Genomic DNA, 144179 nt, shown 5'->3' on the forward strand with positions numbered 1-144179 from the left:
CTCTTCAAATGAAATGCTAACTGAGTTATTTCTTGTCACAGTATCTATAGTCTCAGAGAACTTTTCATTCTTAAGTAATTCCGTATCCCACTTCCTTGCGTATTGATTCTTCTTGACTAGTCTCTTCAACTTCAGCCTACTCTTCATCACTAGTAAATTTTGATCTGAGTGTATATCAGCTCCTGGCTAAGCCTTAAAAATCCAGTATCTTATTTTGAATCTCTGTCTGGCCATGACGGTAAAGTAACTGAAACATTCCCATATCTCACAGCCTTTTCCCAGTATATTTCCACCTCTTGTGATTCTTGAATAGAGTATTCGCTTTTACTAGCTGAAACTTATTGCACCAACAATTTACTTTCAGCGATGCGAAAATCTCTCTAGTTGTAGCCTCATTCCTAGAATCAATTGCTCTCTCATTCCTAGAATCAACGCATTTCTCACGTAACCCTTTCTTCTATTCCTTCCCCTACAACCGCATTCAAATCTCCCGTGACTGTTAGATTTTCATCTCCCTTTACGCACTGAATTACTCGTTCAATATACTCATATACTTTGTCTCTTCTTCTTTGAATTGCAGCATTGGTTTTTGACGCCTGAATTATCGTTATCGTTGTTAGTTTGCTGTCGATTACAACCACCGAACTGTTCACAGTAGCTCACACTCTGCCTTGCCTTCCTATTCATAAGAAATCCTACCCGTTATTCCATTTTCTGTTTCTGCTGATATTACCTTATACTCATCTGACCAGAAACCATTGTCTTCTCTCCATTTCACTTCACTGGCCGCCACTATATTTAAACTGAGCCTTGCAATTTCCTTTTTCAGATTTTCTTCCGTATCATATTCTAACTTCTAGCATTCCACACCCCAACTCGTAGAACTCGTTGGTTATTCAATCTTTTTCTCATGGTCACCTTCCCCTTGGCAGTTCCCTCCTGGAGATCCGAATGAGAAACAAGTCCGGAATATTCTTCCAATGGAGAGATCTTCATGACACATTTTAATTAAAGGTCACATGCTCTGTGAATGCACATTATGTGCCTATAATGCAGTTGTTTCCATTGCCTTCTGCATCTCCATGCCGTGGATCGTTGCTGATTCTTCCACCTTTAGGGGCAATTTCCCACCCCAGGGGCAAGAGTGTGTCCTGAACGTCTGACGGCTACTCTTTTACAAAGACGTGGGTTGAATAAAGGTTATTTCTCATGCCAGAAGTCTTAGGCCGCCAGTGCTGATTTTTATTCAGAATTTAAGCTGGGGCTGGGTTTGATCCCGGGACCAAGGACGTTTTGATTACTAATCAAAGACGCTACACCTGGACCACGTGTAAATAAGAAGACAAATAGTGATGAAAGTAAAGATCAACTTGATAAAACATAAATGATAGTAATGTTGTACTGAATACTATTAGACTACATATTAATGTGTAATTCAGGTTCATCTGGTGTCGCATTCGAGGCTACAATTAGAGAGATTTTCGCAATGCTGAAAGTAAACTTAGATGAATGTCAGCATCCCATAAACGTTCTTGACGTAAAAGAGTATCAGACAATATAAGACAAACTATTTAAACTTTCTGTAGCAATTTCAAATTCAAATATCAGGAGGTAGCAAAATTGCGGTGTTTACTATTTTAAGGAGTTCGACAAGTGGTTGAATAGTAAAATTTCCTTCTTTTTTATTGCGAAAGCGGGCAATAAGTCATGGGGTCGAGATAAAAAAGAATTTGAAGAATTATTCTACCGATAAGAACGAAGGAAACATATGTACTTCGTCGAATTACTTTATCACAAGCTTCGTAAATAAGTCTCAGAGGAAAACTGGATGCTTCAAAGGTTGCAAAAGACATTTCATCCTCCAGGCCACGAAACCCAATAAAGAATACGAAGGGTTTAAATTATGTGTCTTCAGACAAACTTAATTCAACTTGTGTCACTCTGTTGAAGAATACTACAGTAAAAAAAGCCATGGAAGAATATTTGCGTCACTGAAATTGCGCTTCATAGACGGAGAGGATATTTTAAAGTTCATAAACTGATCAAACCCACTTTCGTTTTGTTTCTAGTAGATAAAAACAAACTTCAATAATGAATGGAAGAACTTTGTAGAGCAAATTCGATAGCTGTCCTGAAAATCAATTAAAACCAGATGAAAATTAAGTACAAACAGTACGTCAATAAGAAAATAGTAAAAATTAACGGTGAAGTCACAGAAACCTTAGATGTGTTGTTATATATAGGACTGTTTAAGAAAATAACTGGCTGGGCAGCAAAAGAAATAAAGTGGAAAGTAAAAATGGCCAGGAAAGCTTTTGGTGTAATAAATACAGTTTGAAAAAACACAATCCAGTGTATCTTAAAAGGAGAGTTTACAAGTGGTGTGCATTACCATTTTTGGTTTGTAGCAGGAAGACATAAACATTTATTGAGAAAACCATTAAAAGCTGGAGGGCTGCTCAGCGAATAATGAAAAGATATTTGATATATGTTGCTAAGAGAGACTACAGAAGAAGTAAATGGGTTGGGAATGGACTTAATAGGAAAAAATTGTTATGTCTGTGATGAAAATGGAATTGCAGGAAGGTATACGGACGAAGAAAGTTATTTGCTACATACAAGGAGGTAACAAAAGACTGAGACGTAGATTAATGGAAAATTTGTATATATCATTATAAAATACCCAGGAGAAGAATGAGTACGTACCGCTCAAGACGGTAACGCATGGTAAAGTTTATAGGTGGCCTTTATCTGACAGAGCTTGCTGGATGCTTGATGGTCTTGACAGAGCGCCAATGAGTTACACCTTTTTTAAAGATATATAAAATTCCTGATTACGATGTAATATTCACCATAGAACCTCCACTTTTTCTTAGAGTGGAGAGTTTAGTCTCAAACGGTGTCAGTAAAGCACAGGAAGAGTGTAGACGTCGGTGACATGGTACTACAGTTGTCGTAGCTATGTCGATTAAGAACCACAACTCACAGAAAGCACTAAAGCAGAAGTCTTCATAGTCACTGAAAGCTAGGTAAAGCCGGAGATAAGTTCAACCAAAGTTTTGAACAATGCTTCAAAGGTTGCAAAAGACATTTCATCCTCCAGGCCACGAAACCCAATAAAGAATACGAAGGGTTTAAATTATGCGTCTTCAGACAAACTTAATTCAACTTGTGTCACTCTGTTGAAGAATACTACAGTAAAAAAAAGCCATGGAGGAATATTTGCGTCACTGAAACTGCGCTTCATAGACGGAGAGGATATTTTAAAGTTCATAAACTGATCAAACCCACTTTCGTTTTGTTTCTAGTAGCCTTCATAGTCACTGAAAGCTAGGTAAAGCCGGAGATAAGTTCAACCAAAGTTTTGAACAAGGGCATAACAGTGTTCAGAAATGGTAGGTTTGATTCAGTTGGTGATGTTGTGTTCGCTGCCGTTAGAAGTAGCTTATCTTGTCGTGAAACGAAGGTAGATAGTCACTGTAAGTTACTATGGGTGGAACTTATACTCGACAGCCGGAATAAATTAATAACTGGTCCCTTTTACCTACCCCCGACTCAGTTGATGTAGTTGCTGAAGGCTTCAAGGAAAATTTGAGACTCACTTCGAACAGGTACGCGAATCATGTAATTATAGTTTGTGGTGATTTCTATCCACCTTCTGTGTGTTGACGAAAATACATGTTTAAAGTCAGTGGTAGGCATGAAAAATCTTCCGAAATTGTTCTCAATGCTTTCTCCGAAATTTTATTTGAACAGTTAGTTCAGGAGCCTACACGAAGTGTAAGTCGTTGTACTAAAAGATTAGACCAATTAACCATAAACAATTCTGACCAGACGAGAGCACCGTAACGGATACAGGGAGTAGTAACCACAAGACCGTTGCAGCGAGACTAAATATCGTAACATGCAAATCCGCCAGCAACGAACGCAAAACATCTATGTTTAAAGAAGCAGATAAAAATTTGCCTGACGTCTTCCTAAGAAACACTCCAAACTAACTATGCAGGCAGAGACCAGATATGGCTTAAATTAAAAATAATAGTATTAACGGCACCGACAGTTTCATACCAAATAAATTAATAAGAGATGTAACAGATTGCCATGGTACAAGGAACAGGTCAGGACACTGTAGCAGAACCACCGAAAGAAAAATGCCAGAGTTGATAGAATGTAAAGTTCCCAAGATTGCTAACGTTTTAAGGAAATTCAGAATTTAGTGCAGACTTCGACGCGAGATGCCTTTTGTCATTTCCATAACGAATCTATGTCTAACAATCTGGCAGAAAATCCAAAGAGATGCTGGTCATATGATAAGTGTACCAGTGACAAAACACAGAGCTCCACTTCGCCATAGAAATGGTATACTGACGACGACAGTGCCACAAAAGCGAAATTGCTAGACACAGTTTTCTTCACCAAAGAAGAGGCAGTAAATACTCCAGACTGGCAGTCAAGAACAATTGCCTGACTATATGAGTAATTTACAACTAGATACCCTCGGTAGTGCGCAGCAACTTCAGTCACTCATGAACGGAAAACCTTCGGTCCATATTGTAAACCAACTCTTCTAGAGTATGCAGACGAAATAGCTGCATTTTTAGCATTCATGTGAAACGGCTTGTTCGACGAAAGATTCGTACCTGATGACTGGAGAGTTTAAAGGTTCATACCAAAACAAAAGAAAGTAAGCAAAAGTAATCCGCTTAATTATTGACCAGTAACGCTGACATTGATTTGCAGAAGGATTTTTGAACTGATGCTGCATTCAAACATTGTGAATTACCTCGAAGAAAACGATCTACTAACACATAGCCAGAACAGATTCAGGAAATACCATTCTCGTGAAACACAACTCGCTCTTTATTCACACGAAGTAATGAGTGCTAAGGCCAAGGGATCTCAAATTGACGCCCTATTTCTAAGTGTCCGGAAGACTTTTTCACATCGTTCCTCATAAGCGATTCTAATCAAATTCCTTGCTTGTGGAGCATCATCTCAGCTACGTGACTGGACTCAGAATCTCTTTCCAGAAAGGTCACAGTTCGTAGAAATTGACGGAAAGTGATCAAGTGAAACAGAAGTAATATCTGGCGTTCCCCAAGGAAGTGTTAAAAGGACTTCCTCTGTTCCTAATCTAGCATAAATGATTTAGGAATCGATCTCAGCAGCCCTTATTTTCAGATGATACTGTCATTTACCATTTACAAAACCCGTCAGAAGATTTACGAATTGTAAAATGATTTACACAAGACATCTGCACGGTGTGAAAAGTGGCAGTTCACCTCGAACAATAAAAAGTATTAGGTCCTTGACATGAGTACTAGAAAAAGTTCCGTTAAATGTTGCTTACACCATAAATCATACATATTTAAGTGCTGTCTATACAACGAAATATCTAGGGATTGCAGTTAAGAATAATTTACAATGGAAACATCAAACAGAAAATGTTGTGGTAATGTTGTGGGGAACGTGAAATACTGCGTTTTAGTGCCAGAACGCTTAGAAATCTACTAAAGAGACTGCCTACACTACGTTTGTCCATCTCTTTGGAACAATGCAGCGATACATAGCGTCCTTACCATGCAGAGATGACGGAAGACATCAGAGAAGTTCAGATGAGGCAACTAGTTTTGTATTATCGGGAAATAGGGAAGAGAGTATCAGGGATATGATAAACGATTTGGGGTGCCATCCACTAAAATAGAGATGTTCTCCGTTGTGACGAGATCTTTTCTCGAAATATCAATTACCAACTTCTTCCTCAGGATACGAAAATATTTTGTCGACTCCCACTTAAGTATGGAGAAAAAAAACCATCGTGCTAAAGCAGAGCTCGCGCAAAAAGATTTATGTTTCCATTTTCCCACGTGCTGTTTGAGAATATAACGGTTTGGAAATAGTTTAATGTCGTTCTGTGAATCCTCTGTCCAGCACTTAAGTGTGAATTGCAAATTATTCATGTATATGGATATATATATGTCGGTGCACTGATGGCAACTGACTCTTTCCAGTTTCGACCGCATTAAAAGATTAAAAACTTCTTTGAAGAATAACAATTGTTAACGAAAGTTCATTTCTAGTTCAGCTAGCAACAGAGTCTATTCTTTAGACAAGAACCTCTTTTAATTGATGAAAGATTAGGAAAAAGGCACATTTTGCGCTAAAAACTTGCTATTACTTCTCGCAGGAACCGTAAGTATTAATGTCGACATTTCGCAATATAGTAGTGGGGCCAACCTGTTTCACCACTTCAACAAAAATAGTGGTTGTAGATGGGCTACCTGCTGCCTCAGTCACAGACACCTCGAATTTATTCCAAAATTTATACATCTGCAGTGTCTCCACTCATGTATCTTCCATCCCATCTGCAGTCAAGGTTACTCTGTGTGCCTGCAGGAGTGGGAAATATTGCAAGTAAAAGAAGCACAACAGGTAATTTCCTGTGACAGACTACAACAAACATGTTGTGTCATAAGGATGAAGACTGCATCGAAAGCTGCGAACCAAGAAAAAGTGTCCAGAACTATCTATCTATCCGATGGTAGCCTTCTTAATCAAGTGCAGACATGTAACCTGAAGACAAGGAAGTTGAAATCAGTCTGAAGGGTCAAAAGTCGGTATATGCCACCGCTGTCTCATTACCCGACCCAGAGAAAATAAAAGTGGAAAATGAGGAAGAAAATACTACAGTGGAACCTAACGAGATCAAGACACGTATGGAGCAAACGAAATTTCTGATACAAGGAAGAAGTATGTGCTTGTGTTTGCAGGAGCAACATTTTAAACATAATGGTGCTTTTGAGCAAAAGACTTGCACAGGTCTCACGATCAGTTGTTTGGCAGACTTCGAAGAAAACGACATTTTTAGAGGTCTCCTCTTTTACTTGTCCAGGAATAGAGTTCCTGAGAGCACTATGTCGTCATAGGAGTTCTTCGCTGGCATTCGCCGGTACGTGATTTCACCATTGCCACGAGGGAGTCCTCAGTCGTAGACTATTTGCTCTGCTCTCCAGCACTCACGTACTCAGCGTGAAATCACTGGCGATCTCATTTCAAATGGCCATTTCCTACTTTAAATCCAATGACCAGAGAGCAAGACTGAAAGGTGGCTGACCAGTGAAACAAACTGAACACAGCTCACTCAGTTGATTGTTTTACACCGTAAGGACAGTGCCCAGGTTCGGGTGGATCACATCACGAGAATCTGCTGATTGCAAAGTTTTCGAGAAATCTCTGTCAGTCCCACGGTGAGGTTGCGAGTAATGCTCTGCAATTCAGGTCAGGCGAACAGTTCTGTGACTGTTTTAATTCTTACTGAAAGCAATTTCACTGTACGCTGCTGGACATTAAAATGCAACTCCATGAAGACGACATGCACCATGACATATGTTAGTTTACCTACAGACTTGCCTCCTATTTTGATTGTGACATGAATGTGATACGTACTTTTTTTTTTATTTGTGGACTGTCGAATCTAGCTCTTAAATTCATAGGCAATTGTTTTCACTGTGAATTAACTTCCTTACTTTCGGTATCACAGGCACTATGAACTAGTTAAACTTTGGTCATGATTGCGCTGGTTTGCCAGCTTTAGTAAGGAATTTATGTATATTGATATACCACGACAAGTTTGTTTCGGCCATTTTCTAGTGATTCAAAAAATTTAGTGTAACTCAGCAATGATCTCTAATGCCGATACTGCTCGGGTACTATGTAGCCTACTAATAAACTTTAACTTACCATGTTGTTGTCGTTGTTGTTGTGGTCTTCAGTCCTGAGACTGGTTTGATGCAGCTCTCCATGCTACTCTATCCTGTGCAAGCTTCTTCATCTCCCAGTACCTACTGCAACCTACATCCTTCTGAATCTGCTTAGTGTATTCATCTCTTGGTCTCCCTCTACGATTTTTACCCTCCACGGTGCCCTCCATTGCTAAATTTGTGATCCCTTGATGCCTCAAAACATGTCCTACCAACCGATCCCTTCTTCTAGTCAAGTTGTGCCACAAACTTCTCTTCTCCCCAATCCTATTCAATACTTCCTCATTAGTTATGTGATCTACCCATCTAATCTTCAGCATTCTTCTGTAGCACCACATTTCGAAAGCTTCTATTCTCTTCTTGTCCAAACTATTTATCGTCCATGTTTCACTTCCATACGTGGCTACAATCCATACGAATACTTTCAGAAATGACTTCCTGACACTTAAATCAATACTGGATGTTAACAAATTTCTCTTCTTCATAAACGCTTTCCTTGCCATTGCCAGCCTACATTTTATATCCTCTCTACTTCGACCATCATCAGTTATTTTGCTCCCCAAATAGCAAAACTCCTTTACTACTTTAAGTGCCTCATTTCCTAATCTAATTCCCTCAGCATCACCCGACTTAATTAGACTACATTCCATTATCCTTGTTTTGCTTTTGTTGATGTTCATCTTATATCCTCCTTTCAAGACACTGTCCATTCCATTCAACTGCTCTTCCAAGTCCTTTGCTGTCTCTGACAGAATTACAATGTCATCGGCGAACCTCAAAGTTTTTATTTCTTCTCCATGGATTTTAATACCTACTCCTAATTTTTCTTCTGTTTCCTTTACTGCTTGCTCAATATACAGATTGAATAACATCGGGGAGAGGCTACAACCCTGTCTTACTCCCTTCCCAACCACTGCTTCCCTTTCATGTCCCTCGACTCTTATAACTGCCATCTGGTTTCTGTACAAATTGTAAATAGCCTTTCGCTCCCTATATTTTACCCCTGCCACCTTTAGAATTTGAAAGAGAGTATTCCAGTCAACATTGTCAAAAGCTTTCTCTAAGTCTACAAATGCTAGAAACGTAGGTTTGCCTTTCCTTAATCTTTCTTCTAAGATAAGTCGTAAAGTCAGTATTGCCTCACGTGTTCCAGTGTTTCTACGGAATCCAAACTGATCTTCCCCGAGGTTGGCTTCTACTAATTTTTCCATTCGTCTGTAAAGAATTCGTGTTAGTATTTTGCAGCTGTGACTTATTAAGCTGATAGTTCGGTAATTTTCACATCTGTCAACACCTGCTTTCTTTGGGATTGGAATTATTATATTCTTCTTGAAGTCTGAGGGTATTTCGCCTGTTTCATACATGTTGCTCACCAGATGGTAGAGTTTTGTCAGGACTGGCTCTCCCACGGCCGTCAGTAGTTCCAATGGAATATTGTCTACTCCGGGGGCCTTGTTTCGACTCAGGTCTTTCAGTGCTCTGTCAAACTCTTCACGCAGTATCATATCTCCCATTTCATCTTCATCTACATCCTCTTCCATTTCCATAATATTGTCCTCAAGTACATCGCCCTTGTATAGACCCTCTATATACTCCTTCCACCTTTCTGCTTTCCCTTCTTTGCTTAGAACTGGGTTTCCATCTGAGCTCTTGATATTCATACAAGTCGTTCTCTTATCTCCAAAGGTCTCTTTAATTTTCCTGTAGGCGGTATCTATCTTAAGATTTTAATTTTTATCACGGTGTTTGACTCGTCCTGTTATAATGTGATCATCAACTACAAAATTCTCACTTCCTGTAGCCTTCTCTTAACTTTTGCATCCATTTTTTTCTTTATGGTATATCCAATTCGATTGGCATTGTGATTGTGTGAGTAAATGAACAATGGGGAAGAATGAGTGCGATTATAACTGCCGGTTTATTGCTTTGATTATTACTTCTTTTCTCAATTTAAATACGTTCGCCTCGGTCTGCTTTATGAAGGGCGTTAATAACGTCACCATTGAACATATAAAGTCTCTATTTCTCTCTTTCTCTTTTCACACACACGCTCATATACACACACACACACACACACACACACACACACACACACAACACATACATACACTCACACACGACAAAATCCCTACCCACCTCTACCCCCCCCCCCCCCCCCATCGCAAAAAAAAGAAAAATAATTGAATGCTAGGGTGGAATGACTCTTCACTGTTGAACACTATGCTAGGCGGGGTTAACGTTCTTCCTCGGTGCCAACCAGAACTCACCAGCCAAAGTTCAGAGATGGTCTGGCGTGTCTAGCAGTAGGTAGCCATAGATGCCGTTGCACGTTCCTCACGCGCCGACCTACGGTCGTGGCCGCACTGTGCACAATCCGTTACCAGCACGGAACACCTGTACGTGAGCACGGAATTGCACTCCGTCCCAGGAGAGCAACAATCATCATCTCTTTCTGAAAGGGAAACCACAGGTATGACATCACCATGCTGCAGTACATGGAGCAGCGGAGAACTATCTTCGTGGGAATGTAAATCGTGGATGTTATGCAACACAATTGAAACAAACGGTGCACACTTCATTAACTGGGATGGTGGCGATGACGAATCGCGTTCAGAAGAGAACGGTATCGGACTGAATAGCATGCGTATAATGACGTTGTAAAGTAAGTCACAAAGATGACCGCCATCTTTAAAAATAGCTTCAGCCTCTTAAGCGATGCAATAATTTTAGAGTGAAGTGTGCGGAAGCCTTGTGTAAGGATATAACAGCGAACCACAAGCGGACATTAACGGCGACGGGCTGGGGCGAGTCAGACAGCGAGAGAAGGAAAAGAATGCGGACCTGACATTGCGAACATACTACTGCCAACCGCAACGCTGGCCATGTGGCAGACGGCCTGTCGTAATCATCGGAGGCGGCAAGTTGTGATGAAATGATTGTCACTTTACTCTCGTACCTCTTAGAACTAGTCGCTAGAAAAAAATTGGAGTTGTTATCTTTCAACATGCGCTACGTACATATACAAACATTCAGGGTGGCGCAAAATAGTTATTAGAAAGTATTTCTTTTCTGTGGTTTGGTTGCTTGTCGTAAATGATTCTCCTTGTGATACTGTTATATTGCAGCTCTGAAAATTCTACAGCCCACTCGCTGATATCCCAGTTCAAGTTTCAGAAAGTAAGCACTACCACGGAAACAGCTTCTGTTGATCGGAAAGACATTTTACACAAATTCTGGACGTATCGTTGTAGTGAGACGCGCATTCAACAGCACATTTGCTCCGAAAATAGAACCATTTGGAATAATCATTTCCCGGTAAGATTACAGTACAGAACTGAAGTCCAATAACGATTACAAAATTTAAGCATCGTCTCAAACAGATTTTCCTGTTTTCTGACAGGCTGAAGAAATGTTTTGAAAAGATCGGTTCCCTGCATGCTTCCAGGAATCGCTTCGCGACGACCACCATCAATTGTAACCCTAAAGAATGTGGATCGAATGCGAAGCTGAGGAGCTCACCACATTAACAAGACATGCAGCACAGCAATATTGTCCAATCACTAACTCCACTAACAGATACAGATTTCTCTGGACGACTGTAAGTCACAAAACGATATGAATTTTTACCATTATACTTCCTCTAAGGAGCACCAGTTGAATCACACCCTTGAATACTAAATTTACCAAGCTTTTCACTAATACAAAGCTTAACTTCCTCCATATTACCTTGTTCTTCAAAAACTTTCTTATTAACACTACTATTCAACGTTAGTCTCTCAACCCTCACATTAATCAGATATTTATATGTCTTCACCTTACACATAATTACATTTTGATATTTATTAGCAGAAAACTTAATTTCATATTTAATATTATAATGTCTAAACGCAGGAAACTGCACAGCAAAACAATCAAATTTCCCATCAACACGATCTGTTTTACCACCATAATTAAATTCCGCATTAATAGTTTCCACAAACAGCGTTCGCCAACGGCACATCTTCCCCAAAGTAATAGATGATGTCATACGCGCTCGCCTACGGCACCATCGTCTCTTCCTGCGAATAACACGACGCTTCATCGGACGATATCTCCCATGCCGGCGTCTCCGGACTACACGGGGACGACGAAGTGTCCATTACCTCCTTCACAAACAAACAATGGCCAATACGGCAATTAGCTATACAATATTTAATCGCGACAACAGTGCCTCATCACCAGTCGCCATTTCATTGGACACAAATATAACGAGTCCAGAATGAGTAATTGTTAGTCCGGGCTTATTTTTAACATTTACTGTTACCGACCTACCTTCAACGGTTCTCTTCAAAATGCCTGCAAAAGGCTTCCATCTACACCACTCAAATTCCTCAAACAAAATTACAGAATGAATAGATGAATTATACCCTCTAAATCCTAATTCAGAACAGTACGGCATATACACCTCCTGTTTACGCCCTAAGAGTTTTTCAATCAATGTCGACTTCGCTATATTTGTGTCCCCAAACAAATATAGTTGGGGTTTCCCCACCTTCGAAGACTGAGACGACGCGTTGTACCAGGCTACGACTTCTTTAGCCCACCCGGAATACAACAAATCACAATGCAGTAACTCATGACGTTCCTTCCGATTTTGCTGAAACGCTTCCCCAATACTTCTCAACAAATTTCCCACGCGACCAATGACTAACCAAAAACGGGTCGGTATAATCGAACTTCTTGGTACGTTTGGCCCCCATACGTAAACGAACATTAAATGACATGGCAGACTCATTACAATTTGTAAAAGGTTCAGCATCATACTTGGTAATTTATATTAATGCTGTCTTCCTACTCTTACATGATTTAACGTCAAATACACCTACAGTAAGACAGAACATCCATTCCAACTTAGTCCTAATATCCCCTCCAGAGGATAATGAAAGAGAAACTTAACCCTTTCTCTCACAAAATTCAGCGGTGACAACCTTTGCAGGATGTGGAGCGGTGGTATTCTTTTGGAAATGAGATCACTGAGGCTACGAAAAAAGAACAGTCGAGACGGATTAGATCTCATTTAGTGATGAGGCACACTTCCTTCTCGATGGGTACGTCAACGAACAGAGCTGGTACTAACTGACCTCTAGAATCCAGACGTTAAAGCAACTGTTCTATCTCAGCAACAAAAGGTCACTGTTTGGTGCGCAATCAGTGCATAACGCGTTATTGGACCAGTTTTTATTGATGGAGTTGTCATAGCAGACAGTTTCACAATTACAGGCACGTACTGGAACATCAATTTTTACCGGCTGCATGACGCGGCCGAATTCTCCGACACTGAGGCGTTCTCTGGAATAACGATTTTATTGCAATATATGGAAATCGAGATAAAGAGCATCAAATATTTGGCGTCGCGTTTTCGTTCTTCTAAATACCTCGTACATGGACAAAATTTCAGTTAACTAGAAAGGACTTATTCTTGTTTCAGAATAAATGACGCGATAGTGTACGACTTACATACCGATTTCAACTGGTAATACAGTACTACACTTATGCTCTTTTCCATAAATCACTGTATAAAGCGAACATGAAAACAGCATTTTCCATATTTGGCTATTAAAGAGTTGTTAAATCTAAAACTAGCGTACTCAGACAGTAAAGCAACAAAATATATCTGTATTCGACAAACATAATTTGTTTCAGAGCAGTAGTACACTGTAAAGGTGTTCCTGAAGGCATTATATATACCAACGAAGAACACATAATAATCCCCTTTAAAAACCTAGTAGTAAATGCATTTATTCGATTACAGACATAGATAGGACACAACACCGTCCTCAACAATGATCTGCAACAGTCTGTGCATGGTTACTACCCATCATGTGTCTGTTTCCCATCCTGTCTGCCGCAGATGCACAACCGCCGACAATATTCCTCAGCATTTCTGCATTGTCTCGAAGGAATTTGAGTAGTGCGAAGATTACTTTCTTCTTTGCATCCGTAATCCCAAGATGAGACGTCTCAGCCATCACCATGTCCGACCTCCACATTTGCAGTGTACATCCTCGTTTCTTTATCTGGTGAGGACTGAATGATCCTGTATAAGTAGACGAGACGGAAAATGCGTTTCCGTTGTAATACATAATGACATAATTTTGTATTGCAGATAGTGCCTCTCCTTCGTGTTTTTTGACGTATTGTGGTGATAAAGCTGATGCCCAGCCCTCTGCACTGTCCACTCCTTTCACCATCCCAGAGTATGTTGGATAATTTCTGCAGAAGTGAGGCACTGAAATATACTGGCTCACATTATCAATGTTTTCAATGTGCCTTAGCATTTTCCCACATAGGCCGAAGTTGACTGTATGAGTGTCCCCAACTGGAAATACGTGTTGTATGGTTACGTTGTTTGATTCTGAAAGCCAAGTACAAAATCGTACGAAGCTCATATTTTTATTTTGCCTTCACACGAATCCGAATCTTAATATCGTTTGGCTCCTGGAGTTTCCTACTGATGAAGTCATATAAAAAGGAACAAACCGAATTTGAATCTTTTTTTGCTGGACCTTCGAGAAACCAATAAAATGTACTGGATTGTTCATTGCGACAGTGAACAAAATGGCTCTGAGCACTATGGGACTTAACTTCTGAGGTCGTCAGTCCCCTAGAACTTAGAACTACTTAAACCTAACTAACCTAAGGACATCACACACATCCATGCCCGAGGCAGGATTCGAACCTGCGACCGTAGCGGTCACGCGGTTCCAGACTGAAGCGCCTAGAACCGCACGGCCACACCGGCCGGCGACAGTGAACATAAAGTACATATAGCCACGGTAGACTCTTATAGAATTGGGGTCTAATGGTCAGTGTATGCAGAGGCAGGTTCTGTGTGTTTTGAAATTCGAGCACAAACGAATCTGTGTTGTCACGTTTGGCCGACCTCGAATACTTGTTCTTGAGTTTACTGTACTCTGCAACCTTTAGTTTGTGTTCCTCATATACGTCTTTACGAAGAACATTTGCATTGACACTCAATATAACTTCACACTCCCGCCAGCAATAACAATTATCAGTTCTTGGTTTTCGAAACGAATACGGACTATTGTCCCTAACGTTCATAAGTTTTATGTTCCATCTGGAGTACCGTATTCGTTTCATGGAGAGAATGATCTCTGAATGGTGTGAATGATTTTGCAACACTAAGTCAGGATTGCCAAAATATTCCTTTCAGACTATTGTTGTTGTGGTCTTCAGTCCTGAGACTGGTTTGATGCAGCTCTCCATGCTACTCTATCCTGTGCAAGGTTCTTCATCTCCCAGTACCTACTGCAACCTACATCCTTCTGAATCTGCTTAGTGTATTCATCTCTTGGTCTCCCCCTACGATTTTTACCCTCCACGCTGCCCTCCAATACTAAATTGGTGATCCCTTGATGCCTCAAAACATGTCCTACCAACCGATCCCTTCTTCTGGTCAAGTTGTGCCACAAACTCCTCTTCTCCCCAATCCTATTCAGTACCTCCTCATTAGTTATGTGATCTACCCATCTAATCTTCAGCATTCTTCTGTAGCACCACATTTCGAAAGCTTCTATTCTCTTCTTGTCCAAACTATTTACCTTCCATGTTTCACTTCCATACATGGCTACACTCCATACAAACACTTTCAGAAATGACATCCTGACACTATAATCTATGCTCGATGTTAACAAATTTCTCTTCTTAAGAAACGCTTTCCTTGCCATTGCCAGTCTACATTTTATATCCTCTCTACATCGACCATCATCAGTTATTTTGCTCCCCAAATAGCAAAACTCCTTTACTACTTTAAGTGTCTCATTTCCTAAACTAATACCCTTAACATCACCCGACTTAATTCGACTACATTCCATTATCCTCGTTTTGCTTCTGTTGATGTTCATCTTATATCCTCCCTTCAAGACACCATCCATTCCGTTCAACTACTCTTCCAAGTCCTTTGCTGTCTCTGACAGAATTACAATGTCATCGGCGAACCTCAAAGTTTTTATTTCTTCTCCATGGATTTTAATACCTACTCCTAACTTTTCTTTTGTTTCCTTTACTGCTTGCTCAATATACAGATTGAATAACATCGGGGAGAGGCTACAACCCTGTCTTACTCCCTTCCCAACCACTGCTTCCCTTTCATGTCCCTCGACTCTTATAACTGCCATCTGGTTTCTGTACAAATTGTAAATAGCCTTTCGCTCCCTATATTTTACCCCTGCCACCTTTAGAATTTGAAAGAGAGTATTCCAGTCAACATTGTCAAAAGCTTTCTCTAAGTCTACAAATGCTAGAAACGTAGGTTTGCCTTTCCTTAATCTTTCTTCTAAGATAAGTCGTAAAGTCAGTATTGCCTCACGTGTTCCAGTGTTTCTACGGAATCCAAACTGATCTTCCCCGAGGTTGGCTTCTACTAATTTTTCCATTCGTCTGTAAAGAATTCGTGTTAGTATTTTGCAGCTGTGACTTATTAAGCTGATAGTTCGGTAATTTTCACATCTGTCAACACCTGCTTTCTTTGGGATTGGAATTATTATATTCTTCTTGAAGTCTGAGGGTATTTCGCCTGTTTCATACATGTTGCTCACCAGATGGTAGAGTTTTGTCAGGACTGGCTCTCCCAAGGCCGTCAGTAGTTCCAATGGAATGTTGTCTACTTCCGGGGTCTTGTTTCGACTCAGGTCTTTCAGTGCTCTGTCAAACTCTTCACGCAGTATCGTATCTCCCATTTCATCTTCATATACATCCTCTTCCATTTCCATAATATTGTCCTCAAGTACATCGCCCTTGTATAGACCCTCTATATACTCCTTCCACCTTTCTGCTTTCCCCTCTTTGCTTAGAACTGGGTTTCCATCTGAGCTCTTGATGTTCATACAAGTGGTGCTCTTATCTCCAAAGGTCTCTTTAATTTTCCTGTAGGCAGTATCTATCTTACCCCTAGTGAGATATGCCTCTACACCCTTACATTTGTCCTCTAGCCATCCCTGCTTAGCCATTTTGCACTTCCTGTCGATCTCATTTTTGAGACGTTTGTATTCCTTTTTGCCTGCTTCATTTACTGCATTTTTATATTTTCTCCTTTCATCAATTAAGTTCAATATTTCTTCTGTTACCCAAGGATTTCTACTAGCCCTCGTCTTTTTACCTACTTGAACCTCTGGTGCCTTCACTACTTCATCCCTCAAAGCTTCCCATTCTTCTTCTACTGTATTTCTTTCCCCCATTCCTGTCAATTGTTCCCTTATGCTCTCCCTGAAACTCTGTAAAACCTCTGGTTCTTTCAGTTTATCCAGGTCCCATCTCCTTAAAATCCCACCTTTTTGCAGTTTCTTCAGTTTTAATCTACAGGTCATAACCAATAGATTGTGGTCAGAGTCCGCATCTGCCCCTGGAAATGTCTTACAATTTAAAACCTGGTTCCTAAATCTCTGTCTTACCATTATATAATCTATCTGATACCTTTTAGTATCTCCAGGGTTCTTCCATGTATACAACCTTCTATCATGATTCTTAAACCAAGTGTTAGCTATGATTAAGTTGTGCTCTGTGCAAAATTCTACCAGGCGGCTTCCTCTTTCATTTCTTAGCCCCAATCCATATTCACCTACTACGTTTCCTTCTCTCCCTTTTCCTACACTCGAATTCCAGTCACCCATGACTATTAAATTTTCGTCTCCCTTCACTATCTGAATAATTTCTTTTATTTCATCATACATTTCTTCAATTTCTTCGTCATCTGCAGAGCTAGTTGGCATATAAACTTGTACTACTGTAGTAGGTGTGGGGTTCGTATCTATCTTGGCCACAATAATGCGTTCACTAAGCTGTTTGTAGTAGCTTACCCGCGTTCCTATTTTCCTATTCATTATTAAACCTACTCCTGCATTACCCCTATTTGACTTTGTGTTTATAACCCTGTAGTCACCTGACCAGAAGTCTTGTCCCTCCTGCCACCGAACTTCACTAATTCCCACTATATCTAACTTTAACCTATCCATTTCCCTTTTCAAATTTTCTAACCTACCTGCCCGATTAAGGGACCTGACATTCCACGCTCCGATCCGTAGAACGCCAGTTTTCTTTCTCCTGATAACGACATCCTCTTGAGTAGTCCCCGCCCGGAGATCCGAATGGGGGACTATTTTACGTCCGGAATATTTTACCCAAGAGGACGCCATCATCATTTAATCATACAGTAAAGCTGCATGCCCTCGGGAAAAATTACGGCCGTAGTTTCCCCTTGCTTTCAGCCATTCGCAGTACCAGCACAGCAAGGCCGTTTTGGTTATTGTTACAAGGCCAGATCAGTCAATCATCCAGACTGTTGCCCTTGCAACTACTGAAAAGGCTGCTGCCACTCTTCAGGAACCACACGTTTGTCTGGCCTCTCAACAGATACCCCTCCATTGTGGTTGTACCTACGGTACGGCTATCTGTATCGCTGAGGCACGCAAGCCTCCCCACCAACGGCAAGGTCCATGGTTCAGACTTCAACTGACAATAATGCAATGGTTGAGAGCGAACCATGTCCCAAATTTCCACTGCAATTTCATGCGGTCTGTCGCAGTGTTTTCCTCTTTTGTCTTCTGCTGTAAGAACAGAAGCATTCAACACTTTTAAAACTGTGTTCAAACGACTGTAGGTAACATGCAAGGTACTTCGGAATAGGGATTTACAGACTACTGTCTTATTATTGTTGCATTTTAGATGGTATAATAGGCGGAGCTGCGATTCCGACCCGACCTAGGTGCACTAGATGTTCTAGATGGTGTTTTCTTTTGCAGTTAAACTTAACATCAATGTATCTGTTGTGATCTTGTCACCTAATGCAGAAAATCGTTCATCGATCTGTTCTTGATCTTTTGGGCATATTTTTAGATTGCATCATATTACTTAACATTTCTTACTACTGCAAATTTTTTAGAGCCGATTTTTTTCCAGCTTTCGGAAAACAACTCTGTCCTGAATTTCTCTTGTTCTTCACTACTTCTTTCTTCCCCTTCTCTTCCTAAATTTTACGTTTCTTCCAATTAAGTGATTCTCATAATCCTGCTCCGTACTAGATATACTATCACAATCACTTCCAATATTTTGTTTACAGTTACTAGTCACTTCCTACGTGATGTTGGCAAACATAAATTCTACGGTGCGGATAAAAAATAAATCTCAGCACAGCGCACGCGCAACACTGGTACGAACGGTGTGGAAGTTGTCTCCTGGCTACAGCGGTTGCTGGAACAACGACTTGGAATACCACGGCCGTCAAATGTTTCTAGAGGACGTTTCGTCTGTCGGAGAGAAATAATAAGTAAGCACAAAGACTGGTTCGTACAGATGCAATTACTGCAGGAAAAGGAAAAAACGACTTAATGGACGTTAAGTTGTTTTTCCGGGGAACGGCTCAATTACTGGTTCATGCAGGATGGAGCAAGTCCACACTGTTCTCCTGGTACCTTCGATTTCTTTCAGAAATCAGATCATAGCACGGGACACGATAGAACTCAAGATGATGAGGATGGCCGCCTTGAAGTCCCAATCTCAACCCATGTGACTATTTCTGAAGGACAATGTCCTGTTATGAGACGATCATCAGAAGGACAGAGTCTTCAAAGATCTACAACACATCAGCATATTGGTACTGCAGTTTCCAGAGAGATTCATGCAGTCTAAAATAACGTTCTTCAGACAGCCATAAAGTAATTCATTTCAAGGCTCTACACACTCATTGCTGCTGAAGAAAAGCATTTTGGAAACCATATGCATTAAATTTTAGATTGTCTACTATAGCATAAATATGATATCAAGAATCTATCCCGCCATGTTATTTTGTAGTACACTAAAGTCTTGTAACATCCATTTTACCCCCACCCTGTACATACATATTTCGATGTAACCACACTCTTCTGTCACTGGCTGTTCATTTCAGTTCTGTGTAATCGTCACACCGTGCTATCTTATCGATGTCTTCCAAATACTTGATCCCAGGCCGTCTTCTTCCTTTCTTTCCCATCACACTGAAGCTCCAAAGAAACTGGTACAGGCATATGTACTCAAATGCAGAGATGTGTAAGCAGGCAGAATATGGCGCTGAGGTCGGCAGCGCCTATATAAAACAAGTGTCTGGCGCAGTTGTTAGATCGGTTACTGCTGCTACAGTGGCAGGTTATCAAGATTTGAGTGAGTTTGAACGTGGTGTTATAGTGTGCACACGAGCGATGGGACACAGCATCTCTGAGGTAGCGATGACTGTACCGTAAATATCAGGAATCAGGTAAAACATCAACTCTCCGACATCGCTGCGGGCGTAAAAAGATCCTGCAAGAACAGGACCAAGGACGACTGAAGAGAATCGTTCAACATGACAGAAGTGCAATCCTTCCGCAAATTTCTGCAGATCTCAGTTCTGGCCCATCAACAAGTGTCAGTGTGCGAAACATTCAACGAAACATCATCGGTTGAGCTTTCAGAGCCGAAATCTCACTCGTGTACTCTTGATGACTGCACAGCACAAATCTTTACACCTCGTCTGGGCCCGTCAGTACCGACACTGGACTGTTGATGACTGGAACCATGTTGCCTGGTCAGACAAGTCTCGTTTCAATTTATATGGAGCGGATGGACGTGTATGGGTATAGAGACAACCTCATGAATCAATGGACCCTGCATGTCAGCAGAAGACTGATCAAGCTGGTAGAGGGTCTGTAACGGTGTGGGGTGTGTGCAGTTGGAGTGCTATGGAACCCATGATAGGTCTAAATACGACTCTTGACAGGTGACACTTATTAAGCATCCTGTCTGATCACCTGCATCCACTCATGCACGTTGTACAGTCAGACGGGCTTGGGCAATTCCAATAGGACCCCATACGACCATAATTGCTACAGAGTGGCTTCAGGAACACTCTTCTGGGTTTAAATACTTCCGCTGGCCACCAGACTCCCCAGAAATGAACATTATTCAGCATATCTTGGATGCCTTGCAATGTGCTGTTCAGAAGGATATCTCCACCCCGTCGTACTCTTCCGGATTTGCGGGCAGCCCAGCAGAATTCATGGTGCTAGCTTCCCTCAGCACTACTTCAGCCATTTGTCGAGTCCATGCCACGTCGTGTTGCGGCACCTCTGCCTGCTCACAGCGGCCCAGTTTCTTTGGCTCTTCAGTGTATATTCAAGAATATTGATGAAGCTGTTGTGTCTGATGACATGTCTAATAAATTTTATTTTACTCTTAATTCTTCATTAACTTTCCTTAAGACTTTAAGGTGGGTTTTTCTTTCCGTTCACCTCGTTTTTGTCAGTTTTTCGCCATATCCACAATTCAGCAGTTTCGTGTTAATATATTTTCTATTATAATATTTTTCTTAGTAGTGAATGACTGTTCTACCAACGCAATACCTCACTGCTATTAACCATCTATTGTCCTCCGTGATTAAGCTACCGAGATAAGATAATTGTTTCACCTGAACAATTTTGAAGTCATCAACTTTTATATTGATTTTAATTCCACCCATATTTTTCCGTACTACCATTACTTTCGTTTTCCGTCAGTTCACTTTTAATTCCCATAGGTCAAGAGTGTGTGACTGGACTTGCAGCATTTTATTCATTTCTTGTATGAACACATTAAATCAATACGGAGTAACAGAGCATTCTTGTCTAACTGATTTTCATGTCCTGGCCTCTTCCTCTACCTTACTGATGTTTGTTTTTGTGATCTGGTTCTTACACAGTTTATTAATCACTCTTCTATCCTTCCGATCAAGTCCTTTCTTTATAGTTATAAAAGCTTTTCCTAAGTCAATGATACTAAGGTAAGTGCGTCTATTCATACCCATCCTTCTCTCCAAGAAAAAGAGGAGTCACGCCAAAAGAGAACGCGCAAGGCGAGAACAATTCTTTCGTTCCTTTGCCTTCTCCACATCCAAATTGGTCTTGTGCAATACAGTTATCAACTTTTCCTGTTATCCTGCTCTTAACTAATTTAATGAATAAGTTGGAGGCATCTGATAATAATGATAGTTGCGTTTTAAATATGGTAATGGTTCTGCATTGTGTGAAGCCTTCTGGTGTGATTCCTCTTCCTCGGCAGTAATTTATTACTCTGAGTAATTGGTCTTTCATGTTGGTACCAAAATTTTTCAGGAATTCTGTAGGGATCTCATAAACACCGCTTGTTTTTCCTTCTTTGAGACTTCAAATTGCATGTTCAAATTCATGAACTTGCATTCCTTGTTCACAATCATTGCTGTCTTAAGTTAGATTCTTTTCTTTCTTGGAGTCATCATCGTACATTTCTATGAATTCTTTCAAACAACCACTTATCTCATCATTGTCTATCAGTAATATTCCCTTTTTATTTGTTACTGCTAGAGATCTCGTTCTAGGTATGTGTAACAAAAATTCTGGATATAACAATAATGTCAAGTAAACCACGGAACCTATGGATATTGTCTATCGGCGCTATGAAGTAGTAGGAAGGAAGAGATTACGATTTAGCGTCCAGTCGATGATGCGTTTGTTAGAGACAGGGCGTAAAATATTCTCTGCAAACAGTGCCGCGGCATTCAACTTATAGGTATTTAAAGAACGGCATCATGGAAACACCAAAAGTCGTCGAACATTTATTCAGTATCGGCCAAGGGCCCCTCTTCAAGTCAGAGATTAACAAATACGTCGAGGTAAACGAAGGTTTCTGACGATAGATGATGTAACCGAGAAAAATCATGTACTTGACGCCAAGAAAACTTCTTTTAACTTGATGTCGCTTCACCGAAAAATCTTGTCTTTGCATAAATATTCTCTACAACAGCCAACAGCTTTTTGTGGTCTCATAGTGCCGTTCTTTAAATAGATTGCAACCTCCCCCTCACTTATCGACATTAATGACAGTGAAAAATTAAACCGCGTGTACCTAATCGAAATTTGGGAAAAGCAATCGTCACCGAAGTTACTCTGTCGGTAAAGAGGGAGGAAAGGGTTACATCCAAATGACAGGAAATCTAAATGAAAGGAAAAATGCAAATGAAATTGGTGGAAATTAATTTTGAAAAAGGGTAAAATTAATAAAGAAAGTAAATGTGCGGTCGTTACGCGAACAATTAACTGGCATTAATTAGATATGGACAACTACTATAATAACTGAAAAAGAAAGGTTAATGCTCGTATAATTAGCACTAAAAGCGTGGCGACTGAACGTTGACACGTGTTGTGCGAAAACTGAACGTTTGTCAGAACTAATAAGTTTCGCTACACTCTGACTTAATTTAGCAAAAGAATTAATAAAACCGGAAAACTGAAAGTTAATTTAGTGACTGAAATTAATAGTGAACTTTGTTTCCGAAGCACTACGAAATTAAATAAAATAAGATTAGTCTTGGGCTACCACAACAATCATCTCAAAAGCTACTTGAATCTATGCAATTTAGAAATACGAGATTTAACTTTGTACTTCAATCAAATGATTTTCAACAATTAACAGTAACAAAATTTAGTGCGTACCAAGCTGAGCTGCAGTCACAGGTAAGCTAAAACATAAGAAAACTCGCACTCAATTTGTGCTTGTGTAATCTAAATGTTGTAGCCAGCTATGAATACTTTAACTGAACTTTGAAATTAAAGCAGTGAAATGGAAAGATATTACTTTAGTGCTGGCGTTTGAATTTCGACGATACTCGAGTTCATTTCGGAAAAGGAAAGGACCATACTTGGTAATGCAATTTGGACAATGAGCAACAAAGGTTCATACTAAGTTGCTGTATTTTTGTGATGCAAATGGAACAGTTTGAAAAGCTGAGGTCTGCCATACAGTTCTAAAACTTTACGTGCTTTCAGTCTTCCTTGTTGGTTGTAGGTTTGAAGTCGTCGATCGAGGAGGTGGCGACAATCACTTATTGTCGGCCGTAGCTGTTGCAGAAGCTGGATGTTGGCGCGCCTTCTTCTCGACACGATCACCAGGCGAAAATGGCTCTTGATGTGTGCCAGATAATGTTTCTCGTCCGCGACACCGTGCCAGAAACTATCATAGCAAGTCGAGAGCAATTACATGCTGCCAAACCCCGAAAGCGCGGCAACTCGCGGGAGCGTCACACAACACACCTGCTCCACCGCCCTATTCGAGCCAGACTCTGCTATCCCCGCGCTCCACGTGGCAGAGCCAACCCCACCAAAGATCCTAAACACATTGGTTCTCCACTCGACCTATCGATGTAGTCGTTAGATAGCATGGTTTTCCCTAGGCAAGACCCTGTGTAAAAATACAAATAGTATTTACAAAACAAACCAATTATACATAGACATAAATGCATATATATATATATATATATATATATATATATATATATATATATGTGTGTGTGTGTGTGTGTGTGTGTATATGTATATATACAATTACAATATATAAAGACACAGAAATGTCATATATTCAGGTAACAAAATAAGGAAAAAATTTATAGTACAATAGATGGAAATAGGAGGATATGCATTTCCAGCGCTACAAGATCACAAACTGAAACTTCAAAGATGCGAAAAGAAATCGACTGTGTCTCTTCTCGACTTAATTTAGGGCGACATAGATGGCACGACAAAGACAATGAAGAGATGTGAGGCTCCGTAAAGATGGCACTCTTGCAACGTGATGACTGACATGGGAGGAAACACTGTAACATGTCTGCGAGTGTGACTATGGATTTTGAAAGATTTTTGGGCCAATAACTTCCGATTTTACGGTGAAATGGTGTCAAGTACTACTGTCAGAGAGGGGTCGTGAACCTGAGTGCACTGATGATTCGTAGGTCAAAGGCACTTGTATAAAGACGTTTCATTTTGTAAATAACAGGATAAACCGTTCAGCGATAGCAAAGCACAAATCCTCACTCACTGGATGGAAGGTAACAACATAACTACAACGGAGACTGCGCAGCGAGATTTCGGCTCCCTAAACCATGGCTACTCCTTGTCAGTACATTAGCACGAAGACCGAGCTCCAATCAAGTAACGACCAAATTTGTAAAGGTTTTAGAAATAAATTTCGAACCTTCCATTCCTATGTATCACAACAGTGATATCAATGCTCCCGAAAGTAATTTCTAAGAACAATAGTACAACGGAGCTCTCTTCATCTGAGAATACTTCTGATTGCGATCAGGTCCCGATTTGATTATATTAACATCTCAGTTGCGAGGTTTTGGTCTTGACGAATAAAGCAGTACAATTTGCAAATTCTGCGGACCATTAAAGACTGTAAATTGTCGTCACAGATTAAGACATTTAATTTCAACAAATGAAAAAAACTTATGAACTTACCTATGTCAGGTCTTAAGAACAATAACAAAGGAATTCGAGGAGAATTTAGCACAAAGCACCAAAAAAATCGAAATCATGGTTCAAGGGCTAAAAGCGGAATTTGTAGAACACAACGTCTGATGCGAGAAAATAACGACAAATTGGCCCATACAGAATAAAAAACAAGATAGCAAAATCACAGAAGAAAAATATGTTTGCCCAACAAAGAACGAATTGTTAATGAAGATGATCGGTGTAGTGCAAAGTCACTGAAGTGGATTGCAGCAATAAATTGGTCAAATCGGCGCATCCTCTAAGAAAAGCGTAATTACCGATTTCGAAACGGACAGTGGGAAAAAAACGAGAATAAATTGCTGTGTGTTTGAAGATAAACTGAAAGAAGTTGTGACCACCAGTACTGCGAATTATAATTATCTAAGTGACAGTAACACTTCAGTCATTTTAGCCGACTGGCAATATACATATATATATCCAGCTGCTATTGTGAAACAATTTAAAGAATAATTTACTGTGAATTGGGATGAACGGAAGAAAATGAGCTTTCGTGTTAGGTGTATGCGTGGGTTAGCAGAGCGATTGATGAATACAGGAGCTATGAAGAATTGGAAGTATTCGTCGCAAAACAAGTGACTGGTGAAATCATCACTCTTGACACGCACTTGTTAGTTATGTTGTGATGGAACGGTGAAAAAGTTTATCAAAAGTATTGGGACAAAAATGCATATCTAAATTGCCCAGTATGCAAAGAAGAACTGATGGAGATTTTTATTCAAAGTTCGACCGTGGAGACTTATTATTGTTGTCGCATCACGGGATTGCAGGAGGTCGACAAAAATATAGAAACACCAAAAACACACCACAACATGCGATATGACAAACCCGTTGGCACTCAAAGGAGCTTCCCATCTTCTCGGAATGGATAAATACGGGTCCTATATGGTTTTCAAGGGAATCTTCGACAATACTTCGTGCTAAGTAGTGGCGAATTCAGGTTGCATCGATCGATGTGGACGGCCATCAAGCACTATTGTCTACAAAGTAGACCATAAAAGCTCAATAATACTGAGATCTGGTGACCATGAGAAGTGGCAGAAGCCCCCTCTCATGTTTCTATCTTACTCTGAGTAATTCGATTTTCCTCTCTAATTGCATGCAGTGATAAGTTGCTATTCCTTCACATGCGGACTTCCCACGCAGCGTCTCTCGTCACCCGGATGGTCCGGCGACAGGCGGGCTCTGCTGATCTTGAAAGGGTTAAGCTGACGGCTGTGAGGGAGTCGAGTGAATGCTTTCCAGACGCCGACATTGGCATAATAGCGGAGAATTTTCCGCCGGTTTTCGAGTTGCTGCTTGGAACATTTCACCACGGCCACTGTCGTGGGGGCGGGAATGTTCTGTGTACGGTCTGTACGGGTGCTCTTGAGAGGGTTGGCTCTTGCCTCTCGGTCGGAGTAGGTTACAAGACTGCTCTCTCGCTGCTCTGGACAGCCTGCCTTCCGTTGGCTGTCTAATATACTTTTATTTGATTGTAACTGTTTAACGAAGTTTGCTGAAGTTTCGACTTCAATGTAACTTTCCGAGTACAGTTGACAATTGAGCGTTCTGTGTACAAGCGGCCTATGTTGTCTGTCTTGGGCAGTTTTGGCTAAATTTGACTGTATCGGAGTTACTGTGTGACTTCGCTTGTTAAAATCAATCACTGTACCGTCAGTGATTGTGTGGTGAGCCTTCTTCGTCTCCCTCAGAGGCGCATTTGTATTGATAGGAAGTCTTTAGTCTGGAACAACCAGACCAGGACAATTTGTTTTGGGCTACTCGCGACATTATCATCACCATGACAGGACGTCGAAGCAACCAGTCATCGCTTCCAGTACGCCAGATCGTGTCCTTGCAGTTAAGAAGACAGCTTGGTAATGTATGTCTGCAGCACCGGCAGACTAGAGAATTTGCACTGTGATAATCAGAGGTCAGCAGAGCGTGCCTGTTCGTCTTTTCTAACTTTGTTCTGTCTTGGGTGTTCATTGTCTGAGTTATTACTATCATAGCAGCAGTTAATGTTGAGTTGGCTGGGTGTTTCTCTTAAGATTGGAGTTGCAAGGAATTGGCTCCACATACCACTTCGTCATAAATGTCACAATCTAGTTTATGGACAAGTTCACCTTCACAGCATTTATTTGAGTATCCACTTTGATCCAATTTGATGTATTGTAAATGTTTCATGTGTTTTGTTTATGATTTTGGACAAAACTTTCATTCTGTTAATCGGTAGAGCAACCCTTTCATTTCTCACTACATTACCAAAATTTTCCTTTATTTGATTAATGTCTATCAAATTAAATTATTGCACGTGCCAAACTCTTTTCTACTCCACTTGCAGGGTCGATTACAGTCAGTTCGTGTTTCTTCTTAATCCATGTGCAACAGCAAAAGTAGGAGTTAGAAAAGGGGGGGTTTAGAGCATCATTTCCATATGAAGATTCGAGAAGAATTTAGTGTTAAATACACTGCTAGCCCTGGCACCTCGCACCATGGTGGTCAAAGGAGATGTGACAATTCATCCTCATGCTCCTGGACTGTGCGAGCTGCGTGAGAATGGCCCAGTCATCTTGGAACACAGCATCACCATTGGGGAACTCACATTGTACAATGGAATGGACCTCATCACCAAAAATGGTCAAATAATCCTTGACACTAATGCGAACTTTGCAGACCAACAATGGGGCCCACAGAAACCACAGCATGTTGCCCACATCATAACTGGACTCTACCATGTTTCACTCTTGGGACGTTGAAAGCCCTAGTTTGATCCTATACCTGGCCTGAAGTCATTAATATGATGATCTTAAATAAATAAATAAATAAATACAAGTTGAAAACAATGTATACATGGACTGTCATATACGTAAAAATAACAACAGTGCACAGTGTGCAATATCGGCTGGCGATTGGGATCGGCTGATGCATGGGATTGACTGGCAATCAGGATCGCCTGGTGCACAGGATCGGCTGGCAATGAATATTGCCTATCATGTGGTACTAGTTGGCAATTAGGATTGCCCGACGTGAATGACTGACTGGTGATCAGGATAACACATCGCGCAGGATCAGCTGGTGATCGGGACTGCCTGGTGCACAGGATTGGCTGGTGATCAGGATTGCCTAGCGTGCGAGATTGGCTGGCAATCAGGATCCGCTGCCAAGCCGTAGCGGTCGCTTTATGATCTACTTTGTGCAAGTGTTGGCTGATGATAGCTGTACATCAAAGGACAAGAAGTAACAACCCTTTCAATAGTATGTAAACATCTATGGGCCTCCGAAATTTGAGAATTTCTTTTCAAATTAAAAGCTGAAATACTGGTTGTAAATTATAACTTTTTACTATGTACCATAGCAGTGAGATGGACAATTTGGATACGCCAATCTGAGGTCGTTTCCAGACTTGATAGATCATTAGTGTCCTACAACAAATTGCTGTTTCTCTAGTTTCTCCTCACCACTCTGGTACATTGTAAACAGTTACATTTTACACCCAGTATCAGCTATAGATGAGCGTTTCGCTTCTGAACTGCTTCAGATCCTTCTAAGAAATGAATGATCAGGACTAAAATAAAAGTAGTGTTAGCTTCTCTGGCTCAAAATGTCCTCGAGACTTTAAGTTGATGACATTTAGTAACTGTCTGATGGCTTGAAATCTTCCTGTTTGCACAATTTTGAGGACTGATTCGGGGGGAAGGGTGGGGGGGGGGGGGCGGGGGGGGGGAAGGAAGGCGAGGGCAAATGTGACAAGGAACGGAAAATTAAGATCCTTGAGATAGAGCGTTCAATAAGCGTAACAACTTAAGTGCTGCTTCCTCTACCGTCGTCATGTTGGCCGGCTAGTGAGACTCGCCGGAACAATTTGTTGGCCAGTAGGATAACCGGGGGCTGGATCAGCATACAATATGGCTAACTAGTCCTGTTATATTGCTAGAGAAGGCCGAAATGCACGCTATAAGCTCACGCAGACTGGCGTGAGGTCTGAAACAGGATACGTAATGAATGCTATAAAGAAAAGTACGTAGCTTCTGGAATACTTAACTTTAATCCATCATTTGTATACATCGTTCTTGACGAGACATGCTTCATACGATAACTATCAATTGCTATGGCGCCTTGCTAGGTCGTAGCCATTGACTTGGCTGAAGGCTATTCTAACTATCTTCTCTGCAAATAAACGAGGCTTCGTCAGTGTTGCATCGCTAGCTAAGTCGTCCGTACAACTGGGGCGAGTGCTAGTAAGTCTCTCGAGACCTGCCGTGTGGTGGCGCTCGGTCTGCGATCACTGACAGTGGCGACACGCGGGTCCGACATGTACTAATGGACCGCGGCCGATTTAAAGCTACCACCTAGCAAGTGTGGTGTCTGGCGGTGACACCACAAGTCCAACCTGCAAAACAGCAACCTGATACTAGTGTCAGATCAGCTTAGACAGAAACCACGTAAAACACAAGAATATTTCACCACTTGAACTATTATTTGTCCCCAGAACTCTGAATATGTCTATATAAATACAATATTAATCCAAGGTAATTACAACAAGTTCCATCCACAAATGCAGTACTTTGACAGAGTTAAGATTTATCGCTCATTAAAAATTTCACTAGCACAAATACTGCAACTTTGGCATTCATCAACAGTCCACAGTGTCCACTACATGAGAGCTATCTTCCTGTGCTGCTAGGGCTAACGGACACCCCATTGGATGGCCACTGTAATTACAAATTACAATTAAAAATGTTTTTAACAACTCTTCGCAATAACTGCCTATCTATCGCAGTAGGACTTCTATTAGTTGGACCCCTTGACGGCTCATCCAAAAAATAGTATCACAAGCAACACTGACAATACTAAAAACCGATCGAGGTGGGGCATTGGTTATTTATTTATTTACATGTCAAGTTCCGTAGGACCAAATTGAGGAGCAAATCTCCAAGCTCATGCGACACGTCAGTACATGAACTTACAACATAAAAGTAATAACAGATAAAAATAAATGTTCATGAACCTGAAAAAAGTCAGTCCATAAGTTTAAGCAAACGCTATCAGCAATACAATGAGAATCAGCTTAATTTTTCAAGGAACTCCTCGACTGAATAGAAGGAGTGACCCATGAGGAAACTCATCAGTTTCGATTTGAAAGCGCGTGGATTACTGCTAAGATTTTTGAATTCGAGTGGCAGCTTATTGAAAATGGATGCAGTAGTATACTGCACACCTCTTTGCTCAAGAGTTAAGGAAGTCCGATCCAAATGGAGGTCTGATTTCTGCTGAGTATTAATCGAGTGAAAGCTGCTTATTATTGGAAATAAACTAATATTGGTAACAAGAAACGATAATAAGGAATATACATATTGAGAGGCCAATGTCAAAATATCCAGACTCGTGAACAGAGGTCGACAAGAGGTTCGTGAACTCACACCACTTATTGCCCGAACCGCCCATTTCTGAGCCAAAAATATTCTTCTAGAATGGGAAGAGTTACCCCAAAACATAATACCATACGACATAAGTGAATGAAAATAAGCAAAGTAGACTAATTTATGTGTCGAAGTATCCCTCATTATTGATACCGTTCGAATAGTGAAAATGCCTGTATTAAGTCTTTGAACAAGATCCTGAATGTGGGATTTCCACGACAGCTTACTATCTATCTGAACACCTAGAAATTTTAACTGTTCAGTTTCACTAATCATATGCCCGTTCTATGAGATTAAAATGTCAGGTTTTGTTGAATTGTGTGTTAGAAACTCTAAAAACTGAGTCTTACTGTGATTTAACGTTAGTTTATTTTCTACAATCCATGAACTGAGGTCATGTACTGCACTACTTGAAACCGAGGCAATGTTGCACACAACATCCTTTACTACCAAGCTAGTGTCATCAGCAAACATAAATATTTTAGAGTTACCCATAATACTCGAGGGCACATCATTTATATAAATAAGGAACAGGAGCGGCCCCAACACTGATCCCTGGGACACCCCCCACTTGACAGTACCCCACTCAGATCCCACATCACAGCCATAATCAACATTGTGAATAATGACCTTTTGCTGTTTGTTGCTAAAGTAAGAGGTGAACCAATTGTGAGCTACTCCCCTAATTCCGTAGTGGTTCAGCTTCTGGAGCAATATTGTGAGATCAACACAGTCAAATGCCTTTGTCAAATCAAAAAATACGCCAAGCGTTCGAAACTTTTTGTTTAGCCCATCCAGTACCTTACAGAGAAAAGAGAATATAGCATTTTTAGTTGTCAAACGACTTCTAAAGCCGAACTGTAGATTTGATACCAAATCGTGTGATGTAGAATGACCAATTAACCTTATATAAACAGCCTATTCGATAACTTTTGCAAACACTGATGGAATAGAAATAGGTCTAAAATTATCCACATTATCCCTTTCTCCCTTTTTATAAAGCGGCTTTACTACTGAGTACTTTAATCGCTCACGAAACTGACCATTCCTAAAGGAAAAATTACAAATATGGCTAAATACAGGGCTAACATATGCAGCACAGTACTTTAATATACTACTAGACACTTCATCATAACCATGAGAGTCCTTAGTCTTCAGTGATTTAATTATTGACTCAATCTCCCTCTTGTCTGTATCACAGAGGAGTATTTCAGACGTCAACCTCGGAAAGGCATTTGCTAAGAAATTTATATAATTTCCTGCAGAAACTAAATTTTTATTTAATTCACCAGCAATGCTCAGAAAATGGTTGTTAAATACTGTACATATATCTGATTTATCAGTAACAGAAATATTATTACTGTGAACTGACTTTATATCATCGACCTTGTGCTGCTGACCAGACACTTCCTTCACAACTGGCCATATGGCTTCAATTTTATCCTGTGAATTAGCTATTTTATTTGCATACCACATACTTTTTGCCTTGCTAATAACATTTTTAAGCACCTTACAATACTGTTTGTAATGGCTACTGTAGCTTGATTGTGACTACTTCTAACTCTCGCTTTGTTCTACATGATATCCTTATCCCACTAGTCAGTCAACCGGGCTGTCTATTACTGCTAGTACCCCATTTAGAATGTTCTAATGGAAAGCAACTCTCAAAGAGCACGAGAAATGTGTTATGGAAAGCATTGTATTTATCATCTATATTATCAGCACTATAAACATCTTGCCACTCTTGTTCCTTGACAAGTTTTGAAAAACTCTTTACTGCTGTTGGATTAACTTTCCCACGTAGTTTGTAATTAAATACGACATTGGTTTGAGTACAAAAACCTTTTAGTGTTAAAATTTGGTCTGAAAGGCCATTCACCGTTTTACTAACAGAATGCCCATCTAGTAATGAAGAATGAATAAAAATATTGTCTATGACTGTGCTACTGTTCCCCTGCACCCTAGTTGGAAAAAACACAGTTTGCGTCAGATCATATGAATTTAGGAGATCTACCAACATCCTTTTCCTTGCACAATCATGTACAAAATTAATACTGAAGTCACCACATATAACTACTTTCTGGTACTTCCTACAAAGTGAATCAAGAACACTCTCTAGCTTAAGCAAAAATGCTCTGAAGTCGGAGTTAGGGGACCTATAAACAACAGCAATTAGAAATTTAGTTTCACTAAATTCAACTAATGCTGTACAACTTACAAATATCTGTTCAGTGCAGTGTCGTGATACGTCTATGGACTCAAATGAAATACTGTTTTTTACGTACAGAGCCACTCCCCCACCCCGCAAGGAACTCCTTGAGAAACAGCCAGCTAATCTGTAGCCTGGTAAAGGAAGCCTCTGAATTATCAAATTATTTACGTGGTGCTCTGATATACCAATAATTTGAGAGTTAACATCTATTAGCAGTTCACTAACTTTATCTCTAATACCTCTTATATTTTGATGAAATATGCTAATTCCTTCTCTACTTGGAAACATTACATCCTCTGGAGGTGAGCCCTTAGTTAGGTGCACCTAATTTAAGCAGGTATACCTATCAGCTGACTTCAGTCTAAAAAAGGTGCAGCTCTAACACCAACTACTATAGGAATTTTTCCATGAGTGATAAAATGGTTCAAATGGCTCTGAGCACTATGGGACTCAACTGCTGAGGTCATTAGTCCCCGAGAACTTAGAACTAGTTAAACCTAACTAACCTAAGGACATCACAAATATCCATGCCCGAGGCAGGATTCGAACCTGCGACCGTAGCGGTCTTGCGGTTCCAGACTGCAGCGCCTTTAACCACACGGCCACTTCGGCCGGCCATGAGTGATACCACTACCACCACCCTAACCACTACACTGTCACCTATAAGCTTAGCCAGCCTCTCCTTCCAATACCTATTGAGGTGCAGGCCATGCCTAGTGAAAGCCCACCTACTGATAGACCCAACTGGCACCATTGAGATGTGATCCATGCCCTCCGCCATCAGTGCCCTCGTCAGCCCCACATTAACGCGCCTAACAGCCGCATTAAGGTGAGGCCGATCATGACGGTGAAACAGTTGCACTGGACTCGCAATCGGGACGACGATAGTGCAATCGCGCGTACGGCTATCCTGATTTAGGTTTCCGTGATTTTCCTAAATCACTTCAGGCAAATGCCTGAATGGTTCCTTTGAAAGGGGGCAGCCGATTTCCTTCCCCATCCTTCCCTAATTCGATGGGACCAATGACCTCCCTGTTTCGTCACCTCCCCCAAACCAACCAACTAACCAACCAATACTAAAAGCAATCACTGTGCAGCAACGAGGACGAACTGCAATTAATCAGGGGCACCCAGAAGCCAGAAATGGCCAAACCGACTAACCAACGGTCGTTCCCGATGAACTTACAGGCAAGCGAAAAGGTCTGAAGTGAATCGCCAACTGACAGCTTGTTACCAAAAGGTCACTTCGACGGACGCCAACACAATGGGCGGCGGCGGCAACACACTTTCGATTGAAAGCTAGTAGTCATCAGCCTCTCGCGGAACGGAGCCTTTGGTCACTTCCCGCACAATTGATTCTCTGGACGAGCGGCTCTAGGTTCTTCACTCTGGAACCGCGCTGCTGATACGGTCGCAGGTTCTAATCCTGGCTCGGGGATGGATGTGTGTGATGTCCTTAGGTTAGTTAGGTTTAAGTAGTTCCAAGTCTAGGGGCCTGATAACCTCAGATGTTAAGTCCCATAGTGCTTAGAGCCATTTGAACCATTTTTTGAACAATTGTTTCTCGTCCCGACCGCTTCAGCTCAGAGCCCCAACTTCCTCCCAGCGCTGTCCAAACGAGACTCGTACGCCTGAAAATTCGGCCCACCGGCCGCGGCACGGCGACAGCCCCACCGGTCGACCAGAGGAGAAATCAAGCAAAGGCAGTCGCCAGGAAGAGAAATCGATACGAGCCGACACGGCTCACCCACGTGTTGTCATGATCTCGCTGGAGTTTTTTACAGTTAGCATTGCAGAGAATGTCGTGCAGCAGGCATGTTTGGACTCTGTTGTCTCATTGACTTTGTGGGGGAGAGTGTTGCACCGTGGAACATTCCCCAGACATTCGCCTCTAGCCGTTCATGGGACAGAAGTTCAATGTAATACGTTATTCCATTGTGAAAATGATAGATATGTGCTGTAGTCTTTTTTTTAATTAAAAGAATTAATGTGGAAAAGTACGGTTTTTCCACATGTGAAAAACTGTTCCAAGATACAAAATGGTCATGTGCAGGGTTTCCCACAGTTCAAGTTCGAATAACCCCCGCTAAAAACAAGATAAAGTGACGGTGGCGCCGTCTTTTAGTAGTGCGGAAATCCGTGCAGTATACAGGTCAGTAATCAGGCCGTACTGATCGAAGTAACGTCGTGCGTTCGCGGTGGAGAGTTATTTTCGCTACGGCGAATCTGCCGTGCGCGTGCAATGTAACTTCGTAAACATTTCAAGATTCAGCCGTGATATCGAATTCCTACTCGTGTAACAATAATGAACTGGGTAAGAATCTTCCGTGCAACTGCCAGTGCATCGAATCGCAAGTCAACTGGCCCTCCGAACTGCCGAGAACTTCGAATGTGTGCGTAGCAGTCTACAGGAACGCTCACATCGTTACGAAACGTTCCAAGACCATACGACATGCCACACATCCAACAAGCCACTTGCAAGTTCTCCATGAAAGATTTGGTAACCACATAATTCCCAAATGTGCTTGTGTTGGATGGCCTCCTCGCTCGCCTGAGAAACGGGGCCAGACTTTTACCTAAGGGGTTATTTGAAAACGAGTGTTCCTCTGACTGTCCGAGTGTTGCCACAGTTAGAGGATCGAATTCACGATGAAATTTCCAGAATTCCTCCAGTAGGTACGATAGATGTGTTCATAAAGCAGGTGAAGTGCCTTGGGCATTATGTAGCTGGGAATGGCCATTCGTCCGATGAAGTATTTCAAAATAAACTTGAATAAATATTATGCCTTATGCAAAATGTTCTACTTTGTTTCACGATTAGTTTTCGTATTATTTAATTTGGAATCCTCAAAACATTGTGAAGCACCCTGTATCTAGTTACAAATATTCTGTTCAAATTTAAATGTGTTGCAATCGAGAAAAGCTTGTCTGTTGTGTACTTAATAATCTAATAATAGACGCAGGCAGGCAACCTTACGTACTGCAACTACTTTTTCTGCGACATCCTTCTGCACTACTGGACGATGCAGAAGAGCAACCAATATCTGTCAACACTCAATGGCACATGGCACACTTCAGTGAGCGGGCGCCAGTTTCACTGTTCACCCGTCTCATCTCAAGAGAAGTACACGCTGCTCATTTTAAACCACTTTTCCAGTGACTGCGAATGCAGTTTCCTCAGCGCAAATTCACTGCTCTTATGTTAGTGACAGCAACACCCTACACTTACTGTTGGCGATATCTGTAAATAACTTTGCTCTCGCCCAGTTCTTGTGTCATTCTACCAATCTCTGTTTCCAGCTGATTCCAAAACTGCAGGGTTCTTTATGAAGCACCGAGTATCAATCATATATTTAGTGTACAGGCGAGTTTAATGGCGTCATTAACCTTCTCTGGCAATACAGAGAGGTTGTGCTCCAAGGTGAGCCACATAGGGTGCCGTGCTAGGTCAGTCCGTGCAGTTGTGCAAAGCTACTATCCATCTGCGCATCGGCCCTGGTTCAAATTTTCATTCATCACTTCAGTGTGCATATATACGTCACGGACTTTCGAGACTTGTTCTCTGGAACCATGTAGTTCCACAGTAAATTCTTGCCAGGCTATATCAGGGAATTGTTTTTTCCTAGTTGAAATAACGAAGAGTGCTAAAGCACATTCATGTGACAATATACACAACTGGCCACTAAAATTGCTACACCAAGAAGAAATGGAGATGATAAACAGGTATTCATCGGACAAATATATTATACTAGAACTGACATGTGATTACATTTTCACGCAATGTGGGTGCATAGATCCTGAGAAATCAGTACCCAGAACACCCACCTCTGGCCGTAATAACGGCCTTTATACGCCTGGCCATTGAGTGAAACAGAGCTTGGATGGCGTGTACAGGTACAGCTGCCCATGCAGCTTCAACACGATACCACAGTTCATCAAGAGTAGTGAATGGCTATTGCGACGAGCCAGTTGCTCGGCCACCATTGACCAGACGTTTTCAATTGGTCAGAGATCTGGAGAATGTGCTGGCCAGGGCAGCAGTCGAACATTCGCTGTATCCAGAAAGGCCCGTACAGGACCTGCAACATGCGGTCGTGCATTATCCTGCTGAAACGTAGGGTTTCGCAGGGATCGAATGAAGGGTAGAGCCACGGGTTGTAACACATCTGAAATGTAACGTCCATTATTCAAAGTGCCGTCAATGCGAACAAGAGGTGACCGAGACGTGTAACCAATGGCACCCCATACCATCACGCCGGGTGATACGCCAGTATGGCGATAACAAATACGCGCTCCCAATGTGTGTTCACCGAGATGTCGCCAAACATGGATGCGACCATCATGATGCTGTAAACAGAACCTGGATTCATCCGAAAAATGACATTTTGACATTTTGGCCATTAGTGCACCCAGGTTCGTCGTTGAGTAAACCATCTCAGGCGCTCCTGTCTGTGATGCAGCGTCAAGGGTAACCGCAGCCATGGTCTCCGAGCTGATAGTCCATGCTGCTGCTGCAAACGTCGTCGAACTGTTCGTGCAGATAGTTGTTGTCTTGCAAATGTCCCCATCAGTTGACTCAGGGATCGAGACGTGGCTGCACTATCTGTTACAACCATGCGGATAAGACGCCTGTCATCTCGACTGCTAGTGATACGAGGCGGTTGGGATCCGGTCACTGGATCTCGACCAACGCGAGCAGCAGTGTCGTGATACGATAAACCGCAGTCGCTATAGGCTACAATCCGACCTTTATCAAAGTCGGAAACGTGATGGTACGCATTTCTCCTCCTTACACGAGGCATTACAACAACGTTTCACCAGGTAACGCCGGCCAACTGCAGAAAAAATCGACTGGAAACTTTCCTCATGTCAGCACGTTGTAGGTGTCGCCACCAGCGCTAACTTTGTGTGAATGCTCTGAAAAGCTAATCATTTGCATATCACAGCATCTTCTTCCTGTCTGTTAAATTTCGCGTTTGTAGTACGTCATCTTCGAGGTGTAGCAATTTTCATGGCCAGTAGTGTAGTATTCCTTAGCATCTAGAAACTTACCAATAACATTTGTTGTGCACCACATTAAAGTGATGTCCGACTTCTGTGGTGGAACCGTGAGCTACTGTAAGCCGACGGCACAGCGCGGGAGTGAGTGGACGGGAACTCAGTAGCAAGCTCAGGTTCCTCTCCTTGCGAACAGCGCTCAGCCGCACAAACAAGAACAGGTGTCCGTAACTGAAGCTCGTTCGTCTACTCATATAGAGCTGTTACCCCAAAACTCCCATCTCACTATTTTTTTAATGTGTCTTGTCCTTGGATTCATCAAGGGAGCGATTCCATCCACCGCTCCGTGGAAGAGTAAAAAACGAGCATATAACTGAGAAGCGAGTATTACCCAACCCGCGGTCTGACATTTCCGCTTAGACTGCACGACACAACAACGTTTTTGTTCTTTCATTACTCAAGCGAAAACATGACATCACACGGAAGGAGGCACAAAACGTACAATGTTTATGTTTATAATATTGCCAAGTAGTTTTCTGCAATATCGAAAGACGACCCAAGCGTTAGGAGAAATTTCACCGACGGATTTGAATCCACGCATTTGCGAGATAGCTCCTCCGATACCGCAAATGAGCAAACAGTAATGTGCTCACTTTCAGCACTGACAGTGAAAGATGGAGAGGGGAGGATGCTTGTTGGTTGACCTGAATCGGAAGAAGTATTCGTCCATACATGCGTAAGAAAATAAAGGCCTAACATACTGGTTACGCCTTAAAGAACAACTTCACGATAGCGAACTCCTTGAAAAAATTTAAGTTGATCCTGCCTGGTGCCTTCCTTTACCGCTCGGTCTTTATGTGACAGCGACTTTAAACGACTATGAAAGTAAAAGAATGCCAAAACGTGCTAGTTACCGTCAGCAGTTCTCTTTCTCAATAACTACTACATCTACATGGATATTCTGCAAATCACATTTAAGTGCCTGGCAGAGGGTTCATCGAACCAGACTCACAATTCTCTATTATTCCAATCTCGTACAGCGCGTGGAAAGAAAGAACACGAGCTCTGATTTCCCTTATTTTATCTTGGTGATCGTTTCTCCCTACGTTGGTCGGTGTCAAAAAAATATTTTCGCATTCGGAGGAGAAAGTTGGTGTTTGAACTTTCGTGAGAATATTCCACCGCAACGAAAATTGCCTTTGTTTTAATGATATCCACCCCAAATCTTGTATCATTTCAGTGACAATCTCTCCCATACTGCGCGATAATACAAAACGTGCTGCCTTAGCTAGTGTTATCAGAAAGCTTTGAAACTGAGACGATTCGTTTAAAACGGACGTAGTGGAGAAACTTCACCTGGTAAACCCTTCATTCACGATCGTGTTCACCCACACAGTGTCCAGACATTTCGGATCTTTGAAAGGGGATTGTTCAAATACGTTCATTACAGACCCTATAACTTAAATATTATGTTGTTGTTGCTCTGGACTTCAGTCCGAAGATTGGTTTGATGCAGCCCTCCATGATAGTCTACTCCGTGCAAGGCTCTTCATCTCCGAGTAGCTCCCGCAACTTACATCCTCCTCAGTTTGCTTAACGTATTCATCCCTTGGTCTCCGTCTACGATTTTTACCCCCTACACTTCTCTCCAGTATTAAATCGGTGATTCCTTGATGTCTCACAATTTGTCCTATCAACGGACCCCTTCCTCTAATCGGATTGTATTACAAATTTCTTTTCTCCCCAGTTATATGCAGTACCTCCTCATTAGTTAAGAGATCTAATGGTCTAGTCTTCAGCATACTACTGTAGCACCAAATTTCTAAAGCTTCTATTCTTTTCTTACCTAAACCATTTGTTGTCCATGTTTCACTTCCATACATGGCTACACTCCGTACAAATACTTTCACACAAGACTTCCTAACAAATCTATATTCGATGTTAACAAATTTCTCTTCTTCAGAACCTATTTTCATGCCTTTCCCAGTCTTTATTTTATACCCTCTCTACTTAAGCCATCATCCGTTATTTTACAGCCCAAATAGCAAAACTCATTTACTAGTTTAAGTGTTTCGTTTCCTAATATAATTCCCTCAGCTTCGCCTGATTTAATTAGACTGTATACCATTATCCTTGTTGTGCTTTTGTAGATGTTCATCTTATATCCTTCTTTCAAGACACTGACCATTCCGTCCAAGTGCTCTTCTAAGTCCTTTGCCCTCTCTGACAGAATTACAATGTTATCAGCAAACGTCAAACTTTTTATTTCTTCTCCCTGAACGTTAATTTCTTCTCCTAATTTTTATTGGTTTCCGTCAGTGCTTGCTCGAAGTATAGATTTAATAACGTCAGTGCCAGGCTATAACCCTCTCTCACTCCTTTCTCAATCATTACTTCCTTTCCATGCCCCTCGACTCCTGTATCTGCTGTCTGATTGTTGTACAAGTTGCAAGTAGCATTTCGCTCCCAGTATTTCACCCCTGCTATCTTCAGAATTTGGAAGAGATTATACCAGCCAACATTGTCAAAAGTTTTCTCTAAGCCTACAAATGCTATAAACGTAGGATTGCTTTTCCGTAACCTGTCTTCTAAGAAAAGTCATGGGATTAGGATTGCGTCGCGTGTTCCTAAATTTCTCCGGAATCAAATCTGATCATCCCCGAGGTCGGCTTCTACCACTTTTCCCGTTTTTCTGTACAGAATATGAGTTAGTATTATGTAACCATCACTTATCAAACTGATAGTTCGGTAATATTCGCACCAACTTTCCTTGGAATTGGAATTATTACATTGTTCTTGAAGTCTGATAGTATTTCGCCTGTCTCATACATCTTACACAGCAGATGGAAGAGCTTTGTCCCAGCTGGCTCTTCCAAGGCTGTTAGTAGAGTATGGTTCAAATGGCTCTGAGCACTATGGGACTTAACATCTATGGTCATCAGTCCCCTAGAACTTAGAACTACTTAAACCTAACTAACCTAAGGACATCACACAACACCCAGTCACCACGAGGCAGAGAAAATCCCTGCCCCGCCGGGAATCGAACCCGGGAACCCGGGCGCGGGAAGCGAGAACGCTACCGCACGACCACGAGCTGCGGACGGCTATTAGTAGCTCTGATGGAATGTCATCTACCCCTGAAGAGTTGTTTCGACTTCGGACTTTCGATGTTCTGTCAAATTCTGTTCGCAGTGTCACGTCTCCCATCTCATCTTCATTTATGTCGTCTTTCATTTCTACAACACTTTCATTTCTGCAAGTTCATCTCCCTTGTATAGACGCTCTATATTCCTTCAGCCTTTCAGCTTTCCCTTCTTTGCGTGGAACTGGTTTTCCATATGATCTCTTGATTTTCATACCACTGTTTCTCTCTTCTCCAAAACCCTCTTTAATTTTCCTGCAGGGAATATCTATAACTCCCCTAATGATTTATGCTTCGAAATCCTTAGATTCGTCCTCTCGCTATTCCAGCTTAGCCATTTGCACTTCCTGCCAATCTCATTTTTTTAGAAGTTTGTATTCGCTTTCTCGACCTTCATTTGCTGCATTCTTTATGTTGTCTCCCTTCATCAATTAATTTCAGTATCTCCTGTGTTACCCAAGGATTTCTACTAGGCCTTATAGTTTTACCTATTTGCTACTCAGCTATCTTCATTGTTCCATTTGTCAAAGCTACCCACTCGTCTTCCACTGTATTCCTTCCCTTGTTTTAGTTAATCGTTCCGTAATTCGCTCTCTGAAACTTTGAACAACTTCTGATTCTTTCAGCTTATTCAGGCCCCATCTAATTCCGTACTTTTTTTGCAATTTCTTTAGCTTTAATCTACTTAACCAATAAGAGTCCAGATCTGCCCATGCAAATGTCTTACAATTGAAAACCTGGTTCCGAAATCTCTGTGTTACTGTTACAGAATAATTCTGAAACCTTCCGGTGTCCGCTGGTCTCCTCCACGTATACAGTCGTCTTTTATGATTCCTAAACCAAGTGTTAGCGATGGTTCAATTATGCTTGACGCATAATTCTACCAGGCGGCTGCCTCTTTCATTCCTTTCCTCCATTTCATATTCACCTACTATTTTTCCTGATTTTCCTCTCCCTGCTATCGAATTCCATTCCCCATTCACAATTAAATTTTCGGCTCCCTTAACTATCTGAATAATATATTTTATCTTCTCATCATCCGCGGAGCTATTTGGCATATAAACTTGTGCTACTGTGGCGGGTTTGGGCTTTGCGTCTGTCTTGACTACGACGATGGTTTCACTATGTTGTTCATAGTAGCTTACCCGCAGGCCTGTTTTCTTATTCGTTATTAAACCTACTTCTGAATTACACCTGTTTGATCTTGTACAGGGTGATCAAAAAGTCAGTATAAATTTGAAAACTTAATAAACCACGGAACAATGTAGATAGAGTGGTAAAAATTGACACACATGCTTGGAATGACATGGGGTTTTATTAGAACCAAAAAAAGAAGTATTGCTAGAAGCGTGAAAGATCTCTTGCGCGCGTCGTTTGGTGATGATCGTGTGCTCAGCCGCCACTTTCGTCATGTTTGGCCTCCCAGGTCCCCAGACCTCAGTCCGTGCGATTATTGGCTTTGGGGTTACCTGAAGTCGCAAGTGTATCGTGATCGACCGACATCTCTAGGGACGCGGAAAGACAACATCCGACGACAATGCCTCACCATAACTCCGGACATGCTTTACAGTGCTGTTCACAACATTATTCCTCGACTAAAGCTATTGTTGAGGAATGATGGTGGACATATTGAGCATTTCTGTAGAGAACATCATCTTTGCTTTGTCGTACTTTGTTATGCTAATTATTGCTATTCTGATCACATGAAGCGCCACCTGTCGGACATTTTGTGAACTTTTGTATTTTTTGGGTTCTAATAAAACCCCATGTCATTCCAAGCATGTGTGTCAATTTGTATCTTTCTATCTACATTATTCCGTGATTTATTCAGTTTTCAAATTTATACTGACTTTTTGATCACCCGGTATTTATATCCCTGAATTAACCTGACCAGAAATCCTTTTCCTGCTGCCACCGAACTTCGCTAACTTCCACTTTATCTCATTTCAACCTGTCCATTTCCCTTTTCAAATTTTCTTATCTACTTAGCCGATCAGGGGATCTAACATTCCACACTCCGATCCGTACGATGTTAGTTTTGTTTCTCCTGATGAAAACATCTTCTGAGTAGTCCCTGCACGTAGATCCGAATGGGGAACTATTTTACCTCCGGAATATTGCACCCAAGAGGATTACCATCATCATTTAAAAATACAGTAGAGCTTCATACCCTCGGGAAAAATTACGGCTGTAGTTTCCCCTTGCTTTTAGCTGCTGGCGGTACCAGCACAGCAAGGCAGTTTTGGTTGATGTTATAAGGCCAGATCAGTCAATTATGCAAACTGTTGCCCGTACGGCTACTGAAAAGGCTGGTGCCCCTCTTCAGAAACCACACGTCTGTCTGGCCTCTCAACAAACAGCCCTCCGACGTGGTTCCAACTGCGGTACTGCGGCTATCTGCACTGCCGAGGCACGCTAGCCACCTCACTAACGGCAAAGTCCGTGGTTCATATACCAGTTTAAAATTAAAGTGTATACCACAGTAACTACCATAAATTTACTTTTATTCTTTAAGTAGAAACACACTATGATTCATTTTTAACTAGGAAATCCATGTTTCTACAGGCGTACAGGGGTACTGCGGTCTTTTAGTCTGTGTTAGCCTGAAATTAACAGCTCGCTGTAAAAGTGAATGAATTACTGTAATTCTACGTCTGCGTCTACACGATTACTCTGCAATTTACACTTAAGTTCCTGGCAAAGGGAAATTGTGGCATGGTTGCACAACACATAGTTGTGAAATGTCCGTCTCCTTAGGTAAGTGTGCAGCAAGCCTGTCTGCCACGCAAAAAACATCGGTTCAAATTCTGGCACTGTCAGGGAATTTTCTTCTCTGGAAGGCCTTGAACATGGTGCGGTCAGCCTCGTAAGACAAACTGAAGACCTAGATGAGTGAGAAATAACAGCTGAAAGGTCTGCGAAATTGACAACAGCCGGGAGAGCGGTGTGCACATTACTTTACTTCAGTTAATATGGTCCCCAACTATCTCAGAATTCCCATCTCTTCCTATCTGTAGTCACAGTTGTTGCTTCTGTTAGCGGTAGTTTCCTCTCCTGCACTGTTTCGTTTCTCTTTTTTTTTCTTTTTTGTGTTCAATTCCTGCAATTGTTTCTTGGCTCCCGTCGTCATGGCTTAGAAAGAAATTATAAAAACCAAAATAATCGATTCCATGTTTATATCAAACTTAATAGAACGTCAGTTGACATTTGTATGCACCACGTTGATCATAAATCTTTCCAAGGCAATATTCAGATAATTCAGACATTATCTAACGCGATACATCAGATCGTCAGTGATACAGATCTCCTGGGACATGTCTGCAAGTTAGGTGATACATCAAATTACTCTTTCGAGAGGACGACTGTTCAAATCCATGTCCGGCCATTAAGATTTAGGTTTTCCCTTATTTACCTAAATCGCTCCAGACTAAATCCGGGATGGTTTCTTAGAAAGGACAAGGCCGATTTCCTTCCCCAACCCTGACGCAATCGAAATCCGAGATAGTGTTCCGTCTCTAATGACCTCCATGTCGACAGGACGTTAAATCCAGTCTTCCTTTCTTTTAATGCATCACATTAAGGTTAGAATGTGAAATCAACAGCCGGCCGAAGTGGCCGTGCGGTTAAAGGCGCTGCAGTCTGGAACCGCAAGACTGCTACCGTCGCAGGTTCGAATCCTGCCTCGGGCATGGATGTTTGTGATGTCCTTAGGTTAGTTAGGTTTAACTAGTTCTAAGTTCTAGGGGACTAATGACCTCAGCAGTTGAGTCCCATAGTGCTCAGAGCCATTTTTTTTTAAATCAACAAAATTAAAACTTACTTGACTTGTAGTTATAGAACATAGACTGGCAACACTTCTTTGACATTTACAGATGTTTGAATTAATACATTCTGCCACTCTAACCAGTGTCCGCTCCCAGTAGCGCGACAAAATGTCAATCCTTCGATTCGGGTTCGATTCCCGGCTGGGTCGGAGATTTTCTTCGCTCAGGGACTGGGTGTTGTCCTAATCATCATCATCATTTCATACCCATCGATGCGCAAGTCGCCGAAGTGGCGTCAAATCGAAAGACTTGCACCCGGCGAACGGTCTACCCGACGGGAGACCCTAGTCACACGACATTTACTCTAACCAGTAAGAGATGAACTCAACTACACTGACGGGAAAAAAATCCAAGAAGGTGATGTGCGACATACACGAAAGGCAGTAGGCATGTTTCTACATCTGAAAGATAATGTCCATTCAGATTTCGCGCCCGTCACATAAGAGTGGAGAATACAAAATGGTTCAAATGGCTCTGAGCACTATGAGACTTAATATCTGAGGTCATCAGGCCCCAAGAACTTAGAACTACTTAAACCTAACTAACCTAAGGACATCACACACATCCATGCCCGAGGCAGGATTCGAACCTGCGACCGTAGCTGTCGCGCGGTTCCAAACTGAAGCGCCTAGAACCGCTTGACCACACCGGCCGGATGGGTTGGTGTAGAAGTTCTTAGTGTTTTTCTGTTAGTTTAATAAACACAAGAGATACGCGTAACAGGTACTTCAGTCATCAATAATATATTCTCCTTTACCGTCTCCTTCATTATTTACTGCTGTCTGCCAACGCTATGGTAACTTTTCGATTCCGTGACAGTAGAGATCACATCGTTTTGAAGCAAAGAACTCATCGAGCCATGTTTGGAGTGCATTTCAGTCGGAAAGGAATTTCAGTGAAGGTTATTCGATAGAGAGCAGAAAAGGTGAAAATCTTACATCGCAGGAACAGGTGGATAAGATGACTGCGGAGTGGCTTCCGAACCCAGCACCTTTCTAGTCCAGCAGAATGCAGGAGGGCGCTGGCTTGGAAGACTTGGAGTATAGCGGAGTGTGCAGGACTACTAGCGGAGGTTCCCTGTGGTACCCTGGTTCCAGACAAGCCGTTAATTTGTCTACAAGAAGAAAGAAGAAGGTGAATGCTGACGAACACCTTTTCATTTGGGCCAAAGGGGGCAACAACAATTGTAAAACTAAGATTACTGGTGATTGTAGGTTGTATTATAGACTATTTAAAATTCCTTACTTCCTTTCCTAATTCCTTATCTTTTCAAAAAAAAATATTTATTCACCTGTTTACACTTGTAGCGCATGGCTACGCGCTAGACGTAGTGTGGCCTTGAAAGGTGGCTACACTGAGTCACAGCGCCAGAGATAGCGCCAAAGAGTATTATTGCGCCGCCTCCACTGGCGTAGTAGTTGTTCAGAGAATGTCGAGGGCATTTCTAGTTCAGAGGTTGCCGTGGGCAGTGCTTGTTGAGAGGATGTCAAGAGCAGTACTAGTTGAGACCATGTCGTGTGCATTTATTGTCTGTTGGGCGAGAGAGTAGATGCTGTACGGTTGGTGTAATGTATATATGGAAGATGTTGCAATGATCACAGTGTATTTTTCGTCAATATATATGGAAGTAACAAATTTTTTTTATTTCAAATCTCCTTAATAATAATACCTCTTGGTCACAGGTTCAGTCAACAAAGCATCTGGCTCATGTTCATATATTAGACTTGTAATTCTGGTTTCTATGAGCAATTATAGTATTTGTGGTTTTTCAATTAGTTCATTGTAAATGGTGTTTAAAATTTTTTGTCGTATTGAGGAAGAACCGTGCCAGATACATGTACGTTGAACCACACTACCACACACAGAACAGTTACACTTGTGCTTTGTTGTTTCGTAGCTTTTATAGTTGCAGGGGACTTAATTAATCAATTGTGTTAACGGAAATTTCCTTTCATTCTTGATTGTTACTTTATACAATCAGATTGCGTACTAATACTAGTCAGGGCCAACCGGTTACGAGACTTCGTAACCGGACACACAGCTACTAAAATTATTTTCATTTAATAATTAAGCCCCCATGCAACCTTCTGGGAGCTGATGTTTTTTGTCTGGTGACAAGGCGCTTGGCTACCTTAAGAGAGCTGAGTTCACCTCAAGCGCGGCCTGGGCGGCGCGGCGCCACTAGCAACACATCATGCAGTCTTCCTCGTCATTGTCATTGTATTGCATCTGCAAGACGTCTCAGTTATTAACAACAAATGTCGGCAGTGACGGGTACACCTCGAGAAAGCAACTTATAGTCCACTGCACTGCCACTCTTCCACCCGATGTGGAGCATTATCTTTTGTGGACTTGAGCAGGTCTTTATACAGGAAGTTGCTGCCTTGTTTGGACTCAGTCATTCCTTTCTTTTCCATATGTTAGCACAAAGACACCATTTCTCGTCACCAGTAACGACACAAGACAGGCATGGTCGGTGTTGTTCCCGAACCAATTGATGACAAGTAAGCAGAGATACACGTTATGGATACGTTGTTCATTTTTTTTTATTTTGGCTTAGAGCATGCGGCACCCATTCACCCGATGTTTGAACCTTTCCCATCCCATGCATATGTCTCACGATGGTGAAATTATCACAGGTCTTCACATTTACCAATTCCCGGGTACACTGACATGGATCATTGTGGATTAAAGGGTTTAAACGATCTTCTGCAAACCCTGAAGGTCTTTCCGAATGCGGAGTCACTAATGTCAAAACGATCCTTCTTGAAACGAGATATTCATTTTCTTGCCGTGCCTTGTCCAATGGCGTTATTGTCATACACGGCTCCAGTGTTTCTGGCTGTCTCCACTGCTGTCAACCTGTTACCCCTCCACTACACTGAAACAGCAGAGCATGTCGGAAATGTTTCGATTTCACCACTTAGCACTCCTTTTTCTAGCGTCCACGGCTTCACTCAGTATCTCCAAATGACAAAATGACAGCAACAGCTGTAAGGTGGCTATAATTTCGCACCTTACAAGAACTCATCCACATACTTTGCTGTGATCTACAAACACAATTAGGTATCATGTGGTAGATTGTACATCGTATATACGAATATACACTCCTGGAAATGGAAAAAAGAACACATTGACACCGGTGTGTCAGACCCACCATACTTGCTCCGGACACTGCGAGAGGGCTGTACAAGCAATGATCACACGCACGGCACAGCGGACACACCAGGAACCGCGGTGTTGGCCGTCGAATGGCGCTAGCTGCGCAGCATTTGTGCACCGCCGCCGTCAGTGTCAGCCAGTTTGCCGTGGCATACGGAGCTCCATCGCAGTCTTTAACACTGGTAGCATGCCGCGACAGCGTGGACGTGAACCGTATGTGCAGTTGACGGACTTTGAGCGAGGGCGTATAGTGGGCATGCGGGAGGCCGGGTGGACGTACCGCCGAATTGCTCAACACGTGGGGCGTGAGGTTTCTACAGTACATCGATGTTGTCGCCAGTGGTCGGCGGAAGGTGCACGTGCCCGTCGACCTGGGACCGGACCGCAGCGACGCACGGATGCACGCCAAGACCGTAGGATCCTACGCAGTGCCGTAGGGGACCGCACCGCCACTTCCCAGCAAATTAGGGACACTGTTGCTCCTGGGGTATCGGCGAGGACCATTCGCAACCGTCCCCATGAAGCTGGGCTACGGTCCCGCACACCGTTAGGCCGTCTTCCGCTCACGCCCCAACATCGTGCAGCCCGCCTCCAGTGGTGTCGCGACAGGCGTGAATGGAGGGACGAATGGAGACGTGTCGTCTTCAGCGATGAGAGTCGCTTCTGCCTTGGTGCCAATGATGGTCGTATGCGTGTTTGGCGCCGTGCAGGTGAGCGCCACAATCAGAACTGCATACGACCGAGGCACACAGGGCCAACACCCGGCATCATGGTGTGGGGAGCGATCTCCTACACTGGCCGTACACCACTGGTGATCGTCGAGGGGACACTGAATAGTGCACGATACATCCAAACCGTCATCGAACCCATCGTTCTACCATTCCTAGACCAGCAAGGGAACTTGCTGTTCCAACAGGACAATGCACGTCCGCATGTATCCCGTGCCACCCAACGTGCTCTAGAAGGTGTAAGTCAACTACCCTGGCCAGCAAGATCTCCGGATCTGTCCCCCATTGAGCATGTTTGGAACTGGATGAAGCGTCGTCTCACGCGGTCTGCACGTCCAGCACGAACGCTGGTCCAACTGAGGCGCCAGGTGGAAATGGCATGGCAAGCCGTTCCACAGGACTACATCCAGCATCTCTACGATCGTCTCCATGGGAGAATAGCAGCCTGCATTGCTGCGAAAGGTGGATATACACTGTACTAGTGCCGACATTGTGCATGCTCTGTTGCCTGTGTCTATGTGCCTGTGGTTCTGTCAGTGTGATCATGTGATGTATCTGACCCCAGGAATGTGTCAATAAAGTTTCCCCTTCCTGGGCCAATGAATTCACGGTGTTCTTATTTCAATTTCCAGGAGTGTATAAAGTAGAGTGACATTGTCACGTACACTTTGTAAATAATTGTTAACGCTTATTGCATGAAAGCTGATGGAGTGTCTTTATTATAAATGGGGTGTAATGAATGATTGCCTATACTAGTAGAGGTTGGAACGCCAGTGGAAATAAAACGGCAGGCGGAATTAAATCCCTGGGTGGAAGGCCCACACAGGTGTGTTGGTCCTGCTTAAACACAAGAAATAACAAGACGGACGTCGTAGCACCTAAGCGCTGGAGCACAAAAGTTCGCGATCGGCCGGTCTTGTAGCAAAACCGGAAGGATTATACTTCTGAACGCTGGAAATCTTGGACGCAAGTGAGAGGAACGAAGAAGCGACACCTTGTAAACCACGCAGACTGGGATATTTCCAGGGATTATTACATAGAAGCGTACCATTGTACGAGTATAGGTTTTTCCTCGCAAACTTTCCGCACTGGACGACAAAAGACTAAAATATGGTTGGTCGGCGTTTGGAAAAATCTGTAGAGAGGGAGAATATTCCGTGGTTTCGGGAATATGATTCGTTTTCGGAATTACGATGGTGGGGAGCCAAGCCTTGCAGGGAAGACAGCGTTGGGGAGACATGGTCTTCCGTTTTGAGCTCCCATGTGTGACGGTCGCTCAGTATCAGTTTCTTGTTGGTACGGACGGACTTGCTATCTTTGCTCTCACGAGATTTTACAGTTAGAACGGTTAGGCACTGTACTGTTGTGAACTTACACGATTCTGGACCCTGCCTCTGGGTTGGAAGTCGTCGTTGAGTACGCAGCATTCAGTGATTGAGAGCACTTCTTCTGCATTTACTTACTTGAGACATCTGAACTCCGTCCTTGTGGCTGGGAGTTCGCGTTTCTTGTCTGTAGAACACAGAGAGGAGAAGAGAGTATTAGAGTAAAGTAGTGAGAGGACTGCCTTCAGCCGTCCTACTCTTTGAAAGAGTTTATTTTATGGCTGGAGTTCTTCCATTGTCGCAGACGTGTACGAGAACCATCACTCCGAAGCACCGGACGCAGTACATATGGTGATATTGCTGATTGCTTTGGGTTATTAGGGGCTATAAGGCGAAACAGCTGTGACCACGTAGGATTTATTTCCACGGACATTGCACTCCATTGTAGATCATCTTTAAAAGTAGTGTGTTCTTGTGTTCGGTATATAGATGATGTCAGTCATTTCGCGTTATTTATATTATATCGCGTAGTCATAATAAAAGGGCAGAGTTGTTCAATGGATCAGTAATTTTAGATAGGAAATATAAACATTTGTAATAATGATTGCTTTTAATATACAATAAATGTATAAGCAGCAACGACGTTTATCATTTAGTATAATTAGTTCCCTTAATCATTCATTTCTGTTTAGATTGGAATTTATGTGTTAAAGAGCATTAATAGATCCTAAGATCTGCTTCAGAGGGTAGTCAGACAGGGTCAAATCTTCATTTTAGCGTTTATTAATTTCCGTTGCGCACGGTCATTTAACACCCCGCCTGCAGTAGCATTTTTGGACAGTGAATTACAAATGAAAAATAATAATCCATAAATAAACGTGTAGCAACCGGAATACTAACATTCAAAACAAAAACTCTACGAAGTTATGCACCAACCTAGTAAAATTCTGTATCACGTGAGGAAAATGTAGAAGAAATGTCGGAACGTTTGCGGTTAACGTCCAGTCGACGAAGAGAACATTAGAGTCAGAGCACAAGGGTGGATAGGGGGATGGGGAGTCAAATCGGCCTTTTCAAGGAAATCATCCAGGTATTCGACTTACTTGAATTTGTGAGGTCGAAAAATAAGGCAGATGGCCAAAAGGCGACTTGAACTCAGCCGTAGGTGTTACCATTGAGCCAATCCGCTCAGCATGGTGGAACTGGCAATCCGTATCTAAACAAATACACTGCCTGTCAAAAAAAGTATAGCCGCAGAAGACATCATCAGGTGTTAACCTAACTGCGAACACGTTCACACCATCGGCGGATATGTAAATAATTAGAGTTGCTATTCTCTGTAACAGGTGAAGCGGTCACTAAGAGCATTAGTGTAGTAAGCGTTAACTCTAGGATGTATAAGGGACGTGAACAATGCCAGATGTTAGGAAGTAACTGGGAGGGACATGGGGATGCCGCGTAAGCGTCTGACACTGAGTTATCAGCACCTGACAGAATTTGAAATGCGCCTCATTGCGGTTCTCGATTTGGCCATTCTGCTCTAATTGTGGATTATCTAGATCTGTGGCTCATCAAGATATGACAGCAGCCAGATGCTGGACTGTGTGGGAAAGTGAGGGCACGCATACTCGCCGTCAAGGTTCCAGTCGGCCACGACTGACCATCACAAGACAGGATCGGACTATTGGGCACCAAGCACATCGTAACACCCGCACACAAACGCCTGCCATCCGAGAACAAATAATGGACTCCCTGCAACATTCTGTGTTATCCCACACCCTGGATCGGAAACTAGCAGCAGCCGCACTAGGGAATTACCGTCTCATGCCTAGGCTGTCGTAAACTCCACAACACAAACGCTGCATTTTGAGTGGTGTCGTGTCAGAGAAGCGTGAACGGTTGCTGAATGGCGTCGTATTGTGTTTGGCGATAATTCGCAATTCTGCACATCGCAGGTGACCACCGTCGGCGAGCGTGGAGGTGACATGGGCGCAGGTCCGTTTCTTCGAATGTTTTGCAGAGGCACCGCGGTGTTACCCTCGTGAAGCGGGGAGCCATAGCGTATAGCTTCAAGTCAAGGCTGATACTGACTGATGGAACTCTGACAGCAGAACGGTACGTCGCAGGCCTCCTGCGTCCTCTTGTATTACCACACATGCGACAGTATCGTGACGCCATTTGTCAGCATGCTAATGCTCGTCCACACATGGCACATGTGTCTGCGTCGTGGTGAGGTACTTTCGTAACCACGGAAATCGCTAGATCCGTCCTCGATATAACATGTGTGGGCCCAGGTCGGACGTAAACTCTCTCCAAGTGTCAATATCCAAGATACCAACGACCAGTTTTAGCAGTTGTGGGCCATCTTGCCTCCGGAGAAGATAGAAACGGCTTCATGACAGCCTCCTGAAACAAGTAAGTGCGTGCCTACAGTCCAGAAAGGATAAAACGTCATACTGATAAGTGGGCTAATACCACTTAGTTCTTTGTAAATTTGATTCTATTTTGTAATCACTGAAATAACATCCAGGCCGTCTAATAATTTTCGTGTCCATTTTACATATGAAGGTCACAAACTATGACTCTATTTGAGATCTTTCGCTTAATAGAATTCTTTGGCGTTCAGCTGTGTTTATTGATACGAAGGCGTGATCAAAAGTAATGCCTCCGAAATTGTTATGTGGAAACGTTACTAACATTCTACGTCTTTTTCTTTAGGTCTACATGATTATTTGTGAACATAAGCGCCCTGGCTACCAACAATTTTCTTCCAATGAGAGACCAGTTTGTTGATACCGCCACTGTAGAATGTTTGAGCTTGTTGTCTGAGCCATAACGCCACCACTGCTTGGACCGTTTCATCACTATCAAAGTGAATTCCTCGAAGGTGTTCTTAAAGTTCTGGAAACAGTTGAAAGTGAATGGGACCAGGTCGGAGCTGTACAGAGGATGGTCAATGGCAGTGAACCCAAGCCGTCGGACTCTTTCATACGTCGCAATGCTCGTGTGTGGGCTGAAATTGTCATGCTGCAGGAGAGGGTGCTCCACGTGTGAACGATCTCTTAGAATTCGAAATCACGAACCGACAGAGTTACGTTACACAACGCCATGTTACACGCTACAATTCGGAGCCCTCTAGCGACAGGGGGCAGCAAATATGTAGATACGAAAAATAAAAATGTAGAATCTTAATGAGGCTTGTTTTATTTAAAAAGTTCTAAGAGTTTTCACATTAAAAATCGGATGCATTATTTTTCAACACGTCCCATATGTCTGACATGTTCCAATAACTGCCTTTATTGTCGTTTATATAAATACTATGTTTTGTATTTTTCAGTTATGTAATTCCATCTTCAGATATCCATAAGCCAACGGCCTTGCATCAGTGCTAACACCGGTTCCCGTCACTTATCCGCTGTTGGGCTGGGCTAGCACTTGGATGGGTGACCATCCGGTCTGCCGAGCGCTGTTGGCAAGCGGGATGCAATCAGCCCTTGTGAGGCAAACTGAGAAGTAGCGGCTCCGGTCTCGTAAACTGACGTACGGCAAGGAGAGCGGTGTGCTGACCACATGCCCCTCCATATCCGCATCTAGTGACGCCTGTGGGCTGAGGATGACACGGCGGCCGGTCCGTACCGTCGGCACCGTTGGTCCTTCATGGCCTGTTCGGACGGAGGAGACATCCATACGAATGCCCGTTCATCCCAGTATGGAATACAAAGAGTAAGTCAAACTGTATACAGAAAGCAGATACGCTGTGCAAGCTTAGCTTGTGTTTAAGTCTAGCTTGTCTTTATGAAATTATCAGACTGGGCTCCTCAATATATCTGCTACGTGTACGCTGATTTGCTGACTGAATTCCATAGTCAATTGATTGGTCAGTGATATGGATGTCTGAAGATGGATTTATGTAACTCAGTAATCGATAATGTATTGTAGATATAAACAACAGTTGTGACAGCTGACTGGAAATCAAAAATACACTCCTGGAAATTGAAATAAGAACACCGTGAATTCATTGGCCCAGGAAGGGGAAACTTTATTGACACATTCCTGGGGTCAGATGCATCACATGATCACACTGACAGAACCACAGGCACATAGACACAGGCAACAGAGCATGCACAATGTCGGCACTAGTACAGTGTATATCCACCTTTCGCAGCAATGCAGGCTGCTATTCTCCCATGGAGACGATCGTAGAGATGCTGGATGTAGTCCTGTGGAACGGCTTGCCATGCCATTTCCACCTGGCGCCTCAGTTGGACCAGCGTTCGTGCTGGACGTGCAGACCGCGTGAGACGACGCTTCATCCAGTCCCAAACATGCTCAATGGGGGACAGATCCGGAGATCTTGCTGGCCAGGGTAGTTGACTTACACCTTCTAGAGCACGTTGGGTGGCACGGGATACATGCGGACGTGCATTGTCCTGTTGGAACAGCAAGTTCCCTTGCCGGTCTAGGAATGGTAGAACGATGGGTTCGATGACGGTTTGGATGTACCGTGCACTATTCAGTGTCCCCTCGACGATCACCAGTGGTGTACGGCCAGTGTAGGACATCGCTCCCCACACCATGATGCCGGGTGTTGGCCCTGTGTGCCTCGGTCGTATGCAGTCCTGATTGTGGTGCTCACCTGCACGGCGCCAAACACGCATACGACCATCATTGGCACCAAGGCAGAAGCGACTCTCATCGCTGAAGACGACACGTCTCCATTCGTCCCTCCATTCACGCCTGTCGCGACACCACTGGAGGCGGGCTGCACGATGTTGGGGCGTGAGCGGAAGACGGCCTAACGGTGTGCGGGACCGTAGCCCAGCTTCATGGAGACGGTTGCGAATGGTCCTCGCCGATACCCCAGGAGCAACAGTGTCCCTAATTTGCTGGGAAGTGGCGGTGCGGTCCCCTACGGCACTGCGTAGGATCCTACGGTCTTGGCGTGCATCCGTGCGTCGCTGCGGTCCGGTCCCAGGTCGACGGGCACGTGCACCTTCCGCCGACCACTGGCGACAATATCGATGTACTGTGGAGACCTCACGCCCCACGTGTTGAGCAATTCGGCGGTACGTCCACCCGGCCTCCCGCATGCCCACTATACGCCCTCGCTCAAAGTCCGTCAACTGCACATACGGTTCACGTCCACGCTGTCGCGGCATGCTACCAGTGTTAAAGACTGCGGTGGAGCTCCGTATGCCACGGCAAACTGGCTGACACTGACGGCGGCGGTGCACAAATGCTGCGCAGCTAGCGCCATTCGACGGCCAACACCGCGGTTCCTGGTGTGTCCGCTGTTCCGTGCGTGTGATCATTGCTTGTACAGCCCTCTCGCAGTGTCCGGAGCAAGTATGGTGGGTCTGACACACCGGTGTCAATGTGTTCTTTTTTCCATTTCCAGGAGTGTATATGATTAAGAAGAGTACTGTGCGCCACAGAAGCAATGACAAATGAGAATAAGTGTCTGGGACATATGCAAATATCTTAGAAACAAACAGAGTGATTTACAGGGGGAAGGGTAAAGCCGTTAGACAGGGTTTTGGACAGTTCATCTGTCATCCGCCGTACAAAGGGTAACTGTCACCTTATGACGTTGGCAGCCTCACCAAAGATATTACTTGGAATTTGAGAAGCAGTAACTTTGCTTTTGGCATTTGTATTAAATTTAGCTCTGAAAAGGAATTTGACACGTGAACCTGTCATCTGTGGACACTGTTGTTTTTATTGAAGAAGGTCTGGATTTCAGTCTTTCATTTAAAGCTAGCCGATTAGAGGCAAAGGGCTGCCTTGTTTTGGTAACGGGTTGTGACACTGTAGAAAGAATAACCAATGATTTACGGAAATCTTAAAATACCTAAATGAAAGCAATGTCTTGGCTGCTTCTTCCAACTGAGCTACCCGTGTGGGCCATATGTATCACTTAAAAATTTCAATATTCCCCTCGATCCCAAGCTTATTAAAATATGTTATTCCACGATGATGAGAAATTAGCGTCCGCTGGAAAATGGGTACAGCTGTGAATTCATTCAGCGCACCGTCAGGACCATGGCAGAGAACACAATCTCCCACGGGTGCTACTTTCATCCGGAGTCTATAAAACATGCAGAGAACCAGTGACAATTTGAAGCTTTGAGTATTACCGCAGGGAGTGCTTGGGTGGTTCTGTTGGGAGAACGCTGACAGCGAAATGCTGGAGTCGAAGCTCGGACCCCAGCCCGGTATACTGCATTGTCACAGTCATCACTCGGGAATTCTGCTTGCAATAAATGAGCAAGTATGCGCGCTGGTACAATTCTGGCTTCGGAAACGACCTAAATTAGTACATATTTTGGACTGCAAAATCGTGTTTTTTATTTTTATTTATTTATTTTACTATTTTTTGTTTTATTTACTGCCTTGTGTTAAAATTTAATAATATTTTTTATCTCTGGCTCATTTATGACAAATATGAAACATACGCCAAGACATTTAGCTTGAAATAAGTGAGCACACGATTGCGAAACTGCGACAACGGTGTAGGATAGAGACAGACGTTACGTGACTTGTTATCGACACAACTCCGACCATTTCCGATGGTGAGTATCAGCCTGCTGTTATCATTGCATAAGTAACCTCGCAGTTTTGTATGTGTTGCGCTGGTGTTAGGGGCAGTCCCGGCCTTATCGTCGTTTGCAAACTGTATTGCGAAGAATGGAGTCTTTGTCGTGCTCTCGTTTCTGCTCGTCTGGAACTGATTATTTACAATGCAGTACACGAATTAAAGTAGCGTCACTGTTACGCCGCTGACTAGACAAAAATTGGTAGCAGAGCTATTCGAGTTTTTCTGATAACAATGTGAATGTAGATAAACAAGTTAAGTAACATGATATAGCATTTAATTTCTGATTATTTACTCCCGTTGACAAGGTTGTTAAAGCTGATAATCGATTATGAGGTAACCCGATCAGTATCTGGCGCTGGACGACATTTCTAGCGTCACTAAGTGGCAGGGACACAAGAAATTATGTCGAACAGTTGTTGACCATCTTTTGTCGAGCCAGAATCCTAGATCAATCACAAAAATTCCTCCGATCGCTTCGCACCTAGATGATAAAATACTGGTGATAAAAATGTCTTCCGCTATCGGGACTGGAACCACCCACTTTTGAGTAAGAGCACCTTAAACACTGCACCCATCTCCCTTTCTGACTTCGGCTAGGTGGAGGGCGATGCTATTGAGTCATGTAAACAAGAAATTTAATGTCAACACATGGCCTGATGCAAATGCTACCAAACTATAGTTTCTCGACTTCGAAGTTTCGAGGCCACTTCTTCTCGTGTTGCCCATGTGACGTGCCTTTCAATAGGTCTACTGCACTTTTCTTTAGTTGTTCTACTGACTTTTTGCTGAACCAGCTGTCAGTATACTCGAAGATCCACCATTTGCAGCTGTCCGACGCAAGTGACTTGTAATTCGGATCGATTATTACTTCACTTCATCAGACTATCAGCCAACAATGTTCAGTGTCTATGCGGAAATATGCTGCACACAAACACGAGTGCGGAGTCTGTTGACATGTTAACTGTTCAACATATTTCCTGGTAGCTGGGAGAAAGACATAACCACGCTACCAGAGCGAAGTGTGTTTTCCACTTCCGCAAAACATTTTGTAAAGCGGAAGTAGTTTTATTAGTTAGTATGTCATCTGAACGAAAACGTCTTAAGAATGTCGAAGAAGAGAACACTGCTGAAGAATTCCTCAGCATTCGCCTTACTGGAAAACTAAGGGATGCTACACGTCCCTTCATGACCGTAAGAGTGAGCTAGTTTCACCTGAGAGATGGATGAGGTAAAGGACGTACCACATTTAATTCCCGTGATACTTTTGGGAGTTAAATCTACAGTCACCCGTATTAGAACCCATAAAAACTGGAATATCAGTTTGATTTTGTGCGTACAAATAGTATTTTTCTGTCAGTGAGTGATGCAGTTTCCCAAGATGGTGTAACGTCCTACTATTTTCTACAGTCATATAGATGGAGAAATGTGCCTATGATTATTGAAAAAAACACATGACAATGATTAACATGAATTGTATACCGTTTCATGAGTCGCTCGAAAATTCTGTCCCTCACTCGACCATGTTGATATCCGCAACTGAGATGCTTCTTAAATGAGGGATGCCTTTTACCACTATGAAATTCCTCGACGATGGGCACGTCGTCTTTAAAATGATAAAACGGTGTATTTTTTTAAATTAAATCTTATCGATAATTTCGTAGCGGTAAAGGATGTCCATCTTACTTACGATATGAAAGCAGAGTTCACCATCTGTAGCACCATCGACAGGACCGATTGCGGACCTTTGGTACAGAGCCGAGTGGAGGGTCTGTATTAGAGGCTCAGACGGTTCTGCGACCGTGCAGGTTAGAGATTCTTCGATTTGCGTCATAGAGTGGTGGTGCTTCAGGTCCCGCTTAACAAGTCATGGGTCCACAGCAACAAGTAATCCTGAGCAAATAGGGAGCATCGAGACAGATACGGGGATTAATGAGTTGTCGCGAGAGTGAACAATGTTAAGATCCAAATCCGCTAAAAATAAACACAAAATATATCTATTTAAGAGAGCAGATAAAGATTCCCTCGACGCCTTCCTGAGAGACAGTCTCCACTCATTCCAAACTAAGTATGTAAGTGCAGTCCAGATGTGGCTTTTGTTTAAAGAAATAGTATCGACGGTAGTTGAGAGATTTATACCAAATAAATTGCTGCTAATATGACCCTGATCCGGTAAAGAATGTTCATCTTGCTTGTGATATGAAAGCAGAGTTCACCATCTGTAGCACCGTGGAGTGGGGAGGATCTTCCGTATTATTTCAGGTACGCAAGTTTTGAATTTTAACTATATTTTAAGTGCTTTATTATATTAATAGTATACAGATATACTCGTGTTCTGCATAAATTTAGTGACTCTTGTGATCTGTAGTTAACAGAATATTGCTGTTATTGTTTAGCTTTATTTTGTAAAAGGGATGTAAACTGCTATAAGCAAGAAATGTTTGAGCTGCCCTAGAAATTGGGGAAGTAAATGAGTCTCTTTCATGGTATTTCAAAGGATATTAAAGGGGTAGGAAGATAGCAGAACAGGAAGGTAAGATAAAAGCCCTTATGGCTGAAATGGATACTGCTACAGAGGAACTGATGAGGAGAAAGGTGAAAAAATCTGGGAAGTCGTTGCAAGGAACAGGGGATACAGAATGAGAACAGTATCTGACAGTTTCATCATTGGCACAAACAACAGATTTGCCTTGCTACCCCAGTTATTTAAGGAAGAGGTACAAGTAGATAGATGTAAGAGTACTTAATACGCTACAGTCTTTCACCAAGAAACCAACTGTTTAAAAAAGTAGAAAGAAGTTCCGTTGTTAGGTAGTAGCCATGAAGAGGTGTGGTCCAAATCTTGCAGGAAGAATTAGGTGAAAGGTACCAGTTCACAAGTTTTTTCAAGCCCATTGCATGCCTTAGCCAAGTGGTAGAGGGCGTAGGATCATTATACATGGGTTTACAAACGCAGATCATGTTGTGATACTGAATGGAGGAAGAAACAGTGTTGATGGGGATCAGGGCTACAACACTGAGTGTGACCTGGTAAAAATAGCATCTGTAACGAACAACATAAATGTTGTGAACTGTCCGCAGGGGGAGGGGATTTAAATCGGCCGTCCGTCCTCAGGAGCTCAGTTCGTCAGCGCACCTGACGATAGCGACATGTCTGATCGCCGAAATATTGTCCCCGTTGGACACTATGAACCGGCAGTATACCAGTGGACTGTTCGAGCAACATAAATGTTGGCTTGGTTCCAGCTTTCATGCAAATGGTTGGTTCCGATTCAACAGCTCTGTCAGGAAGGTCAATATGCAGTTAGATCAACTGCTTTTGGTGGCTACTTTGTCAGGCATGGGTTTGGTTCCTTTTGATACAGTTGGTACGTGGGACTTCAAAAGATATGGCCTGTATCTCAACAGGAAGGGGAGGGGTAAATTGGCGGGAAAGATAGAATAATCTTTAAGGGTGGCACTGAATCTCATGGGAATATTACTTTTTTTGTGATTCTTCAACTTCTCCTAGCGTATTTCTTGCTCGAACAGTCCACGGGTGTACTGCCGGTACACTATTTCTGAAAACATGGATTCTTTGATGTGTTATCTGTCCAAGGGAAGCAAATCATTGTTTGTGGCGGTTGCAATGTAAATTTTCTGAAAGAGCCTGATACAAAGAACGACCATAAATTATTATTACTTGGTTTTTTTTTCAATTTGATATCAGCTATTAATTTTCCTGTTCATGTAGTACAGGAAAGCAGCACACAGACACATAATGTTTTTGTAGACCTAAATAAAGTTAATGAAATAAAACCTTTTCCCGCTAAGATGGTTTCTGATCATGATCTACAGATAGTTACAGTTTATGACATAGCTGCACACAGTAATGCAATACAATCCTACAAAATAGTGCATTCATTTAACAAGTCAACAATTGCAGATTTTAGGGAAAGCTTGCAATAATTAGACTGGGATGAGGTGTACAGGCAACCTGATCCTAATGTAAAATTTAACCTATTTCATGATACCTTTGTGAGTATATTTAAAACAGATTACACAAGAAAACAGTGTAACATAATTGTAAGAAACCATCTAAAAAGCCACTGCTTACTAAAGAAATAAAATTATCTTGTAAACAGAAAAGGGAAATGTACCTTATGGCTAAAATGAGTAATGATCCAGAAACAAACATTATAAAATCTACTACACTGTTTTAAGAAAAGTTATTAAAAAGTCTAGAAGTATGTGTATTATGTCTGAGATTAGCATCTCTGATAATAAAATTAAAACAAGTTGGAATATTGATAAAAGTAAAGCAGGGCAGTTGAGAGCACAGGAAGACCGTATTTCTATAAAATTCAATGAAAAATTTGTAAAAAAATCAGAAGTAGAAAATATTTTAATATCAATTTTTAAGTGTTTTTGAGGAAAGAGGATCCAACTGTTCATTAGAAAATGTAAGGTTGTATATGGAAGAGGCAATACCCATGCAATTTGATAAAATTGAAATTCCATTCACCTCTTCTATTGAAATCAGAAAAATAATAAATAGGCTCTAAAGTAAAGCTCGTGTGGGATTGATGGCATTTCAAACAGAGTACTAAATGCTTGTTCCCACCAGATAAGTAGGATTCTCTGTCGCATTGCCATAGCTCACTGAAACAGGGCATTTTTTTCAGATAGACTGGAATATGCTGTTCTTAAACCATTGTACAAAAATGGGGATAGGTTTGATGCTAACATCTACTGCCCAATCTCACTTCTGATGGCTTTGTCCAAAATTCTTGATTAAGCAATTTATTCAGGAGTAGCTTCACATATTTGTAGAAATGAAGTACTAATAAATTGTCAATTTGGTTTTTAGAAAGACTTTTCAACAGAAAATGCTATATATGCTCCCACTGGTCAAATTGAAACATCCCCTTAGAAAAATTTATGAATTACTGTGCTGATAAACCCCTTACATTATTTGATTTTCAAACAGCTGAGCAGAACTGAATGTACTCAGACATTTCGCTCTTTACCTGTTCTGATCAACACTAAACTGACACACAATATTTTTAGCGCAATGCAATCTGACTTTCAAAAATCCCTACAAAAGAATGGCCCTGACTAACAATAGCCTGTACCTTTCATGAATCACTTACGTCACAAAAATCTTCGTTACTCGAACTACTGCAATACAGCGAGCGCCACCACTGCCAGCCAAATAAAAGATTCTAACTACTGAAGGCACTAACTGCTGATAGGCATAGTCAGCAAATGAAAGATTTTGATAGAGATCAGTGTATTTACCTTAATAATGTTCCAAAGTCATCGTATATATATATATATATATATATATATATATATATATATATATATATATATATCAGTTCATGATATCCAATATTGCAAATTTACTCTTTCTGATGGACAAACGTCTAGATCGTCCTCTCTCAGAATTCTGCGGCAGAGAGAGTGCACGAATGACTTAATTCATATTTAACTCGAAGAATGCAGATGGTTGATATTTACAGTACAGATAGTCTACAAAAATCAGCAGAGTCCTTTAACTGGGGAGTTATGAAGAACGGTGTCCCACTGGGTCCAGTCTTGTGTCCTCTATTGTTATTAACATAATATGTTAATGACCTGTCACTCTACATTCATGAAGATACAAAGCTAGTTCTTTTTACTGGTGATACAAGTGTAGAAATCGTACCCAATAAATAAGAATTAGCTGAGGAAATTGTTAATAATGTCTTTCAGAAAATTATCAAGCGATTCTCTGCAAATGGACTCTCTTCAAATTACTACAAAACACAGTATATACAGTACTGTATGGTAAATGATATGGCCATTGATAAATACAGACTTTGAACAGAAGTCGTTTGCTAAGGTAGAATATTCAGAATTTGTGGATGTGTACACTGACGAAAAACTGAAATGGAATAAACGCATTGATGATCTGCTGAAGCGCTTGAGTTGAGCTAATTATGCTTTTTGGATTACTGCAAATTTTAGTGATAAACGTATCAGTAAATTAGCCTACTATGCTTATTTTCTTTCGCTGCTTTATGGCATCCTATTTTGGGTAACTTATCATCAAGAGAAAAAACGTACGTTGCACAAAAGGGTGTAATCAAAATAATAGTTGAAGCCCACCCAACATCACCTTGCATACATTTATTTAAGAAACTAAGAATGTTCATAGTATCTTCACAATACATATATTCACTTACGAAACTTTTTATTAATAACGCTTCCCAGTTCAAAAATGATAGCACAGTGCATAACTACAGCACTAGAAGAAAGGATGATCTTCACTATTTTGGGTTAAATCTGACTTTGTCACACAAAGGGGTGAATTATGTTCCCACCAAAGTCTGTGGTCATTTACCAAATCGCATTAAAAGTCTGACAGACATCCAACCAGCATTAAAAAGAAAGAAAAGAAAAAAATCATAAATTAAAAGAATATCTGAATGAGAACTTGCCCTACTCAATAGATGAATTTTTAGATATGAAGTCGTAAAAAATAATTGACATAATCGACACAATAACACATGTGTACTCAGCTGTCATTTTAAAACTGACGTTCTTACTTGTATTACATTTCACGATACCAGCATGGAAGTACACTGCGTAGCACCTCTTACCATACTGAAGGAAAAGATTGTTTAGTGATGTAAACATAGATTCAAAGATGACTACAAAAAATTGCGGAAACTGGTAATCTATATGAACAAATGATTTTAGTTATCTTGGCATTTGAAAAATTGCTCACTGTTCAAACACAGCCGCCTGTTTACTCTCCCGAAGCAATGAGTGTTATTCGTAGGTGATCTCAAACTGATTCAAAATTATTGGATTCCCAGAAGGCTTTTGACACCATTCGTCACAAGAGATTTGAAATCAAATTGCGTTCCAATGAAATATCGTGTCAATTGTGGGACTGGACTCGTGATTTCCTCTGAGAAGGGTCACAGTAAACAGTAACAGACGGAAAATAATCGAATAAAACTGAAGTGATATCTGGCGTTCCACGAGGAAGTGCGGTAGGTCCTCTGCTGTTCCTAATCCATCTAAACAATTTAGGAGACAATGTGTACAACCCTCTGACATTGTCTGCTGTTTAATAAACGCATCAGAAGATGGAAACCAACTGCAAAATGCTTTAAAAAATGGTTCAAATGGCTCTGAGCACTAAGGGACTTAACTTCTAAGGTCATCAGTCCCCTAGAACTTATAACTACTTAAACCTAACTAACCTAAGGACATCACACACATCCATGCCCGAGGCAGGATTCGAACCTGCGACCGTAGCGGTCACGCGGTTCCAGACTGTAGCACCTAGAACCGCTCGGCTACCCCGGCCGGCAAAATGCTTTAGACAAGGTATATATATGTAGTATTATAAGTGGCAACTGACTCTGGATAAGAAAAGGTGTGAGGTCATACACATGAGTACTAGAAGGATTACGTTAAATTTTAGTTACACTATAAACCACACAAATTTGAAGGCTGTCGAGATGAAGATGTAGAAGTAGTGTGTCAGACACCTGACCAATTTACCCATATAAAAGCTCTGACTTTTGAGTGCCAGTCAGATGTTGACAGTGTTATCGATTAATTAAATGTCAGGAACGGTTCAGAACAGACCGTACACCGAGAAATCGCTGCAACAGGTTTACTGCACGCAATCTTCTCGAAACGCGCTGCACATTTTCACGAAGCATTTACGAATGAGTTAAGATATTTAAGGAACGTAATGTGTCATTTAAACAATTCTGTAAATTTCAATAGGAACATGGACATGCGAGATTGATTCTAATCAGCTGAAGATGTCGCTAATGAATATGAATTAAGAAATTGCAACTGTCAACGACCCTTATCTTTGAAAGTTCCTTTGGTACAGTGAATGCCAAAGGCTATGTGGTCTTCGTATTATCAGCAATAAGTTCATATTCCCAGGAAAACTGACGTACGTTTCACTTTTCAAAAATTATTTGATTTCCAACCACTAGGTATCAATGTCATACACTAACTAACTTGGACACTGGCACATCAACAAAGGTTTGCTGCAAACCACAGTCCAGAGTATGTCGGACGGTACACTGTGTACCACAATCATGTTGTCCCAAATTTCCTCTTGCTAATCCATTCACGAATGGTCCATGAGAAGAAAAATTATCACTGTATCTTCAGATAAGTGAGAATTTATCTAATTTTACTATTTTGTGATGTATGTCGGTGGAAGCAATATATTTTTTACCTTGTTTAGAAACACAGGCGCTCGGAATTCTGTGCAGCGATCCCATCATACTATGACCTCAGCGCTGACACCAGTGTTGCAGGATGACCAGTCCAGACTCCAAAGTGGCGTACTTGGGGAGCTGCGGGGAGATACTTCCAGTACCTTAGTGGGTGCAAGGTCAACAACGCTTACTTAACACCTGCGCTGTTTATTATTCGATGCTTCCATACAGGAGGTCCATGGCTCTAAGCCACAAGCTGCCGGTAGCAGGCTACGAGTAAGAGCTCTGAGGCAGCAGAACGGCGGCTGGCGGGGACAGTGTTCTTGCTGATGCAAGCAGGGTGTCTGCTATGCAGCAGGCGTGGGTAGACAGCAAGTTAGGCGTTCTCGCACAGTGATGGCAGCGCAGGGTACCTGGCTGGAAATTGCAGACGCTTGAGGTTGAATCCAGACCTCTCACAGACTGGCTTAAGTGTCAGCCGATGGCATCCAATGGGTGGTTCCGCCTCAGGTGATCCATTTCAAAGCCTGGATCTATTAAGGATAGCTGATGGGTTGTAGACTAGCGGCTTCACTTGGTTGCTCACTGAAACTGTAGCTGCTAGGTCGAACATGCGTCATCACTGAGACAGAAGCTGAATCAACTGAATGCATGGCGTTGATGGTATGCTGCTAGCACCTGAGCTGGAATTTTTTAATTTCGCTGGTTTTATACATCTTACTTTCTAAAATATTTTTATCTTGTTGGTCCACATGTTCGTGATGTATATCTGTATTTTCAGGTGCTTAGGAGGTTTAGTTTATTTTTGAGAGTCGATAAGAAGAAAAGGTTAACGCGTTTTCAAGTACTCGGCGAATTTTTACTTTCGAAAAAGATGGATCTAAGAATTTGCATTAAATTTTGTTTGGAAAATGGAATAAAGTGTAGCACTACATTCGGAATATTGACTGTGGCTTTTGGCGAATCTTTATCACTAAAACAAGCCTTACGAGTGATTTAAACCTTTCGTGCAGGGTCGAGAAGACGATGAAGTCGATGACCGTCTCGGACGCCCTAGCGCATCAGTTACTGACGACAATATGGAAGATGTAAAGAAAATGGTTCTAGAAAATAACCGAATGATCATCAGAGAAATTGTTGATGATATCGGCATGTCCTTCGGCTCGTGTCAAGCAATTTTTTTCCGATGAAAAGCAGCAAAGTTTGTTTTGAAATTGTCGAATTTCGACCAAAAGCGACGAAGCTTGGACATCGCTCTGGAATTGCTAAATGATGTCCACAACGATCCAGAACTTCTAAAGCTTATAACAGATGAGGAAACATGGGTATACGGGGGTGACGTCGAAATCGTCCCAACGGAAATTGCGTGACCGAAAAAATTGTACAGGTTCGATTACATGTGAAGGTTCTTCAAACTGTTTTTTTTTTTTTCGATTACAATGGGATAGTGCACGTTGAGTTCCTGCCTTACGGTCGTATGGTCAATACGGAATACTACCTGGAAATTAAGCGCCCTTTACCGGATGTAGTTTGAAGAAAAGACCAGAATTGTGCTAAAATCACACATGCGAATTGCATCACAATGATGCTCCTACTCCCGCCTCAATGCTTGTTCGTGATTTTTTGGCAAAAAATAAAACCTCAGCCACGCTATTCACCAACATGGCGCCCTGCTACTTCTTTCTATTCCCTATGCTGAAGAGACCCGCGAAACGACATCGTTTTGCCACCACTGATGAACTGAAAAAAGAATCGTTGAAGAAGCTGAACACAAGACCGAAAAGTGAGTTCCAGAAGTGCTTCCAAGATTGGAAAAAGCGCTGACACAATTTTGTTATATCATAGGGTGATTATTTTGAAGGGGACAAAGTTGACTTTGATGAGTATATAAAATTTCCTTAAGAAAAACAAAAATTCCCATTAGTTTTTGATGACACCTCATACACACGGTAGTTAAAATTTCGCTACCTCAGAGGGCACCCATGAAAAACGACTGGTCGTAGGGCAATGAAACCCTGTGGAAACATTTGTAAGGGCATTGCGGAAGGGAAATAATGAACAAACCAACGTAAGAAACACGTTTTAATTTTCACATGAGAAGGTAAAAGGTCTTAATTGCGTATCATGTTTACGTCCCAGATCATAAACGTTCCTCAATGTGACTATCATTTGCATTCACGACAGCCTGGAACCGCAGCAGAGATTTCTCTACTGTTGGCGGAAATATCTCAAGAGGGATGTTGGCTACCTCCCTCGCTAAGCTTGATTTCAACTTCCAACGTGTGTTAATGTCCCGTTCATAAACCTTACCCTTCGGCGTACCTACAGCCAGAAATGCGTCTTGTTCAAATCTGGTGAACTTGGCGGTCACGCAGTTTGAAACGGTTGGCCAATGATTCGGTTTTCTCCAAATGTATTACGGAGTAACCGAATGACTTCAAGAACAATGTGAGGTAGAGCTCCTTCGTAGATGAAACTAAACGGGTCCAAAGCGTCTCTGCCACTGCTAAAGCACAGTAGAGCAGGGATCGCATATTGGCGAAGCAGATTACAGTAACGGGTGACAGTCAGGTTGCGTGTCCTTGGTCCTTGGGGTTCGAGTCCATCAACGAAAACTAGACTGTGCTGTGAAGCCACACCACACAGTGACACGTTCACTAGCAGAGGAACTTCATGAACGTCCGTTAGTGATGACGATCCTCTAATATGAGAGTTGTAAGTGTTCATTATCCCAATGAGCTTAAAATGTGCTACATCACTCGACAAAATGTTCGAAGGCCACATGTCATAAACGTCAACCCTAACAAAGTCTATTCGAACATTTGCGACAGGCGGCAAAAGTTGGTGAGTAATGCGAAGTTTGTATGGATAGTATGTCGCAATTGTTCGCAGCACTTTTCGAACGAAGGACCGTGAAATTTTCAACTGTCATGACACAGTGTGTGTACCACTTGAAGATCGGGCTTAGCGTATAGCACTCTGTCACGTCATGAGTAACTTTTTCAATAATTTGTGGCGCAATTGTACATCGGACTTTCCCATGAACAATTCCCAAAACTCCAGATAAGTCGAACTTCCGGATCACGTTCTTCAACCCTGGTGTGGAAAAAGGACCTCTCCTTATTCCTTTAATGCGCCGAAATTCGCGAAGATCAGCGACACTATTCTTGTTGCCGTGTAAAAAAAAAAAAAAAAGAAGAATAAACAGTTTTATGAGTAAAGCCCTACTCACATGTTCCAGACCCAAATCGACTGTGTGCAGTGTAATGCACAGTGATGCTTTTGTTTCAACCCTACATCGCCGTACCAGCACCGGCACCTAACGGCAAGTCATGACACTAACACTACCAACAACGCAAATCCTACAGCGCCCCCATTCAAACATCGTTTCTATAGAATAGGAAACACATACAGTAAATAGTTTTCTGTCTACACTGGCTCAAGCAGCGAAACTCTAATTATAACCACCCTGTAATATATATCTTAAGTAAGTATATTTCCACGGTGAGTGTCATCTTGAATAAAATAGTTTCGGTTTTTAGGCCATGTCATAAAACACTAAAGCAACTAATCTGCCGACGTTTCGACCGAATTTACAACAGTCTAACTTTCTCAAGAGAACCACTGCAAAGTCGGTCGAAACGTCAGCAGCTTAGATACTTTGATGTTTTATAATGTGGCCTCATACTCAAAATTACTTATTAAAAATACATTTATTGTCGCGATTAGAAACATAGGCTCTCGGAATTCCGAGTGGTGGTCTTGTTGTGCTATGACCACTATGCTGACATCAATGTTGCAAAATGGAAACTTTAGACTCCAAAGTGACATCTGTGGAGAGTTATGGGAAGCGATCTCCAGTACCACAACAGGCACAGAGTCAGGAACGCTTACTCAGCAACAACGTTTTTTATTATTCGATCACTCTAACCCAGGAACTGGAGGTAGCTAGCAGGCAGCGAGTGAGCTGCGCCGAGGCAGGAGAGTGGCGGCTGGTGGGGACAGCGTCCTTGCTGATGTAAGCATGTGTCAGCTCCTCAGTAAGCTTGGTTAGATAGCGATGTAACAGTACACTGCATGCAGCCCAAGGTTGGAATATGCAGACGTCCTGAGTAGCCCACAGGACTCTCATAGGCTGGCTGAAGTTGTCAGCCAAAGGCATCCAATGGGTGTTGTCGCTTCAGCGGATCCAGTTCGAAATCTGGCACCATCAAAGCTAGCTGACGGCTAGGAGGCCAGTGATGACGCCTAGTTGATAGCGCTGCTTAATGATGTTGTTGCTGCTAGGAGTCACATTCGACTTATGACTGTCATGGAGACTGCAACAGGTGCTGATGGTGTGCTTGTAACGGCTGAGCTGGGAGTATATATACATGATGAAATGAAACAAATTCTGACATAGGCTGCAACTGGGCATGGATATGAATTCAATGGCGACAAGTGAAAACTTGTGTTGGACCAAGACTCGAACCCAGATTTTCCACTTCGGCTAACAGAGCACACTTTTTGTCCAACCCAAATTCGCTTCTTGTGGCACACTACGTACATAGTGGTGCCTGTCCACCACAATCGTTGCTCGCCACATCACGCTGGATTCCTCCAGAATTTAGTAAAGAGAGAGCATGCGCACTTAAATGATCTTATGACAATCAAGCCATATATATTTATACACGTGCATGGTGTCTGTTTTTCCGCATATGTACGTATATGTATGGCTGCGGAGTCAAGAATGGTGTCTGTTCGTTTGGACATGTCCGGAAGACAGACACTACATATATCCAAAAAAATGATATATCTCGTTTCACCTGGTGACGTCAAACAGGAACTGGGTTCCGTTCACATAGTAGGTTGTGGAAACGCTGTTTAGCGCCACATCATGGAGCAATCACATCCACAGCTGATGGTAGAACACCACATTGCAGAATACCAATATTACTAAAATATTTCTTGATTTAAGACAACCGGTTTCGACAGACTTTGCTTTCATCTTCAGGTCTTAAAATCTTTTTGATGTGAAACTTGTTAATTTTACTTTGGACCTCACGCCAAGTTGTCTGGTAGATAAAAATTAGCGAATTATCGAAAGTTTGTCAAAAGTAAAGTATTTAAAAACATAAAACACGTTGTGCAAATGGCCATGTTCATATATAAATCGCTTACAGATGCTCGTTAAAACACAAAAGCACATTACACAGTAGCACATCTGTATACATAAGCTGGACATATATTTTACTTATGACAAATGTTTTATACGCGATCTAGGTTTTTGAGTGTTTTTAGCAAGTACAACAGATCGATCCTTCGGTATAAGACTATTCCTGCTAAATACATCTTCCCCCTAGTGTCTCTCTCTTTAGTTCGATGAGCACCTCTGTCATATTCTCACGCTGAGGAAACGAAAACAAAACTGAAATGCGAAGCTCTTCTCTAAATCGTGTCCATTTATGGAACTTGGTGGGTATTTCAGACCGTGAAGCTATGGTCAAATCTTAGTTGAAACAGATATTTTATAAACAAGCTCCTTCGTGTGAGAATTACACCATCTTAGAATTCTTTTAATGAACTGGGAAATCTTCTTTTGTCCTCCTCACAGATACATTTCTGTAGTCGTTTTACATTAACTGATTCTGGACAGGTGTACCTAGATGTTTTACATTTGTGACTTTTTCCGCTGACTGATCGATATAGGATGTTTTCGTCTATTTACTAGCATTAAAACTTTCCATGTCGGTCCCCTGCCTATTTACCAGGCGCCAATGAACTCTAAGTCTGCTTAAGCCTGTCTGTAATTCTGACAGCGCTTATGACGCAACCTCCCAGATCATGTATGTGTATAAACATATATTCAGGGTGGTCCATTGATGGTGATCGGGCCAAATATCTCACGAAATAAGCGTCAAACGAAAAAACTACAAAGAAAGAAACTTGTCTAACTTCAAGGGGGGAAGCCAGATGGCGCTATGCTTGGCCCGCTAGATGGCGCTGCCATAGGTCAAACGGATATCAACTGCCTTTTTTTTAAAAATAGGAACCCCCATTTTTATTACATATTCGTGTAGTACGTAAAGGAATATGAATGATTTTGTTCGACCACTTTTTTCGCTTTGTAACAGATGGCGCTGTAATAGTCACAGACATATGGCGCACAATTTCAGACGAACAGTTGGTAACAGGTAGGTTTTTTAAATTAAAATACAGAACGAAGGTACATATAAAAGCGGCTAAGAAACGCCGGGACTGGCGACAGGACAGACATGCACCCGTTTAAATGCTACCCTACCTATAAACTCGTCCAAGTTCTGGTCAGCCTTCCGTCGCCTTACCGGAACTAAACCATCTCCCTACTATCCTCTTCTCCATGATGATCACCCCTTCCCTGACACCCTTAGTAAGGCCAATCACATTGCCTCTTACCTCTCCGATGTCTTTTCCATCCCCGAAGATCCCCAGTTCGATTACTCCCTCTTCCCGGATGTCCGCGATTGAACTGACACCTCTGTCCCTCCCCTCGCACCTGGTTTCCAGTACTTGGACAACATTGCACACATGGAACTCAATGCCCCTATCACTTCACAGGATCTCATTGCTACACTCTGCACAAAACGCAACACCGCTCCTGGTCATGATCGTGTCACCTACCGTCACCTTCGTGAAGCTCCTGTCTCTTTCCTCTCCACCCTGGCCAGGCTCTACAATGTAGTCCTGTCCACTGGTTACTACCCCAACCTGTGGAAAACCTCACATATCCTGATGTTCCTTAAACATGGTAAACCGCCGTCTGCCGTCTCCTCCTACCGTCCCATCAGCCTTACCTTGGTCTTCAGCAAGGTCCTGGAATCTATCCTCACCCGACGCATCCACCAGCATCTCTGCCAGCATCGCCTCCTCCCCATTACCCAGTGTGGCTTTCGGCCATCCTTCTCTTCCGACGACCTTCTCCTTCACCTCACTCATCTCCTTTCCGAACAGCTTAATTCCCGTCGCTCCGCAATCTTCCACTCCCTGGACCTCGAACGTGCTTATGACCGCGTATGGCATTCCGATCTCCTCTTCAACCTCCAAACCTTCGCCCTTCCCATTAACTACGTCTGTCTGATCGGCTCCTTTCTCTCCCACCGTCCTTACTACGTCACCACAGATTCCTACACCTTTTTTCCCTCCGCCGGTGTGCCCCAAGGCTCCGTCCTCTCCCCCCTTCTGTACCTTTTGTATACGGCGGACATGCCGCCGCCGTCACGCCCCGTCCACCTTCTCCAGTTTGCTGATGACACTGCCTTCCTTGCCCTTGCCCCCACCCTGCAGCGCTCCCAACACCTTCTCCAGTCCCATCTTGACCAGTTCACCGCTTGGTGGTTGCTCAAGGTCAATCCCTCCAAAACCCAGGCGATCATTGTAGGCAAAATTACCCCTTCCTTCCGCCTCCTTGATTTCTATCTCACCATCTATGGCCGTCCTATCGCCCTCACCCCCACCCTTAAGTACCTTGGCGTCACCCTCGACCATTGCTTCGCTTGGACCCCCCATCTCCGGACAATCCAAGCCAAGGCACGTTCCCAACTCCGTCTCCTCAAGCTCCTTTCCGGCCGTACGTGGGGTCTGGACCCCTCCACCATACTCCACACCTATAAATCCCTCATCCGCCCTATCTTTTGTTATGCCCATCCGGCCTGGATCTCCGCTCCCCCTACCTTTTATAAATCCCTTCAAATCCTTGAATGCCATGCTCTTCGCCTCGCCTATTGCATCCGTCTCCCCTTCCCCACGCAGATCCTGTACGATCTCATTCTGTTCCCCCCTCTCCTCCTTTTCCTTGAAAGGATACAGATTCTGCACACCTCCCGTAAACTCGATCCTCCTCACCCGCTTGTGTCGCCCATCCTCTCCCACCCCCGCCCGCTGCCGTGCCTGTATTCCCACGTCCCACCCGGTCTCCATCTCTCCACCCTCCTTACCCTCTCCCAAGGTGGTTTCCGCCAGCTCCCCCTCCCTGATGATGTCCTCCTCCCCTCCATCTACCCCTCCTATCAACTCTGATCCTCCCCCCCCCCACTTCCTGTGTCTTTTCCTTTAGGCACCCTCCCTCCCTTCTCTCTACTTTTCCCCAATCCCCCTTCCTCCACCCCTCTTCCCCTGGGCTTCCCCTCCCCCTTCCTCCCTTCCCCCTATCTCCCCTGCCCATGGCATCTCTGCTCTCCCCTCTCCCTCTCCCACCCCCCCCCTCCTCCTCTCTTGGCAGTCCCCGGACTCGTACACGCTCAGTGAACATTCGCGCGCCGGAGATCAACGCCTCGTGTTTCTGTGTGTGCCGTCATTTGTGCTTAAGTGGTTCAGTGTTATTCGTTTTGTGCATCTACGTTCGCGAGTGACAATTTTCGTATATGTATGTGCCCAAGTGTCTGAACAAATTTTCTCTTGGACTCTACGCCCGTGAACGGCTCCATGTATTTTAAAAAGTGTTTGTCTCCGTTTATATGTCCACCATGTTTTTCTCTAATTGTCTTCATTTGTCTCTTTTGTGTTTCTCCATGGCCAAAGAGTGGCGTAGTATGCTGCTGCTGGCCTGCCTGTAAACAGGTTTAAAAATAACAATAAAGGGAAAAAAATACGTACGAACATTTTAATTCGGTTGTTCCAATGTGCTACATGTACCTTTGTGAACTTATCATTTCTGAGAAAGCATGCTGCTACAGCGTGATTACCTGTAAATACCACATTAATGCAATAAATGATCAAAATGATGTCCGTCAACCTCAATGCATTTGGCAATACGTGTAACGACATTCCTCTCAACAGCGAGCAGCTCGCCTTCCGTACTGTTCGCACATGCGTTGACAATGCGCTGACGCATGCTGCCAGGCATTGTCGGTGTATCACGATAGCAAATATCCTTCAACTTTCCCCACAGAAAGAAATCAGGGGACGTCAGATCCGGTGAACGTGCGGGCCATGGTATGGTGCTTCGACGACCAATCCACCTGTCATGAAATATGCTATTCAATACCGCTTCAACCGCACGCGAGTTATGTGCCGGAAACCATCATGTTGGACGTACATCGCCATTCTGTCATGCAGTGAAACATCTTGTAGTAACATCGGTATAACATTACGTAGGAAATCAGCATACATTGTACCATTTAGATTGCCATCGATAAAATGGGGGCCAATTATCCTTCCTCCCATAATGCCGCACCATACATTAACCCGCCAGGGTCGCTGATGTTCCACTTGTCGCAGCCATCGAGGATTTTCCGTTACCCAATAGTGCATATTATGCCAGTTTACGTTACCGCTGTTGGTGAATGACGCTTCGTCGCTAAATAGAACGCGTGCAAAAAATCTGTCATCGGCGCGTAATTTCTCTTGTGCCCAGTGGCAGAACTGTACACGAAGTTCAAAGTCGTCGCCATGCAATTCCTGGTCTATAGAAATATGGTACGGGTGCAATCGATGTTGATGTAGCGTTCTCAACACCGACGTTTTTGAGATTCCCGATGCTCGTGCAATTTGTCTGCTACTGATGTGCGGATTAGCCGCGACAGTAGTTAAAACACCTACTTGGGAATCATCATTTGTTGCAGTTTGTGGTTGACGTTCCACATGTGACCGAACACTTCCTCTTTCCTTATATAACGTAACTATCCGGCGAACGGTCCGGACACTCGGTTGATGTCGTCTAGGATACCGAGCAGCATACATAGCACACGCCCGTTGGGCATTTTGATCACAATAGCCATACATCAACACGATATCGACCTTTTCCACAGTTGGTAAACGGTCCATTTTAACACGGGTAATCTATCACGAAGCAAATACCGTCCGCACTGGCGGAATGTTGCGTGATACCACGTACTTACACGTTTGTGACAATTACAGCGCCATCTATCACAAAGCGAAAAAAGTGGTCCAACTAAAACATTCATATTTCTGTACGTACTAAATAATATGTAATAAAAATGGAGGTGCGTATTTAAGAAAACGCAGTTGATATCCGTTTGACCTATGGCAGCGCCATCTAGCGGGCCAAGCATAGCGCCATCTCGTTTCCCCCTTCAAGCTAGACGAGTTTCGTTCTTTGTAGTTTTTTCGTTCGTTAGTTATTTCGTGAGATATTTGGCCCGGTCACTATCAATGGACCACCCTGTATATGAGCGCATGTAGTGAACAGTAATGATCCTTTCACTCCACCTTCACAAGATGTTTTCATAAGAGGGTGCAAGAAATTAACGTGACATAAAGAACGCTCCACTGAACAATTTGAAGTAGGGAACCTGGGGTCCGAGAAGCCAGCTTAAGGAGGTAATAGGAATAAAATTACATTACTATTTCTTTTTTATTTGCATTTGTTAACTGCAAATACCATCACTGACACAATGAACGTACCATTTGTACTGTATTTTACAAAATGTGCTGAAACTGACTGCCATCAGCCTCATTGTGAGCATGACATCGGTGAACAAGATTCTTACGCACCCTGACAAATACCTTGGTGTATTTCGAATCACATGGCGGGCAGATACAATTCTGGCAACTAATTCCATCTTCGTATCAACTGGAATCTCATACACAAGTGCCTTTAGATATCCCCATAGGAAATAATCGAATGCTTGTCCATTATGCTAACCACTGCGCCACCACGCTCAGTGCATATCTGTAGGATTTTCCGTATATATGTGTGAAGAATTATCACAAAGTTTTAATTATGGCCTCGGAAAAATTAAGCTTCGATCACCAGGGCTTCCATTTCCATTTCAATTCCCGGTATCTTCACAGGGAGGTTGCTCTGCAACCTCGTTCTTCGTCATTAAGACTTGTTTGATCACGCTGGAAGCTTCTACGTCACCTAACCACTGAGTCATGTGATGTACCGTTGCAGAGCTGTTCCCCTGCAAATACAGAAACCTAATTACGGCATGATACTCCGTTCGGTCAATGGACTGCGCCATTTTTTTGCCTCACTGGCAATGTACTACGGTACTGTGATATAGGGATTTAAATGTGCACCCAGGACGACAGAGAATAACCTGTAAACAAATATAAAATTAATTGCGTATCTTTACTATTTCGATTTTGTAATTAATAGTTTATGACCAATCTCCGTATTTTGCTAAGTGACAGTGCGGAATAAGGTTGAAGACTCTCTACTGTACATGGCACCGACCTGACCTCTACTAGGTTTACACAATCGTTGCTTGTGGAAACGAATGTTTTCCTAGATACTCTTATTAGTTGATAGGTTTGCAGAAACGTCGTCATAGGGGAATGCAAAATATTGCAGCTTGGCGTACGTACGCTTTGGTGTAGTTATAATCGCTGTCTGCAGACGTGCTAGTATGTTTGGATTCCCCTCTACAGCAATCGTTTATCATTTAAGACTTGTAATTTCTGAAGGTTTTTGGGACTTACTTATTTATGGAATACTGGAATTTGCTAGAAAATTCCTTGTGAGTATAAATGGGAGTACTACCTACTGAGGCATGCAGTTCAGCTTCATATGTACTTTCGTGTATACTAAATAACGATACTTTCAGTGTGAAGTTAGCCAGTGATCGTTAATGACCTTGCTGACGTAACTCTAACTTGTTACCTAAACCGACAGTGGAGAATATCTGTGGTATATGGTCTGTTTACTATTGTTGAGTCGGCCATAGTGCCGCTTGTAGGGAAAGTTTTGCGCGCAGGCTTTCACCTGTAATGTCTAACGCTACGGATGCTTTGAAACCAGCCACTATCAGTCAATAAAAAAGATACTTCTTAATGCAACTTATGATGGAAATACAACAACCAATTATTTCCTCACAAAATTCGTTTCAACGTTACGTAAAACAGAGGGAAGTTCTGTCGGCAAATCTGCCCCTGCCCTCTGGTCTGAAAACAAAACAGTCTAATAAAATCTGGCGCTTAGTGATCTGTACATCACAAGCACGACACATCGAAGTGTCCTCTCGCCGGAACAAGAAGCCACACGTCGTAAGGAGAATCTCGTCCCATCTGCGTGACTGGAGGGAGGTACACCAAGGCCGCATTTTAGGCTTGTTGCTTGTCACTTACAGCCACTAGTCTTTCCATCGACTAATTCCTGGCACCCAGCAGAAGGAAACCTCCTTCCCCTGCCTTTTAAGGAGGAAGAAGGCGTTCTGGACATCATGGACTACTTCGTCGGCTGGGAACAAGCGTTGCAGAAACTGAAGGGCACCCAGGGAGTTGGAACAGACGAAGAATTTAGCAGGCATGGCTAATCTCATCTGCTGGAGGCCCTCAACGTAGAGCATAGCTTGGAATCGAATACAGTGAACTCCAGAGGCCTGCTCGAGGCCGTCAAGATAGCGGATAGCTTGGCATCGAATACAGTGAACTCCAGAGCCAACCGAATCGTGAGGACACGATCCGGAAAAACAGCAGAGCGAACAATCGAGGAGCTACTGGTAAACCTTTCGGGATGACGTCATGGTCCAAGAAACTCTTCTGTTCCTTTTTCTTGGACCACGACCTCACATCCCGAAAGATTTACCAGCTGCTATGTCATCCGGTCGTGAAAGCCTTCATTCTATTAACAATTGAGTCCCTCCTCACCCCCCCCCACCCCCCCACCCTGTTGAGATCCTTCTGTGAATGCTTCTGCATAGTCGGGATGCTCATTTAAAATGTAGTGTATTAAAAACAGAAGCTGGAGTGCATCCTCTCCTGTATTGCACTAAATCTAAAACTACGCTCTAGAGGCCTCTGCAGTAATCTGGGTGGCAGTCGATTAAAACCCTGGATTTAAGCACGTACTTTATGTGTCCCAAATCGAAGCACTCCGAAACACATTTCACGTAGATCCCAAACTGCCTCGTTTCTCATGGAAAATTGGTAAAGAGGTGTTTCGTAGTCGAAAGAGCAATGGTATGATGTGCTGGGGAAGTTGGAGTAGCGAGGAATGGTTACTCCTGACTCACCAAGACAAGTTGCCGCCAGATGTTAAGTAGCAATTCCCCAACCTCAACACAAAGACTGGGTAGGGTCTTGCAAGCGCCTGTGGCCAGCCTGATCCTCTCATGGTGTGCAGCGTCCATGATATACAGATAAGCAGGCCTCGCTGACTTGTACACTAGGCACCCATAGTCCAGCTGTGATTGCACGAAAGCCCTGTAAAACTGGAGCAGACATGCCCGGTCCGCCCTCCTCCTCCCTCCCACCCCCAACCCCCTCACTAGACCTGTGGCTAAGACGCTTCAAAACGTTCTGTGCCTTCTGGCACCTCTTCTTCAGGTCCTTCAGGTGTGGTAACCAAGACAGTTTGGAGTAAAAAATCAAGCCCAAAAACCGCACAGAGCCTTTACAAAGGAGAATAGTGTTTCACATACGCAATTCAGGTAAAATGTAAATGCAACGAAAACGATTAAAATGAACACACACGCACACTTCTCTGCAGGTAACGTAAAACCAATCTTTGCATCCCAGTCCTTCGGCCTCTTTACTGTAGGTAGTAACTAGCGAGTAGCTGTTGCAATACTGGAGGAGGAAGAGAAAACTGTAAAATCGTCCACAAAAAAGGAGCACTGTATGAGACTCGTTACCGTAGACGTGATATTGTTCATGACAATGGCAAAGGGATAACGCTTAAAACACTGCCCTGAGGAACACCTCGAAACTATTCGATGGCATGTCTCCAACTCGAGACCGAAGAATGCGCTTTGATATAAAGCACAGAATAAAGATGGTGTGATGGCCTCATAAGCCCCATTGGGGGAGTACGATGTCTTCAGGTAGTGTCGTACGCCTTACTGACATCAAGCAGTATACTACATAACGCTGTTTACGAAGGAAGGCCTGCTGCATAGCCGCCTCTAGCAGAGTCAGGTTGTTGACAGTGAATCGAAATCTCCTGAATCAGCCCTGAGAGTGCCTCGTCTCTAACGTCCAGACCAGATGACTGTTAATCATTCACTCCAAGGTCTTTCCTACACAGATCGTTAACACAACGCTCCGGTAACTATGGGACACATTTGTCCTTTCCAGGTTTGAGAAGAGGTACCAGAATTGCTTCCCATCCCGTGGTGGAAAAGTGCCCTGTCTGACATATCGAATTAAAACAATGTAAAAATGGCTCTGAGCACTATGCGACTTAACTTCTGAGGTCATCAGTCGCCTAGAATTTAGAACTAATTAAACCTAACAAACCTGAGAACATAAAAACAATGTAAGAGAACTTCCTTGGACACTGGTTTAAAGTTCTGCAGCATGCTGTACTGGAACTGGGAGCACTAACAAGAGCAGCAGACAGGGAGGAATTCGGCCCCCACATGCAGAATGGGCGGTGGTAGGACTTCGATTTGTTTGACCTGAAGCCCACTCACCTCTTTCCATGGTGGCATGGTAACGACGGAATGTTTGTTCCTGGATGGCAGTGGCGGTAGTCAGAGCAAAATACTCCACTGATTTTTGAAAGAGTAAACCGCCATTCGACTGTTTATTGCCGTATTTATCTTTGTACCATCTAGATTTCGGCTTTTATGCCGTTATCAAGTACAATGGTAAAACGTCTTAGACTACTAAAATGTCATATCGGTGTTTACCGGCTTTAAACTGCTCAGCAGGTTCAAATGGCTCTGAGCACTATGGGACTTAACATCTGAGGTCATCAGTCTCCTAGAACTTAGAACTACTTAAACCTAACTAACCTAAGGACATCACACACATCCATGCCCGAGCAGGATTCGAATCTGCGACCGTAGCGGTCGCGTGGTTCCAGACTGTAGCGCCTAGAACCGGTCGGCTACCCCGGCCGGCTGCTCAGCAGGTATGACATCTTAATGGTCTAATAATTTTTAGCACTGTACTTGATAATGGCATACAAGCCGAAATCTAGATAGTACAGTAGATAAATACGGCAATACACAGTCAAATGGCGATTTACTCTTTCAAAAAATATTGCAAGACTGTGGCTCAACGCCATCGAGAACTTTTTGCTCCACCATTGTCTGTGCAATGTCTCCAGGTGTCATTTAGACGCAACCCTAATTCAACAACGCTGCTATAGGAAACCGACTGCCTATACTGGAAATACTCCTGATGGTTTTTCTTAATTTAGTAGAACAAGTGGAACGGTTGATAGAGTCCATGAACACTTGCCCGCGACGTTTTCCGTCGTTGAGCGACAAACTGTCGCATGGGTGCATGCCTGACCTGGATGAATGAACAGCACACATCACTGCACCAAGGGACAGGTGGCCTCCAAGGATGACGAGAGGACTTTGGGATGGAGAAGTCAGTGGCATGGTGGTTCATTCGTGTGACGTTGTCCACCTACTCCTGGATGCTGTCGTAGCAATCAAACGCAGCCAGCTGGATGAACACGTCCAGTTGGCTCTGCTGATCATCCATCGTGACTTTGTCTTTTCATAGAATGCCCCATCCACTAGGCGAAAGCGAAATAGTTACTGGAATGAAGGTCGTCAATGACTTACCACTGAACAGTGTCCACAAGGGCTGGAGAGCAGGTCGATGGCTGAGAATGACCCAGTAGCAGCACAGAAATGAGTGGAAGTGCCTGTGTTGAGGATGCACAACTCGTGAGACGTCATGAGGCTCTCCAAAATCCGACTCCGAAGGCAAGTACGGGTCGAGCTCCACAACAAAAAAATGGTTCAAATGGCTCTGAGCACTATGGGACTTAACATCTTAGGTCATCAGTCCCCTAGAACTTAGAACTAGTTAAACCTAACTATCCTAAGGACATCACACACATCCATGCCCGAGGCAGGATTCGAACCTGCGACCGTAGCAGTCGCGCGGTTCCGGACTGCGCGCCTAGAACCGCGAGACCACCGCGGCCGGCAGCTCCACAACACATTATGGGTATTGAAGTTTCCCAGTAGGAGAAATGGTCGAGGGTCTACAAGACCTGATAGAGCCACAGGGTCAGTCGCACCGTAAGGAGGTAAATATAGCGAGCAAATAGTGATTCTCTGCCACACATCAACTTCAACTGCAGCTGCATACATGTCAGTAGCTAGGGAGAGAGCATGTTATCGACAAACAAAACGACCCATCCCTTGGCCCTTTCCCCAGTCGGGTCATCCTTGCGATAGAGTGTACAGCCCCGTAGTACAGGCGCATCAGATGCTTTAAAATATGTTTCCTGCAAACACAAGTACAAGGGACTAGCAGTTTCAGTTCCTCCACGTGTATCCTGAGCCAGTTAATTTTCTACTGTAATATGGAAGCATCTATTTTGGGGTCGCCCTTTCACCTTGTCTTTCTGTCAGAGAGGGGACCCTGTAGTGGGTGGAAGCTCAGTGTTGGGGCGAGATGTGTTGACGTCAAGGTCTATTGGCACTGTAGGTGAGTCGTGAGATGTGTCATAGAGAGGGATATTGACATCATCTGACCGCTTGCTTCCCCTGTCCATTGGCGGATTATTCTTTGACTTACACTTCAATTTATTTATCTGGGGAGCTTTCAGAGAAACAACCGCAGCGGTGATAGTGGCAGGACTGAACAGTTGTCCAGACTGAACCTTTGGAGGAGGAGGGGAGCACTGCAACGTTGGCAACCACGGCCTTATCAGAAGTTCTGCAAGGAGGTATGGGCTTCAAAGTAACTGCAGTAGCACAAGTGCATTGATAAACGCAGGTACTAGTGCTAACACTAGCAACCTCCTTTTATGGTGCAGCGCTGGTCTTCTAAACTGGCTGTTTAGAAACAGATGCAAAGGAGGTAACGAACATGGTTCAAATGGCTCTGAGCACTATGCGACTTAACTTCTGAGGTCATCAGTCGCCTAGAACTTAGAACTAATTAAACCTAACTAACCTACCGACATCACACACATCCATTCCCGAGCACGATTCGAACCTGCGACCGTAGCGGTCGCTCGGTTCAAGACTGCAGCGCCTAGAACCGCACGGCCACTCCGGCCGGCTTAACGAACATCGAGGAACTGCATGGCTTTGTAGATATTTTCGACCTCAACATACGAGATTCGCTTCGTTGTTTTAATCTCCTGTATCTATCTTTCGTCAAGGAAGACACTTTCTCTAGACAGGACGATCCACAAAGCAATATACACATTTCAGAGGAGATGAACAACCAACTCTCTCATGGGCAGCCTTACCACATTTGCCACGAATGGCTTCTCCCTTACGACCTAAGGTGTTGTGCTCAGAGCGCAGGCATGTAGAACTTTACATTGGTTGGGGAGATAAAGTTGAGACGGAGTAAACCTTCTATAACATGCTCTGGAAGTTTAGTGCTGCTGAAAGTTAGTATAAATCGGTCAGATTTGATAAGATCGTCATCCACTCTTTTCATGATATTCTGTAAATCAGTTATTCCTTCTTTGGCCCATTCAGATTTCAGTTCTTCTCTGGAAATGTCCACCAGATCCCTGCATGTCACAATACCTTTGCTGTAAGTCAACATGGCATGGAACTCAGTTTCAGTGGTACATTCTCCAAGGCATTTCGCTAGCTGTAGGCTCCGCTCGGAATTAGGGGTTTCGACCAATAGTGTCCCATTGTGCGACCGCTTCACGGATTTTATAGTAATGTCCCTGTGATGCCCTCTAAGCCCTTATGAATTTAAAAAGAGGAATCCTTCTCAAAAGTGCCCTCTCTTCTCTTAACTATCAAAAATACATTCTTTTACTAAACAGTGAACTACTTTTAACAACTCCAGAATCTGGACTGTTCATCACATGAAGCCTCTCGAGCGATAGTGTATTGGCAACTACCAGCGGCGCACTCGTTCTGCTGGGGCGTCCATTTCGGCCCCACGAGCAGCTAGGGAAATAAAAGTCCACCTAGACACAGCCCTGCGTGGCTAGGTAAGTCTTAAACATCTGAGATGCGGCTGGTTACCCAGAGATTGCCTGCTAACGACCGTTCCGTTCCACCTCAACAGTCAAGAATTTCATCAGCGCGCAGCACAACTTGAGCGAGTTTTTTTTTTTTTTTTTTTTTTTTTTTATCATCCTCACGATCCAGGTGGTCAAGTCTAGATCCCCACTCCCTGTGACACACATCATTCCACTGACGCGCTACGTAGATGCCGCTGAAGCATGCACAGAGTTTACAGTTACCGGGCACGAGCAGCGCTTACCAGTCGCCAGCTCAAGAACTCCAGAGTCGACAACCCCGTACCAGGAGGCGAATGCTTTATGCAAACCGCGGAGAACCGGAGTCTTGCCCCGTAAGCTGACCCCTTGGTCGGTCATTGATTTAGCGAACTTACTTTACATGTAGACTATACTGATGTCAATACAGAATTTCTTGACGAGTATGTAGCACTGAGAGTAATGGTGTGGATGAAGTACTTGCTGGTACTAAGTCTCAAGTTGAGATCAATCTGGTCTCACCGACATTTGTACCATCCAGTATCTCACTCCTTGTTCCCCCCACTGGTATAGAGCTTCTCTGCTGAAAATAAACTTCTTGACATAAAGTTATTTAGCTGGTGGGTTTTGATGCAGTCGTCTTGAGAAATAAAAAGGGATATCATTAACTAAGATTTATTCGAGGCAGTCAAACATACTGTCATACTACAAAAGTTATCAGCGGTTAAGCTACTTATATTACTCAAAAATCGCTGCGAATGCGACACGACTTTAAAGTCCTTGTTGCCCGTCTCAGGTATCAAAATGCTTATACAACGAAAAGCCGCAAGTTGATTGTGAGCCCAGGCCAAACACGAACCAACACGACTCTGTAGCTCATTAAATCTCAAATTTGATTTTCACTAATATTCATGTCATCTTCAGCCGTTTGTATTCGATAGTACGCCAATAATTGTTTGACAGAACTTATTGTTAACATGATTAGCAATAGCATTAATAAAAGCAAATTATAAGATTTACACTTGGTCAATATCGATGGCTGTTGCATATTACGTTTAATATTTACACAGATTGGACCGTAGCAATTATTCACCCACTTCATAAAAAAGGCGATAAGAGTGATCTGAATAATTACCGAGGAATCTCTTTCCTACCAACGACGTACAAGATCTTTTCCAGACTGTTGTTAAACAGAGCTGAATCAGTCTTAGATCAACAATTGGGCTAATATCAAGCTGGTTTATGGACATCAAGATCCTGTGCAGAGCAGATCCATAACTTGAAATCGACTTTCAAAAAGCGTATGACTCAACTGATCGAGAAACAATAAAGAACACCCTTCCTGAATTTGGTCTAGATAGGAAAACAATCAATCTGATAAGCGCCACTTTAAATGGGTTCAAATGGCTCTGAGCACTATGCGACTTAACTTCCGAGGTCATCAGTCGCCTACAACTTAGAACTAACTAAACCTAACTAACCTAAGGACAGCACACACATCCATGCCCGAGACAGGGTTCGAACCTGCGACCGCAGCGGTGACGCGGTTCCAGACTGAAGCGCCTAGAACCGCACGGCCCATTTTAAATAACACAGTGTCAAAGGTCAAGTTCAGAAACGAACTATCAGAACCATTTGAAATGGGGTGAGACAAGGTGACCTGCTCTCTCCATTGCTTTTCAACTGTGTCCTGGAAGAGATAGTCACAAAGTGGAAAACAATCGTACCGACGGGTTATGGTATTCAAACTGGGCACAAAGAAAATGGCCTCAGTGGAAACTGTTTGGCTTTTGCTGATGATCTGGCACTCATTGCAAATAGTATTGACGAAGCTAAGGGTCAAGTGTCCAGCCTGCAATAAATTGCTGCTAAGACTGGCCTAAAAATAGCATTTAACAAAACTGAATTCATCACAAACATCAAACACGCTCCTCCTCATATTGAAATACAACAAGAGAAAATCAAGCAGTCAAAGAAATTTAAATATCTTGGAGAAATAATTACACCTGACGGTTCAGAAAATGCAGCTGTAGAAAGTAGGTGTTCTAGAATAGAATGTGCTTTATCTGTGCAAAGACTTATGCAAAAGCAAAAACCTGTCTTTAAACCTTAAACTTTGTCATTATAACACCGTAATTAGACTGTCAGCTTTGCATGCATTAGAATGTTTAAACATGACGAAGAAAGGACCACTACGAAAACTTGAAATAAAAGACCGGTAAAAAGGAAAATCCTTGTCAGTATCAAAGAAAACGGAGAATTCCGCCGAAGACACAACTGTGAATTATACGAACACACAGAAGGCACTGTTACCAGTATGAGGAAGCGGAGAATGATGCTTTTCGGTCATCTGGAAAGAATGAACCCGCAAAGACTTACTCATCGCATACATTCATCAATTTCAAAAACAAAGTCGTATTCAAAATGGGCAAGCCAAGTTAAAAAAGGATTTACAGGAAGTTGAAATTCCATTTGATGGCATTCAGGATCGAGAAGTTTTCAGAAGAAAGTCAAAATTTTGCAAAAACAGACATAATGTCTTATGGGATAACAGCAATCAGTGATTTTATGTTACTTTAAATCCGTCTTGATTGCAAATTTTTTTTATTATTCATATGACCGGTTTCGGTTCATTCAGAAGATGGTTCTGAATGAACCGAAACCGGTCATATGAATAATAAAAAAAATTTGCAATCAAGACGGATTTAAAGTAACATAAAGTCAAAATTACTGAAAACCTTATTTCGCTTACTACGCCAGTTCCACGTCCTGCCCGCAAATGGTCAAAACAGAGAAAAGAAGCACAGTCAGCCAAAATGAAAATCCACTGGCAAAAGAGGAAAACACAATCAGGGAAGAGATAAAAATCTTCGTGGTCCATAGCAGGCCGAAACGAAATGGGAAAAAAAAGTACATAGTATTACAATATTCCTTTCTTGCTCTTTAACAACGAGCACGTTTCACTCTCGTTTTTTACTACGACGACTTTATAATTCAGGACCAAATTTAGTATTATTTGCAATAAAATGGGCAAGACATCCGCTGCGTTGTAATGGGAACCGTCACAGCTTGACTGAATATTCATCCGTAATCCTTCCTAGCTCAAGTCAGTTTCTTAATCAGTAAGTTGTCTCGCTCGGCGCGGCTGTTCAATGTGGCCATGTGACTCAGCTTTTGGTTTACAACATTTAAATATTTTAATGCGATAGAACGTAAGAAACTGAGAAGTTGATTATTTTAATTAGACTAAATACATATTTGCACCGCCAAGACCTGTATCATCTTCAGAAGCAGTTGGATCGTACCCTTCACAGAATCCACCATTCCTAAAGTAGCACACGCACATGTGCAAATGTTCACAATCGACCAACATAAAAAAGGGAGATCCACGCTGAAACGGGCTTTAAAATTTTTAGGAGACTGACCTGAAATAAGTTACACAAGTTAGATAACAAGAGCTCTTCTCTTTGCAGAAGACGCCATCGATTGGTGACCTACTTACTGTTTCGATTAAGCTGTGATGATATTCTCAAAAATCTTTTTAGGTCAGTTCTATTTTGGCGGTCCTACTTCTTCACTATTTTAATTTTAGTCAATTTCAGGCATGAGTAAGTACAGTCCGGAAGGAATAGTTGTACGTATCGGGGAGATTGGATCCCATGAACAAACCAGACTATATGGAGACGTGATACATCCTGGACAAACTCGAGATAACTTATATAACGCAGAGACATAGTACAACGGAAATGTTCAAATAATAGACCAAATACAGTCTCACACATTTTCTGTAATTTGTATAGGGACGTTAGGCGCTATAGACAACGAAATAGGAGGGCGCGAATGAGTGGTGCAGGCATTGAAACTGACGAGACTACAGACACGAATGCCGGCGCACGCAGACACGGACGGCAATGTGCCAAACACCGACAGTGCCAAATGAAAAGAGTCTGATCGACTTTTAGCCAACACGAGTCACGTAAATCTGTAATCATAATAAAAATATATGTACCGGTGATACATTGGGTTTTAATTATTGTACTACATTACATAGCAACAGACTAGATTGTCAGAAATAGATATTGCAGCCGAGCACGAGTGTAGGGATGGAAGGGAGGTTTTACGAAAGCCTTCACAGTGGCCAGTTTGCGTAGCAGGCATTTCTCTTTTAGTTCTGTACAGTCTTTTTCATTTTCTTAAAGAATCTTTCGTCTTTGTTTTTCCTTCTTAAAGAAAGGGTCACCGTAAAATGAGATGGACAGAAACAATTTTTTGCTATATATGGGTCTTTGTGGTGAAAGTAGACACGTTACAATCTGTTTTTTACCCAAAAGTGTCGCGTAGAGTAGCAAGTCTAGATCAAGAGGAGATAGAACACATACTAAACCACACACATATACAAATTGTTAGTAATTTATTAAAACTTGAACATGGTAAATGCTTAACTTTGGAAAGAAGTATTGTCCACACAGATGACATGAAATTTATGTTTTTGCTGACATTTGTAACATTTAGCACTTCATTACAGAATGATAATATCACATCAGAGTACAACAGTCTTTAACTAACAATAAGTTCAGAATCACTGGTCTATTCCCACGAATCCAGATATGTACTACGACGATACAGTCGTCGTAAGTGTTGATTACAATTGATCGTTGATTACACAGCGAAAGGGCTGAGCGGTACTGTGCTCGAATATACTCGTCATTTTCCGGCTGTGGTGGCGTAAGGAAACACTAGGCGGTGTGTCTATGCCGATATTTTCGAATCGTTGCTGCGTTTGGCAGCGACTGTCTTTACTGCTGGTGCCGTAGTGAGGTACCAACTTTTCCGTGAGACATCACATTCGTCCCCTTCAAACCTCAACGCTGTCGTCATGTAGTGTTGTGCCACATGACGACGGCGGTAAGGGGTGGAGGGTAGGCCTAAATGCAGACGTAGATGAGGAGACACGGAGTGTAAAGGCGAGCGATAGTAGCTCCCCGTCCACACCCCGATATCCACCTTGCGAGTGACCGGTAACACCAACCGACGAACTGGCCACAGTGTCCACGCCAGCATCCCGTGACTTAAACGTTGTGATCGGGTTGACTGCAAGTAGAACTCTAGGGACATCGCGCTGGCTGTTCGGGGGCGTCGTATCCTCGGATATCGGCTGTTGCGGCGGCGGCGGTGGCGCGACGTCGATCTCCATTGGCAGCACGCTTGTTGGCGCAGTCTGTGACCGGCAGAGAGGCGGCGAAGACTGGTGTTGCAGACCCCAGGCGCATATTGGGTGTGTGGGCAAAAATTTTGCGGTTGAATCGCCGACGTAAGAGCTCTGCAGCTGATTCTGGTGACGCCGATGAAGCCAGCAAGAACCTTGAACGTTATGAGATGAACGACCTAACACCTGTAATGTTGTTGGTTTAATTTTCTATGTAAGCAGTGGTGATAGACGATAAAAGCGGATTAAAAGCTGTGAGCTGTCTGGGGAAGTTAACCTCGCATTACTGAGCAACTGTTTCACCAGGTATCCAGTCTAGCTTACCAAATTCCCAACCAGACTAACATTAATTATAATCTTTTAATAGTCATACGACAACCGGTGATATATATATATATATATATATATATATATATATATATATATATATATATATATATATAAAAGAGAATTTAAATAAAAAGAAATAAATCAGTTTATATTTGGAAATATATTTTAACATTGATCATTGAAATTTCAGCATATTAAAGTTGATTCATAACTAAGCTGGTGCCTTATTTAGGATTGTGAAAATGTGAGTTTGTAATCTTATGGAACACATCAAATATGGGGCCAAGATTGGGAGACTGCATACAACACTGCATTCATAAAATAACACACAAAGAACGTTGAAACATTTGCAAGAGAAAATTAACCACAACCAACCGATTCAATTTTCACCCAAAGAAGTTACATTCGTAGCACAATCCTGTCCGTCGTGTAATTACCACACACTGGTATACTAAATTCATACTAACTCTCTGTGAAATCTTCCCGAAAAGAATAGCTGAGGGCTATTTGAAGCTTACACCACATGCTTCACGTGGTCAACTTGGTTTACGCAAAGAGTGTAACCCCACAATAATTTTGATAATTAAAATAAATTATATCGAAACGCGATTTACTAAAGAAAAACCTCGAACTGGTTACTATCGTCTTACTATTAACCTGATGGGTCAAACGACTGTATAAGCACGTGGTCCTGGTCTCACAAAGTACACCCCACGAGGGTTGAACATAAAGAAAATTTGCTATATTGAAACATATTGTCAAGACGAGACGTTATAATCTCACGCACATTCGCATTTAAGATTGATGATCTTAGTTAGAGTTACTGATCAACACGTGGTTCCACTTTACTCACAAAGTAGTGACAAAGCAACTACCGGAAGATATTCTGAACTTCACACGCGAATTACACTGCGTTGCAATTTAAGATAACTTTAGATATTTTAGAGCTAAGCCTGAAATAAAGGTGATTAAATTTTCAGTTAGGCTGAACTTAAGAAATCCATTGTCCTACGGACTTAGCAGACACGCGCTTAGCCGGAGATCTTACCACTTCAGACGCTCGCCACGGACAGACTGACTGGTCCCTTCCTGAGGGGTGGCTCACAAATACAAACGGAAATGGCCAGAGGGGCAGCTTCCTATACCAACATGACAACGGACTGACAGGACCATACTAAGGATAGAAACCTCTTTGCTTTTAGAAAGCATAGCTACCTGTTCCGACGTTGGTCCTACTGTTCTCTAGCAGACAGGCTTGTCTGCTACCCTCAAGCATGCAACTAGAAATACATTTGCTCATTCATCCTCTCACACAGAAGGGAAGGGGGATGACAGTATCTTATCATATACAGTATATAAAAGAAAGCGGATGTAGGTTCCGTATGAGACTGTGTGACATGAATTACATATAAACTGTGTTTTAAAGTGTAGTAGTGTGACAGATCGTTCTTGTTTATGTGTGAAAGTAACACGTTCCACTACTCAGTCTCCTCCCAGTTAGTCAGAAACGCCACAGTAAATTTTAGAAGAAGAATTTATGCCGCAAATGACAACAGATTTAAGAAATTAACATGAAAGGAATCCAACAGAGACCTTTCACACCCATGTAATGACATCATGCTCCCAAAGCTGTTTCTTGCCACAAACTTTAATGACGACTTCCTCCTGAAGGTGAAACATTGTCTCACCCGACGGAACTAATTGTTTCCGCGACAGACGCAGAAAATGAAACCACCGTGAAATAATTCTGGCGGGCACATGCCAAGGAGCGACAGGAGTAAAGAAAAATCTTTAACGCTTGCTCCCATGTGTGAGAGGAATGAAGTTTCTCAATGTGAGTTTTGAACGTTCGAACGAACTGTTCAGCTTCACTTAGACTGAGGGTGAGAAGGGGCGGTAGTTACTTGTTATATGCCGTTGTTGGCACAAAACTGTTAAAAATCAGCTGACGTGAATTGCGGTCTGGTGACCGAGATAAGGACCTCACGAAAACATTGCGACAAAAAATAAAAGACAAAGCCGATACAGTACTAGCGGTTGCGGTGAACGTCATGGGGATAACAAAACGAAATTTACTATATGCATCTACAACCAACAACCGCTTCAGAATGGACCCGGGAAATCAATATGGATGCGTTGCGACGGCCCGGGTGGAATACCCACTCACAAGAACATTCCGTCGCAGCGAGCTGATGGTCTGCACACACCTTGCGACGAGAGGTCGTTTGTTGAGTCTGGCCGTCTAGACCCTGCCAAGTACAATGATGGTGAGCGAACTGCTGTGTTCGAATTACGCTCCAGTGACCTTGGTGCAATAATGACCAAACTTCCCCTGGAGGGAATGAGGAATGACAACTCATGCATCATCATCGTGTGCATGCAACAGCAGATTACTTGACCACGTGGACAGCACATGACGGGGTGAAAATTAGCTACGCAGCACTGGGTGGGAAATTTCTGTCTAACGTGCACGGCCACCCATGGTGTGCATATTGCAAAACTATCTGAAGAGCTGAGATCGAAGCAGTTGTTCCAACAATACGCTGAAAGTAAAGAGGATTTGAAGATGTTCAAAATTCTGTGTATCAATTTGATAGCATTATTCCTTAGATGAACCGAACACTTCTTCTGTATCGACCGGTAATCAAGACAATAAGTCAGCGTTCAAATGTTGTGCAATGGACCTATACAACAACTCCTTTTGATAATTAGGCAATAACACGATCCAACATTGCACTCTTTGGGCTGTCCACTGCGGGACAGGCTTGGAAGGACTGAACAAAGCTGTTGAAAGCCGATTATCTGTAAAAAAAAAAAAAAAATAGAACTGTGGACTCTACACATATTCTTGGAACTCTGTTACATCATAGACAACGACGATAGCCTCTTTTTCAAGGTGGCAGTAATTGCACCGCACTTTGTTGAGATGTTTTGAGATAGAAGTAATGGGTCGATCAGATGGGTGAATTCCATAGGAGATCACAGCTCCTGTCCCATAAAAAGATGCACCTATAGCTAAGACAACAGGCTCAGCTGGATCAAAACGTATCACACAACGGCGACTCAACGCTCTGTCCTTTAACTACTGACTTGTGTCAAGACATTCTTGGGGCCACACAAAAGAAACACTTTTCTGACAACCTGGAGCTCCTTAATGTTACAGTGCGCTGGCAGATCTGTAATCGCAGACAAGTGCTAATGAGCAAGATGAATACTCTGTGCATCCGTAACATGTCATAAATTTTCAAGTTCTTCATGTACGAAGGAGCGCTTGTCCCTGTAACACTTTAAGCCAGCGGCAGAACGAACTTCAAAGAATATTTCTAAATTTGCCAAATGTTGAGCAGGTGGTAACTTTAAATATGCCTTCTGTAAATCAGTCTTGGAAAATAACCTGCCTTGTACTAATCTGTCCGTTAATTTCTACAGTGATGGGAGCCGCAATGAATTCACCATATTTCGTGGGTTCAGTGTGGCTTTGAAATCCCACTGACTCGAGAAACAGGTTGTATTACGCCATCGTCTTTCCATCATTGCAGTTCCTGAGCGCCCTGCTCGTGTATAACGTGGGGAACAGGACTCGAACAAAAAAATTGTGACGCTTTTTTAGTGTGAGACACTGTGACACTGATGTAACAGACTGTCTTGTATGCGGAGGCTCAACCAGCCAAACAAATATGTTTGCATAGTTTCTGGAACATAGTACATGAAATGAAACAAGTTTTGTAAAGTCACGAAAATTTACTGTCAAACGGCATAAGTACTGGTATTTCATGTTTGTTACATGAAGACAAAACAGAATTAGGCATCTGTAGCCATGGGCTACCCCTTAGGTGTCTTTACTGATCAGGTAAACAGATGCACCCAGCTCTAATAGAAACTTTATTGTCTTTTGAGGTTTCAAAAATGGTTCAAATGGCTCTGAGCACTATGGGACTTAACATCTTAGGTCATCAGTCCCCTAGAATTTAGAACTACTTAAACCTAACTAACCTAAGGACATCACACACATCCATACCCGAGGCAGGATTCGAACCTGCGACCGTAGCAGACCCGCGGTTCCGGACTGAAGCGCCTAGAACCGCACGGCCACCGCGGTCGGCTTTTGAGGCATCCATAACTGGACTAAAAGTTTGTTCTTCTATCAGTCGACAATAGCTGAAGTCTTCCATGAAAAAAAAAAAGCCTGCCTGAGTAGGTGCCAGCCTTATTTATCTGGACTCAATAATATACAATTGCTGAGATTTGCACTGTAGCCTCGTGTTAGACTTGGGCTATGAATTGCAATATTGTAGACGTACAGTCTGTATATGACTTTCTTGCCGCACTGGTAACACTCTAAATTACGATACAAAAACACTGACAAAATTTCCTCACATTACTCTAGAATAGACTACGTACATATGGGTCTGAAAAGATTTACCTTCACATTTACAGGTAATCTGAGCTCTGTTTTTATTAGCTTTTACATTCGCCTTAGACCGAGCGCCATGTGCACCATGAACAAGAGAAATAGAGGCCACGCGGGATACCCGCCCGATCTAAGGCGTCTTGCCACGGTTCGCGCGGCTCTTCCCGTCGGAGGTTCGAGACATCCCTCGGACATGGGTGTGTGTGTTGTCCTTAGCGTAAGTTAGTTTAAGGAACCGATGCCTAGTAACCTATGACCTTACCACCACCACCAGAAATAGAGGAAGAGTCAAAATCAGCATCAGTTGTGATTTCTTTAATATGACGTTTTGTGACGAATGACACTTCTAGCGACAGTTAATTTTATTAATTTGAAATCTGAAATTTAACTCCGTGAACCCTCATTCCAACAGCGAAAGTGCACGTAGTATCACAGTTACACATGCGCCTACATGCACTAGATGGAGCAATATTCGAGGAGGGCACGAAACTCGACGGAGGTCGCTCATGTAATAGCTGGCTTGCACGTGCGTCTATAAAGTTAACGATGTGAACTACCAACCTCATAATTATAAGCTGAACCACCGCAGCTTCCGTTGCCACGACTCTTACCTAACCATTTACGACTGTCCTATCCAGTTAACTAACACATGAAAATACCTCGGACTAACACTCGATCGGCGGCTACCATGAAGCCTCGTCTACTAACCATTCAACAGAAAACACATAACAGACTAAAATTACTAAACTACTAACCGACCGGCGATGGGGATTGCACCCTTCCACAGTCCAATCCTCCATACCTATAAAACCCTCATCCGACCCATCCCCTGCTAGGCCAATGTGGCATGGACTTGTGCTCCTCCCTCCTTTTATCATGCCCTACAGATCCTCGAACGCCATGCACTCCGCCTAGCCTTTCGGATCGGCTTCCTCCCCCCCCCCCCCCCCCCCAAACCGCATCCTCTACCAACTTATCAAATTCCCAGTCTACTCTCTCTTTCATCTTGAACATCTCCGAATAATCGTAAGCTCGACGCTACCCACTCCCTATTTCCCCACTGCTCACTCATCCCGGTAGTCAGCTGCACCTCTACCACCACATTTTCCCAATGCTACACGTCCATAACCGCCATATTTTAATAGCCTTCCCTTACACGACCACGCGATCTAGGAGGACCCTAACACCCATCCACTCCTCATCATTGCTCCCTTCCCCTCCAATTCTGTCCAGTCACTTCCTTGGCCTTGGTTCAATACTACATCCCTCTCCACTCTTCCTCCATTCCGTCTCCAGATATTCATCTACAAATTCTCTCCTACTCATTCGTTGTCAGCCGAAATATCGTCGCAAGAAGTCGACGTCATCTGGCTGCAGTCCCGAAACACTATGGAATTAACTTCAATTGTGTCCCCTATACTTTGATATTCTACAATAGCGGCAAAACTGTTCTCTGATCCAGATCTGGTAGTTTTAGAATAGCCAATACCCGCATCTGACACATTTTGCGAGTTTGCTTCATATAACCTAACATCACAGTAAATCACTCCACAAGAATACTTGAACCTGCACTGCCTTGTTAGCCCTTTAAGTTCGGCAATCCAACGTTTTAAAGACTGGCTGCTTATTAAGACTGAAGTATTTCAATCTCGCTGCAGCTGCGTAACTCTGTGTGTCAAAATGCTCGTCGAGCTTACGAACGAGGTCTTAGCAAGACGTTTCTTCGGGACGAGAGTCCGGGCACAACTTAAGACATAGTCAATACAATTCGGCTCCGATTGCGGACAGAAGAAAAACACAGCGTGGGATGTATGTAATGTTGCAAGCTGTAAAGTGGGTTTGCCGGCCGCTGTGGCCGAGTGGTCCTAGGCGCTTCAGTCTGGAACCGCGCTCCTGCTACGGTCGCAGGTTTTATTTATTTATTTTTTTTTATTTATTGTTCCGTGGGACCAAATTAAGGAGAAGTCTCCATGGTCATGGAACGAGTCAATGTACGAAATTATAACACGATAGCAGAAACAGATAACATGAAATATAAGTAACATATTCAGGCGACAATTCGTAAGTTTAAATAAAGAAAATCAACAATGTAACACTGGAATTTGCTTAATTTTTCAGCTCTTCCAGGAGCTCCTCGACAAAATAGAAGGAGTGAGCCATGAGGAAACTCTTCAGTTTAGACTTTAAAGTGTTTGGGCTACTGCTAAGATTTTTGAGTTCTTGTGGTAGCTTATTGAAAATGGATGCAGCAGAATATTGCACTCCTTTCTGCACAAGAGTCAAGGAAGTGCATTCCACATGCAGATTTAATTTCTGCCTAGTATTAACTGAGTGATAGCTGCTAACTCTTGGGAATAAGCTAATACTGCTAACAACAAACGACATTAAAGAAAATATATACTGTGAGGGCAATGTCAGAATTCCCAGACTATTGAACAGGGGCCGACAAGAGGTTCTCGAACTTACACCACACATAGCTCGAACAGCCCGTTTTTGAGCCAAAAATACCCTTTTCGAATCAGAAGAATTACCCCAAAAAATAATACCATATGACATAAGTGTATGAAAATATGCGAAGTAGATTTACTTTTCGTGTTGAACTGTCACTTGTTTCAGATACTGTTCTATTGGTAAATAAAGCAGCATTTAGTCTCTGAACAAGATCCTGAACATGGGCTTTCCCCAAAAGCTTACTATCTATCCGAACGCCTAGGAACTTGAACTGTTCCGTCTCGCTTATAATATGCCCATTCTGTCTGATCAAAATATCGGTTCTTGTTGAATTGTGAGTTAGAAATTGTAAAGACTGAGTGTTACAGTGATTTAGCATCAAATTATTTTCCACAAGCCACGAACTTATTTCATGAACTGCATTATTTGATACTGTTTCAGTATTACACACAAGATCCTTCACTACCAAGCTGTTGTCATCAGCAAACAGAAATATTTTTATATCACCTGTAATACTAGAAGGCATATCATTTATATAAGTAAGAAACGGTAGTGGCCCCAGCACCGACCCTTGGGGAACGCCGCACTTAACAGTGCCCCGTTGGAACTGAACACCACTACCACTCTCCATATAGCGGAGAATTACCTTCTGCTTTCTGCTCTTAAAGTAAGAGGCGAACCAATTGCAAGCTACTCCCCTTACTCCATAATGGTCCAACTTCTGCAGTAATATTTTGTGGTCAACACAGTCAAAAGCCTTCGTTAAATCAAAGAAAACACCTAGAGTTTGCAACCTTTTATTTAATCCGTCCAAAACCTCACAGAGAAAAGAGAATATAGCATTTTCGGTTGTTAAACCATTTCTAAAACCAAACTGTACATTTGACAGCAAATTATGTGAATTTAAATGCCCCAGTAACCTTGTATATACAACCCTCTCGATAACTTTAGCAAACACCGATGGCATAGAAATAGGTCTATAATTGTCAACATTATCCCTGTCTCCCTTTATGTAAAGTGGCTTCACTACCGAGTACTTTAATCGGTCAGGAAAACGACCACTCCTAAAGGAAAAGTTACAGATATGGCTAAGTACTGGGCTACTACACATAGAACAATACTTCAGTATTCTGCTAGATACCCCGTCATATCCACGAGAGTTCTTGGTCTTTAGTGATTTAATTATTAACTCAGTCTCCCTCTTGTCAGTATCACGGAGGATCATTTCAGGTAACAGTCTCGGAACACTTTTTTCTACGAGCGCTATATGATTCCCTGTTGGGATTAGGTTTCTATCTAGTTCGCCTGCTATATTCAGAAAGTGATTATTAAATACTGTACATATATGCGACTTATCAGTAACACGGATATTCCCACTACACACTGATTCTATATCCTCGACCTGTCTCTGCAAACCAGCCACTTCCTTTACTATTGATCATATGGTTTTAATTTTATCCGGAGACTTAGCTATTCTATCTGCATACCACATACTTTTTGCCTTCCTAATAACTTTTTTAAGCACCATGTGAGTAAGCCTTATTTCAGCGAATTCCTGAAGCTAACACTCGTCTTACATACTAACAGTAATCAGTAAGAGCTTTGCTGAATAAATGAACTTGATTTTTTCCTGTATTGCACCACCTATGAAGAAGAACAACATGCGCTGTGAACTCCCTAGTTCTAATCTAGAGTCCAAAACAAGTAAACAAGTTACAACAACGAGTCTCGCAGAATGCAGTGCACTGTTACACAGTTTGCTTGCAGTGTTGAGTTGAATTACGTTCACTTCAGTGTTTGATACCAATTGTGTCCGTGTGCAAAATAATACATTTCCCTGGTGTTTCGCAATGGGACCAAATCTCAAATACGAAAAACATTACGGACAGATTTGGGAGTCATATCCTCAATTTAAAGGGTGGTTACGTTTTGTTGAAAATGGTACTACAAGAGCTTAGTGTACTTACTGCAAGTGCGAAATTAATGTAATATTAACAGACATTAAAAAGAATATTAAAACACAGAAACACAGCAAATTATCGGGTCCGTTCGAAAGCTCTCGACAACGGAAGCTTCTGTTTAAAAGAAAGACTAAAACAAATGCCAATAAATTATCTGAAGCAGGAATCTGCATGTTCATTGTTGACCACAGCTCATTTCTTTTGTGTGATCACTTGTCAGAATTATATAGAAAACAATTTTCAGACAGCAAATGTGCGAGGGAACTGCAGTTACATAAAACTAAATGCAGAGAATTGTTGCAAACTTGTTAGCTCCACACTTTTCGGAAATGCTGCGTCAAGATATTAGTGTAAATGGATTCAGTTTAAGTTTGGATGAATCAACAGGTACATTACAAAATTAATTGGCGATTGTATAAGCTATTTCAGCATCTCTATGCAAAAAAAGTGTAGATGTCCTTGGGTATGGTGAAATTAAAATTTGGAACAGCTGAAGCCATTATTAATTCAATAAAAGCTTTGTTGGGGTGTGATAAACTTGACCCAGAAAATATGATTGTGGTCGGGGTAGACAATGCGTCTGTAAACTCATGAATAACAATGGTTCATATGAGAGGCTGAAACGAGATTTAAACTTATCACACCTGATTATGATGCTTTGTGTTCGTCGTTCATTGCGGTTAGCCATCTGTCATGCAACACAAGAGACACTACCAAGAAATATCGACTTTCTCGCTCGAGAAACCTACAACTGATTCAACAGGTTTTCGCCAACAGTGTACAGGGAAATTCATAAAACGTTAAATGAGGGGAAGGAACCTATGAAAACTCGAGCTGTGCGTGAGACCCGATGGCTTTCAAATGTTCAAATGACTCTAAACACTATGGGACTTAACATCTGAGATCATCAGTCCCTTAGACTTTGAACTACTTAAACCTAACTAACCTAAGGACATCATACACATCCATGCCCAAGGCAGGTTTCGAACCTGCGAAAGGAGCACGGATCCGGACGAAAGCGCCTAGAAACGCTCGGCCACAGCAGCCGGCGCGATGGCTTTCAATTGAAACAGTTGTTACAAAAATATTATCACAGTGGGACACTTTCAAACTGTCATATATTATGCAACGTATATTGCGGTCCTGTGAATAAATTATATTTGTGTTATTCAAAACCAATTGCCTGGGAACTGCAAAAGACCTCTAGGGCTTTTGAAAGTGAGACGTTGACCCTACATCACGATTTGACAAATCTCAGCCAATCAGATTGCAAGGATAGTACCGTGCCATTTTTTTCTGCTTAGGCAGCCGGTGGTGAAAGGGTACAGTACCGCCCGACACTGAAAATAGGTACAACATTCTTCGTTATTCTTGTCAGTACAACATATTTTTTCTAATAATAACTCAATTTCAATTAATACAGCGAAGCCAGATACCAGTGTGGGGAAGAATGACAATTTATTTATTTAACTGATCACATGTGCACTCCCACAAAATAAATCCCTACATCCAGTTTGGTGAGATCTGTGAAATGAATGAATGTATGGTCGTCTGCTAACCGCAGATAGTGAATGTGAATATATGATCATCTTTGAGACGATCCTTTGGTCACCTTTGATGGAACCAAAGAGATGAAACTTACCAGAGCTTTGAGCGCCTGAAATGTGGCTGACCAATACGGTAGCATGGTCTTCCCCCACCTCGACAGAGGTGCGAGATGACCTGAAGAACGGCCATGTTTCAGCATTCTGCCACTGGATCTAATGTTGGTAAGACCTGTCTTAGGTCTGTTCCGTAAAGACAAAAGAGTGGAGACATGGTATGCATGTGAAATACTTAAGAGTAGTTTGAAATAATAATTTCTCTATTTCAGGAACTTTTGTGGGGAGAATTAAATGTCAGGCAGGTAATATGAAGGGGATCGTAGTAATCTTCGGAAGTGACCAACGGTCACAATGAAACCACGTGTAGCAATAAGTTGAAATACTTCCGAGTGTTTAAGTTAAGCTGAATTACTAGCGTGTGTACTATAAGTTGAACTACTTAAGAAATGGCGTGTGCAGGACTTGAAATTAGAGACGAGTACTTCCACGTGGTGAGTACTGTGTGAGTCTCAATCTGTGTATGAGACAAAGGATAAAGAGAAGTACTCGTCCAAGGTATCAGTTGAGGACTCGCGTGTGCGATGAATAGCAAGCAAGGTGAGTCAGCCGTCTATCCAGCAACGCCACTTGGCTTGCATTGCACAGGAAGACGTGCATGTATCCTCTAGAGTTCATAGTAGGAAAGAAAAGTTACGAAGTGGGGCAGTGTCATGTGAAACTGGGATAAATACTAATTGAAGTGGGAAAGCTGAAAGTGATGTAATTATAACGTTGTGACTATTCTTTGTATTGTATGTTGCCAGTGTGATGTATTTCATGAAATGTAAGTATGTGTGGTTGGCATGGGAGAGTAACAAGATAGTTCCAGAGGCAGTGGGTTATGCATGTTCCTTTTTATACCACTCGGTCTGGAGGAAATTTTCGTGATGATGGGTGTGAGAGTCGAAGTGTGAGATATAGAAAAAGATCCACCATCCTATCCAGAAAGTGCACTGTAGCGTTAAATAATTACGAGACCATAAGATAGAGAATCACCGATGTAAAGCCATGTCCACTGGGCGAAATTTCTCATGTGTTATTGTTGTAGGTTATTGAATTTGTATGTTTAGGTTACAGAATGTATCGGAATAAAAAGAGATGGTGAAAAGAAAAAGATTGGTGGCCTTTTCCTTCGAATTGTATGTTGTCATGATATCCAGAATTTATAATGTGTGCGCCATTCATATTCAGTGCGATGGCCACGTGTTGATCAAAGCCTTGAAATAAGAAAGAAAATGTGGTATTGCCAGTGCGTAGTGAACAGTCAGAGTTGTGTAAATTACTAATAGTCCGAGTGCGTTTCCGTTTCCGTTGCGTAATGTTCAAACAGGAGAATAACTTGTAGCTTAATTGTGAGTACTAGAGTTCATGTTACTCGATGAATAAGAATGAGTCCACTCGCTTGGCAGACCACTCATCTTGCAGGCCTGACTGGTTGATGCCACTGTATGAACAAGGCATGTGGGTGCGTCTCAAGATATCCTGACAAGTGATACCGATTTGTCTGTAGATCCCAAACCATATAAGGCGTATGGATTTGAGAAAATGGTTTTAGAAATTAAATTTATTCGGGAAACTAAAAATGACCTTTGTAAACGGTGCATAGATTTAACGATACGACTCACAAAAGAACTAAGAAACAGGCTTTCTTATTACATTCATATCCCGAAAAAATTATAGTCTCTGTAAAAGAGTTTCTCTTAAAGAACCGATTACTGAATTAGCGTAAATATTTGGTTACACTATGCCCAACGTAATTGAATGCACCATAAGTCAGTGGCCGATTATTAGTGTCATAAAATGGCGCAACTCTAGTAATATAGAGACTTCTTTGGGTGAAGCACATGCTTATAAAGATTCCCAGGCATGAATCAGTTTCAAGAGTTATGGTGTCTCGCAATTAAAGTGTTAAGTCTCCCCCATTCAAAGGCAGAGGTGTAGAGGGTTTCCATTCAAATGAGTATTGTGAAATCAATATTGCGTAAGAGGATGACATCGACACTCAGAACACGATTCTTACATCAAGAAGTGGGCCAAGGCGCATAGGAAAGTGTTGCCATTTATATGGACCACCTGACTCCGTGCTGAAGTTTACAGGTACAGCGTCAAGTTACACCAGACAGTCTGCTCCTGACAATGGAACAGCCGGGCGTAGTCAGTCGTCTCGAAGAATGGAGGAATTTTTTAATGGCCTATGGGAACTTTCGGTATCACCGAGCTGGCAACACTGGCTTAGAAGCAGTAGTTTAGTCTGCTGCGCATGAAACTGAACAACGCCGTTTAGACACATCTCTCGTGGGGGATCTGACATGGTTCAACACAATGTTACACACGAAAGGGAATAGACAAATATGAATGACACCGTAACATGCGATTCACGTTGAGCCAGAAGGAAGCTTGGGGAGACTACTCACGGAGGAAACGTGTACCGTTCAGCGTCGCCATTATGTAGCAGAGGAAATACCTTACGGGGCATTTCATTGCCACTGTGGCGTATTACAGTAAGCAGGTCGAGCGGATACACAACACACACACAAATTATTAGTATTTTATAAGAACTTGGACGTGGTAAATACTTAATCTTGGAAATAAGTTTTGTCCATACAGATGACATGTAGTTGTTGCTGATGCTTAAAACATTTAGTACTTCGTTACAGAATGGTAGTATCACATTAGAGTACAATATTCTTAAACTGATAATAAATTCCGAATAACTGTTCTTCCTGCACGCACCCAAATCCGTACTACAACGGCACTGTCGTCGTAAGCGATGATTACACATACAAATGGCTGAGTGGTCCTACGCTTGGGTGTAAACAACTTTCTGGCTGCGGCGATGTAAGGGGGCATGTCTACACAGATGTCTACGATTCGTTGCTGCGTTTGGCAGCGACTGTCTTTACTCGCGGTGGCGTCTTGAGATATCAACTTCTGCATGAGACCTCATTCTGCGGACAAAACCTTAAAAAGAATAAGAAGCAAAATGTATCGAATTCAAAAACGTTTTATTCAATACAAAAGCTAAAAATATTGCATGAGTTGTGGTTTGTGTTCTATTTCCAAATAAAAATTGTCATACATAAATGATTTTATTGTAACATTAAATTGGAGACTTGGTTCTTTTCTTAATATAATGGCGTGCAAAACTTAAGAAAGTAACTTGCTCGTGATGTGTCACTGCCAAGTAACATACAAGTAGCTCAGGGTAACTTGCCCGTTCAAAGATATAATTACCGTAGTATAGTAAAGAAAGTAACTGAAAGAAATACACAATGAGACGAACAGAAATTACATCTGTATTGTGAAGATAGTTAGTGCACAGAAGTTACCTCCATTCGTGATGGTCCACTGGGCGTTACAAAAGGCAGTACATGGTTCTTAATACGGTGTGTGACCGCCACGGACGGTAATGCATGCTCTGCAAAGTACATACTCCCATACAAACCGCAAAGTTAGTGAGCAGTTCTTGTGCAGGGTGTTCTACTCCTCCACCTGCAAGGGTGACCATTGCTAGATGGTCGCTGGTGCACGTGGAGCTTCTGAAGTCAGGGGAACGGTAGGGCCAGGGCAATCGGCGAATACCCGCCCGTTCCAAGAGCTCCTGTACAAGTGCTGTTCGGTGCGGTCGTGCGCCATCATCCAAATAATGAAGTCAGACTCAAATGCACTCCTGAAATGACAAACATGAAGAAGGACTAGAGTGTCAAAACAATGTTGACCAATGAGTGTATGTATTCAAAGATTTGGAAGTCAGTAATCCCATGTAACATTATGCCTGCCCACACCTTAAGACCTGGACCACAATAACGACATTTTATTTATTTATTGTGACTTTTGGCCTGAAGACCATAGACCTACAGAAACATCTTGTTCGGCAGATTGGTAGATTGTGAGTTTCCACCTCTCGCTATTGAGGTTTTGTCCAGCATTGTCGATCATAACAGTTTTGGTGGTCCAAGTGTCATGGTGTGGGGAGGCATAATGTTTCATGGGTGTACTGACCTCCAAATCTTTGAACACTACACACTCACCGGTCAACATAATTGTGTTACTGTACTCCTTCCTCACGTGTGTCATTTCAGGAGTGTATTCAGTTGCGGTTTCATTTGTATGGATGACAACGCGCGGCCGCATCGAACAGTGCAGTTGGAGGAATTCTTGGAACGAGGGGATATTCCATAGATGGAATGGCCTGTTCGTTCTTCCGACTTAAATCAAAGTGAGAACGTGTAAATGCATTGAGGAGACGTACGGCAGTAAGACCACATGCGCCAATGGCCACCCAACTGTTACCAGCCGCGCTGGTGTGGGAATGAAACGCCCCATCACTAGAAGTCCTCACCAACCTTGTGGCCTGCATATGAGCGCTTAGCAGGGCAGGAATTGCCCTGTGTGGGATCACGCACCCTATCAAGAACCATGTCACTCCTTCAGTAATGTTCACGGTATCATCTTGTATCGCAATGACTGAGGCATAATTATTGCCTTTGAGTAACAGTGTCATTTCTGTTCGTACCTCTGCCTATTTCTTTCAGTTACCTTCAATACTATACTATAGTATACTACACTGAAGCGCCAAAGAAACTGTAATAGGTATGTGTATTCAAATACAAAAAATATGTAAACAGGCAGAATACGGCGATGCGGTCGGCAACACCTATGTAAGACAACAAGTGTGTGGCGCAGTTGTTAGATCGGTTACTGCTGCTGCACTGGCAAGTTATCAAGATTTAAGTGAGTTTGAACGCGCTGCTATAGTGGGCGCACGAGCGATGGGACACAGCATCTCTGAGGTACCGATGAAGTGGGGATTTTCCCGTACGACCATTTCACGAGTGTAGCGTGAATATCAGGAATCCGGCAAAACATCAAATCTCAGACATCGCCGCGGCCGGAAAAAGATCCTGCAAGAACTGGACCAACGACGACTGAAGAGAATCGACAATGTGACAGAACTGCAACGCTTCCGGAAATTGCAGCAGATTTCAATACTTGGCCACCAAAAAGCGTCAGTGTGAGAACCATTTAATGAAACATCATCGATATGGCCTTTCAGAGCCTGGTCTGACGAGTCACGTTTCAAATTGTATCGAGCAGATGGACGTGTACGGGTATGGAGACAACCTCATGAATCCATGGATCCTGCATGTCAACAGGGACTGCTCAAGCTGGTGGAGGCTCTGTAGTGGTATGGGGCGTGTGCATTTGGAGTGATATGGGAACCCTTACACGTCTAGATACGACTGTGACAGGTGATAGGTACGTAAGCATCCGGTCTGATCACCTGCATCCATGCATGTCCATTGTGCATCCGACGGACTTGGGCAACTCCATCAAGACAATGCGGCACCCCACACTACCAGAATTGCTACAGAGTGGCTCCAGGAAGTCTCTTCTGAGTTTAAACATATCCGCTAGCTACCAAACTCCCCGGATATGAACATTACTGACCTTATCTGGGATGTCTTGCAACGTGCTGTGGTGAAGAGATCTCTACCCCCTCGTACTCTTGCGGATTTACGGACAGCCCTGCAGGATTTATAGTGTCATTCCATCCAGAATACTTCAGACATTAGTCGAGGCCATGCCACGTCGTGTTGCGGCACTTCTGCGTGCACGCGGGGGCCCTAGACAATGTTAGGCAGGTGTACCAATTTCTTTGGCTCTTCGGTGTGTTCTGTAGCAGTTATTTCTATGGTCCAAGTTTCAACGAGCTGTGTTACTTGGTAGTGACACATCACCCGAAAGTTACTGTCGTCCTTAAGTTTCGCACACCGGTGTACATTACGTCACTGACATAACATTGAAAATGGTGTATTTTAGTCTACAAGTCATAACGAAGAGCTTTCTAACAACTTCTCCTTGACTAAATAGTTACGGTTCATATGTTAAAATAAACATGTTTAATCGGCCATGCTTTTTTTAAAAAAAAAGCATCGACATAATTTTTATATTCGAAATAACATATTCTCCATGGATAGAGTCTAGATGACTTCTCACTTTTTCCATATTACTGTAATCACTCCGTAATCTCCTGGGCGGGGAACAGTGCCAGGTGGTTGTTCATTTCCGTCAAATTCTTTGTCTTCTTCTGAAGAAACACTGACGATTATTGTTTGTATTCACTCCATAAAATCCAAAAACACTCTAAGTTTTCTGTTAGCCGATCAAAGTACACTTCAACATCGAATCTTTGTTTAATGAAACGGAATTGCAAATTTGTGTGCCTTGTACCTAAATTAAAACAATACCACTGAGACTGACCCTAACAAATAAAATTTGAAGTTCGCAAATTCAGCACCACATCCAATGTTTGTCATAGGCTGAACAAAATATCAGCAGACAGTGTCGTTAGCTTTGAACCACCACTTGCAAAGTAGGTTAGAAATCAGATTAATAATGTTGCTCACGCAGCATATGTTCGCTTTATCGGGCAATAACAAAGTTATTGACTGTGAATGGTATCGTCGGAATGGAAATAATGAGGTCACTGTTAAAAAGTCATTAATTTGGCACTTATTTTAAATGGATTCCCACGTAGATTTCGTCGAAGTTATTATGGCTCATCTTGTTGATTCTAGGGTGATTCCACTTTGACTGCTAGAAGGCTCAGATCTGTATTTTAGCAAAATTTGAAGACCTAACAAGCGCATTTTTCAGGAAATTCTTAATGATCAAATAATCCCAGATCAGAACAATGGTATACTAGAAGTAATTTTTGACTTGGTGTTCACGATCCACATTTTTATTAAACCTCTTGTAAATTCACATATACTTTTTCTTAATTGTCACATCATCAAGAAAACAGTTTTGTATCAATCGTCGTATATTTAATTTCCACTTTAACCAAACACAAGACTTGACTGTTATTTTACAAAGCGAAATAACAAGTTAACTTCTGCCAAAGTGAAACAAAGACTGCTCTGTGCGCATTCGCGCCAATATGTCTGTTACTTCGCAGAAAATTATTACGATATTACTGGTATCGAGAACTGGGGTTGGAGTGCCGTAATGGTCACGTAAATAGAGAACCATTACACCTGTTACGGTGATTCATTACTAACATAGACCAACAAACCTTGGAATTATACGACTACTTGTCTTCTGACACGACAGCACAGAACTGTCTTGTAGTTTCGTTTGTATTCGCCCCATTGTTTCTATTCACCTCATTTTACTGTACGGTTGACTCCATTTTTTTAAGTGATTGACTGATAAAATAATTTAACTCTATTAACTGATACAAACGTATATTTGAAAACAGAGATAAATCCGACCTGTCTGTACCCCAAGATGGTAAGTCATACGTGGATAGAAATGAAATAAATAAAAAAATTATAAAAATGTGACGAGAGGTTTGCGAGGGTAAGACTGTCAGCAGTCCGCGGGAAGCTGACTGTGCGGACGCCACGGCCAGCTTGGGATGGCGCCGGGTCGCGCACAGGCAGGGCATGGCGCTATCGCAGGCAGCAGCCGCTGCCGCCAGCGGCCGGACGCGCGGCGGTTCCGGCAGGCAGCGGTGAGCTTGCAGTTCGCTCGAGGCGACGGCCGCGCAAAAAGCCTGGCCGGCAATTCCCTCCCCGCCACGGTTAGATAACGGACTGGCGCCAGTTATCGCGGGATAGCGCCGGCCGCCGCGAACAGCTAAAGCTGATCTCATAGCCTGGACACGGATTTGCCGCGGCATCAATCACCGTGCAATAACAATTGGTCACCACAGGAAATGTTTCCTCCGGAAAGGTGGTGTACTCTGCGACCGAGCCAGATAGTGCGGGAGGGGGGACTTTCATTAATCCCCCTGAGTGCCGGGATATGACATAACGTCATGAGCGATATTATTTTCACCCTAGTAATAGTTGTAACATCCGCTTCACTTACTTCGTGATCGTAGGGTTTTTGTACGGGATTGTTAACAGAGAGAACAAGTTACTTTGCGAAATCTGGCCACGTTTCCAAACTCTGAAGCACGTTTATGGAAGCAAAATTCGATTATACGTGGGAAACACTTCGTCTAAGAGGTTAACAGTACAGTCCTTAACAGTTCACTCCCCTTTTACTCCGTCTGTTGAGCTTTGAGACGTAACACTGGAGTGTTTGTTCTACCAGTGATGTCAGTTTGGTGGTGCTGAACGTTCCCAAAAACCATTTAAAATGTCGTCGTTTTTAATCAAGATACCCCTAATTTAAAGGAAATATAGAAATTACTTTTGAATACATTATCGGAGTGACAGTGATCAATGTGTTGCAAATATTTACTATCAAAAACAGTCTTGATCACGACTTTTTTTGATAGTAAATATAGAAATGAATAAAATATCAAATTTCGCTTAAAATTTATTACTATACTTAAACTAAATTGATAATGATGCCAGATACTACTTAAAACAAGTAAAAAATGGTAATTAATTGAAAACTTCAGCTGCCGACAGGTGTTGTTGATATACCTCCATGGGGACAGCCCGACTGGGACTCTAACCCGGGATCTTCTACTTACATGGCAGACGCTCTGTCCATCTGAGCCATCGAGGACACAGGTGAATAGCGCAACTGCAGGGATTTATCCCTTGTACGCTTCCCGTGAGACCCACATTTCTAACTGTCCACAATCTACATACGTAATGTACCTGATAGATATTTGCACATCCACTCATTACTCGCGCACACTAAGGTGACGATTCCCGTAAGAGTTCGGGCAACCTGTGCACATTCGCAGAACAAAGGTCAATGGCTGGGTAGCCTTTAACTATATATTTATATGAAGACAGTAACTGTTCTCAAAAGAACAGATACCACTGATGACCGTGCAGCTTCTCTAGAAGAACTCTTACAGGAATCGTCACCTTAGTGTGCGCGAGTAATGAGTGGATGGGCAAATATCTATTAGGTACATTACGAATTAGACTGTGGACAGTTGGGAACGTGGGTCTCACGGGAAGCATGCAAAGGTAAGTCCCTGCAGTCGCTCTGTTGACCTGTATCCTCGGTGGCTCAGGTGGATCGGAGGGTTAGCTGCCCTCTGTAACAAAAAAAACTGAGTTAATAGATCAACAACGAACTTAAACGGATGTCTTACGACGTCCGCCCCGAACAGATGCAACGAACAAAAGCGAACAAAATGAGATTAAAAAAACAAAAAAGATGGATACAGCGTCTGCCATGTAAGCAGGAGATCCCGTGTTCGAGTCCCGTTCGGGGCACACATTTTCAGCTGTCCCCATCGAAGTATATCAACAACACATGCCGGCATCTGAGGGTTTCAATTAATTATCATTTATTCTAGAGAAGCTGCACGGTCATGAATGGCATCTGTTCTTTCGAGATCAGTTAATATATTCATATATCTAGTTAAAGGCTACCCAGCCATTGCCTTAGTTGTGCGAATGCGCACAGGTTGCCCGAACTCTTACGGCAATCGTCTCCTTAGTGTGCGCGAGTAATGAGTGGATGGGCAAATATCTATCAGGTACATTACGTATGTAGATTGTGGACAGTTGGGAATGTCGGTCTCAAGGGAAGCGTGCAAGGGATAAGGCCCTGCAGTCGCGCTATTCATCTGTGTCCTCGGTGGCTCAGATGGGTAGAGGGTCTGCCATGTAATCAGGAGATACCAGGTTCAAGTCCCGGTCTGGGCACACATTTTCAGCTGTCCCCATCGAGGTATATCAACAACACCTGTCGGAAGCTGAGGGTTTCAATTAATTATCGTTTATTCTAGAGAAGCTGCACGGTCATCAATGGTATATGTTTTTTTCGAGAACAGTTACTATCTTCTGAAAATATGCGTTTTCTTTGAATCTCACATGTACATTAAGTCCTCAACCTCACTTCCATATTCCTCCATTCTTGAAGATGACAAGGTGCAGCTGCTTCATTGTCAGGAGTAGACTGTCTGGGGTAATTTGACATTGCACCTGTCAACTTCAACACGGAGTCAGCTGGTTCATGTGAGTGACAACACTTTCCTATGCGCTTCAGTCCACTTCTTAATGTAAGAGTCGAGTTCAGTGTATCGATATCATCCTCTTAACAATTTTGATTTCATAATGCTCATTTGACTGAAAAGTCTCTCCACTTCTGCATTTGAAAGGGGGAAGACTTAACACTTTAATTGCGAGACACCATAACACTTGAAAGGAATTCGTGACTGTGGAATCCTTATAAGTACGTACTTCAGCCCAAAAAGCCACTGTATTAATAATGTTGCCCCATTTTATGAAACTGATATTCCGCCACTGACCTATGATGGATTCAGTTACATTGGGCATAGTCTAACCAAATATTACAGCCAATTCAGTAATAGATTCTTTAAGAGACTTGAGAACATCGTTTACAAAGGGTATGTTAATTTTTTTCAGGATATGAATGTTATTGGGATGCCTATTTCTTAGCTCTCTGGTGAGTTTTATTGTGAAATTTATGCACCATTTACGAACGACTTTTTAGTTTCACGACTGAATTTAATTTCTGAAGTCATTTTCTCAAATTCGTACCCCATATATGGTTTACGATCTACATACGAATCAGAATCACTTGTCAGGATATCTACTTTCACCAACTGCGACATAGTCGCGTATATAAACAGTGATCCAATACTGTCAAAGGTTTTTTATTCCAGTCTTCGATCACAATATCAATTCTTTTGACGATGATCGGTTTCAGTCAGTAATGGTCATCCTCAGATCTTTTGTACACCATGTCCTAAAGTGATAAGGCCTTAATGGCATCGTCAAAACATATAAATATACTCAGCACAGCATCGTCACATAGATCTAAAATGAGGTGTAGATTTTGCAAAGATGACTGTGTGGACGATGTGGCCTACCTTATTTTAGATCTATGTGACGATGCAGTGCTGAGTATATTTATATGTTTTGACGATGCCATTACGGCCTTATCACTTTAGGACATGGTGTACAAAAGATCTGAGGATGGTCATTACTGATTGAAACCGGTCATCGTCAAAAGAATTGATACTGTGATCAAAGACTGGAATAAAAAGACATTTGATATCTGCTTTCGCTGTAGGTATTACAATTCTCCTACTCACTGACAGGATGTGATTTGTCAAATCATGAAGTAATTTTGTAGGGTCAACGCTCTCACTTGTCGTTTGCATTTGCTGTTCTACCGGTTTTAAATAACACAAATACAACTCATTCATTGGACCGCAATACATGTTATACAGCACTTCTACTGTGTAGCAGTTTTCTTTAGATATGACATCTGAAAGTGAAGTATCATTTCTTTTCATTGTGATGATATTCTTCTAACAACCGGCTCAATAGCATGCCACCACGTCTCGCAGCAGGAATTTTCAAAGTTTCCTCCCCTTGACTTAATGTTTTATAGATGTTCTAGTACATTGCTTGGCACTTTGAAGAGTGCAAAGACCAGTTGTATATTTCTCTAAGCAAAAAGTCGATATTTCTCGGCAATATTTCTTCCGTTTCATGAGAGAATGCTAACTGCAAAGAGTGACAGACAAAGCATTGTACATCATGTCTGCTGCGTAGCAAGATTTCTGCACATCTTGTACATCTGGCAATCTGAATGTGAAGTTTCGTTTCTTTGCACTGTGATATTATTTTTGTAACAACCGGTTCAATAGAAAGCCATCGCGTCTCACACACAGATGGAGTTTTCAAAGGTTCCTCCCCTCTATTTAATGTTATATGCATGTCCCTCTACATTACTTGATAAAAACTATTTGAAACGAGTTGTGGGTTGCTCAAACGAAAAAGTCGATATTTCTTGGCAATATCTCTTCTGTTGCATGAGTGACTGCTAACTGCATTGAATGACTAACACAAGGCATCATAATCAGGGGTTTGGTCTGTGTAAATCTCGTTTCAGCCTCTCACATGCACCATTGTTAATCATGGGTTTACAGACGCATTGTCAAACCCGATCCCAATCATATTTTCTGGGTTAAGTTTATCACACTCCGAAATATCTTTTATTGAATTAACAATGGCTTCAGCTGTTTCAAATTCTAATTTCACCATAACCAAGAACATTCACAATTTTTTTTTCATCGAGATGCTGAAATAGCTTATACAAGCACCAAGTAATTTTGTAATGGCTATATCTGTTGAGTCATCTAAAATTATGCTGAATCCATTTACACCAATATCTTGACGCAGCATTTCCGAAAAGTGTGGAGCTAACAAGTTTGCAACACTTTCTCTGCATTTAGTTCTCTGCGAATGGAGTTCCCTCTCACATTTACTATCTGAAAATTGTTTTTGACACAATTCTGATAAGTGATCACACGAAAGAAATGAACTGTGGTCAACACTGAGCATGCAGCTTCTTGCTTCCGATAATTTATGGGCATTTGGTTTAGTCTCGCTTTTAAAAAGATGCCTCCGTTGTCGAGAGCTTTCGTACGGTTTCGAAAATATGCTTTGTTTCTGTGTTTTAATATTCTTTTTAATGTCTGTTTATTTCGCATTAATTTCGCACTTGCAGTAAGTACACTAGGCTACTGTAGTATCATTTTCAACAAAACTTAACCACCCTTTAATTTGAGGATAGAACTCCAAAACCTATCTGTAATGTTTTTCGTTTTAGGATTAGGTCCCATTGCGAAACATCAGCAAAACGCGTAATTTTGCACACGGACACACTTGGTACAAACACTGCATTGAACTCAATTCAACTCAACACTGCAAGCAAGCTGTGTAACAGTGCACTACATTATGCGAGACTCGTTGTTGTAACTTGTTTACTTGTTTTGGTCTCTAGATTACAACGAGGGAGTTCACAGCGCATGTTGTTCTTGCTTCATAGGTGGTGCAATACAGGAAAAAATCAAGTTCATTTATTCAGCAAAGCTCTTACTGATTATTGTTAGTATGTAGGACGAGTGATAGCGTCAGGAATTCGCTGAAATAAGGCTTACTCACCCCTTACAATGGAAAACAATTTCTTTCTTTCCCGTCACACACTAAAGAACCCACAATCGCAAGAGAGGTATATGGCGTAAATATTTTCTCCGTATGCCTCCCTACCTTATTGCAAATATATCACAGAAGGACCGAATACAGAGTACAATTTATGAGATATGGTTGTGAAAATTTTTCAAATTTCTGATGATATATCCAAGTAGATACCAAAAATTTCGTCTATCCAAAACATGAATTTTAGTCGATGTTGTGCTTGGCAAATATCCCATAGTTAGTTTTTTTGATAGCCTAGCTGACAAAATCACGCAACACAAGTAAGAACATTCGGTTATCCCAGAAAGCCATCAGCATTGTTATGGGAGGGTATCACACAGAACAATAATATATCATTACCGTTTACTGACCACAGTTAATAATACACTCCTGGAAATGGAAAAAAGAACACATTGACACCGGTGTGTCAGACCCACCATACTTGCTCCGGACACTGCGAGAGGGCTGTACAAGCAATGATCACACGCACGGCACAGCGGACACACCAGGAACCGCGGTGTTGGCCGTCGAATGGCGCTAGCTGCGCAGCATTTGTGCACCGCCGCCGTCAGTGTCAGCCAGTTTGCCGTGGCATACGGAGCTCCATCGCAGTCTTTAACACTGGTAGCATGCCGCGACAGCGTGGACGTGAACCGTATGTGCAGTTGACGGACTTTGAGCGAGGGCGTATAGTGGGCATGCGGGAGGCCGGGTGGACGTACCGCCGAATTGCTCAACACGTGGGGCGTGAGGTCTCCACAGTACATCGATGTTGTCGCCAGTGGTCGGTGGAAGGTGCACGTGCCCGTCGACCTGGGACCGGACCGCAGCGACGCACGGATGCACGCCAAGACCGTAGGATCCTACGCAGTGCCGTAGGGGACCGCACCGCCACTTCCCAGCAAATTAGGGACACTGTTGCTCCTAGGGTATCGGCGAGGACCATTCGCAACAGTCTCCATGAAACTGGGCTACGGTCCCGCACACCGTTAGGCCGTCTTCCGCTCACGCCCCAACATCGTGCAGCCCGCCTCCAGTGGTGTCGCGACAGGCGTGAATGGAGGGACGAATGGAGACGTGTCGTCTTCAGCGATGAGAGTCGCTTCTGCCTTGGTGCCAATGATGGTCGTATGCGTGTTTGGCGCCGTGCAGGTGAGCGCCACAATCAGGACTGCATACGACCGAGGCACACAGGGCCAACACCCGGCATCATGGTGTGGGGAGCGATCTCCTACACTGGCCGTACACCACTGGTGATCGTCGAGGGGACACTGAATAGTGCATGGTACATCCAAACCGTCATCGAAGCCATCGTTCTACCATTCCTAGACCGGCAAGGGAACTTGCTGTTCCAACAGGACAATGCACGTCCGCATGTATCCCGTGCCACCCAACGTGCTCTAGAAGGTGTAAGTCAACTACCCTGGCCAGCAAGATCTCCGGATCTGTCCCCCATTGAGCATGTTTGGGACTGGATGAAGCGTCGTCTCACGCGGTCTGCACGTCCAGCACGAACGCTGGTCCAACTGAGGCGCCAGGTGGAAATGGCTTGGCAAGCCGTTCCACAGGACTACATCCAGCATCTCTACGATCGTCTCCATAGGAGAATAGCAGCCTGCATTGCTGCGAAAGGTGGATATACACTGTACTAGTGTCGACACTGTGCATGCTCTGTTGCCTGTTCTATGTGCCTGTGGTTCTGTCAGTGTGATCATGTGATGTATCTGACCCCAGGAATGTGTCAATAAAGTTTCCCCTTCCTGGGACAATGAATTCACGGTGTTCTTATTTCAATTTCCAGGAGTGTATAATTTGGTGTACATTTAGTTTTAAGTGTCGTGTAGGTTCCTTTAATACTAACCTTTCACAGTACGTATCATAACTATTATCAAAGACAAATTAAATATTGTATTGAAGTTATGGTAGTTTAGCGTAGAGGGAGTACGTATGTGGAATACACTAACCAAGTCCACGGAGTATTGTAATGTTATTGTAATATACTAATCACTGTATTGTATTTTTGTTCCATGTCGTATACTGGTGGGGTCATGCGGCATTGGTGGTCACTGATGTCAATCGCACATGAATATCTCGGGTTGGAAGACATCCCAAACAAGCTCTTACAATAACTCTTACCTCCCGTGTCACCTGTGCCCTAGTCCCTTGCAGGATTCTAATTAATTTTGATGGCGGTGCAAACTGTCAGACCTTTTCTGTTAGACACAGATATTCTGTCTCGGGTTGAAAGACATCCCAAACAAGCTCTTACAATAACTCTTACCTCCCATGTCACCTGTGCCCTAGTCCCTTGCAGGATTCTAATTAATTTTGATGGCGGTGCAAACTGTCAGACCTTTTCTGTTAGACACAGATATTCCATCTCGTGTTGGAAGACATCCCAAACAAGCTCTTACAATAACTCTTACCTCCCGTGTCACCTGTGCCCTAGTCCCTTGCAGGATTCTAATTAATTTTGATGGCGGTGCAAACTGTCAGACCTTTTCTGTTAGACACAGATATTTCATTCTACTTCTATTACTTTGTAGTTATACAGAAAATATGTAGTGATTATATGTATATTCATTTTATTACAGGTAGTTCATGTACATATTTTGTCATGTAATATTTAAGAAGGGTGTGGCAGTCTTAAGTAGAAGTAGTGAATTTCATTGTTATGCTTAGGATTCGTGCTCAATGTAAAATGGAGCATCAACAGCCAGAGAATATTCAGTCTGTAGAAGACGTAGGACTCGTTATCGAAACAGAAGTTGTTAGCCTCGTAATGGTAGAAATCTTAACCACGATCTTGCAACACTTAAGGTTGATGCGCACCACTATGGAAAATTTATAGACGAAACAAAATACTACTAAAGGTAGAAGAAATGCCAACTAAACGATCTTGCTGCTGTAGCTAGTCACGTTTAGGACTTAGCAGCGCACCAAACGACAACACAAATTACTGGTTTGGTGAACGAAATTCTCTAAAATTAGCAGAACACAAGAACAGTGTATGTTGACAGGACAAACGCTCTTTACCAAAGTATCCGGAATTAAGGGACGACAAAAGAAGCTAGACAACACAGCAGAAAAAACTGTTGAGAAAAGTAGAAACCGTCTCTGCTGCTCCCGAAGAACTTAGTGCGTGGTAGCTCACTGACCACAAAAAAAAGAAAAAATGTTGCGGCAGAATTAGACCCTTGGGCACAATAGAAAGAGGAACAAGTTGCCCAATGCGTCAGCTAAAGCATGCAGGCTACAGTTCCAAATTCTCCCTCTGCAAGTTTATCTATTGACGGTCGGGTAAAACAGGAGATACAAAAAACGAAATAAACTTTAGACCTGGACTTCGTCAAGTAAAAAATTAATTATCTGAGACATTCTAAACGGTTACGTGTGACATAAATGAACTCTGGGGCAGTCAAGGAGGCAGTCTAGGAATACCAAAAAGGATTAGGGACAATCTACAAATTACGTCAGACGAATTTAGTGATTTTTGTAGCACCTCCCCCTTTCGCTGCCACCGTTCTTGTCACGAGTGGTCACATTTGTGTAAACCAGGGGTTGTGACGTCACAAAATTTACAGATTTTTTTTTTATTTAGACATCACTGAATTAAAAAAAAAATTTCCAAAATTTTATATTTCTGCACAAAACCTTTTTTTCACAAAATTAACAATAAATCAAACATTTTAGAAAATTAACGAAACATAACAAATCAAGTGAACGATTGAAGATTTAATCGTTTTGTATTCATGGACTTTGAACCAGTTCCCTTACATTATTTATGACATGCAGGGCAGACACTTCGTTCACTATTTGGATAATGTTAGAGGCATTCAATGTTTTCACATCTTCTTCATCCAGTTACACAGCATCATCATCGTTTATCAAACAAAGAACTTCCTTTGCAAGTCCAGCTGCAATTCTTTGAAGACGAATCTCCCTGATGGGCAAAATCTCTTCTGAGTTCTTACGTGATTGCATATGTTGTTTAGCGGCTTTCTCTGAAGAAAAATATAGAACGAAGACACTACATTATCGTTTAAATACATACCGCTAGACTCTGGGACAATAGTCAACGGAACTTGTTTCATATGCAATGACGATCGGAGAGCCGAGGACAGCTATAGCAACAGCGGAGCAAATTTATCTTCGGAGTCATCACTTCCTACGGTTACAAACCTGTCTGTAGCCTTTTTAATCGAAACAGGTGTTCGTAAAAAAAAAAAAAAAAAAAAAAAAAAACACCTCTCGTAACCGCCACAGGCTATGTTGCCATACACTGTAAAACGCGACGGCCTCGCATTTTACAATTTGTAATAAATAGTGAGAGGCACTTACATGATTTGTCTACTACGTAGCATAATTATTCAATACCCTGGTCGTTACGATATCCAGCCTGGTATCTGTTAGCATAACATATTTGGCATCCCAGGAAAATCGTCAATAACCATTTGGCTCTATATGTAGCAACACGATACCTGTACTCTCAAAGTTCCGTTTTCCTATATCCAAGTCTGTAGTTCGAGTACTGAAATGAAATGGGAACCGAAATTATCACATTTTAATACAACACCAGAAAGTTCGCGACTAAGAGGCGCAATTCGTCGCTCCACTTTGTTAGCTGCACTTCTTCCCAGAGCATTTGTTCCAATATACATAGCATCCAAGTCAAAATCTTCAAAATGTTGTACAGCTGAAACTGTAACTCGCTCGTATAGCGGATTTTTGTCGGGATCGCCATCGCAAGTAAAAATAAACACGGATTTTACAAAACGTTCTCATAAACTTTTCGAAAGCAGCTAATTCAGAAAGTCTATGTACGTCTGTGGCATGAGCGCATCAGAGGAAGATGAGTTTTCACTACGAATCGCTACGAATATAAGTCCAGAGTGTGTCATAGCTTCAGGTTTCCCATGTCAGCATCGCATGCTAATAGCAAACTGCTGAACTAAGATTCTAGTACTACAGTTTTATTCTTAGAAATGTTCTAACTAGGCTTAGATGTAGGTGCTGTTTGAAGTAACTAGCATATATATTTGTAGTGTCTTCTGATATGTCCTATTTGGTTTCTTCCTGCAATTAAAAAAACACATCTAAAATGTTGACTATGACATTTTACACAACATGTTGACTACTAAATCACCTGAAGAATGCAGCTACACGATAGTGAAAACTGGATCAAAATCGGCCCTGTAGCTTTCGAGAGTATCTGGGATGACCAGCCACAAAGATTTAGTTGCTGACTTCCTTTTATAATGAGTACTGAATAACAACTGAACTTAACTGACTGTGTTTTTCCGTTTTTCAATGTACGCCGGAACACTAAATATATTTTATGCAGGGGAGAGCAAAATACTGAAGTAATATAAAACTCAAACTTATTTTTGCGCACATGGGCTCTAGTTGTTTTGGTGGATTTGGTGACGAAGAAATTTTTGAAACAAGCCTACAAGTGCTACTGAATTTTATATCAGTTTTATTTACAAATCTTTGAATTTCGAATCGACTTCATCTTCACTATTGTTACTACTTTTTAATCTCAGCCATAAGGTGTTAACTTTGCCTTGCATTTAATTTTTTTTTGTCAGCATAAGCTGCACTGCTTACGTCGTATAACTTGCAGTAAAGAATACCAAAACCAGTTTTTTATTCGTTTTATTTTTCTTAGATTAAATGAAAATCACAAAATACTACAACTAATAACTACACGTCCATTACTCAGCGAAAGTCAATTATCGAGTGAATCATATAAATTGTTAAACATAGACGAAACCGGGGCGGCGGCTGTTTTTGTCAAAGCCTCTGAAACGGTATTGGCCATTCGTAGTTATGTCAAAGACGGCCGAGACGCGACACTGTAGGTACCGCAATCACGAACTCACGTGGTCGCCATATGCCAAAGAATGATATAAACAAATTTAAACATTATTTAATAACATTGATGGAGTTGGTAATATTTTCAAGTTTTTATTAGAGTTGAAATTTAGAGTTGTAATACTTTGGATTTATACACGTAACGTGATGAAGCTTATGAGTCGTGTTACCCCCCTCCCCTCTTGTCACACGATGTCACATTTTGTTCATCCCCTCCTCCCCCCCCCCCCCCCCCCGCCCCGCCTCTCCTATCGACCACCGCGAGAAAGACAGGTCGCGGCGCCTACGTCACGAGGGTAGGCCTGATCTCGCTCGCTCGCTCAGCTCAGAAGAGAGATTATGTTTCTACACCTGTTGATTCCTAATTGGGTGTTCACGTACAAATGAGAATTGCATCTTCTACTGCAATCCGCTATTAAGAAGTCTTAGTGTTTATTAGTTCTACAACGATCGGGAGTCCTTTGGTCTACTAATGATTTGTTACGGCCGTACTGGGTACAATAAAGTTAAAATCGTGCCAAAGTGATTAACAGTTGCCTGAAGCACTACATATTGTATGAAATGAGGACTCTTAAGCAGAAGAGACTAAGTACTGTAAATGAGCTATTATACCATTTATGTCGAGCGCAGACTGTAAGATGGAGATGTCATTTTGACTTTTTTAAGTTATCGATGTGCACGTCAGAGAGGGAGTAATTTATGTTACTATTAAAAAATCTTTGGTCTTGATGTGGCACAGTCTTTGCCTCTGCGCAGACTGATACATTCTTAGGTGGCGTGTGGTAGGTGATGGACGTATACAGTATTACTGTGTTGACTTATGATCGTATGTGCTAGATGAAGAAGGATTTATTTTAAAGGACAGCGTGCTCAGAGCTCAGAGAAAGAGCACCCAACCTCCCTGAGTCATGTGTTAACATGTCAACTGACTAAGGTTTTTGATTTTTATAGAAATTCTCTCTTATCATTGTACTTTTTTTGAATGATTGGTCACTTTGTTGAGCATAGTATTGTTCAGACCAATGTTATGTGTGAAGATCAGCCGAAGATTTACTCTGTCTTTTTGAATACATACTTGATTTTAAAATCGTTGTCTTGTAATATCGTTTTCACAAGTATAGTTTCTCTACCCATCTCACTGTTTAAAAAGAAGGTTTATCATTATGCGCCATGACATTGCACCAAATGGTACCCGTCAGTTTGAATATTGTTTGTATATTTTATTTAAACGTAGAAAACTAGTTTAGCCGTTGCCTGCTAGCTGTTTGCTGTTGTGCTGTCGAGAAGTCAGCAACAATGTTTTCAAGACGCCAGTTAAGCGAAATTTTTGATTAGAGCCAGATAATTGTTTTACTTCAGTTGTGCATTTAATATAAGGACGAGTTGTACTCAAATTAGGTTCTCCTTAGTCAAAGATTAGCATACTAGTTTAAGTCTGATAACACTTTGTGGGAACATAGTTTTGATAATACGCAGACGTTTTATAGTGTGGAAGCTAAATTTGGGGTAAATTTCATATAGAAACACATAGTGGAGAACTTAAAAAGAAAGGTCTTAGAATAGAGCATACTGCACGGTGGTGTATTTTGTTGTAGTACTAGTAGTCAGTAATAATCCATAAAAGCAGTTTACAGCGGAATATGCATTTCTCATTAGAACGTAAACACCCAGTTACGAGCTAATAGGTCTAGAAACGTATTTCGTCTGCTGAACTGAGCAAGTAAGCGAGCTGAGGCCTGTCCTGGTGACGTACGCGCCGCGGCCTGTCTTTCTCGTGGGTCTCACCCTTACCGTGTGACGTAATTTATGGATGGCCCCTTACGTGACGCTGAGGCTCAACCAGCCTCAAGCCCCAATTCACTCTGTGATGGTGTGCACTCGTGCCAGCCGTCAGCCAACAATTTACGTTCACCACACGTCTCTCTTCCTGCAGCAAACTTGTCTAGAGCTTTGTTAATGGAAGAGAAATTGCTGAAGCACGGCAATTTCAGCCTGGGTGTGTTCGTCAGAAGCTTCAGAGGAGTACTGCCGAGAGTGTGGACAGAAACCCAAAAAATGAGTTTTGTAACAGGTTACATCCACAGCAATGGAGCGATGTGGGTCACAGATACTATTGAAACATGTGAAATACACGAGGACTTCGAAAGAGCTTTCCTCAGCAAATACTGGCCCCGCAGAATTCAACAGAGTTTGCGAATGGAGGTTTTTAGCCCCGAACGATTTTCTGTAATGAAGCCGGTGACGCTACTTTGAAAAATATTTAAGGAAAGTCCGCTATTGGGTCGATGCGATATCAAAACTGCAGTAATTTGGGAATCTGAAGCGCACAATTACTCGTGCAGATTCTGGAAGAGGTAATACACGTATCAGATTATCGTCCTAAGGATTTCATGTCAGTGCTGAATTCCATTGATCTAATACAAGAACACGTCAGTGCCCAACAAAGTCAACATAACTTTCAACCGTATGGCACTGGGCACTGTAATAATAAGCCGTAATCTGAAACAAATGCAGCTCGTCTGCAGCGAAACAACTCCAAGAATTTCAACGCAGGGAATAATCAGAATAATAACATGCCAAACGGAAATGGAAATGGTTTTAGGTCATAGCGGAGTCTCCAAAATCGTTGTTATAGGAGATGCAATCCAGGCTATATACCAAACCCAAACCATTAACAGTGGAACCAGAAGCTGTCTCCACCACACAGTACCCTGTGATAACACAAATAGTAGACGACGGTGCTCGTTCACTGGAAACCCTTGCACAAACTAATCCCGAACACACTGTATCCCAGGAAAACGGTCGTGGACAGGATCAGCGGTTACGAAGAAACCGTAAAATTCTTTCGCTAAGCAGAGGTACAGATACGAGGAGTTATATCTGCGAAGGTGTTAACCAATGCTAATAGGAATACCCCTGGTACCACTTTCTACTCCTTTGGGTCATGGTGGAAGACGTTCCAACAATAATATTTCTGGACACGGGAGAATCGGTAAATGTTATTTCGGCTAGTTTCTTAAAAAATTATCTAAAAGAATCAAACGTAAAAGGATTACGGTACAGATCCTTTTACTTCCTTTATTAACTTTTTTCACGTCGCACGCTTCCTAATAATGCTTAGACCACACCTTGATTGTATTAACAGTTGAATTTACTCCACTTTCACGCTGAGGTTTGCCATTGCCGCATCCCTTTTCTGCATCAACTGTTCACGTTACGACTGTCCACGACAGTCTTTTTATAACCGTCCAAAAAATACTAAATTCCGATATCTGGAGCTATTGACTGAGAATGACAGTACGGTTTCGCCCACTGATTTCATACGTAATTACTTGCACATTACACGTATAAACCGCATTGTTAACCATATTACCCTATCAAATGACGTAATACCTCCAAACCATTAATTCATCAGTTTAGCAAACTGCTCGAATAACTTAGGTGCAACGAAACTACAAGCGACCAGTCCGCTTGAAACCCCAACAAAAAGATTCCCTTTTCAAGTTCTGGTACATGACGGTAGCGTCTTGCACTGCTGAACGCAAAACAGCAAGGCACTGCCACTAGTGGAGAAAAAGGCGAGCTGCTTCGAAAGTTCCAGAAGACCACCGACACAGAACAGATACGATTTACTACAACATACTATTGTCAGTAGTACTGTATAACCCCTTACATGATGTTGTTGTTGTGGTCTTCAGTCGAGAGACTGGCTTGATACAGATCTCCTTGCTACTCTGTGCAAGCATCTTCATCTTCCAGTACCTACAGCAACCTACATTCTTCTCGATGAGATTAGTGTATTCATCTCTTGGTCTCCTTCTACGATTTCCTTCTACGATTTTTACCCTCCACGCTGCCCTCCAATACTAAATTGGTGATCCCTTGATGCCTCAGAACATGTCCTACCAACCGATCCCTTCTTGTAGCCAAGATGTGCCGCAAACTTCTCTGCTCCCCAATTCTGTACAATACCTCCTCATTAGTTATGTGATCTAACCATCTAATCTTGAGCATTTTTCTATAGCACCACATTTCGAAAGCTTCTATTCTCTTCTTGTCTAAACTATTTACTCTCCCCAAATAGCAAAACTGATTTACTATTTTAAGTGTCTCATTTGCGAATCTAATTCCCTCAGCATCATCCGATTTAATTCAACTACATTCCATTATCCTCGTTTTGCTTTTGTTGAGGTTCTTCTTATATCCTCCTTCCAAGACACTGTCTATTCCGTTCAACTGCTCTTCCAGGTCCTTTGTTGTCTCTGACAGAATTACAGTGTCATCGGCGAACCTCAAAGTTTTTATTTCTTCTCTGTGGATTTTAATTCCTACTCCGAAATTTTCTTTTGTTTTCTTTACTGCTTGCTCAATATACAGATTGGATAACATCGGGGAGAGGCTACAACCCTGTCTCACTCCATTCCCAACCACTGCTTCCCTTTTATGCCCTTCGACTCTTATAACTGCCTTTTGGTTTCTGTACAAATTGTAAATAGCCTTCGTTCCCTCTATTTTACCCCTGCCACCTTCAGAATTTGAGAGATAGTATTCCAGTCAACACGGTCAAAAACTTTCTCTAAGTCTAAAAATGTTAGAAATGTAGGTTTGCCATTCCTTAATCTATCTTCTGAGATAAGTCATAGGGTCAGTACTGCCTCACGTGTTCCAACATTTGTACGGAATCCAAACTGATCTTCTTCGGGTCGGCTTCTACCAGTTTTTCCATTCGTCTGTAAAGAATTCGTGTTAGTATTTTGCTGCCGTGACTTATTGAACTGATAGTTAGGTAATTTTCACATCCGTCAACACCTGCTGTCTTTGGAATTAGGATAGAGTCTTTAATTCCCAGTGAAATACACAAAAGGCTACCATCGTGGTCTGTAGTTTGCTGTATCATTTACTGCTTTCCGTGTCTTACTCACAGCTGCCATGTCCTTGTTTGCAGATTTCTGACAGGTAGTCTGAGGGCTCCCTCGTATCCCCTGTTGAATGTTTCAGTCAGGGCTGTACTTCGCTGCTGGTCCTCCTCATTGACACAGGGAGTGTGTTAATCTGTTCTCTGGTCTTGAGCTGTTCCTCTATTGGTGTCCGGTAACCCATTTTTCATAGTTTAGTTCTGGCTATTACTTTCGGCCACCTTAGTCCTAGCAAGCTCCATAGACATGTATCGGAGATGTAGAGTTGGTTGATGACTTCTATGATAATTTTCCACGATACACTGCAATTGCCCCATCGTACCACACCATTATTAATCATTTCAACATCGGATGGATTGCATACTTCTCCTACTCCTCATCTTCCTCTACTTTGCATCCACTATCTCCATTCTTCTCTGGTTTATGTCTAACATGGTCTACATTGACACTCTACTCATTGAACTTCTTAATTCTTCCTTCAGATTGAAGGGTAGGAAGCTGGAGGAAGAATGCAAAATATTAACAGTCTTGGACAGAAGCAGACGAGAAACACAAAGAACCAGGCTAGTGGAAACGGGGGTAAACTCCAGTCAAGGAAACAGAATGATCATCCTAAATGGTCAATATGTCAATAAAAGCAGCATGGCTATGACATCATTTTATCCGCACTGTTCAAGTATGCGTTGCTTCTTCATGATTTTATGATGTCTGTAGCCCGAAGTTCATTACTTCTGTAGAGTGTAGGTTGAACGCAGTAGGGTGAGTGGTGGAGTGACAGCCCTGTGTGCCCAAAGATACACTGTCCGTCGACAGAAGTGTTTTATTCAATTTCAGATACACATCCTATCATTAGTAACGTGAGGCAGACATGCTTCACTCAGGCGATCCTGGCTGGCTTCAGCTCACAGGTGAAAGCTTCCACTCTAGTGAGGAGATGCACTTGTAGGCACATTGTGATGCTGATGTCAACCGATTAGTGGCAAGTGGTATGACAGCAGGCCACAGCCTTGATGTCAATACCGTTCTCCCTCCTACTTCTATTCTGACGCTGTTCCACTATGGAATTACCACACCTGCCAACGCAAGCTCCGCGCGCTTCCATCACGAAGACAGGTGAAGACTGTCGTCTGCAGGACACGAACTGCTGCCCCCTGACAGGAGTCCCGCGACCGCAGGCATGGACGACATATGAGCAGCACTGCTGCACCAAGTCCCACTAAGATACCCAGTGCAGGACGCGTCTGGCCCGTTTCAGTATCGAACCCGTGGCTCCAGCTGGCTGTGCGGAGTTGTCTCATCGGCTAGCGTGGATCAGCGTGGGGTGGTGCTGACGGACTCCGAATGTATCTCAAAATTCACATCTATTTATCCGTTTACGAGACTGCCAGTCACGTAGCTCCTAACATGGGTCCTGGTGTGATGATATCGTCCTGCCCATTTCGACTACTGCCACTGTGTGTTGCAAGTTTCACCAAGCGCGCCTGACCTATCTCACAATTCCTTTGCATATGCGTTCTTCTAACCCACATGTCCCCAAACTACGGTTACCGGTCCGTAGTTGCTGCTGCAGCACTTCACAGTGACTTCCTCACAGATGTCACTAAAAACTGCGTAGCGACACTTCACTTCCTTTACTTTGTTGATTTCTTTACCATGAATACGAAACTAATTTTGCAGATTTATGGTCAGTATGGGCCAGTCCAGTTTACTGACACTGCAGCTCTGTGAATTTTGATACCTTCACTTCACGCCGTCGTTTGAGATAATCCTATGGTGCACTGCAGCATACTTCAATCTATCAATTCTTCAAATGTTGCAAGGTCATGCAGAGGCCTCCACGAACACCTTCTATATTTACAGCTACTTTACAGCGCACCGTTTAACTGCTTCAGAGGTCAGGTAAACTTAATCTAGCCGCTTGGTCTGAGGCGCTTTGTCACTGTCTGTGCGGCTCCCACCGCCGGAGGTTCGTTTCCTTCCTCGGGCATGGGTGTGTGTATTGTCTAGTGTAAATTTAAGTTAGAATAAGTAGTGCGTAGGCTTAGGGACAGATGACCTCAGCAGTTTCGTCCCACAAGACCTTACCGCAAATTTCCAAAAAACTTAATCTCAAATGAAGTGTAAAGCTACAAAACACAATATCATTTACATAGCGATCTCACATTCTTATCTATGGTTTTTTTAGGAGTAGGTGGGAGTTATCAATTTTCTGACTGGTTTGATGCGGCCCGCCATAATTCATCTCCTGTGCGAAACTTATCCTCTCAGAACAGCACTTAGGCCCAACCTCTTGAATTATTTGTTGGATGTATTCCAATCCCTGTCTTCCTCTACAGTTTTTACCCTCTATAGCTCACACTAGCACCATGGAAGTTACTCTGTGATGTCTTATAGAATGTCTTACCATCCTGTCCCTTCTTATTGTCAGTTTTTTCCATATATTCCTTGCCTCGCCGATTCTCAAGAGAACCTCCTCATTCCCTACCGTATCAGCCCACCTAATTTTCAGCATCCTTCTCTAGCACCACATCTGAAATCCTTCGATTCTCTTCTGTTCCGGTTTTCCCACAGTCCACGTTTTATTACCATGCTGCGATGCAAACGAACATTCTCAAAAATTTATTTCTCAAAGTAAGGCCCATGTTTGATACTAGTAGACTTCTCATGGCCAGGAATGCCCTTTTTACCAGTACTAGGCTGCTTTTTATCTCTTTCTTGTTCCGTCCGTCATAGGTTATCTGGCTTCCAAGGTAGCAGAACTCCTTAATTTCATCTACTTCGTGATCATTGATTCTGGTTTTAAAGTTTCTCATTGTTCGCATTTTCACTACTCTGATCCTCTGGTTTACTCTCAATCCGCATTCTGTGATCAGTAGACTGTTCATTCTGTTTAGTACGCCATGTAATTTTTCCTCGCTCTCACTGAGTATAGCAGTGCCAACAGCGAACATTATAGTTGCATTCTTTAGACCGAAAAGTTAATCCTTATCTTTAATTTCGCCATTTCTTGTGCGATGTACAGATTGAACAGTAGGGGGATATACTACATACCTACCTTACACCATTTTTTATCCAAGCACTTTGTTCTCGGTCTTCCATTGTTATTGTTCCTTCTTGGTTCTGATACAAATCGTATACTACCCATTTTTCCTATATTTTACACCTGTTTTCCTGAGAATTTCGAGCATTTTGCGAGTTTACGTTGTTCAACGGTGTTTCTAGGTCTACAGACCGTAAATCTTACTTCCATTACCAAGCAAAACGTCAGAACTCTGTTTCTGGTGCCTCTGCTTTTGCTTAAGTCAAACTGGTCGTCACTAAAAGATACTCAAGTTTCTTTTCCATTCTTCTGTGTATTATTCTTGTCAGCTACTTTGGCCCATGAACTGTTAACTAATTCTGTACTATCTTCCACTATTATTTTCGAAAATGTGTTGATGATATTTTTCCGAAAGTGTGATGCTATGTCTCCAGTTTAAAAATTTTATATCCTTGATCGACGTTTGGTAGCCGTTTCCTCCAATCTTTTTAAAAGTTTCGAAGGAATTTTATCTATGCCTTCTGCCTTATTTGATTACAAGTCTTCCAAAGCTCTGTCAAACTCTGAATGTAGCACTGTATCCACTATGTCTAGCAGCTCCCCATCAATTTATTCCTTCTTTCAAATAATAGACACTCCCTTCCCCTCGAAGAGAGCTTGTGCGTATTCTTTCCAACTATCCGCTCTCTCCTTTACATTTAACAACGGAAGCTCTCCTAAGTTCTTAATTTTAACACCTTTGCTTTTAGCATCACCGAAGTTTATTTTAAACTTTTTATGTGGAGAATCTTCCTTCCAACGCTTATTCATTTTTCGATTTCTTCACATTTTTCCTGCAGCCTTTTTCGCCTTAGCTTTCTTTCACTTCCTATTGGCACATTAGAAACGGAATGATTTAATTCGGAGCCAATGTTTAGAACTGACTAAACTAAACTCAAAGTATTTAAAAACAATAACCCCATTACGCAAGTTAGTCTGTTATTAAGATATTCGCTCTTGTCAAGTGTTTCTCGGTGAATGTTTCAATCTTCGTTCCACGTATTGTAGAATGAAATTTGCAAATCATCTTCTTATTCCGTTATGAATCCTCCATCAACGCAAGAAAGCACGGTTACCTGTGATGCCGATTATTATATTTCACAACCAAGCATTTTTTCCTGTTAAGAATTTTGTTGTCTGTATTTAAATTAAATAATGCATCTGATTTGAGACCCCTTGCTTGCCTTTTGCTAATTTCCTTCCATTTCAATGTTTGTTTCGCAATAGCGGCTGTTAACAGTATTCAGCACATGGGCTGGGTCTCGTTTCTCTTCCTCAATTTTTAATATTTTACATCGAACCACTTTTGAAAAATCGTGAGGAGTGGAAATATTATCGGCATAATTCATTACCATTGAGGATTAGTCTTATTAAGACTGTTCTGCGTTTAAGAATCTCAAAATTGCTCGATAAAACGGTTCTCGTATTCATCAGAATATTCTACCAAGTACTTCAATAAACCGTAGGAAGTGTGAGTTAATCACTATTATTACCCAAATAATACATCTACTATGTAACTAACAGAATATTTTGAAAACACTTTGTTTACAGTGAGGAAGGTTAGCTATAATGATTGTTATTTCACCCTGGGCTTGAAGTGGTCACTACGAATTAGATAGGAGTGTTGATTTGGGGGAAGAGACCGAACAGCGAGGTCATCGGTCTCATCGGATTAGGGAAGGATGAGGAAGAAAGTCGGCCATGCCCTGGAAAAGGAACCAGCCCTGTTGTTGCTTGAAGCGATTTAGGGAAACCACCGATTACCTAAATCAAGATGGCCGGACGCGGGATTGAACCGTCGTCCTCCCGAATGCGAGTCCAGTGTGCTAACCACTGCGCCACCTCCCTTTCATGAAGTAGATAAGCTGTATTATGGCCTAACTGCAGCGTAGTAACTTACTGTTATTTCGTATTAACTGGGTTGTGGAGAGGCACGGTGTACGGTCTGCTTCTTCTCAACTATTAGCTGACGGTGCAGCTTGGTCTCAGTTTTCACTCGCTTGTAACGTGCTAAGCCCGAAGGTTGTTAAGCCAGTGTACTGAGCCTATCGCGCATACAGAAAGAGATAGAAGTCACGTGGTCTGCACGTGTTCCCCACTTTCGGAGCCTCACGCTGTCGCCGTTTAACGACACCACGGCCTATTTATCGGCTTCACAAGGGGAAGTACCCACTGTTGCAGAGATAGTCTCTATCTTTCCGATTGAACCGAGTTGCATTACATGACAAACACACACACACACACACACACACACACACACACACACACACACACACGCACACACACGAAGAGGAGCAGAAAGAGGGAGAGGGAGTGAGGAAGAGAGAGAAAGAGAGAGAGAGAGTCAGCTTTATGATATCCTTCCGAACCGAAGAAGCGCACGCATCTGGGTCAAAGGGGGTGCAACGTCATACTGACAACGGGGCTCATAGTGTCAAGTTCTTGTAAATTCAACTTAAATTTGTAATAGCTGAAATAATATTATATAGCCTCCCCCCTTACATTATTACCCCGTGATATTTCATTTCGTATCCTCCTACCCTTCTGGGAACCTCACTTTCTGTCAGGCAGAGTATATAGGATAAATTTCTCTTATTTCCGTTAATGATGACAAAAGTTTTGGCCAGGAATGACCATACATATAGGATTACACATACCATGTACACATGGTCACGTACACAGAGATGACATCGTTAGAAACTTAGTTGTACATAGAGCGAGCCTTAAAAATTGTCAGCGCCTATCCAAATGGGCTGCGGGTTTCTGACGTAAATAAATCTAATGCAATGTCTATATCCTTTGACCATACGATATGCCGTCTGTCCCTGGAATCAGTCACAACCGTAAAGGCTCTAGGAGCACCTTTCGGGATTAAGATAAATCTAGCCGTCAGGAAGGCAGGTGACAGACTCAAGCAGCGATTGTATAAGCGATGTGTACTAGAGGTTTAAATACTGTTGTCGTATTGTGACCACGCATGCGGATTCTGTAACCTGCTATTAAGAGTTCAGGATGGTTCGAGTCTTACTCACTTTATATCTGGCCACGATAATACTGCAGGATTTGAGTGGGCAGCAAGTGTGAGACTCTGTTCCCTGGCCACTGTTGAAACTTAAAGGTGGTGGAAATGACAACATAATTTATTCAGCCAAATTCATACAAAGGGAATTAAAGGGGAAAACAGAATATCAGAACTACGTAATGATATACAATGGAGCGCCTCAAAATAGAGAGGCCTGTAATGATGTATCAGCTTTATTTAATGACAAGGAGGAATATGGGAGTGAGCTATAGCTATGTAAATGAGAGAATTTTCACATGGAAATTCAGAAGAGGCAGAAGTTATCTCACTGTAATTAGTGTATATGTAGAAGAAAGGAAAGAAGAGACCCAGGAATTTTATGACAACCTGCAAAAGTAATTAAAGAAGGTAAACAAGACAGACAATGTTATATTATATGATGACCTAAACACAAGACTAGGAAGACAGCCAGTACCAGAAGTAGTTGGAATTTTGGGCACCAAATAATTAATGATAACGACCCAGAGCTAAGACAGTTCAAACAATCTACTGAAAATATGTAATTCCTTTTCTTGGGAAAAAAGAACATTCATAAGTATACACGGACGGCACGAGGTTTTAAATCAAAAAAATAATAGTTTATCGCGAACTCAAATATGGGGATCAAGATGTAAGGATGTGTAGAGGATAAGATATATAGTTGGAACAATACCTTCAATAGCTGGATGGAAGAAATTGGCTGAAAGGAAACCAGATTTTTCATAAGAAGTATTCAAAGTAAATTTATTACAGGAGAAGAGTATTGGAAAATTGTTTCTACAGTAACTACAGGAGTACCTAGTAAAATTTCCAACAGAGGATGATGGGGAATCAGAGTGGAGAAGTATGAAAAACTGTACGGAAAGAGCAGCTTTTGAAGGAGTTGGTAAGAAGAAAAAGCTAAGAAGGAGAAAAGAGTTGGAATATGGAATATTGTATTTATTTATTTAACCTGATTTGATCAGGTTTCTTCAGGACCTCTGTTATATCAGACCAGGGTTTCACGCATAGAGTGCGCTTTTTACATCATAGTTTCCTAAGAAATAACAGTTTGATGTGACAAACAGTATTAAAATAATTCGAGTGTCTATAGCTACAATGTGGATAAAAATACTGACTATGAGGTAATAAAGTTAATACTGGCAGTACCTGTACCACTGCTGCAACTGACACCACTAATAGTAGTGACAGTAATAATAATAACAATACTAATAAAATAATAATAATAATCACAATAACAACAACAGTAATAACAATTACGACAGCGTGAGATGTACAAACAATTTATAGCTATACAAAATAGGTCTATTCCGACATAGCAAGTTCTGAGGAAAGGAAATTTAAGGAGCTAAGAATACCGGACAATGAGGAAGATCTGGTTGTAAAGAAGGATGTGCAAGGACAGCGACTGAGAACAGGAACAATGGTTATCATTAACGTTGCTTTAGTAGATATGTCATTAACTGCCTTCCGAAGCTGGAGATGATATTAAGTTCTCTAGTACGATGTGGGAGGTTATTCCAATGGCGAGTTCCTGCTGCTGAGGACTTCGAGAAAATGGCTCAACGATGCAGTGGGACTGAAAAGAGTTTACTGTCATGGGAACGGCTGTTTCTGCCATGTTGTTCAGACACGAGCGTTAAGGTCGAGGAGAGATGTGAGGGACAATGTACGTTGATAAAGCAATAGACCAGACAGTAATTATGGGAATCTCTGCGCTTGTCTGCATGCAGCCAGAATTTCTGTGGTTATGATGGTGAAATACGATCAAAGAGACGAACATCGCATATGTTGTTGTTGTTGTTGTAGTTGTTGTGGCCTTCAGTCCTGAGACTGGTTTGATGCAGCTCTCCATGCTAATCTATACTAAGCAAGCTTATTCATCTCCCAGTACATCCTGCAACCTACATCTTTCTAAATCTGTTTAGTGTATTCATATCTTGGTCTCCCTCTACGATTTTTACACTCCACGCTGCCCTCCAATACTAAATTGGTGATCCCTTCATGCCTCAGAACATGTCCTACCAACCGATCCCTTCTTCTAGTCAAATTGTGCCACAAACTTCTCTTCTCCCCAATCCTATTCAATACCTCCTCATTAGTTATATGATCTACCCATCTAATCTTCAGCATTCTTCTGTAGCACCACATTTCGAAAGCTTCTATTCTCTTCTTGTCCAAACTATTTATCGTACATATTTCACTTCCATACATGGCTACACTCCATACAAATTCTTGCAGAAACGACTTCCTGACACTTAAATCTATACTAGATGTGAACAGATTTCTCTTCTTCAGAAACGCTTTCCTTGCCATTGCCAGTCTACATTTTATATCCTCTCTACTTCGACCATCATCAGTTATTTTGTTCCGCAAATAGCAAAACTCATTTACTACTTTAAGCGTCTCATTTCCTAGTCTAATTCCTTCAGCATCACCCGACTTAATACGACTACATTCCATTATCCTCGTTTTGCTTTTGTTGATGTTCATCTTATATCCTCCTTTCAAGACACTGTCCATTCCGTTCAACTGCTCTTCTAAGTCCTTTATTGTCTCTAACAGAATTACAATGTCATCGGCGAACCTCAAAGTTTTTATTTCTTCTCCATGGATTTTAATACCTACTCCGAATTTTTCTTTTGTTTCCTTTACTGCTTGCTCAATATACAGATTGAATAACATCGGGGATAGGCTACAACCCTGTCTCAATCCTTTCCCAACCACTGCTTCCCTTTCATGTCCCTCGACTCTTATAACTGCCATCTGGTTTCTGTACAAATTGTAAATAGCCTTTCGCTCCCTGTATTTTACCCCTGCCACCTTCAGAATTTGAAAGAGAGTATTCCAGTCAACATTGTCAAAAGCTTTCTCTAAGTCTACAAATGTTAGAAACGTAGGTTTACCTTTCCTTAATCTAGCTTCTAAGATAAGTCGTAGGGTCAGTATTGCCTCACGTGTTCCAATATTTCTACGGAATCCAAACTAATCTTCCCCGAGGTCGGCTTCTAACAGTTTTTCCATTCGTCTGTAAAGAATTCGCGTTAGTATTTTGCATCCGTGACTTATTAAACTGATTGTTCGGTAATTTTCATATCTGTCAACTCCTGCTTTCTTTGGGATTGGAATTATATTCTCTTGAAGTCTGTGGGTATTTCGCCTGTCTCATACATCTTGCTCACCAGGTGGTAGAGTTTTGTCAGGACTGGCTCTCCCAAGGTCGTCAGTAGTTCTAATGGAATGTTGTCTACTCCCAGGGCCTTGTTTCAACTCAGGTCTTTCAGTGCTCTGTCAAACTCTTCAGGCAGTATCGAATCTCTCATTTCATCTTCATCTACATCCTCTTCCATTTCCATAATATTATCCTCAAGTACATAGCCCTTGTATAGACTCTCCATATACTCCTTCCACCTTTCTGCTTTCCCTTCTTTGCTTAGAACTGGGTTTCCATCTGAGCTCTTGATATTCATGCAAATGGTTCTCTTTTCTCCAAAGGTCTCTTTAATTTTCCTGTAGGGACTATCTATCTTACCCCTAGTGAGATAAGCATCTACATCCTTACATTTTGCACTTCCTGTCGATCTCATTTTTGAGACGTTTGTATTCCTTTTTGCCTGCTTCATTTACTGCATTTATATATTTTCTCCTTTCATCAATTAAATTCAATATTTCTTCTGTCACCCACGGATTTCTACTAGCCCTCGTCTTTTTACCTACTTGATCCTCTGATGCCTTCACTACTTCGTCTCTCAAAGCTATCCATTCTTCTTCTATTGTATTTCTTTACCCCATTCCTGTCAATTGTTCCCTTATGCTCTCCCTGAAACTCTCTACAACCTCCGGTTTAGTCAGTTTATCCAGGTCCCATCTCCTTAAGTTCCCACCTTTTTGCAGTTTCTTCAGTGTTAATCTACAGTTCATAACCAATAGATTGTGGTCGAAGTCCACATCTGCCCCTGGAAATGTCTTACAATTTAAAACCTGGTTCCTAAATCTCTGTCTTACCATTATATAATCTATCTGAATCCTGTCAGTATCTCCAGGCTTCTTCCGTGTATACAACCTTCTTTTATGATTCTTGAACCAAGTGTTAGCTATGATTAAGTTGTGCACATCGAAGATAGGCATTCATAACCAGTTCCAGGCAGCATGAGCTTTCCTGAGAAAAACATTGCAGGATAGCATTCGCTGTAATGGATAAGTGGAACCGTGCTAAGCAGATAATAAGAAAAGCACATCAAGACTCTTGGGAAAAATTGGTTATAAATGCCCAACATGATAGTATGAGAACAGAACTTAGAATATAAAATGTTAAAGAAATTAAATCAATTATAAAGGTATAATGCTAGAATTAATGTAATTATTGAAGAAAAGTGGATACAGTATTACATGGAGTTATGGTACTGTGAAAGTGCTGCAATAAATACAAAATACCTAACACCCTATTGTATCAAGATATATGAGGAATAACATTAGACGTGGTTCAATAGATTCTTAAAAGTTTGAAAAATCGAAGGAGTTGTTGGCCAGGAGGAATAAATGCAGAGTTTATTAAGTAAGGAGGGGCGCTGTGCGATCATAGACTTATATTTGTTTAATGAGTTTCGAATAAGTTTTAAAATCCATGATGACTGGAAAACCTCCGAAGTAATTTCTGTTTCAAAAAGGGACAAAGAAATTCATGTGACCATTATAAAGGTACAAATCGCACAAATTTATAAAGTCTACTCAAAAATAACAAACAATTGCTTGACCATAATAAAAGATGCATGTTTGGGAGAAGAGCAAAGTGCGTTTAGGAAAGGGCACTCGTGCAGCGATAATATTTTAATATCAATGGAATTTCAGAAAAACGATGTGAAATGCATTTAGTAACACTTGTTGCTTTTATTGACGCCAAGAAAGCCATTTACTCGGTCATTAGAAATAGACTGTGGACAGTAATGGACAAGTGAGGATACCTCATGCACTTTATATAGGTAATCAAAGGCATATACGGTGACATCAATATAAACGTAAATATAGGCACTTCGAAAAAAGATGAGATAATAATAAACCAAGGTGTCAGACAGGGATGTAGCATGTCAGCGACTCTTTTTAACATTATACTGAAGACCTCATAAGTAACTAGAAGAAGGATGTCCATGAAGGCATGCAGCTAAAAAGGAACTACCATTTACATGTTATGCAGCGTGCAGATGATGTAACTGTATTACTAATGACAGAGAGACTTACTACGCTTTGTATGTAAGTTGTCTATAAGTAATATGAGTTGGGAAGGAAACATTACAATCTAAAAATATCTGTTGCTAAAACATAAGTTACGGCCCACTATGGAAAATTCCCAGTTCGACCAAAGCTCGTTATTGAAAACAAGTTGCTTGACCAAGCTTCTAGTTTCAGTTATTTAGGCAGTGACGCAAGTCTGGAAGTAGATAAGGACATATAAAAAAAGCCAACAAATTTCCGCATATATGTGAAACTATAAATTAAACTTTAAAAAAATAAAGTTAGAAAAACCACAACATTAAAACCTTATAAAACAATGGCAGCACCTGTACTACTTGGCCTGAGAGAAAAGAAGATAAAAATAACATACAGTCAGCAGATATGAGATTTCTAGGAACTGTCAAAAGTTACTAAAGGAGGGACCGCTTAAAAATGATCTCATCTGGGCAGAATTGGGAATTTATAGTTTAAATGAGAAGACTGAAGAAACTGGGAAGAATGGAGTCAACACCTCAAGCAGATAGATGCAGACAGAACTCCATTCGTTGTAAACAAGTACAATCCCTCGGGAAGAAGAGATGTAAGATGACAAGAAAGAGACGGAGTCAATTATGTAGCGTTGTAAAGGGAGTATTGCCTAGGCCTTAAACTGTAGAGGCAGAGGAAGAAGAAGAATTTATACAGTTGGTGTGGACAGCGTGTTAGTGGCGTGCGATGGACTTGGGCAGAGATGCTTACACAGCACAGTGCTAGGCAGCAGGAGGTGCCACTAGCTCAAGGACGCAAGCATGTGTGTGGCCGAGTGGGGGCTACAGAAGCAGGCTCGCAGTGGCAGCAACCCCTGGTGTGGGCTGGCCACGCCATTAGCAGCTCTCGGTAGGTGAACTGTGCGAGGCACCAAAGTGTGGACTGTGAGCAAAGGCCCCAACTGGAGGGTTCCAGTTCAGATCCCAACAACATCAGGGCTAGGCACGACAAACAGAGCTGGAGCTACTGGAGGCAGCAACTAATCGTAGTTGAGACTGGACGATCCACATGTGGTCGATAGCTCGTGTGGAGTAATTCTCTGTGGAGGCAGCGGGCGGCGACAGATAGTTTTGGGTGCGAATGGCCAGCATTTATACTTACGCACCTTAAAGACTTATTACGAAAAGACGCTGCTTCCAGTCACGTTTGAGGCCCAGCAATAGGCGACGGGATGCAGGGTGTGGTAACCCTTCTCATGTTACAGCGCCTGCGTGGAGGCTTTCACTATACTAGGTCACCATTTTCCCATAGCAGCAGAATCTGGCAAGCAGCCTCCCGGCTCATCTGGCTGCAGTTTACGGATGCCGATTTGGAAAGATTGTGCCAGAACACTCCAGCCGTTTTCAAAAGATCCGTGCTACTGGATCACAGTCTTTATTACCTCTAAATATCACATACATATTACATTTTTACGTGTATTTTCGTTTATCATTCGAACTGTTCTTACACTAACCCAGTCCAGTTTGCAATGTGTGGTAACTGGTATGCTTAACGACTACTTACTAGCGATTCATTTGATCGGTATATGACGTTCAGGGAGTCCATAACTGTGGCTGGTTTTTCACCATAGACAGAGATAGGCTGCAGAAATAAGAACCAGAATGAAGATAGTTCTTGAAGTTGAGGAGCGTATCACCATTCTTTTGTAGTGGTAATTACTGCAATACTGCTGCACATGCTGAAGCATACGCTCCTTCTGCGCTGCTGTTAACTTACCACAGAAATATTTTGGTTCAGCAAGGCCACGTTTTGGGCGAGTAGTGTATCTAAAGGTTTGTCAAGGAAGTGCAGTAGCATATATGTCATGTACAGAAACACAACACGTGTTATGGTTGTTGGGAGTTAAAAAGATGGCCCCAAAGTGTCACAGGTCATATTGTTTATAAATGTGCCCTATTAACTGTTCTTCACCCTTAGGTTGCCACGTTTGTAACAACTGGCGATAGCAACGAGCGCGCCATATACACTCCTGGAAATGGAAAAAAGAACACATTGACACCGGTGTGTCAGACCCACCATACTTGCTCCGGACACTGCGAGAGGGCTGTACAAGCAATGATCACACGCACGGCACAGCGGACACACCAGGAACCGCGGTGTTGGCCGTCGAATGGCGCTAGCTGCGCAGCATTTGTGCACCGCCGCCGTCAGTGTCAGCCAGTTTGCCGTGGCATACGGAGCTCCATCGCAGTCTTTAACACTGGTAGCATGCCGCGACAGCGTGGACGTGAACCGTATGTGCAGTTGACGGACTTTGAGCGAGGGCGTATAGTGGGCATGCGGGAGGCCGGGTGGACGTACCGCCGAATTGCTCAACACGTGGGGCGTGAGGTCTCCACAGTACATCGATGTTGTCGCCAGTGGTCGGCGGAAGGTGCACGTGCCCGTCGACCTGGGACCGGACCGCAGCGACGCACGGATGCACGCCAAGACCGTAGGATCCTACGCAGTGCCGTAGGGGACCGCACCGCCACTTCCCAGCAAATTAGGGACACTGTTGCTCCTGGGGTATCGGCGAGGACCATTCGCAACCGTCTCCATGAAGCTGGGCTACGGTCCCGCACACCGTTAGGCCGTCTTCCGCTCACGCCCCAACATCGTGCAGCCCGCCGCCAGTGGTGTCGCGACAGGCGTGAATGGAGGGACGAATGGAGACGTGTCGTCTTCAGCGATGAGAGTCGCTTCTGCCTTGGTGCCAATGATGGTCGTATGCGTGTTTGGCGCCGTGCAGGTGAGCGCCACAATCAGGACTGCATACGACCGAGGCACACAGGGCCAACACCCGGCATCATGGTGTGGGGAGCGATCTCCTACACTGGCCGTACATCACTGGTGATCGTCGAGGGGACACTGAATAGTGCACGGTACATCCAAACCGTCATCGAACCCATCGTTCTACCATTCCTAGACCGGCAAGGGAACTTGCTGTTCCAACAGGACAATGCACGTCCGCATGTATCCCGTGCCACCCAACGTGCTCTAGAAGGTGTAAGTCAACTACCCTGGCCAGCAAGATCTCCGGATCTGTCCCCCATTGAGCATGTTTGGGACTGGATGAAGCGTCGTCTCACGCGGTCTGCACGTCCAGCACGAACGCTGGTCCAACTGAGGCGCCAGGTGGAAATGGCATGGCAAGCCGTTCCACAGGACTACATCCAGCATCTCTACGATCGTCTCCATGGGAGAATAGCAGCCTGCATTGCTGCGAAAGGTGGATATACACTGTACTAGTGCCGACATTGTGCATGCTCTGTTGCCTGTGTCTATGTGCCTGTGGTTCTGTCAGTGTGATCATGTGATGTATCTGACCCCAGGAATGTGTCAATAAAGTTTCCCCTTCCTGGGACAATGAATTCACGGTGTTCTTATTTCAATTTCCAGGAGTGTATATGTGTATAACATACTTGGTTTTGATCCGCAGTCTGGAAACTAGGTTGTAGTACAAGAACAGGCTGCAGGCGTCCTTCCACTCCTCTCCCTCCTAAGAATAGTTATACTTTCACACGTCCCTGAGGCCGTCTTGAGCACCTGTGATGGCATTACACAAAACCCATTCAGCGTTACTTCTTCTTCATAAACTTTATGTACAATCCTCTTTTCCCTGCACATATTTTCGGAATAAAAATGCTGTTGCCACAGCTGCGACTGCGATCATTCACTAGAACATATTCCTCACCATAATTGACTCACACTATATACAACAAAACAAACATCATCCCAGATATTCTACAAAACGAAATAAAAACATACTAAACCGCCTTTCACTACACTAACAAGACAAACAAACAATACTCCAAGCCAGATAAATACATAAAACAGAATACCGAATAAACTATTCATCAGTAAGCACTGACGCCCATTCGTCGTGCCAATATGTTATCTTAGAGATCAATAGCTTGTCAACCATGTGAGCGAATATTTCACTTACACTAATGATGTGGAATCCGCCATCCTTAATAGTTCAGGCAATATACTAGGGAATAATGTCTATTTGCAATCGAGGCGGATTCTTGATATTCACTAAATTACTCAAAAGCAACACTAAATTAACGAGAAACGTTTCTAAGTTTCCCAACACAACTAATTATAAAAAGCACGCAGCAAATCTAGCTCATTCTTTATGAACATTAATTTGACTCTAGAAGTACATTCAAATAATCTATACTCTCTTACACACGTAACTACTGACATCTCCAGTCGTCAGTCAGAAATCTTAAAAGTGCAGAAAGCTTGTAAATCACACTCCTCTTCTCTACCTAAGTCCATCATCTAAAGAAAAAAAAACCATAGTAGTTGTTAATTTATCACCAAAATGAAATCTACCCACACATTATCATTTACAACTAATATTTCAGCACGCCACAATAATTTCCTTCATTGTTTGTACAAAATTCACATACCTTTGTGTGCTACTTCACACATTAAATACACTGAATAAAACATCAAAGTAACAGCATACTATTACTTCCATGGTCTCAGTGTATATTGTAACATGCATGTAGCTTACACAGGTGTGGCACGTTTCGCCTTTTTTCGTACTGTCCTCTCCTCCGTATATGATTCTGGTACACCCCGAAAAGAACATGGACGCCCAACATGTACGAAAGTTGTATGTGTCAAAAGCTGCAATTTAACGTTTATTGGCCACGTCACCTCAATTACTCGGTTTGGACCATGGTACCAGGTGACGAATTTCTTCATTTTTCCCTTTAGGGTGCATGGCCTTGTTTGTGTTACCCACTAATGTACATAACACTTATCGAGCCTGGTAGTCTAGCAGTAATACGAGTGACTGGAAACCTAGAGGTCGCGGTACTGAATCCCAATCGGACCTTGGATCTTTCAGTCTGCATTTTAAACGAGCCTTTACCTCCTAACGATGTGAGGAGCTACCAGAAAGGACATTTGGTTTAGATCCCGAGTGTAATTGTAGATCCCCTTTCCTGGTTGGATAACTGCACCAGGCCAGTGAACCACACGAAATTAACATTGTTACTATTATTATTATTATTCTTTCTTCGTTTGGGTCATCTAAGGAGCATGCTCCAATTTCAATGCTTCCTTCTTTGTTGTTCTTTCTTTTTCATCTAGTATTCTTTAATCTTTTCACTATGTATCCTTTTTCTCTCCTCGGGCCATTTTGACCCTGTCTTCTTCTCCCTCCTCCCTTGGAATCCTTCCATTTTTTAACACTTACCTCTTGAAACTCTCTTTCTGTTGCATCTTTTTCACTTATGCTGTTTCTTTCCAAATCTTTCCTAAGTTATTGAATTCAGGCTATTGTTGATCTCTTGTCCCAAAGATATTTAAAAATCTGTTTGGTTAACCTGTTGCTGTTCATTCTGTATAAGTGTCCAAAAAATAACAGTCGCCTCTTTCGTAGTGTTTCATTTATGTTTTCTATGTTGCGATAAACTTCCTCATTGCTTCTTAATTTCCATACCTCTGTATTTTTTGGTGGTCCAAGTATTTATCAAATGATTTTTCTTTCTAGGACTTCAAGTTTGTGTAATTTGTAGTTCGGTACTAAACAGTCACTTGCATAAAAACTTTTGGTTTTACTACTGTATTGTAGTGCTGTATCTTCAAATTTTTAGACAGACACCTTTTGTTGTAGACATTCCCAGTTATTCCATAAGCTCTCTCCATTTTACGTACTCTTTCTTCTATAGCGAATTTTTCTAAGTCATTTTCTTGGATAATTTATTCCAAATATTTAAACTTATTTATCCTCTTTATCTGGTCAATATCTGTTGCTAGGGATTCCGGAGCATTTTTTATATTTGTCATAAATTTTGTTTTTTCTACAGATATTCTTAAAACCTCCTTTGTTTGTTGACTGTTTCTTCTAAGAGATTAATTTGTATTCGAGCATTTGTTAGGTTTTCAGAAAGAATGGCAAAATCATCCGCAAATGCTAAACGGTGGATTTCAATACCTTTGTTTTTAGTTCCCAGTCTGATTGGTGATACCTTCTCTTCTTTTAGTTTTTGTTTCTATTCTCTTACTATTTTCTCTAGTACGCAGTTAAAGAGGAGAGGAGACAGGCCGTCACCTTGCCTTACACCTGTTTTTATGTTGAACGCCTTCGATATTTCACCCTGAAACTTTGATTTTGATTAGGTGTCAGATTTGATGCCAAATTCTCTGATCACTTTATCTAGTGTTTCCCTATCAACTAAGTCAAATGCCTTTCTAAAATCTATAAATGTTACAACTATATCTTTGGAGTTTGTAAGTCTGTGACGAATTATGGATTTTGGGTTGAAAATCTGCTCTGAGCTAGATCTGCCCTTTCTAAATCCACTCTGATATTCTCCTAATTGGCTATCAGGTGTTGCTTTTACGTTGTTTAGTAGTATTGTTGAAAATATTTTATAACCCACTGGCAACAAAGATATATCTCTGTAGTTATTTACGTTTTGCTTATCACCTTTGTTGTGCAAGGGATGATTGAGAGCCACTTTCCAGTCCTCTGGTATCTTCTCAGTTTCCCCATATTTCTTCAAACATGAGCTGAAGGTTTGTTTTAATTTTTGTTTGAGATCTTTTTATTAGTTCAGCTGTAATTGAGTCTTCTCCACTGGCTTTGTTGTTTTCAGGGTACTATTATTATCATTATTATTATTATTAACTACAGTTCAGAAGCTTTGCATGGTGCTGCCTCATCTAGTCCTGATGTTCAAAGACCTTGGTGTTGGCTACCATACTTCTCTCAACGTCCTTACGAAGTTTCGCACTGGCTCGCCATCTTTTCCCATCTTAGGTTTGATTGTCTGAAATGGTAACAGCATTTTTCGACCATATGCAAATTCGTACTTTCATGGAATTCCCACGATAAATTATGACCAGGCACAGCAATAAAGTATCGAAATCATTGTGAAGGCTACTCACATAGTGCCTTAGCGTTTCCTATCTCGTATGATGTACACATTCTGTTCTTTTATTTTCCTATGGGTATAATAGTTCCTTGATCCACGATTATCGTTTCCAGAATTCCGAACTTTAGTAAACGGTTATTCACCATTGCCTCTGCTACTGGGTTGGCTTGCTGATTTGGGGTAGCAACCATCCACAGATACCACGAGAAATGATCTGTTATGGTCAGAACATAGCGGTTTCACTGGTGTCTGGCTAAAAGGTCCTAAAATGTTCATCCCAATAATTTAAGAAGTTTTGCTGCCTTCTGGCAACCTTTGCAGTTGAGGACAATGATGGCCTAACTCCGCTTGTTGCGCACATGACACACAGTCTGTAACATTCTGCTCAACATCTTGTCTATGCACACACTGCCACCAATGTTCAGCTACGCTATGCCCTTCATGACGGGATAATAAGTGATCTCATCGCTGTTTTAACATTTCTTCCCAAAGAGTGATGGGAAGCACAGCATGAGGCCCAAGATTTATCATCTCGTGTAATGCGTCACTGCGCATGATGAACTGAGATTGTGTTGCAGATAGTTTGGCTGGTTCAAATGGCTCTGAGCATTATGGGACTTAACTTCTGTGGTCATCAGTCCCCTAGAACTTAGAACTACTTAAGCCTAACTAACCTAAGGACACCACACACATCCATGCCCGAGGCAGGATTCGAACCTGGGACCGTAGCAGTCCCGCAGTTCCGGACTGCGCGCCTTGATGCAGATAGTTTGCAAGCAATGCCAGCAGCCTGTGTTCTTTGCCACTCCCCATTAGTAGGCCCTAGTATCCATAATGCACCAGTCTACCTACTGAGGCCATGGTCATTACCACGGTTCCTGCTGGGCTTATGGACTTCTTCCAGGTCAAACTCACTTAGTTTCAGCACCCAACAGGTAAGTTAACACCAATAACCACTTCAGTGCTGCATGATCTATTATCACCTTACAGTTTTTTCCATACAAATAGCAGCAAAAGTAATGCACGCGACATATGAGACTCAGCACCTCTTTTCTATGGCAGAACAGTATCTCTCTACTTTGTTAAATTTTCGTGATGAATAGACAACTGGATGCCCATCACGCTTTACATCCTGACATAAAACACACCCTAATGTGGGCCTGCTAGTATCAGATGAAAATATAAATTCCTTTTCATAATATGGATATACTCATACTGGACTAGTCGTCAGTACTTCCTTAAATTTTCGACATACACTTTCACATTCTGATGTCCAATGAAGCTTTATACCTTTCAAAATTAGTGTATGAGAGATCATGCTATTTCTGCAAGTCTTTCGACAAATTTCCTACAGTAGTTATCTAACCCCAGAAACGAATGCTACTCTTTGCCTGTATGAAGTGTTGGAAAATTCTGAACAGCATTTATCAATCTCAGAACTGTTCACACTCTATCTGGGTTAATTTCTTGCCCCCAAAGTACTTTACTTCTTGTACCATAAAATGACATTTCTCTATACTGAGTTAAGTGTACTTTGCATAACGTCTTAAAAACCTCACTCAGACATTACACATGTCCCTTTATATCTTTTCCGAACGCAATAATATTGTCTAGACACACCCCACATTGTTTTGGCTTTAATCCCCTGAACATTCCATGAAATAAACGTTGAAACATGGTTGTAGCATTTTGCAAGCCATAAATCATACACCTATGTTAGTAGTAACTTCAAGGAACTGTAAGTGCCACATATGGCAAGTACTCTGGTACTGCTTCTCTCTGACGACGGTTACAGTGTAGATCCATGTTGGAGAAATAATTGCGTTGCGCCAAATTGTCCTGGGTCTTTGTCACGCTCGGGATATAATGTGCATCTCTTTCCGTACGACTCTTGAGATTCTTGTAGTCACACTAAACTTGATGCTCCTTAGTTGCATTCAATTTTTTTGTGTGTTATCACCACAAGAGCACCCCATGGAGTAGCACATTCATCTGTGGCATTACCGCATAACTGTTAATTAATAAAGTTCTCCATCACCAGTTGCAGATAATGGGGCACCCAGTATGGCGCATGGTTCACATGTTATTTGTTTCTAGTTGGGATTCTATGTCGTTGTCACTGAAGTCACTTGACAGACCTATCGGGCTTAAATAGGTACTCAAATTCTAACATAATTCCTCCATCACTACATGCATCTGCCCCATGGGGACGTTAAACTTGGCGGCTCGTTGGCGCTATTCGCCGACACTCTCCCTTGTCTCATCTTTATCATCATACAACACAAACGTTACATTACACACACACACGCACACACACACACACACACACACACACACACACATACATACACACACATACACACACACACACACACACACACACACACACACACAATACATACATGTAGAATTAGAAATAGTGTGTAATGGAGAATGTTGTAAACAACAAAATACAATCGATTATAAAACTTTCGATGTTTTATGTCTACTGTGTGAGAGAGTTAAAATTTTCCACCCAAATACATTCTAAGACAAAAAGCCACGCATCACGAAGGATTATCCGAATGGGACGCAAATTTGTAGATGTGATGTAAATGTAAAGACAAACAAATAATTGTAAGACCAGAAAAATTGGATGACTTATTCAGGAGAAAGAGCTTCACAAATTGAGCATGTCAATAATGCATCGGTCCACCTCTGACCCTTATGCAAGCACTTATTCGGCTTGGCACTGATTGACAGAAGTGATGAATGTCTTCATGGGAATATAGTGCTAAATTCTGCCCAACTGGCTTGTTAAACCGTCTAAATCCCGAGCTAGTTGAAGGGCCCCGCCCACAACGCTCTAAACGTTCACAACTCTGGAGAGATCCGGCGTCCTTGCTGGCGAAGGTAGGATTTGGCAAGCATGAAGACAAGCAGCAGAGACTCTCGTCGTGTACAGGCGGGCATTATCTTGTTGAAGAGTAAACCCAAGACGGCTTGCTATGAAGAGCAACAAAACGGGGCGCACAATATCGTCGACGTACCAGCATGACTTAAGAGTGCGCATGACAACCACTCATGGTTGTTACGCCGTATGGCGGGTGACAGTCAAGTTGGTATCCCACAGCTGTCCGGAACATAACCAGACACCTCATGTTTGCATAACGGCCAGAGGGTGCTCGGTATGTGAAGCTCTTTCGCTTGAATATATCATCCAATTTTTCTGAAATTATAATCGTTTGTTTGTCCATACATGTACGTCACGTGGTGGGCCTTTTTTACGTAAGCAAGAAATATTTGCCTCTAATGGTTTCCGAATTACGACATCCGTTTTTTTTTTTTTTTTTTTTTTTTTTTTTTTTTTTTTTTTTTTTTGTCGAAGTATGTACCTTTTCCTGTGACTGGAAAAAGCCCTCCAAGATAAGCTCAGCGACAGAATATGTAAGAGACTTGCACAGTTAGTAATTACAGACTATAGCCAAAAATCTGTCCCGCCTTCAGGAGAAAGGTTCTCACAAACGTCGTCCGTAGTGCACCAAATACTGTATAAGTTGGGTGTGATTCTTGCATTTAGCTGAGTCCTTGAAGCCCGAGAAGTTATGGGTGCCCTGTTGTTGCAGCGATCAC

This window comes from Schistocerca americana, chromosome 5 (assembly GCF_021461395.2).
Source record: "Schistocerca americana isolate TAMUIC-IGC-003095 chromosome 5, iqSchAmer2.1, whole genome shotgun sequence".
Classification (NCBI taxonomy): Eukaryota; Metazoa; Arthropoda; class Insecta; order Orthoptera; family Acrididae; genus Schistocerca; species Schistocerca americana.